Source organism: Nyctereutes procyonoides, unplaced genomic scaffold (assembly GCF_905146905.1).
Source record: "Nyctereutes procyonoides isolate TBG_1078 unplaced genomic scaffold, NYPRO_anot_genome, whole genome shotgun sequence".
Classification (NCBI taxonomy): domain Eukaryota; kingdom Metazoa; phylum Chordata; class Mammalia; order Carnivora; family Canidae; genus Nyctereutes; species Nyctereutes procyonoides.
The window spans coordinates 48,676,023-48,797,918 of record NW_026575042.1 but is presented as its reverse complement, the minus strand read 5'-3'; the positions used below and the strand labels follow the sequence as shown (position 1 = coordinate 48,797,918).

Sequence of the window (121,896 nt, the reverse complement as noted above, 5' to 3'; positions counted from 1 at the left end):
TCTAGCATTTAAAGTTTACAGCAGTTTTGAGGGCAGAATTAATTATAAGATGATCCCCAAGATCACCCTCCCCGCCCCCCCTGTTAAACCTGAGATCCTGTCCTGCTGCATGGTCAAGGAATCTCACGATCTAATTAAGGTCACACATCGGTTGGTTTGGAGTTAATCCTAAGGGTGACCATCCTATAGGCCCAATATAATTCTACGATTTCTTTAAAAGCAGTTTTCTCCAGCTGGTAGCGGAAGATGGAGTCAGATTCCAAGTGTGAGAGAGACTCGACATGCCACCGGTGCCTGGAAGATGAAGGACCCCGTGGCAAGGAGTAAGCACAGGCTCAAACCTGCATGAGCAGGAAAGCCCGGCACTGGCTGAGCAAGCAGCCGACGGACGCTCTGGTGTCGGCCTCTGGGACGGCCTCTAAGCTGAGAAGCTGCAAGCCGTGCCGGCCTTCCCGCTGCGGGTGGAACTGAGGGACCGGAAGTGGATGTTGGTCTGGAAGCCTTTACGTTTGGGGTGATCTGTTGTGCGCAGAAAACCCAACCCCTTCCACCAAGACTCACAAGGTGATGAAAACTTCACAAAGGTTCGGACAGTAAGTAGCCAAAGTGAGTCTGATCTAGCAGCTCGGGAACCACAAACTATTAAGGTAACTCACTCCGTCAGCGCAGTTTGGTGGAAACTGGAAGAACCATCGGGGCTCAGCTCTTAAAAATGCTGCAGCCTTCAGGGCAGCTGATGCCAACAGGGACGCCACAAGGAAAGGTCGGTGCCCTTTAACGCTAGCTGTAGGTCGCTCCTGAGTGGATCTCCAGCAAATAGGCTTGAGTGAATTAAATCACACAGATACACAAGAACAATTCTATACAAAATCTTTATAAATTCACTTATTTCACCAAAAGTATACAAGCAGTATCAATTCGTTGGGACAAAAAGGAGTACTTTTGTTCTCCGCAGGCCACGGAATGAAGTCCTTGGACAGCTCCAAGCTGCTCTCCGTCCGGAGGAACTGAACTAGGTTTGAAAACAGCGCTGTCCGAGAAAGAGGACAGCTGAGGGTGGGAAGGGGACCTGAATGTGTTAACCCCCGCCGTGTGACCCCACTACCCGAGAACCGTACCGGCCTGCTTTCTACGTAAGGCTGTGATTTGTACAATGCACACGTTTCCAAGACTGTTTAACCTCTACTTATAAATTAATTCACAGGATTCATATCATTGCTTTTTAGCTTCAAATGGATATTAGCCAAAAATAACACAAAAACGATCCCTTTGCAAGCAACACCTTTACTCCTCCTTCCTAAATGCAAACGTCACGAGATCAGATTACAACGTCCTAACTTCTCCTCTAAGAGGCCTGTGACCTGAGACAGGAGACCCACACCTTGTTCTACCAACCTGCAGACCTCTCCTACCGCGTCCACCGCTATCACGTCGCTGCCGGGCCCGGATCTCAAGGAACTCAGGGCCTAGCTTGTCTTTTACACCCAGAAATGTGTAAGTAAGTAAAGGAGAGTGATCCGGGGACGAGAGGCCCCGGGTGCGCCACATGGCTCACTGCTGAGAGGGCGGGTCACGGGGTATGAGCCAAGCACACTTCTAGCAGCCACGCGGGGCTTTACTTCGCTCGCCTCATCCACGATCTGGGTACCTGGCTGGCAGGTGGCAGGTGTGACGCGCCACACGCAGATCTGAGTCCTTGAATAACATGCCCCTTGCCAGGTTTTCTCCCTTTGTAGAACATGGAGAATCGTCTCTCCTTGCCCCAGTGGAGCAGATGAAGTTCTGTGGACATCCACAGCTAAGGTCCTCCAAATCCTGCCAGCAAGACCTTTAGTGCACATCAAGCGGGCTCCCCTAAAGACCAAATGGTACGTTTCAGTTAGGTACCATGCTGGCATCTGGAGACCTCGGGGAGCCCTACTTTGACCTTGAGATTGGGTTTTAGCCAACTTCCTGTTGAGGAACAGCCAAAAATCTTTAATAAAGAGATGGTAAAAGGCGGAAAAAGCAGCCTCACGTCAGTTTACCAGCTCATTCGGGACGATCTAAAAAAAGGACCCTCTCCTGTAGGCAGGATTTTTTTCGCTTCTGTGAACCACTGAAATTCTATCTTATTTGAGTAGCTTGGGTTTTATTAGAGACCAATATCGGGTGAGATGGATTTAAAACGAAAATCTCTACGGCAAGCATCTCGCCTACAAAGGAGGGAAGAGGCGGCAAAAATTCAAGTGTCTGTTTCCCTGCCCTGGGAAGGGTCTAGAACAACGCAGCAGCTCCCCTCGGAGCCCTGCCTTGCGAGATCCTCCGCATCGGAATCCGAACCCAGAAGAGGCGACACAGGTATTTACAAAACCGGGAGTTCCTCCCAAACCGGACCTCCTGCTCATCCTGGGAGAACCCTACGAAGGAGCCCTTAAAGGGGCCCAGTGGCGTTCTTGGCCACGCGGGGAACGCGCCAACCTGGGTCCGGCATCTAGCACCCTTGCTGAGTACCCGGCCGCCCACGGTGAGCCCGGCAGCAGCTGACCCCCACCCCCGGCCCCCATGCAGCCCGCGAGCCCCGTGTGGAAGCGATCGGCCGTGCACACGCTGAGCCTCGCAGCCCCGCGTCCGCAGCTGTTCCCACTCGAGCTGCACGCAGGCTGCGGCCGAGGAAGGCGGCGTTGGCCTACACGTTGGTCTCCAGCCCCAGCAGGCGCCCCATCCTCTCCACGTTCTTGTCGATGGTCGCCTGGCAGGTAATCTCCTTGGCGCATTCCATGGGGAACCAGCCCCTCTCCCCGTCCCGCAGCCGTTCGCCTTCGTACCAGCCTGCAGGCGAGAGCAGGGGCCTCCTGAGGCAGCCGGGGATGGCCCTGGGCCCGGGACTGCAGGGCCGCCCCCCACCCGCCCCCAGCTCGTGTGGCCGCCGATGGAGGCGAGGAGAGGGCAACGGGGGAAGGGCCTCAAGACAGCATGAGCGACACCCCGAGGTGGGACGCCATCGGGGGGCGGCTGGCGAGCCTGTGAGTGGGGCAGGGCCGGGGAGGGGGTGCTGGGCACAGGGCCTGCAGGCAAGGGACTGTTTATTCCCCCTAAGGGAGGAGGGAAGAGCCTCTGGAGAGGAGCACGGAGTCACCGAGGGACGGGGAAGGGGGGACTCTTCCAGTCGCTTTTGAACCACACACCCCGTGACTGCTTCACGTTCCAGAACATTCCAAGCAGCCGTGCTGCCAAGGGGAAGCCGGCGCCCGGGAGGCAGCCCCGGGGAGGCGGGCGACGCACTCCTGTGCCAAGCTGGGCCACTCACCATCGCCGACCCGCTGGTAGATGAGAACCACGTCGGCCACCTGCAGGGACAGCTCGTCGGGCTGCTTGGCGGTGAAGGACCGAACGACTTCCACCTGGGTCAGCGCTGCGACGGGGAAGGCGACACGCTGAGCGCGGCGGGGACAACCGTGCACCTCAAGGCCCAGGCAGGAACGCTGCCTCAGACGCCCAGGAGCCCCAGGGGCCTTCCACGGTGCCCGAGTCCCCGCAGCCAGCAGCCCGACAAGGAGCCGCGGGCCCGGCCACAGAGAGCACACAACAGCCGTTGTGCGTGGGGAAACCGAGGCCAGACACCGAGGCTGTGCCCCGGCCCGGCTGCAGGACACCTGTCCCCCGGCCGCCCGGACAGGGAGGCGCCGCTCTGCAGCTCCCCAGAATGCTGAACCGGAACCGGCCATCGTAACCCCAGGGGCTCCGCACCGACGGCAGCTCTTAGTTTTTTAACATGAAACCTGCTTTGTGGGCGACGCTCAAACCGACCACGGTAGCCGCCGCTCTAAGCGCGAAGCTGTGACTTTGGGGTGCTCCGGGATGAGCAGCGGCGCTGCCCCTGGTTCTCTCCATCTGACCTCCGGGGACAAATATCCAGAGGCAGGAATCTCGGGGGGAAGCCGCTCATCCAGGCACGTGACCCCGCCCGACTGCAGCGGTTCCTACTCCCCAAGCAGAATGGATCCTCTTGGATATTCTTGCTTGATGTAAATAATCCATGTCCTCAATGCTATCACTTTGATAAATAAGGCCACAAGGGATGGCAAATTTAAAAAAAAAAATGCATTTCCGCTTAGATTCAGAGCGTCTGGAGAAGGCTCGCACGTGCGGCCCCTGCCCTCTACCGACCGCTGAAAACCTAAGAGCTTCACAGCACGAGGAGGCCTCTCAGTACAGGAAACCTAATCCTGGCAATCACCCTGTACCTTCTCCGGTGATGCACCTGCCTCTGGGGGTGATTAAACTGCCACGTTTATACAACAAAAGAGTGAACCTTGGATTTGGATTCAGATCCCCTGGCTTCCCAAGCAGGGAGCAGGGGTGGTGGCCGGTGACTATCAACCCAGTGGCCCTCGGATGCCTGGTGGCTCAGCGGTTGACCGTCTGCCTTCGGCCCAGGGCGTGATCCTGGGGTCCCGGGATCGAGTCCCACGTCGGGCTCCCTGCAGGGAGCCTGCTGCTCCCTCTGCCTGTGTCTCTGCCTCTCTCTGTGTCTCTCTCATGAATAAATAAATAAAATCTTTAAAACTCCTAATAAGCCAGCGGCCAGCAGGGGGCACAGCTGCCCTCCCGGTACTCACAGGTTCGGTCCAGGGGCGGCTTCCCGCTGCTGCGTCCCAGGGCGGTGATCCAGCGGGCCCGCTCGCTCCTAAACAGAGGGGACATCCAGGTTCAGGGCCCTTGAACAAAGGAGGAGGGAACCGAGAGAGGGATTCCCGGCGGGTTACGGGGTCGGGGAGGGCGCTGGGGGCGAGGGGGCAGGTATCTTATTTTAGAAAAGTCAATCTGGGGATTCTGGGCGGAACACCTGTCCTCCCTGTTAGAAGATTCTGAATGAAGTTGGCTAATTACTGGTCAACTGGGATCTGTCCTGCGACGGTGCAACGTTTAATAAGGAGCCGAACACACAACACCTCGTTGCATGGAGATACTCAGTGCACTTGATCCGATTTCACATTTCAAGAGAGTAAATTCCATTTTAAGAAATTCCGAGGCAGTCGGTCTGTCTGCATCCCCCCCCCCCCCCCGCCACACCATTTCGGACCCGACGAATCCAGACCTTAAGGTGCTTGAGCTCCCCTTGCAGCTAATACCGTCCAACCTGAGCCTTCCTGAACTAAGTTCTTTTAACTTTTTTTTTTTTTTGGACCGTGTGCAAGTGCTCCAAACAATGAACAGAGCCAAAAGTTTTTTTTTTTTTTTCAAGGAATAACAGACTTTTTAAATAATAAGCTTTGCGATGACACGGAACCAGGTAGTCCTTTCACGAGAGGTCAGAAGCCTCACTTAAGCGTCTCTCCAGGATAGAGTCATCCCCGGTTTTTGATCTGGAAAGTCACGTAGCAGGATCGAGGCTGATACGGTGCTGGCGCTCCCGACGCACACCTGCCCACGCGCCTCCTCCTCTTCCAGGGGTCCCGCTCCTGGAGCGGAGGGACCCCAGACCTCGAGGAGACCCGCTCAGGGGACCCTGGGCCTCAGGACCTCGAGGAGCCTCGCTCGGGGGGACCCTGGGCCCCAGGACCTTGGGGAGCCCCACTTGGGGGACCCCAGGACCTCAAGGAGCCCTGCTCAGGGACCCCAGGACCTCGGAAGCCTGAAAAACCCTGAAAGTGGGTCAATCCCTGTTTCCTCGATGACCAAAGACCCGCTAGTGTCGCCTGCCCGCCTGTCTTTCCGGGGTGGGTGCTGCGGCCCCCGGAGGACCCGAGCTCCCCGACGGGGCTCCTGGAAGCGGATTCCGGATGCGGCGAGGGGCACATGCTGCCACCGGTAAGACCTAGGTTTGCTCCAGGTAAATGACCATCTCTCCTGGGCTCTTCTGGGCGGACACGGGTCTTGGGAGCGTGTCACACACGAGGACAGCGGACAGTGTCACCCCATCCCACGTACTCCCCGTCACCAGCGAGATCCCTAAGGGAGGCGCAGCGGCCAGGCCAGGCTCCCCCCGACAAGGCCCTTGGTCAGGACGCGGGGGTCGGGCCCACAGCCCTTAGGGTGCTAGGTCCTGCGGATGGACACGTTCTGAGGAGGGTCCCTGGGGACGGGGTGAGGGGACCCTATCCTGCAGCTGCAATATGAAGGGCAAAGAACCCGTGCGGCCCTCCCGGGGCCCGTCCCCGCGTCTCAGCACCGCGGCCGCTCGGGCCCAAACGCCACACAGATGCCACCGCAGACCCAGGCGGCCGGGGTGCCACCTGCCGCTGCCCTTGGGGCCTCGTGCCCAGGCCCCCAGGTGCCCCAGGAGGGCCCAGGTGGGGAGGGTGGCGGCACCCTGGACGCATGTCCTGTGGCCAGAGGACCGCCACCCAAGCCACCGGAGTCCCGACGCCGACGTGGCCAGGCCGGCGGAATCCAGAGGCAGCTGCGTGTCCGGCAGCGCAGAGGCCACGGCGGGGACACGGGCGGCGGCCAGGCGGGCTTCCGGGTGCGAGTGTGTAAGACTCGCAAGGGGCTCACCTCCCAACCTACGTGCTGGGAACCTGCTACGCCAGGTGACACGGACACAGCTGAGCGCACGGAGGAGTCCTCCCACCCTGCAAACGGACGGGGCGGGGGCGGGGGAGGCTCGGGGGAGCCCGCGGGGGGCACCAGGGCGCAGCCTCGGTTGTGGGGTCCTGCCCCGGGTCAGCCCGCGCTCACCCGGAGCCTCCCTCGGGTTGTCTCCCTCTCCCCCCCACTGCTTGCACACTCTCCCTCCCTCCCTCTCCCCCCCCACTGCTTGCACACTCGCTCCCTCCCTCCCTCAGATAAATCCATCTTCAAAAAAAAAAAAAAGATGCAGCAGCTTTGCAGAGGAGGGCTCGTGGGAACAGCAGCAGGTCTCGGGGTGCGCGGACCGCACAGGTGCCCAGGGCTCCCCTAGAGACCTGCGCGCTTAGGGACAGCAGTGGGGCTGCCTGGTCACGACTGGCCACCACCAGGGGAGGCTAAGAGCGCTCAGGTGACAGGTTAGGGCCCCGCAGAGGGGCTAGGGTGCGAGAGCCGCTGGGGAGGCCCGTCCCCCGGGGCTGCGGAGGGGCCGCCTGGCCCGCGGTGTCCGCCGCTCGCGCCGCAAGTCGCAGACCCAGGCACCCACCTGTCGGACACCCCCGGCGACCCCGACCCGGCCAAGTCACGGTCAAGCCCGGCCACACAGGCCTCGTCCCAGCGTCCCCTCAGGCCAGTGGGCCCGCACCGCCCACTCGGTACTTTATTCCAGAAGTATCTCGAACAATGGGACGCCCGAAATTCACCGCCCTGTTGTTTCCACAGGCATCCCCCCCCCCGCTTTTTTTAAAAATATTTTTTTTATTTATTCATGAGAGAGGGAGAGAGGCAGAGACCCAGGCAGAGGGAGAGGCAGGCTCCGTGCAGGGAGCCCGATGCGGGACTCGATCCCGGGACCCCAGGATCACGCCCCGGGCTGAAGGCGGCGCAAACCGCTGCGCCCCCCGGGCTGCCCTTTGCTACATTCTCAGCTAATCGAAGCTACGATCAGTTCCACAATGTCACCGTCTTCCAAAGCGTGACCTGGCCTTGGGTCCACGGGCCACACCCTTCCTACCGACAACAGTTTTTCCAAGGAGGTCAACAGTTACGTTTTTTTTTCCCTTTTTCCCAACCGAAGAATAAGTAACCAAAGGACAAACGTACGTGACCAAAGTTCTGCAAGTATGACAAGGCCAGAATGGGGCGAACCTTGTTCTCCCAACCAGTTTGCTGACAGACCGTGAGAACCACATACAACGTAAAAGAGGGGACACTTAACCACCCTCGCCTACACGTTTTTGCAAAATCTGAGAAGCAAAGAGAATTAATAGTCTACACAGACCAAAACTCTGATCGCTCATGTCGAGGTGAGGCCAGGGCTGACCTGCACGTGTCCACACGCGACACGACTCACGGGCCCTCTCAACGGCCGGGTGCTGCTTCGGAGAGAGGTGCCTCTGGCCGTAACCGGCTTCGCGTCCGCAGCGCGGCCGTCCCAGGCCGTGTGCGCTCCGAGGCGCCCGTTTATTCACTTTGCAACTGAGTTGGAGTCGGGGGGGGGGGGGGGGGGGCTCCTCCACCCACGGAGACCTGCCCCGTCGCCCCTTGCGCCCTCAATCAGGAACCACGGATCCGAGAGAGGCCCAGGCCCACCCCACGTGCGGGCGGCCCGACGCGACGTCCTGAGAACCTCCGTGACCGGGGAGGCCCGCATCCTCTCCGTCCACGCCAACGTCAAAAGGCAAGAGGGTGAACAGATGCTGCGGCAGGTGCCCGGGAAGGAGCGAGCCGCGGTGTGCACAAAGGGCCCGGCCCGGCGTGTCCCTTTACGGCCTGCGCTCCTGGGATAACGTCAGGAACGAGGGGGAGGTGACATCGGGTATGAGAGGGGCAGGGGAGGCTCTGCTGACGCGGCAAGACCGGAACAGGGAACAAACAACCCTCAGTAAAGAGAAAAGGAAAACGCAAAGCGAAACCAGTCACGCTTCCACCGCTTCGCCGTCGCTAACTACGACCCACTAGCCCACGTCTGCTCCGGAGATTCCTCTAGCAGGTCTGGACAAGCACTAACCTCCAAAGCTTTTCAGACGTTTTCATCCTTAAAGTCATATATGAAGGGGTGCGGGGTCGGGGGAGCTGGGCGGCTCAGCCAGTTAAGCCTCCGACTCTTGATCTCAGCTTAGGTTTTTTTTTTTTTTCTTTTTTAAGATTTTATCTCTTTATTCATGAGAGACCCAGAGAGAAGCAGAGACCCAGGCAGAGGGAGAAGCAGGCTCCCTGCGGGGAGCCCGACGTGGGACTCGATCCCGGGACCCCGGGGTCACGGCCTGAGCCCAAGGCAGACGCTCAACCACTGAGCCACCCAGGTGTCCCTCCGCTTAGGTTTTGACCTCAAGTTTGTGAGTTCAAGCCCCACAGTGGACTCCAAGTCAGGCATGGAGCCTACTTAAAAAAACAAAATAAAATAAAATAAAATAAATAAATAAATAAAATAAAATATTTTTAAATTTAAAAAGTAAAATAAAAAATGAAATAAAATAATTTAAATAAAATAAAACTAAAATATTTTTTAAATTTAAAACATAAAATAAAATATAAAATAAAATTAAAAAAAATAAAATATTTTTTAAATTTAAAAAACAAAATAATAAAATAAAATAAATAAAAAGATAAAATAAAGTAAAAAAATCCTAGAAGATCCAAAGCTCAAACGGCCGAAATTCTCTTTTTAAGAGAGGCTTCCCCCCAACAGAGGAAGGCCGGGTCTGTCTTCACTGGCCAAGGGATTTAATCACTTTCGGGTTGAAGAAGGGCCGTCCCGATCCCAGGTGCTGCACGAGGCTCCTGCTGTCCACCTGCACAGACCCGCACCGCCCCCCCCGCCCCCCGAAGAGCGCGCCTGGAACGCGGCGGGGCTCTAGCAATTCCATGGAAGCGCTCTGGGACCTCAGAAAAAGGTCTTTCTTTGTTTTATGAATAAACACAGAGGATGAAGCTCCCTTGCCCATTCCCTCTGCTAACTCTCAAGTTCATCTGGAATACTCCGTTTTGGCCATTTTCACATCCCAAGTAGCTTTTACATCAACCTGTCCCTCTCGGTCTCCTTCAGCCTTTGAAGAGTCACGTCTAGCGCCAAAAGAGATGAAACGGCCCTTTTGAAACGTTTTCGCTGGACGCTTTATAATTTCACTCTTTTTCTGGTGTCTCTCGCCGGAGCCAGAGATGCCTTCGTGGCTCTACTTTCGCTAAGACTTTGCTACAGCCTCAGGGTCGTTACCCACCGGCTGCTGACCCACTCTGATTACACCCTGGCCGACCCGAGTGGGAGGATGTGCAGGATCCCTGGGGACAACGAGCGGGGGACTCTCCTCTCCTCTCCTCCTGCTCCACTTGCCTGTGAGGACTGTTTCCGGGGGAGGTTTCCAGTTTCTAAGCAAATACACGGGGCAACCGTTGCCTCCGAACGGGCCAAATCAAAGGAGTGGATTTGAAGATGAAGCTGCCTTGCCCTTGTCCAGCGTGAGGCTGGACGGCACCCCCGCCCCCGGGGCCGCCACAGATGCACACAGCAGGCAAGCTTAGTCAGCCTCTGCATCAACTCTGATGGGAAAGTGGATTCATTAAGGTCTCCCCAAACTGGGTGTCTCTTCTGATAGAAATCACTGGGCTCTTGGCTGTCTGGCTGACGGGAGGGGATCGCAAAAAGGCCTCTTATCTAGGAAGACTCATGGTCTAGACTCAAACTACCAGGTGTCAACTACCCATGGCTCGTGGGTCATGCCTTCACCGATGATTAAAATGAAGGGACGTTTAAAGCACTCCCTAAATACAAAAGCACAGCACCTCAGGCACAATGCACCCGTCAGGACTCAAGAAGATGAAAGTAGTAACCTCCATCTCTCAAGACGCAGAGGGCGTCGCAACGGAAAGATGAGCTCGCGGGAAGCAACAGATCCAGTGCTCGGCGCAGAGTAGGTGCTCAGCACAACAGAGCCAGTAGCTCCCGTCGCTGTTTTCAGGGCGTCTCAGGCCAAGGGCAACAGGCAGGGAACAGTGAGAGCAGGTGCTCGGAGGCCCAGTCCCTGCACAGACTTACTGCGTCTCGGCCCCGAGCAGCATTTCCACTTTCTCACTCGCGTGGTTGCTGAGGACCGTCAGGGTGAAGAGGTGGCTAGCAGAGCTCTGTCTTGAATAAAGCATCGTAGAACTGTTCTTCCCTGGAGAAGAATTAAGCTCTTCACTGTCACAAGACTCCACCAGCAGCTGATCTCTTAAGGAATAATCGTTGACGTTGTAACTTTCTTCGCTGCGGGGAAAAGGGAAAAGGACGTGTCAGCGACTCCGTGGATAAGAGGGTGACACTGTCCGTTTTCCAGTCACGTGCGACTTGAAGCGCGGGGAGAACGTGATGGGGAGGGAGGCAGGAAGGAAAGGAAGAGAAGGATTTATTTAAAAAACAAAAACAAAACAAACAAACAAACAAAAAACCCCACACCAGGACCTGGAATCTGAATTCCGTACGCTGCTTATGAATCAACGGCCCCTTCCCAAATTCAGCCTGGGAATTACTATTTCCCTGTCATATGCTAAGTTAAAAGCAGTATTAAAAGGGAATCTGAACGCGCTAGCTTCACCTTCCGTTATCCTGGGGGGCTGTGATCACAAGTGAGACCCACACGCGGGGTGGTAACGCCCGGACGGGCCCGCTGCCCCAGTGCTCCCGTGGCCCACGGAGCAGGGAGGGCGTCCCGGACCTGCCCACGCTCTGGGTACCAAGGGCTCACCCCCAGCCTTGTCCAAACCACTAGGCACAGGACGGAAGAAGAGCCCTAGGGGTCTGCGGAGACTCCTCCTCTCCCAACACACGCCGCCCCCCCACCTGCTTCAGGGGCCAGCGGCACGGACTTCGTTCTCCCTGCCTGCGCCCCAGAGCCCCAGTAGTCCTCATTCCCGTCGCACTGTGACCGTGCTTCATCTGCCTCCACCCCCCACCCTGAGCACCCACCCCCCGACTGGTTTCTGAACCCTTTCTACTGTGTCCTCCCAGAACGGATCCCTGTGGGGAATCCAGCAAAATCCTATAAATCCTCAGCCTTAGACTTGAACCCGCCCCTTCACCTTCCTGCCTTAACAGAAACTTGGCTCTCGCTAGAAAACTTGGCCTCCCCTGGAGGCTCTCTGTGGGTTTGTGTCTCGTAGCTGCTGCTTGAAAAGGATCACTTCTTCCTCCCCAAAAGTCTTGAGCTTTGAAGCTCCTGCTGTCCGGCTCTATCCCATAATCAAAGTTGGGGACAGACTCCTGGATGGGTTAGGAGTCGTCCGCCCTTACGAGTTAAGTCACTGGCTCACCGTCTCTCTCCACCACTACTCTCTTGAATTTCCACGGAGGGGAGCCTCCCCTTACCCTGGCTTCTCATTTCCTTACTCCCCCCCTTCCCAACCATCTGACCCTCTGCCCTCCCACCCGACCATCATCACACCTGAGACCTTGTCATTGCCATCGACCGCAACCTCTCTGCAATCCCAATGTCAAGCACCCTCTCCAACCATCTGTCTCTACAACTCGCCTCCTCTTCTTCTAATCCTCAACCCAACCATTCTTTAGCTACAGACTCTACCACCTTCCCCCTGTTCTTAAACACTTACTTTGCGTCCTCTCCTTCATGCTTATTAGCTTACCCAGCTTGGATTTCTTGGTACGTAGTTAAAATCACTCCTTGCAATCCCTCCTTGGCAAATCCCAACCCTGGTTAGATCGGGCCCTCCCTTTACCCTGCCTGCATCTGTCTCCTGCAGCTGAACATGGGAGACCTCAAGGAATAACTGTTGAATAAATGGATGATTATTCAATATATTCTAATATATTCTAAGAACAAAATTGACTATTTACCTTATTTAAGAATCAATGTAAATGTACAAACTCCGAGGAACTAAAAGAAAAGGAAACTCTTTGTGCCTAGTCAATTATACTAGGAATTTCAAGATAGGCTATTTTGCTCAAGATTTCTTAAATTTTGGGACACCTGGGTGGCTTAGTGGTTGAGCGTCTGCCTTGGGCTCAGGTCCTGATCCCGGGATCCAGAATCGAGTCCCACATCAGGTTCCCTGCCTTTCTCTGTGTCTCTCATGAATGAATAAATAAAATCTTAAAAAAAAAAGAGATTTCTTAAAATTTCTTTCATTCAGTGGTATACATTTCCAGCTGTCAATCACTTCCTTGTGACTCTCCTTAGACAACTTTATAAAATCTTTTCAAAATTTAATTTGATACCTCACCCCCCCCAAAAAAAAAAACAGCAAACACAGTTATGAACGATAAGCAAAATCCTGCCTTCTGATTGTCTCACTTGTTGCTAGGGTAATTCTCCGTATTAATTAAAAGTTCACACGGCAAGATCATTTCCAAAGCTCTTCTGAGATTCCCTACAGAGCAACACAGCCAGGAGTTAGGATATATAAAATATTTCTCACACCACAATACGGTTTATCAAAGTTCACATCGTTTCTATAAAAAGAAGAAAGCAGGATAATACATTTTACAAATAAACATTATATATATATACACACACACACACAAATTTGAGAGTGAGAGACAGAGCATGAGCATGGGGAGGGCCAGAGGTGGAATCTCAGGCTGACTCCCCGCTGAGCTCAGAGTCTGATGCGGGCTCAATCCCACAACCTGAGATCAAGACCTGAGCTGAAATCAAGAGTTTGATGTTTAACTAATTGAGCCACCCAGACAACTCCAGGTTAAATAAATAAATAAATAAATAAATAAATAAATAAATAAATAAATAAAATCTTGTTTACCAGAAACAAAGCAGTCAATTTTTGGCAGAGCAGGAAAAGTTTACAATATTATCTAGATCTCTTAAGCATGGATTTAATAGCACATGACTCAGGATAAAAACCAAACTGCCAAACACAAAAGCAAAAAAAAACACCCGAAAAACCAAAAAGCAAACCTCAACAACATCGAAACAAGAGAAAGAACAAGATGAATGAGGGCTTCTTTGTTATCATCCTCTTTCTCTACCTCCTAGTTACTTCTTTCGGTCCAACTCACAAAAGTTAAACAAGATGACCTGTTAGTCAAAGACACCCATTTCCAGATAAAAATAGTTCTTTGTTTCCTCAGAGAAATCCAAGCATCCTAATGTTGTGAATAGGAGTATTCAGACAGTGCCTTAACCAATGACGTTGCACAAGTATTCTTCATATTTCCAAAAAAAAAAATAAAAAGATAAAAAAATAAAAGGTAAAGGGCTGTATCTGCCATAAAGCCATCATTCGAGATGACTCAAGTTCCAAACCGTCATCAGCTTAAAGTGGTTCCATCTATTCGGTGGTCCCCAGGAGAGTTCAAGACCCAGAGGCCCCAGGAAAGCTTCGTAAATGAGCATGAATAAACTAGTTCAGTCTTTCTTTTCCTCTTAATTTTCTGAGTTCCTCTTTTCCCCAGTGTTTGTATAGATACAAATAATACTCTGCGAGTGTGTTTCACTGATGCTCTGAATCTTTATCCTTTGGGAACAATGAAAGCCAGAAAAAGTAGAAAAATTAAGTGTTTTTTTTTTTTCCTCATTGTTCTCTTAAGCAATGACAACCACAACAGCATTAAGAGCTGGGGTGACCGTGTGACCTCATTTATGCCTGTTGCCTTCTCCAATGTCCAGTTGGGAAGACGAACTGTGGCCACTTTATTTATATCTATGTGAGTTCACCTCGAGGTATCCGCTTCTACACACCTGCACATCTGTGTCACTGACTGTGCCCGAACAGGGAACTTGCCCCACTGTTTGCACTCCTGAATCCAAAATAGGATGCAGGAAACATGGTTTGGTTTGGTTTTTAACAGATTCAATAGCCATCACCCAGTACCATTATTTCATTTAGACCTGTAAACGTCTTCATGACATAATCAATAATGTTTGCGACATCTTCACTACTCTTTCAACAAATTTATGTTTCAAGAAAAAAACCCTGGTTTCGTTTAACAGTAGCGAAATAAACTGACTATTTATTCTCACCCTCTACTGTTCAAACCCAATGGAACGAAACTAAAAAGCAACTTCCTCTGGCTAGCACGTCCACACTCTCCCCGCCCCGACACACACTCCCACACTCACTCTCATAAAGGTTCAAAATAACTGTATTTTCTCCTCTCTGAATCTGCTAACTACTGGAGGACGGGCAGCCCTGGTGGCGTAGTGGTTTAGCGCGGCCTGCAGGCCAGGGCGCGATCCTGGAGACCTGGGATCGAGTCCCACGTTGGGCTCCTGCATGGAGCCTGCTTCTCCCTCTGCCTGGGTCTCTGCCTCTCTCTCTCTCTCTCTATCATCAATCAATCAATCAATCAATCAATCTTTAAAAAAAAAATACTGGAGGACATTCATTCCGCTGGTGTCAGCCGGCACCTACTCGCTCATGCTACTACCAAAGGATAGCTCTGCATCACACTATGTGCCTCAGCTGAAAGAAGGGGGGAGAACCCACAGCCAGACGCGGCTACTTGCACACTATTCCCTTCCTCGGCTTCCTTGCCCGCGTCCAATAAGGATAACGCAGGCTAAGCCAGGCTTAGGGAAAGCCACCCCTTTCCTGAGGGAAGTTGATGCTAATCAGACTTCCCCATGTTTGTCTCTATCATTTAACAAACATATGGTTTACATAGTCTCTGAAACAATCTGGATCATGTAATTAGGAAGTTAAATTGCTCAGAAAAGGGCAAATGGAAAAACCACCTTTCCTCGCATGGGGAGGTTTATACGTAGACTTCCTCTGATTGTCTTATACGTGCTCCAAGTTCGCCAGCTGCTCATCAAGGCTGTCGGCTTTGTGGGCTTTGTGCAAGCAGCGGCTGCTATCAGGGGCGGCAATCAAATCTATAGAAGTTTGTTGCTCTGTGGTGTAAGCAAGGACGGGTCTCCCTGTTGAACCCTACCCAGAGTCCCAGTAGCCTCTGCTGAGATTCCTTTCTCGCTTTCTTTTTCACCCAGATAGAGAACAGGATATGGTGGTAAACACATACCTCAGTCCTTCCCCCAGGAAGGCCTTCCTTTCTTAAGCACTTCAGATAGTGTTCGGTCCTACTATCTGCGGCCTCACAGCGTGGGTTAAACATGACCTACCTTACTGCGTGTAGTAGCTTTCTTAGAGACATTACTATGGATCACTTTTAACTTTCCGTCTCCTCGAACTTCTCTAAAGGTTGGAATTTTTCATAATGGGCCTATATCTATTACTTTGGAATCAGGGCGGCATTTTCCAACTGCATCCAACGTGCACACGTTCTGAAAACACCGAAACCACATACAGACGCATGCACTGGTGAGTGCAGGATGACAGACACCCGTCTCGGTGCAGGAGTTACTCTGGGGAGAGGAGGAGGAAGATGGGATGGAGATACTGTAGATGCGTCTGCAGGATTACATCAGGCTTTTTTGTTGAAGGAGGAATGATCTGAGAGTATTATTATGGAAAAAAAAAAGTATCTTAAATCTGGGTGATAGGTATCTCAGTGTTTGATAATTTTCTGTATGTTTGAAATACTTTACAAGCCACGTTTATAAAGAAAAACTTTTTTTTTTAAAGTAATTTTTTTTAAATTTTTTTTTTTTATTTATTTTATGATAGTCACAGAGAGAGAGAGAGAGAGAAAGAGGCAGAGACATAGGCAGAGGGAGAAGCAGGCTCCATGCACCGGGAGCCTGACGTGGGATTCGATCCGGGGTCTCCAGGATCACGCCCTGGGCCAAAGGCAGGCGCCAAACCGCTGCGCCACCCAGGGATCCCTATAAAGAAAAACTTAAAGAATAATAAGTGCATCATGTCTGTGGATGTGTGAGGGATGAGTTGAAGTGACTATTGCACAATGGAATTTTTTTTGGCCCTACAAACAACTGATTATTTGCAGATGACATCATTGGCTGAAAAGCTCTTATGAAGTGAGAGTTAATTCAATAAAGTGGTTAAGAAAAAAAAAAAAAACAAAACTTTTCCTAGATATGACACTCAGAAAGCGTAATCAGAGTAATCATCTTATTTATAATAGCCACAAAAGCCATAAAACATTTAGGATTAAACCTCATAGGCTGCTATAGAAAGACAGCCTCCAGATACTTGAGAAGAAGGCCTGAATGGATAGGGAAGTTTGATATTACAGAGGCATCAATTCTTCTTAAATTAAAATATAATTTTATCACAGCCCAATGAAATACAAACAAGGTTTTTTGGGATGTTTTTGAAGAGGGGGACTAGTCCAGCTGATTCTCAAACATAGAAAAAAAAACATAGAAAAAATAAACACGTAAGCACGGTCAGAAGGATTATAAAAAAAGAATGAGAGTGGTCCAGCCTTAGGACAGACTCAAACCATGTTGTAAAACGACAGTGAGTCAAAGACCGAGCCTGGAGCCTCAGCGGACGGATTAGTGAAATGGAACAGTGGACTCATGAACTGACCCAAACACGTGTGGGAATTTAGGGCATAGTAAAGGTTACATTGCAAATCTATGGGGCATTTTAACAGGTTAGTCAATAAATAATGTTGGAACATCTGAAGAAATGTGAAAAAGTAAAAAAAAAAAAAATGGACCCAATCTCATTCAGCAACAAGGATATTCCCTTAGACCCAAACTCTGCGGACATTGAGTCATGAGGAAGAATGGGGACAGGACAGGTCTTTCTCCTGGGCCCAGAGCATCAGGGCTTGCCTTGTCACTGGGCAGGGAGGTGCTTTTAAACATGCAAATACCTTCAGGAGAGTTCCTACCTTAACCCTTATTAGCAAATGTTTTACTTCCAGTATCTGCTGAGGATGCCCAGTCCTGGGAAATAGGCTAGTTGGCCACGATGGAGCCCGACATGGGAAAGGAAAGATGTGGCGGGGGGGAAAGGTCAGACTGTGAAGGCCGGCTTTCCCACCACCTCACTGCACCTCAGGCCTAACTGTGAGTCCTCTCCCATTTGACCGTGGCCTTGTTCTGGAATTTTTTTTTAAGATTTTATTTATTTATTTGAGAGAGCAAGAGAGAAAGAGGGGACAAGAGGATTGGCAGAGGCAGAGGGAGAAGTAGGCTCCCCAGTGAGCACATCCCCTGGGATGTGGGGGCTCCATCCCAGGACCCCAGGATTATAACCTGAGCTGACCGCAGACGCTCAACCGACTGAGCCACCAGGTGCCAAAACCTGACAGATGGAATCCCAACCAGCGCCTCCAATCCTTCCTTTCATAAAAGAGCGACATTTAGAAGACGCTATCAAGAATCATCCAAAATGAAACATGATTTTCTGCAAATGTCAAGACAGCGATGTGTATCTTTCTTACCGAGCAGTAGCTCCCTTTCCAGAGACTTCGTTTAAAACGTGTGCACAGGTTCCCTGTTCTGAAAGCCATTTACTTGGCTGGTGCCAAGACAAAGGCCTCCCGAGCTAGCGGCTGCCTGCCCTTTTCCGTTTCCTCAGACCCTGCCCCGGCATGCCGGTGGGATCGCTCCCCAAGGCCAACACGGCCCAGCACCCCACCAAACCCAATGACCCGGATCTCAGCACCATTCTTGGCATCTACAAAATCGGATGGTGTTGAGCTCCCGCGTGGCACCCTGGAACTCTATCGTCCTCTGCTAATGACCCTGTGACGTCATTTCTCCATCAACCTTCTTTCGGGTCATTCTCAGGATCCTCTCCTAGCCCCTTGTTTTTCCCTCAGGGATTCATAATAGCTCTGCCATTCTGCTGGAGTGCTGACTCACACGACCTGATGCGATTTTATAAGATCAAAGATTCAAAGATCAATACTTTCCTTCAAGACAGGTGATAAGACGTCTTCGGGTGCAGAGTTCAGTTTGCTTCTCTTCCCTTTCTAAATCCCCATATTGGATCTTGTGCTTCACTAGAATAAGAACACTCTAGCTGGGGCACCTGGGCGGCTCAGGTCATGATCTCAGGGTTGTGGGATCGAGTCCCGCATGGGGGCATCAGGCTCCCGGCCCGGCAGGGTGTTCGCTTCTCCCTCTCCCTGTGCATGTTTGCCCTCGTGCACGCAACCTCTTGATATCACCCTCAAATCAATCAACCCATCAGTCAATCTTTAAAACAAATACTCCAGTTAACACTTCTGGGACGAAGACCACTGATCTGCACTGAAACTTATTTTGAGCGAAGAGGCTGAAGCACTACGTCGCCACACACTGATGCTGCTTTCCGCCCTAAAGCTTGGTTTCAGATTAATGCAAACAAGCTCTTAGTCAAGTGACATACGATTTTAAAGTACTGAAGTGCAGTAGAGTAGGTAAGAGCAGAGCCTTGGACTAGAACGTCTGGTAAGAATCCCAACTCTCTCACTCACTTTGTGATCCTGAGCGGGCTACTGACCCTCCGTGTTCTCCCACCTGTAAAATGGGGATAACGGTACCGATCTCCTTGGACTGTCGTGAGGATTAAGCGAGAGAATGCACTTACTTTCTTTCTGCACGCGGAGCTCTTACACGCACGCCTAGCGCACCACTCAGCAGGCGTCAGTAATTAAAATTCTCTTTAATTTTCCTGACGGATAATGCATTTTGATGGCCTGACGTTTTGTTAAAGGCTTGATAATTACAGGCACTCTGCCAATGGGCAAGTGGACCAAGCGTGATCTGAACTGAATACCTAGGGTCAGGAAAGTCGGGATTTGGCAGGCACTCCAACAAAACAAGGCACGGCATTTATTCGGAGACTGATTTCAGACAGGCTTACTCGCTCAGTTCATCAAAATAATTCTGAAGACTAACAAACAGGCCGCATGCTTCCTATTTCATTGTCAACGATTTAACAAATGGTTATAAGGACCACATTTGTTGGGCAGATAAGGATCTAACGGGGCTTCACTGTTGCCAAGAAATGTGGCTCGTGACCCATCACGGACTAGACGGGCCTCATTCCTCTCACCACAGATCTCCACATCCCACAACCCAGGCCCCTGTTGTGCAAACCCCTGAACCCCTGGTCCTTGAAAAGGGGAAACGGGCGGCTCCGAGAGGTTGTTAGCACCGTACCGAAGCTTTCTCCCCGGCATAAGCAGGACTAGACAAGCTCTGAAGAGCAAGCAAGCAGCTTCCTAAGTTGGTAACAGGATCATCACAAACGACTAAGTAATCCTCACATTCGGGTTCACTTCCACTGACTGACTCTCTCTCTCTCCCCCCACGTCAGAGGCCTCAGCCATAGAACAGAAACCCTACTACCACTAGGTCGCTGCGACAACTCAGTGGTGCGCTGTGTCCGCACTCGGAACGCTGCTAAAGGCACCTGCTCCCCAGCACAGGTCTCATCATCACGGCTATTACTACTCACTTAACTGCAGGGAGTACCTGAAAACATCATGGTTGGAGAATTCAGAAGAAGAATGAAAAAAAAAAAACACGATATACACGATATACTTTCTGGCACAGACAAGAAGACTAGACTAGGGTTCTGCGTCCCTTCTGCATTATGCCCAACACCCAGGCCCACGGATCCACGTGCTCCAAATGTGAAGGACACAGGTGGCCCGAGGGCAACTAAGAGGCATGACCGACCGACAGGATACTCAGGGGAACCACAGCTGGGTGACCAGCACCAGCCACACCGGTGGGTTCGAGACCTCCAATCACCTCCGGCTTCTTGAAACTCAACGGCCCACCCTGTCCTGCGTTTATCCTGAAGGCAAGCGTGGATTCTCTCGCGGAGCTCTTTCTGTTTCCCAGGCGACTTGGACGTTTTTAGTGCTCCGTGGAAAAGCGGGCTTCCTGGCTACGGCTGGAGCTGTCTCCCATCGGATCAGCCGTCAGCCTCCCCTGCTTCTGGTCCACCACGTCCCACGGTGTCCAGCCCCGGGGGACGCAGCACGGCTGAACCTAAACAATCGTGCCTCTCCTGCTCCCCTTTGTCACACGTCGGCTTTCCCAGCCTCCCCTATGATGACATGTCTCGTGACCCATGAGACATAAGTCTTCTGGCGATTGTCTGGAAAGGTTTTCCTCCGCTGATTAAAAAAGAAAAGAAAAGAAAAGCCACTTGAGGAAAGTGCCCCCTCGGTCAGCCTCTGTTTCTCAGCCGTGCCGCCATCCTGGGTCTTCGAATGAATCTTGATGCCTGGGCCTGCAGAAGCCATCTGCAACCACGGAGCTACACACGTGGGGGTACAAGTGGCCGGAGCACACGGCAGCGGACGATCGGACAAGGGCTGGGCTGCTCCTGGCCACCGGGCCCAGGCCGCCCTCCTTGGTAATATCCTTGCAGAGAGAAGGAGCCGTCCTTAGGATTCGAGCCACTATTCTTTGCACGTTGTTACATACAGACCAGAGCTCTCCCAAGTGACCCAACTGGGGATCCCCTGAAGAGGAACGGAGCACGCAGGGTTTCCTGAGCTCACCGGACTTGTGTGTGTGATGATGATGATGATGATTCACTAGTTTTATTACTTAAATCCTTTGGTTTGATTACACTTTCACTTGCAGCTCAAAACATTAGTTGATAGGACAGTACAAAATAAAAACAGGCCTTAAACACACTTCCCCTGTGGAGCACGGGGTCGATAAACAAAGGTCCAGACTTGGTTTTGCCAAAATTAATTAAAAATGGGCATATAATGGAGCAGAATTACAAAAATTACATCCTCTAAATATAAGGAAAATTCAAAGAAATTTTAGCCAGCATGAGGGGTCCGCCCAGTGAGCAATGCATTCACTCAAACTGTTTATATTTACACAGTTGGTTCGAATCGAACATTTATAAGTGATCGTCATGGGCCAGGTGCTGGGCCATCCGCTGAGGGTACAAAGGTCAGCAAGACAGACATGAACACAGTAACACAAATGATACGGCAGAGAAAGTGTGGGGTTTTATGGGACCATAAAGCCACAGAAATGACCCGCTACAGAGGACTGGATATGAACTCCTAGTGCATGTGACAATTAATCTAAGACCTACAGAATGAAAGGGACGGGGACACCTGGGGGGCTCGGTGGTTGAGCGTCTGTCTTGGGCTCAGGTCGTGACCCCGGGTCCTGAGATGGAGCCCACATCCCTGCTCGGCAGGGAGCCTGCTTCTCCCTCTCCTTCTGTTCCTTTCCACTCACGCTCTTTCTCTCTTACTCACGCTCTCTTTTTCAATAAATAAAATCTTTTAAAAAATAAGTAAATCAGGCAGCCCCAGTGGCTCAGCGGTTTAGTGCTGCCTTCAGCCCAGGGCCTGATCCTGGAGTCCCGGGATCGAGTCCCACGTTGGGCTCCTGCATGGAGCCTGCTTCTCCCTCTGCCTGTGTCTCTGCCTCTCTCTCTCTCTCTCTCTTTGTGTGTCTCTCATGAACAAATAAATAAAATATTTTTTAAAAAATAAGTAAATCAATCAATAAGAATAAAAAAGGACTTTGCCTTGATCGAAAAGGCTTGGATGGAACAGATCTGTGGGAAGAGAGACAATTCAGGCAAAGAAAGAACCTACTGGTTAGAGAGGTGGTTCAGTACGGCTGAGTACAAGGTGAGACCACACAAGGGCCATTTGCAAGGGATGGACTGAGTAGATGGGTCTTTTAAAAAGCACACTTTTACGTTGCACCATGGGATGTAAAGTGGATGGAGGGATGGTGGCATGAGTCCAGCCAGGTGTGTCTCACAGGTGAATTCAAAGTGGTGCCACATGGGCACTCCCAATGAGAGACGGGAGAAGCAGTGATTGGCTGGAGGGGGGAGAGCAATGAGCACAAGGAGCCAAAGTAGCCTTCTGGGTTTATTGCAGAGCAACCAGATGCATGGAGGCGGCCTTAACAGGAAGGAAGAGACCTTGGAGAAGGAACAGGTCTGAAGCAGAAGAAGTAGATAAAGGAAACCTATGGGCCCTCCAGATAGAAGTGCTCGAGTCACAGGACCATGATGGCATCCAAAATTATGAAAAAACAGCATCCGTCATTGTTTACAAAAAAGGTGTGCTCTCTACCGCTGGCTTAGAACGCTATTCCTAAGCACCTTTATTCATTATGTGATGATAATCATAACTTCACAGTGCTGACGGGTTGGGGGAGCGCAGGGCGTTGAACCGTGACCTCCCAAAGTCTGTTCAAGTCCTAAACCCCGATACCTGCACACGTGACCTTATTGAGAAATAAGGTCTTTGCAGACGTAATCAAGGTAGGGTGAGATCATCCCGGAGTGGAGGAGGCCCTGAATCCGGGAACTGGTGTCCTTGTAAGGAGAGAGAGAGAGATTTACAGACAGAGAGGGAAGAAGGCCACCTGAAGACAGAGGCAGAGGTCGGAGTTATGCTGCTACAAGCCAAGGGATCGCAGGGGCCAGAAGAAGTGAGGCAGGATTCTCTCCAGAGACTTTGGAGGGAGCACGGACCGGCCAACATTTTTATTTCAGACCACGGCCTCCAGAACGGTGACACTATCCCTTCCTGTTGTCTTAAGCCACCCAGTGTGTGAGCCTTTTACTCTAACAGCTGGAGGGGGGGAGCGGGGAGAAAAAGAGGGGAAACTGCTTTTTGCTTCAGAAGAAGAAACTGGGAGAGAAGACTTAAGCCAGATATTAGGCTCTGCATGAGAACAGGGCAGTGGACTACCTGACGGAACAAGGTTTCTGAGAGTTTGAACCTGTTTGGGTCTTCGATTCAGTTTCTGCATCTCGGAACTGGACACGACAGTACGTGGCCCCTAAGGCTGGACACAGGGTATGGTTTGTGTAACTGTAACGGATACCTACAGAGAAGTTATTACAGGGCACGGATCAATCGTCATTAATGTGGGAGTAAAACCTGGCAATCTGGTCCCCTATCACGGCATTGCTATCGTTGCTGCGTCAGGTCTGATACATCGGCGCACCTCCACCATCCTCAAGGCAGCACTGGCCGCCAGTTTGCCGTCGCTGAGGCACGGCGGTTCTCAAACGGGGACCATTTGGCCCTCACAAGGGACAGAGAGCCATGTCTGGAGGCGTTTTGGGTTGTCGCAGCTAAGAAGGAGATGCTACTGGCAAAGAGTGGGGGTAGAGACGAGGCGGGCTGCTAAAAACATCCTACGAGGGACAGGGCAGCCCCCACGACAAAGAGCTATCAGGCCTCCAGAGCACCGCAGAGGTGGGGGCACCTGGGTGGCCCAGTCGGTTAGGCCTGTGCCCTGGGCTCAGGTCATGACCCCAGGGCCTGGGATTGAGCCCCGAGGAGGGCTCCCGCTTCTCCCTTTCCCTCTCCCCTCCCTCATGCGCTCACTCGCTCTCTCTCAAATAAATAGATAAAATCTTAAAAAAAGAAAAAAAAAAGTGCCGTGGTGAGAACCGTGCCCTAGAAGTGCCCACATAACCTACCGTCAGAGCTTCAACTACCAAAGAATTCACGTTCTCATCCAGAAGAGTCGGACTGGTCACCCATCCTTCAGAAATTTGGTAGAAGAGACTATTAAATACAGGGGCCTGCAACCAGCCCGGAGCTAATGGGAGACTTTAAACTCCCTATAATATTAAAAAAAAAAAAAAGGTGAACATCCCCGACCTAGAAGAGAGCCCCAGGGTCGTGACCTGCTGTGCAAGGCCTCACACCAATACCTGCACCGCAGAGCTGCGCGGCCGCAGCCCCCCTGCCGCCCCGACGGAGGAGGAAGGGCCTGCGGCCCCCCAGGCGGCCTCCCCCGGAGGTTGCCCCGGAGCCACAGGGAGGCGGGCACAGGCGGGCCCAGGCAATGCCCCCGTCTGCACCCGGCAGCCCCACCTGAGTCACGGGTGCTCCGGCCCTTGCAGCTCCTTCCTGCGGCCCCGGCATGCGAAGCATTCGCCGTCTCGCCGTCGCCTCCCTGACGCTCCAGTGTAAATAGGGCTGCGCATTCTGCACATTCTTGGCCAGGCCTGTTTATCAAGTCTCCCTGGTCTGCCTGTCCCCCGCACCGCGTATTCGGGCCGCAAACAACTTGAGCCTTCGGTGCTATTCTCCTAGTCAAGAGCACCTTAGAAATAGGGTGAGATTGTGGGTAAGGGGGTGGGGACAATCCCCGTTTGGGTAAAGGCAGAGATAAGCACCAAGCTGGCCCTCTTCACTGGAGCTCTGTTTTTCTTTCATTTACTGATATTTCAAGCAAAGAAATACGGGACAGTTACTAAAGCAACGTTCCGCATAATGGCAAAATCTGCCGCGGAGGGCAGAGTACACGGCTAAGTGGAATGGTGTGTGCCTTAATTCTCAAGTGCCAAAAGCCTGGATTTACAGGGTGGTTCTAGGCCAGTTCGAGAGCAAGAGTTTGTACTAAACTGGTTTAAAGGGGATCCCTGGGGGGCTCAGCGGTTTAGCGCCTGCCTTCGGTCCAGGGCGTGATCCTGGAGTCCCGGGATCGAGTCCCGCATCGGGCTCCCTGCATGGAGCCTGCTCCTCCCTCTGCCTGTGGTCTCTGCCTCTCTCTCTCTCTCTCTCTCTCTCTCTCTCTCTCTCTCTCTCGCTGTGTGTGTGTCTCTCATGAATAAATAAATAAAATCTTAAAAAAAAAACTGGTCTAAATACCCTTAACGTTTTCATCAACTCAACTGAAGACATCCTAATCAAAGCTACATTTATATTTAAAATTGGCCTCATCCTGTCAATGTGTATTTTATCAACAGTCAATGTATATTTTATCAACAAAACAAAAAGTTTAGTTCAAGCTTTTGGTCCATCGAGATAGAGCCAGCATTTCAACAGCTGGAAGATGTTAAAAGTCCAGAGTAACGGCATTTGAAGAGTCATATATAATTACTTTCCCCTAAAAACAAAACATCTTCCAAAAAAAAAAAAAAAAAAGACAAGGAAACAAGCGATCTCTAGGAAACCAACAAAACATAAGAATACAAAATTATAATCCGTCTCCAGTTTTTATTTATAAAATTCACTTTAGCTATTAGAACTACTTAAACTGCGCCAGGTAAGAGAAACTCTTTCTTCCTGAAGTTATGGCAACACTATTTTCCTAAGTAGGAGAAACAGTCATCAGCACCTTTATGTATTGATCTGTAATCGAATTACGGCTTTTCAGGATCGACCCTTCAGGATTCACTTCAGCTGGACAGCCAAGCAGCTGAAATAGCTCCTAATGCAGCCCGATTAAAAGGAACAAAAAGAAAAGCTCAAACTCTCAGTTTAGCTGGAGCTTTCAAGCTAAAATATCAGCAACTCAAAAGCAGCACCTAAACAACTATCTCATGATAGATTTATACATTTATCTTATATATTCTAGAAGCCTGTTACCATGATTCTCTCCCGCTTTCCAGATAAATGCAGTCCACCATCATTGCCTGCCTATGTGGAAAAAAAAAATCCCACAGATTTATGTTCTTTCTCTAAGTTCATATTCTAGAAAAGATGGGATATTTATGGGACGCCTGGGTGGCTCAGTGGGGTGACCCTGGGGTCCTGGGATCGAGTCCCACGTCGGGCTCCCTGCATGGGGCCTGCTTCTCCCTCTGCCTGTGTCTCTGCCTCTCTCTCTCTCTGTCTTGTGAATAAATAAAATATTAAAAAAGAAAGATGGGACATTTATGAAGGATCAGTAGAAAAATACTTTACAATCCTCAATCCACTGAGTACACCTGATGAATGTTCCGTAAAGAAAGACAGAGCTGAGGGGAGCATACGTGTGCATGTGCGCACTTATGTGCACCCGCACTTACGGGTGTGGAATATGCTGCTCACGGATTTACTTTTTATTCCTTTCAGAAGGAAGTACTGGTGTACTGCTCTCATTTTGCCAGTCACAGGGAGACTTCCTAGACCAGCGACCATGAAGAGCAGTGGGTTTAATTTTTTATTTTTTATTTTTTAAATTTTTATTTATTTATTTATTTATGATAGTCACAGAGAGAGAAAGAGAGAGAGGCAGAGACATAGGCAGATGGAGAAGCAGGCTCCATGCACCGGGAGCCCGACGTGGGATTCGATCCCGGGTCTCCAGGATCGCGCCCTGGGCCAAAGGCAGGCACCAAACCGCTGCGCCACCCAGGGATCCCTGAGCAGTGGGTTTTAAATTCAGCTGCACACACTAGCATGGCATCCCAGCTCATTCTCAACTGGAGCAACTTTGATCTGTTTTATACAAAAATTGTACAGTAGACGAAGTCGGAAAAATGCTGAAGGGGAATAATACGAGTGCTACCTCCCCAGGGATGTTAGGAGAATCCAAGGATATAAATGTGTAAAATGCTCAGAAGAGTGGCTTGCACGCCAGAAAAGCTCAACAGAGCTGCTGCTGATGTAAGCCCTGACGGTGTGTGTGATTTAAAGAAAGCAAAACACCGATGCTACTATGACTCCACATGCAGAAACTATACGTCTATCATTGCAAGCTTTTTTAAAAAAATTATTTTTATGTATTCATGAGGGACACAGAGAGAGAGGGAGGCAGAAGCACAGGCAGAGGGAGAAGCAGGCTCCATGCAGGGAGCCCGATGCGGGACTCGATCCCGGGACCCCAGGGTCATGCCAAAGGCAGACGCTCAACCACTGAGCCCCTCAGGGCCCCCCCCCATTCACAAGCTTTTAAAGGATGATCAACCCTAAAAGGCATTTGAATCTTAGAGCTTAAAAGCTGAAGGTACCAGCACCAGAAAATGGCTTACCTCTTCTTCTTGGTGATAATGAGCACGTCGTTAAAGAGAAAGAAGTAGACTTGCTGTTTAGACGTCCTTCTTGAGAAAAGCACAGTGTCTTCTACGTAGGCTGTTAACTCACCTCTTTTCAGCAACCACCGGGAAGAGGAGACTAGAGGAAACGGCTACAAAAGAAGAAACTCAGTATACACAGCCAAATGCTTTCATTTTCCTTTTAAGATTATTGAAGGGAAAATTAAAACTCACAGCTAACCAAACAGCACATATCAGGCTGTACACCATTATTTTAAAAGTATGCAACAGTGAAATATAATTAGAGAAGTACAGTATATTCTCCAAGAGAACATGAAAAAAGGACAATTATTTTCCTATTAAAAAAGAAAACTATTAACTTGCCTATAGGGTAACGAAAACTCAACGAGAAAATATTATTGCGTCAGCCGAAAATGATCACCCTTTCATTAACTCTGAAAAGACTGGCGAGGAGTCACTTAAAACTGAAAAGCCTCAACACGAAATCCCTCGGTATCAGCTGCTACTGTTTTAAATATCACAAATCGGAATCTGATAATTGGGAGTTAACAAGAAACAAAAAAGTTTGCGTTCACTTTATCAACTAAAGAGACTTCACTCAAAAGGAAAAGCTACCCCCCAACCCGGAAAAAAAGGAGGAGCTCCCCACAAACTATGTTTTGTCTACTGATTGTCTCCTTAACTATATTCTGGAGGACACGTGTCCTGAAGTTTTTGCCGCTTTCCTCATGGAAATTCATCCCTGAAAGCATCATGTCACTTTCTGGCCGTGAAAACGATGCTCTTCCAAAAATAATCCATCTTCATCTCATGGAAAAGGCGATATCCAAGGAATTACGTACTGCTTTTTCTTTATTCAGTGCCCAGTTTCCAACTGGAAAACTCTCAAAACTGCAGAGTAATCTTACCTTTAGGAGCGCTTTTTATTTTGTTTATTTTTAAAAGTTATCATCAGAAATGCTTACTGCCAAAAATATGATTTTAAAAACTCTATCCAGGGACACCTGGCGGCTCAGCAGTTGAGCGTCTGCCTTTGGCTCAGGGATCCCGGGGTCCTGGGATTGAGTCCTATATCGGGCTCCCTGCATGGAGCCTGCTTCTCCCCTCTGGTTGTGTCTTTGCCTCTCTCTCTCTGTGTCTCTCATGGATAAATAAATAAAATCTTTAAAAGTCAAAAAATAAATAAAATAAAAACTGTATCCCTAGAGTGAGCAAAAGGTCTTAGACACATAAAACATAACCGCAGTAGTGCCAAATGTCATCCTTTTCAGGGAACAGTGATTAAAAAATAGCTCGAGGAAACTGAGGATACTAGAGAGGAAATAAGAAAGCTAAAAAAGGATTTCATATACGTAGATATATATTTTTTTCTCTTTATAAAGGGACTTTTATAAGGGGGTTGTTCATCAGTTATATACTATTTTCCTGAAGGTTTATAAAAAAGGAAGATGAAAGATTATGGCTGACCTCAACCTTTCAAAGCTGACTATTAAGGGATTTCCAGCCCCCAAATCTCAAATCAAATGATGATCCAACTGGGATGGCTGAGACTTAAAAGGCCGATGGCAGACGGAGACGCTTAGATAACTCAGGACAACCCTACCAGCACACCCAAGAGGTCACCACAAGGGATCACGTGTCGGGGGTGGTCCCAGGGAAGGGCTATAATTACCGAGAACACAGTGCTGTCTTGCTGGTGCGTGTAAGCCTACGGGATAAACCAAGGGTGGTATTGTGGTTAAGGTCCTGTGTACACACCAGCCTACAACTGTTCTTGGTTTACGAGATAGGGGAAGAGAGGTTTTTAAGCTACATTGTTTTTTAAAATAGATGGATTTCTATGGATTCCTCATATCCCACTAGGCAAAAATAGACTTCTAATACAGATCCAAAATTGACAGTTTTTAAGATGTCAGTGCTTTTTAAAGAAAAAAAAAATCTGGTATTATATTTTTTGTTTCCAGATTTATTATTAAAAGATTAAACTCATTTCGGTTGTTTTTTTCTTTAAAGAAGAAACTATTGAAAATGACCAAAGAATCCAAACGATCTAAAGTGGAATAAATGAATTCCTCTAATTAAGAAATTCTGACTAGAACCAACACCAGAAAAGAAATGCATGCACAAATAAAAAATACTGATATAAGTCCTATGGAGAAAAGACTTTTCATTCTTCTTTTGTGCTAAGCAGCATTCTAGAAAACTAGTTTCAGCATAGAATTTAATTTTACAGGCCAGTGAGACAAAGAAGAGCTGCTAAAGAATAATCATTCTCGTTGAGATAAAATTAATCATTTCACCCTGTTAAAGTATACATTTAATTCTGTGACTTTTTACGGACTTTTTACATTCACAACACGGTGCAGTGATCACCACCACCAATCCAAGCGCATTTTCATTACTTGAATGGAAAGTAATCAGAGAGGGAGACAAACCATGAGAGATTCTTAACTCAGGGAATGAAACTGAGGGTTGCTGGAGGGTTGCTGGAGGGGGGCGGGGGGAGGACAGGGTAACTGGGTGATGGGCATTAAGGAGGGCACATGATGCGATGAGCGCTGGGTGTTATATGCAACTGATGAATCACTGAAGTCTACGTCTGAAACTAAAGATGTACTATAATGTTGGCCAATTGAAGAAAAAGAAAGGAAGAAAGGAAGAAAGGAAGAAAGGAAGAAGAGAAGAAAGAAAGAAAGAAAGAAAGAAAGAAAGAAGAAAGAAAAAGAAAAGAAAGAAAAGAAAAGAAAAGAAAAAAAAAGGAAGAAAGGGAAGAAAGGAAAGGAAAAGAAGAAACCCTACATGCAGCAAGCAGTCACTCTCCATTCTGCCCTCCCCTGCCCCGCCAGGCCCTGACAGCCAGTAATAATCCACCTTCCAACTCTATAAATTTGCCTGTTCTGGACATTTCATATCAACAAAATTATATAATATGGGACCTTCAAGTCTGATGTTCATTGCTGGGGTACCATATATCAGACCTTCATTCCTCTTTCATGGTTACACACGACCTCATTGTATGAATGTACCACATTTTATTTATCAAGTCACCTATTCTGTGGATGGACTTTTGGGTTGTTTCCACTTTTTTTGGCTATTATGAATAACACTGCCATGAACATTCACATACCACTTTTCATCTGAACGACTGTCTTCAACTCTCTTGAGTGTATATACCCAGGAATGGAATTGCTGGGTCACGTGGCAATCTCATTTTAACTTTTTGAGAAACCACCAAACTGTCTTCTACAATGTACAGATGTCTCAATACCTCAGAGTTCTTCATTTTGTCCGCTAGATCGTGGACTTCTACTTTTTAGCAAGGCTCCTCCCCAAAACGATCAGCGAATCCATCCACCCACCAAAACGCCACCCCACTCAATTACCCTTAATTCATGGCTCATGGTAGAGGCTGACAAGCCTCAACTTCCCCACGTGCTTACTCATAAGGCCAAACTTTCCATGACAAGACAAAAAAATAATAATAATAACCTTCCCTAACTCTGTGGAGGCAACGTTTAGAGAAAGCTGTGGTCTAGTGGAAAAAACACTTGGATCTGAGGCACAAACTGGCCTTAGTTTGGTGACCGACGTTTTCTCTCCAGCCCTGACCTCCTTCCTCCTGCCAAGGTTCTTGGATGAAAAGTCTAATCTGTTTAAACAGTTCACATCCTATTCACTCTTCGTCACTCTGCAACATGCCTACCGGGCCTGTCAAACTAAGACTCTGATTGATTATTTCCTACTTGCTTACATCAATCAGATCTGTTCCAAGTCCTTTACGTCTAGTAATTAATTTAATCCTCACTATAACTCCCAAAGGGAAAGTACTGAGTCCCATTCTAAGGTTCCGAAAACTAAGACACAGTGCAATGCCCACGCTCATACATCTAGGAGATGGTGGAGTTGTTTTCTAATTTGCGATTTGCTAATGTTTTGGTTCTTTTTTTTTTTTTTCTCCTTAACTTTTTCTTATCTCTTTGAGCTTACATGTCGAAGATATCAACCTCCGATCCATATGAGCTGCAAATATTTTTCCAGTTTGCTATTTCTTTTTTCAACTTATTTTCCCCTCTAGAGAGAGATTTTTTAAATTTCTCAGATAAATGAGCTTATCAAATTTCTTAAATGACTTCTGGATTTGGAGTAAGTTCAAAAGGCCTCTCCCATGTTGCTGAAGTGCCATTTCCCTGCTTAGAACTTCTCAGTGGCTCTCAAATGACCTTGCTCAGCTGCTCCTCTTGGCACACAAGGGTCCCCACATGAGCCGCTGTTTACTGCTCGGCTCTGCCTTGCTCCCCTTGCACCTCATGCCTACCCATAGATGCATACAATTGCTGGGCTACAGCAGCTGAAGCCATGCTCTGGGCATTTGTTCCTACTCTTTACTTCTACAAGACCCTTTCTAACTCACCTTTCAAGATTTGGCTCAAACATCCATGAAGACTTGCCTGACTGCTACAAGCACCCAGTAGCTTGTGTATACTTCACAGGGAGAGCTGACCACCCCTTCCCATTGAGCCTGTTCTCAAAAAAAAAAAAAAAAAAAAAAAAGAGAGAGAGAGAAAGAGAAAGAGAGGGAGAGAGACAGAAGCCATAAAACAGATCCTTAACTATAGAGAACAAACTGAGGGTTGCTGGAGGGAAGGTGGGTGGGCATGGGCTAGATGGGTGATAGGGATTAAAGAAGGCACTTGTCATGATGAACACTGGGTGTTGTTTATAAGTGATGAATCAGGGATCCCTGGGTGGTGCAGCGGTTTGGTGCCTGCCTTTGGCCCAGGGCGCGATCCTGGAGACCCGGGATCGAATCCCACGTCGGGCTCCCGGTGCATGGAGCCTGCTTCTCCCTCTGCCTGTGTCTCTGCCTCTCTCTCTCTCTGTGACTATCATAAATAAAAAATAAAAAAAAAATGATGAATCACTGAATTCTTTTAAAAAATTGAATATATATATATGCATTTTTTATTTATTTGAGACAGAGGGATATGGGGAGGGAGAGGGAGAGAGAGAGAAAAAATATATATGAGCAGTGGGAGAAGATGGAGGAGAAGCAGACTCCTCACTGAGCTGGGAGCCCAACGTGGGGACTCGATCCCAGGACCCGGAGACCACAATCTGAACCGAAGGCAGACACTTCACCATCTGAACCACCCAGGCGCCCCTAAAAAATTTTTTTTTAAAGAAAGGAGAGAGTGTTCTCAGTTGTCTTCCATCTACAGTGACAGCTGCAGACGTAGCCAGCTCTGTGCTTCTGCAGCCTCCTATCAGACAGTAAGGTCCCTGAGAGCAGGGATCATGTTTTGGTTTCCTGGCTGCCTTCCACAAAGAAAATACTCACAAAATTTGTTGAGACAACACACGGGCTTGCGCAAATCGTTTAACTTCTTCGGACATCTGTCTCCTCATCTTTAAAATGAACTGAATAAAAATGTCCACGGTTGTCCATAAAGTGTTAAGGAAGTAAGATCCTCGGATTTTATTAGTATTCCTAAGTAGTCTGAATTAAGCACCTCATTATAAATCTAAACATACAATATCTTCCTTTAGGCTTGCAAACATTTTAATCATTGAGCCAGGAGAAAACAAAGAACCCAAAATTGATGAACTCAATTAATGTCACTTATTTTCAAGGAGCCCTGGGGCAAGCATTTTTCAATTGCAAATTAATTTGGGGTTCTAGAGAAACATTTTAAAGATATCTTAAGCCAACTGAGTTTCAGTGAAGAAAAAAAAATGGCTAGGGAAGGGATCTATCATCTTTAAAAATCAAAATGGTTAGGAATTTTTAGCCTTTAAAAAAGAGGAGAGAAAACTTTAGATGTCTAGATACGTTTTCTAAAATACTGAGAAACTCATTACAGAGAAGGACAAGTTTCTTTTTGAGGTATGAGGGGAAGACGGGTTTGGAAATTGCTGTAAATTTCTGTAGAAGGACCTAACAAAGTGCATGTGTGTGTTTTTAGCAAGCACACATCATCTTCCGTTCTAAGAAATTATGTGTCACGTCCCCGCATCTCAACCGTTACAGTCAGGATGTTCTAAGTCAAAGGGTTCACACTGACCTGCGAGTCAAGACGTACGGGCCCTCGGCCTGATTCCCGCACCACTAGCCCCGTGACCCCCTTAACAATCGAATATTCTCTGGGCTTTATTTTCCTCACTTATAAAATAAAAGCATGTAGCTACCCCGCACCCGTGGTCCTCCAACTATAACCATGAAGCGCCGATCCACCACAGCAGTGTAGACCCACCACACAATTCAGGAACGCTTTTACTACGAAAAAAAAAAATGACCCGTCATATTAACTTGCTTTAATTCAATGTACAAGTCGCAGAAAAGAAAAAAAAAAAAAAAGAATCACACTCGTGAGCACTCACATCCATTAAGAACTCGGTTGTGAGCCAACAGGGGACTACGACCTAGATTTGCCATGAACAGGCATTTTCCTCTTTATACATCCTGCCATCCGCTCCGGAGCAGTATCAGACAAAGCAGTAATAGGGAGCACATGTTCAAAGAAGAATTATGGAAGAAAAACAAAGTTGAAGAGAACACCCCGCTACTAATCTTGTTTGTTCTGCAAACTGGAAGAGGAGCGTCTTTATCTGATTTAGGAGAACACGTGGTCCAATTCCTGGGATATCCCCGTTTTTTGCAGGATGCTTTGAGAATTGCCTTTCCATTCTAAAAATCTGGGTTTTTTGTTTTTGTTCTGTTTTTTTTTTTTTTTTTAAACTACCCTTTCCCCCTAAATGTTGTTGGGGTTGAAATGTGCCGGTTAGAGAAACCTAACCTTGTGGCCTGGAGAAAGGCAACTTTATCTTAAAGGGGACCATAAGCAGGAACAGAGCTGCCTGGAGCTTCTGCGACTCCCTCCGCCAGTCCAATCCCTCTGCAATCGATTTATGGCCCTTCTTTGAAAAGCAAATTCCTATCTGCTTTGTCGCCCTCAACTATCTTTCTCTATTTATGTAAGATCTAAGCAAGAGCAGTAATAAATCTGTTCAAAGAAATGCAAGAATACCTTAATTTTAAACTCCAACTGGGAGTTAATTGTGTACATCATTTCAGTCCTTTCCATCTTCCGAGCGCCTTCATTGCACAGTCGGACCAACTGAGGACACAGAATAATAAGGAGGGTTAAGAGGTCAGGGAGGGAAATCTCAATTTCAAATGCACATCTCTCTCTCTCTCTTTCTCTCTCTCTCTCTCTCTCTCTCTCTCTCTCTCTCATGCAAGAAATGATTTGCACTTTGGAAGCTCCAGAGACTCCCTTCTGACAGTTCAAGAACTTGCGGTTTCCCACAGTTAAGATCGTGTACCCAGTTAAAGATGGTGTCATTCAGGGTTGAAAAAGGTCCTGAAGTCCCCAGGACACGTGTCCCCCGACAGCTCTCCCACCGCCTGCCCCTCGGCCTTCTGCTCCCTTCCTCTGGCCCCTGCTTCTCCCCTTTGCCAGGGAAACCTCAGCCGCGTCAGGGCAGGCGGCTGCAGTCGCCGTGGCTGGGCATCGGCCAACTTCAAAGGCAGATTTCAAGCCGAGCGCTACCTGCGGGGCATGTGGCCAATACCCAGGACGCCAAGAGAGGGAAGTCTTCAGGTACAGCCTGATGCTCAATGACCTTTCGAGGGTGGCCAAGCTAAGGGGAATCCAGTTCAGTCAGAACTAATTATTTAGGGACCGAATGACTTCAGAGTCCTCTCTCTGATGAGGGCCTGTGATTGATAAGAAATACCTCTTTGGTCTTGCTCCACAGCCCTTGTAATTTCCTATGTAAGAGCCATGTGGGGCAGCCCGGGTGGCTCAGCAGTTTAGCGCCGCCTTTGGCCCAGGGCATGACCCGGGGTCCCAGGATCGAGTCCGGCGTCGGGCTCCCTGAGTGGGGCCTGCTTCTCCCTCTGCCTGTGTCTCTGCTTTCTCTCTGTGTTTCTCATGAATAAATAAATAAAATCTTAAAAAAAAAAAAAGAGCCCTGGGGGCTCCCTAGTTGTGATATTCCATTTTGTTCCCGGTTGCTGAAAGCTTCGGGCGCGGACGCCGCGGAGGGCGTCTTCCCAAAGCCACCCGAGTTGACGCTGGTGCGGCAGCGCTCAGAGAGCCCCCGAGGACCAGGCTGGCTGCCGGGGGAGCCGGCCGAGCGGTGGGGGAGAGCTTGTGGCCTCCAGGCCCCGCACCCCCGCTCACCGACCTCTGGGGAGGGGACAGCGCAGGCCGCCGGCTGGCCTGACCACTGATGGCCACCGGCGTCCTCCATCACGCCGACTGGAGGAAGCTCCGTACCAATCCCCGGACCACGTAAGGTCAGAGCGCCCAGCCCGGCGCCAGGGGCTGCTGAGCCCACAGCCCGCGTCGGCGGCCTCGGCGCGGCAGGTCTGGGCGGAGTGGACCCCGCGAGCCGAGGGCCTACGGGCCCAGCGCTGCTCTGGCTGAGCGACAGACCCGGGGACGGGAGGGCGGCACGCGGGGACCCCCGAGCCGGGGCAGGGCACGCGGCTCCCTGGAGCATTCGGAGCGCATCCCACATCCCAAGTGGACGCCTCGCAGGCGGCCTTTCGGCGGGACAGGGACAGGACGCGACCTGCGCTGCTGCCATCGCAAGGTCTCCACTGGCTGCCCTGAAATGACCTCCGACCGCGTCCCAGGGGTCTAGGTCAGGAAGGCACCCGTCCTCCGTGCCAGCCCTCCTGCAGGTCTGCACCGAAGGAGCCCCCGACGCAGGGGCTCAGGCTCCCCGCGGTCACAGCCAGGAGCCGGGCACCCGCCTCGGGCACCGCCGGGCCCTCCAGGGTTCCCGCGGCCCCGGGGCAGACTCGGCCAGGCTCCCCTGCTCCCCGGCAGCGTGCTCGGGGCTCCCCAACCTCCGTCCCCGGGAGCTGCCGCCCGCCTCCACGGCCCAGGCAGCCGGGCTCAGCGAGGACGGGCTGCCCGCTCCCCGCGGCCCCCCGGCCCCCAGGCCGAGCACCGGGTCACCCGCCCTCCCAAAGCCGAGCCCCGCTCCTCGGCCCTCTGTCCCCGTGCCTCGTGCCCGAACTCAGGCCCCAGCGTGTCCCTGGGGCTGCGACCCACCTGCTGTCTGCCAACCGCGGCCTCCACCCGGCCTCCCGCGCCCTGAGGGTCACAGGCCGTCTCAGCTCACATCGAGCAGGACACGCCGCGGCTCCAACGGCTTGGAAGGCCCCTTTGTCAGCCTTCAGACCAGTCCTGGCGCCGCCACCACCTGGCAGCTGCTCTAGGCCCGGCCGGGCCAGGCCGGGGCTCCCCGGTGGCCCGGGCCTGGGGCCTTCTGCACCTGTGCCCCCCTCTGCCCGAAGGCCCTGCAGCGCTCCCTGGGCGGCCCGCCCGGCCGGATCTGGGGTCCTCCCGCCTTCCAAGTCTGCCAGCACTTATCTGTGGCACGTCCTCTCCGGAGAGGAGGGACGGCAGAGACGGTGAAACGTCCGTATTTATAAACTCAGTGTCCACAGCCCGGCACCTACACATGCAGCGAACGCTCGGCAAATGTTTCTGCGTAAACGGCCCTCAGTGACAGTGTATAAGTCACTTAAAAAAAAATAGTAATAAAGGTGGGTAGTAGTAGGGGGGAAATCGTTCCTTTATAGTTATTCTGTTTTAAAAAGAGGGGGAAAAATGGCATTATTAAGTTTGGGTTATGATCTTATTTCCTAAAGTTCCAAATATCAACTCTATTAGCAAGAGATGGAGTCAGCCGCCACGTGGGAAGACAGGGCTTCAGGAGGCATAGGAAAAACAGAAAAGTTCCCCAAACGTCTGTCTTAAGCATCAGTGGAGCCCACTTTAAACCATTTTGAAGGGACAAGCATTAATTTGCCTGTGTGCCCTGGTGTTTTTATTAAAATCAGGCTCCGTGTATTAAAATAATGCCTTCCTTCAGCGGCTGCCAACGCGTGATTAAATTTATCTCACTAGGTATTTTTAGGCCAAACTTATGTTTTGTTTTTTTTTTTTTAAACCTGTTAAATAAAGAAATATAAATTAAAAATAAAATATTCTCAATCTATCAAAACCACAAAGCTTAAATAATATTTGAGCTGGGAAACATGCACTAAGACAGACATTTACAGATCTTCTGGTGGCCATGGAAACAACTTTTTCTGAAGGTACTTGGGGGCCTTTAAAAAAAATCTTACATTTTTGTTCCAATAAACTGACCTATAAAAGTTTTTCTTTAGAAATAATCAGACGAACACAATCATTTGTGCAAGACAATGTTCCAGGAAGCACTAGTAGAAATAGTAAGTGAAATGGGTCCCGTACAAATCTGTGTTTCTGTGTACATTTATACCATACACTGGTGTTGGATTAGACATCCCAATGGAAGGATATGTAGCAGGGTGACGACAATCATTACCTTTGATAAAACGACCAATACGGTTTATCTTCTCTTACATTTCCAAATTTTCTATAACGTACACATATTTAAGAATATACGTTTGCAAACCTTAAATGCATTCCTTTTTTTTTAAAGATCTTATTTATTTATTCATGAGAGACACACAGAGAGAGGCAGAGAATCAGGCAGAGGGAGAAGCAGGCTCCCCGAGGGGAGCCCGGAGTGGGACTCGATCCCAGGACCCCGGGATCACGACCTGAGCCAAAGGCAGATGCTCCACCACCGAGCTCCCCAGGTGTCCCCCTTAAATGCACTGACTGAGCAGAACTCAGAGTGGAAATGGAAACCCTGGGAATCCCTCCCTTCCACGGAGTGCAAAGTTTGATGTGTAGGATTCCGGGACTATTTCTCTATACTGATAACACGCATGGTGAGCGTCAACACACTTCATTATCTGGACGTCATGACAGTATTTGTACTGCTCTGCAACTTAATGCTCCTCCCGTAATAATGTAGCTTAGGGATATCTTTCCATGGTAAAAGATACACATGTCTACCTTTCTGCAAATGGCAGAAGCAATAGGTTACAGGAGAAGATTAAAGAGACTTGGCTCTTTCACCACCAGGAGGAAAGCTTAGGACTTAACAGTATGTCCAAATAGGAGCAGCATTTTTATGAGGTGAGAGCGAACGCTTACTCTCTTCAGCAGAGAGTAAATGAAAGAACGGCCGGAAGGACTTCACTGGCCTAAGAAACCACAGTCTGGCCTTCGCTCCTTGGACACCAGACAGCGCTCTGCACCAGCCGAACTTCGGATTCCCTGCAAATCGCCCTCCTTGCAGCTCCACCCCAGCATGTGAACAGAACATCAGGAAGTAAACACATTTTATTTATTTAACAGAAACATCTTGCTTTTGAGTTGCTCGACGAGGTCAGTAAGTCTTTTTTCCAAGGCCCCGATTTCAGTAAGCACTTACACTCGTTGCAGCAACATGTATGAGGAATTTCAGTGACATGTTATTCACACTATTGCAAATAAATTTCATTAGCATTTTAATTACCAGAAAAGATATTACTCATTCTCTTCCAAGAATGAATAGCCACCTAGAGACGCTTGCCCAAGGGCCTGAGGCAGAAAGAGTCTGCCTCTAAAAACTTAGACGCTGATAGACCAAGTTTCACTTTCTAAAATAAATACTGGGATCTCCCCGTATCTTTCTTTTCACGGAAAGCAAACAAGTGAAACCCTGCATTGTAGTTGTGAACGATAAATGCTCTATTTACGCAATCTGTTTGTTGCAAATACTGATACCGTCCCTCCCGGAATCAATAAAATCCCATCAGTAAACTTCACAAATGAACAAGAAGGTCAACTCCCGAGTTGGCTGTATCAGTCGAACCACTAGGAGACTCGAGGAATAATCCTGATGTTCATAACTTGGGCTCAAGAGAGAGAAAGAAATGCAGAGGAAACAAGTCACCAGAACGGCGTCTCCTCACAGAGGGCCTTTTATATGCTTATCGTATCAGATTAAAGCCCTTCTCTGATCCGTTCTGGGCCTGCCAGCCTTTCCTACGGGTACCAGTGTCGAATCCAGTGAACAAGAGACGCCTGAAGGAATGTAGTGGTTTACTGTAACTGGGATGTGAAATTCTTGAAAAACGCTAAATATCATGCTTAGCTCAATTCGACAGTGATCACAGCCTTCCTCTTGCCTCTTCTGTGTGAATTCTTAACTTCTCACTAACCACCAGATAGAATGTGATGACATTTCTCGCCAGTCCAACGCTAGAACTTCACTAGTGGCTTCTCCCAAAGACTCTCCCCTTATTGCCTCCAGGAACGCAACAGAGGCCGTGGGGTCCCGGAGAGAGACCCTCTGGTGGCAGGACCCTAGGAAACTTTACACCTGCCACGCTAAGTTTTCTTCACTTAAGTGTTTCCCCAAGTGGGATGGGCAGATCACTGATGGGGCAAGTGGTGAGTGTAAGTGGTTGACAGATAGCGAAGGTTTAATTTTTATACCGCTCCAAACTCATATGGTGAAATCCTAACCTCCAAAGATGGTGGTACTGGGAAGTGGGGCTTTTGGGGGGTGCTTCAAAAGTCATGAGGGGGGATCCCTGGGTGGCTCAGTGGTTGGGTGCCTGCCTTCAGCTCGGGGTGTGATCCTGGATTCCTGGGATCGAGTCCCACGTCGGGCTCCCTGCATGGAGCCTGCTTCTCCCTCTCTCTGTCTCTCATGAATAAACAAAATCTTAAAAAAAAAAGTCATGAGGGTAGGGCCCCCATGATGGGATTAGTGCTCTTACAAGAGAGGCTCAGTCCCTTTCACTGTGTAAGGCTCAAGGAGAAATGTGCCACGCAGAAGACACCCCTCACCTGACCATGCTGGCACCTTGATCTTGGACTTTTTTTTTCTTTAAGATTTTATTTATTTATTCATGAGAAACATAGGCAGAGGGAGAAGCAGGCTCCATGCAGGGAGCCTGATGTGGGACTCCATCCCGGGTCTCCAGGATCATGCCCTGGGCCAAAAGCAGGTGCTCAACCACTGAGCCACCCGGGGGTCCCAATCTTGGATTCTTTAACCTCCAGGACTATGAGAAATAAATTTCTGTTGTGTATAAGCCACCCAGTCTGTGGTATTTTGTTACAGCAGCCCAAATTAAGTAAAACACAGATAAACTTACTTTTAATAAAAAAAAATGCATAGTAGAAAAATAGACAATGAGGTCACAAAATCCATGATTTTGTAGGTACTATTAGCAAGGATGAAGATACAGAATATAGAGTCACTGAAGGTTGATTAAAAGAAGGAGCACAGGGATCCCTTGGTGGCTCAGTGGCTTAGTGCCTGCCTTCAGCCCAGGGCCTGATCCTGGAGTCCCAGGATTGAGTCCTGCACTGGGCTCCCTGCATGGAGCCTGCTCCTCCCTCTGCCTCTCTCTCTCTCTGTCTCTCATGAATAAATAAATAAAATCTTAAAAAAAAAAAAAAGCAGCAGCACAGGGTCACCTGGATGGCTTAGTCACTTAAGCAGCTGATGCTTGATTTTTGGCTCAGGTCATGATCTAAGGGTGTTGGGGGCTCCACATTCAGCAAAGAGTCTGTGTGAGGATTCACTTTCTCCCTCTCCCTCTGTCCCTCCCACTCACTTTCTCTCTGTGCCTAAGATAAATAAATCAATAAATAAATATTTAAAAAAAAAGGAAAGAAACTACCTCATAGCAAAGTGGTGCAAAGATGTACCAGACTCGAAGGTGGTTTGGTAGCTGCAAGTGGGTTTAGGAAGCTCCTGGCGCTACCATCGTCTCTGCACCCCTCTGCCCAGCTCTACAGTATCTTCATTAACTCCTATACCTTCTACTGCTTTCCCTCAGCTAGATATTCCTATTGGCATTTCAATGCGCCCACGTCCTTCTAATTTTTAAACAAACAAACAGGAAGATGTTCCCACACCGCCCTTCCAGCTAGAGCCCTCTCTCTCCACTGACAGCTCCCGTGTTGAAACAGCTACCCTTGCTGGCCAGCTGCACGTCCACACCTCCCACTCATTCCTCAACACACTGCAATCCAGCTTCCCCACCCACCACCGCGGGGACACGGCCCACCCGATGATAAACCCATGACCGCCTCACTCGTTATTCACGCTCTTTCAGGAGCCACTCAACAGGGCTGACCGTCTTTCCACCAAAACATCTGCCGTTTGCCGGGCCATTACGGTTTTCCTCCTTTCATCGATGGTTTTTGTTTTTGAAGTCTCCCCTGGGAGGACTCCTCTCCCTAAATGAGATGAAGGGTGGTAGTGTTCTTCGTGACGGTTGTGGCTCAGACTCACTACTCTTCTCAGTCTACAGGCTCGTTCTGGGTAATCTCATCCACTCGCCCAGCTTCAGAAATCATCGCGTGCCCGGGATCACCAAAGCCAAGTCTCCCAATTCCAGTCTCCCCAGTGAGCTCCTGACCTGTTTATTTCAGCCAACTTGAACATTCTGTAAGAACCTCTGTCATCACACATCCAAAGTGGAACTCATCCGTTTCTCCCTAGGTTTCTATTGTAAAGGTATGTAAGTAAGCATCCGGCTAGTTGCCCAAGAAGCCGGGGACCATACTCCTTGACTTCTGATCTCCAACACACTCACTCACTCTCTGTGCCTGCCTCCCCAATACTATATATTGCTTCTCTCCCTTTACTACACACCCATAAAGGCCACTGTCACCACTACCCTAATCAACTACAAAAGCCTCATAACTGGTCCCATCCCCACGGTCCCCTTCACAACACATGAATTTATAGCTTCTCCATCATCTTAAGAGAAGGTCCACACTTCCCTACGTGGCTCCCCAGCATTCTTTCCTAGACTGGGCTCTACAGCCACATGAAGAACATTCCAGTGTTTCAAACCCTCCAAATATTTTTCTTGCCTTTGTGTTTCTACCCACACCTGAGACACTCTCTTTCCTCCCCAAGCCCTGGCTCAGAGCTAAGCTTGACTTAGGTTTCAGCCTCAACATCACTATGTTCTTCGCTACCGTATCATTCATCACCTTGTATTGTAATTTTTATTTAGCATCTGCCTTCCCCTTTATACAGCACAGTGTATGAGGGTATTAACCACAACTGTCTTACGTGTGAATCACCATATTTTCAGGGACTGGCATCATGCCTGGTATGGTAGTTGATACTTCGGTAAGTAGCTGGTTGATCAAAGAATGAATAAACGACTATTCAGACACCAAAAGAAAATGAGAGGTCTGTTGGGCCTTATAGCAAGACAATAAAAATACTAATTTCATTTGAGTACAGAAAACAATATTGTTTTTCAGCTCCCGAAGGAATGCTGGCCAAATGGCTTTGAGAACCACCAATGTTCAGCATCAGATCCAGATGCGCGCTCTTCCAAGACGCTGAACAGTTTACTGTGTGACTAGCTCGCTATTGTTCAACAGTTACCTTGCTTACTTCCTTTAAGGCTCTCTTGCAGACCTCATACTTCGGAGAGTCCTTCGGTGTCTTCTGACAGATAGTCTGCAGCGAAGTAAAAGAAAAAAAACAAAAATCAATCAGTTTATTTTATTACGTGAAATAAAACCAAGGTCCAGCCACATCCTCTTGCTCATAGCAAACTTAACAATGCTGAGCACAACATGATGGATTACATTAGAATCTGATTACAAAACTAAGAAACAGTCTTTAATTGAACAGGATCCAAGTAAATCCAGCAAATGATGAAATAAGAGAATGGACTTCAGAGGTGGATGAACCTGGTTTCAAATCCAAGTCCTGTCGCCTACTAGGTATTTGTGGGCAAGACTCTCTCTCTATCAGCCTCAGTTTCCCATCTGTAAAATGTGGATAAAGCCAACTACATCACAAGGCTGTTGCCAGGATTAAATGATAATACAAGTACAGTTTTTTAAAAAATATTTTATTTATTTATTCATGAGAGACACACACACAGAGAGAGGCAGAGACACAGGCAGAGGGAGAAGCAGGCCCCATGCAGGGAGCCTGATGTGGGACTCGATCTTGGGTCTCCAGGATCACGCCCTGGACCAAAGGTGGTGTTGAGCCACCCGGGCTGCCCAAAACTACTTTAATTATTACCATCATCATCACTAAAGAGAAATATGTGTGCAGACCATACCACTGAATAAAAAAAGATCAAGAAAAACAAGCTACCGGATTTTCTTTTGATATAGGTACACTGCAGTTTTGGGGATGCTAAAATGAACTTCGAAGAGGATCAATTCCTATGGAGTTACAAATAATCTGTGAAACCACATCCATTTAAGGACGATGGAGTAATTTTAATTGTTAAAAATGTCCATCTCAATTAACAAGTTTAACTAACTTCCCAAATGAAGCAGAACTGAAGAGACGACGCTTTAGGTACATTTAGATTCTACCCAGGTGTCCAGATTCTCACATTTGGGAAACCGATTACAGCAAAAGGCATCAAACAGAGGCGGAACTGTTTGAGGGGGTAAGTTGGGAACTGGTACCTTGAACGTAGGTGAGTACCAGACCTACAGATCCGAAAGTCAGGTGTCAGGACTGTCTTATGTGCTATGTGAGAAGCAGAGAGTGTCTCATCCATGGGCTTTTGTTAATGGTTCTCCAATTTTGGACTAAGACCCACGGTAAGAAATACATCTACATTAGCTACCAGTGCGTATGTATGTGGAAATGAAAAGGGTTTTTTTTAAAAATAATACTTAATCACATTATGAACTCTGTATAATATCATATCATTCTATTCTATGTCACTTTTTAAATAAACACAGCTCATGATCAAAAATCAGCTTCATGACCCACTAATGTGTACAGAGGCAGTGTGAGAAATACTGGTTTATGTCCGTGAAGGCATCCTGGGTCCTGAAGGGTCTTTGCACACTTCAATTTTATGTAAATTTTGTGCATTGCTGAACTTTCTAGGGCGAATGACTGTAGCTTTACTCAGAATATCAACAGGGTCTTTGACCCAGAAAGTTTTGAGCTTACTGGACGTTCACGGCATTAACCTCCAGCATGGTGCAACATGGTACACTAGATTCTGTGAGTCCCAATCTACTTAAGCAATTTTATCAAAATTAAACAGAGAAAATATAGAAGGCAAAGAGATCACAGAATATACAGGATCTAAAGAAATACGGCTAACATACATTTTCCGAAGAGAAAGAACCCTGAAACTTTGTAACTTTGCGATAAATGTTGTATTTAGAAAGCACCCATTTCTCATTTTTAAAAATAGCAAAATTTGAAACAGCATTTCTCTAGACGGTTCAAAGTTTCGTACTTTACGAAAATGTCAGAAATCCTATGAAATAAACTCATTTTTTAAAATGACTTTTTACTGCTTATAAAATCTAATGGAAGAAAGTACAGTATCAAATGTATCTTTGAAAACTTCACAGTGTTTACATGACTCAGCACAAGCCTGTATAGTATCTACGTTCATTTAGTTAAGAAATACTGAGCGTCTATTATTGTCAGGCTTAAAACATTTACTACTTCACCCGTTTTCATGCCAATCTTGCAGGTATATATTATACTGAGGCTTCAGATGAAATCAGGCAATTTGCCTGGGATCACACTATCAGGGGAAGAGCCAGAATTTGTGCCCAGATCGTTCTTACTCCAGAAGTCACAGGACTTGTAGGACACCAAGCTTACATAGCAGAGTCCCTTCTCTCAAAGTGCTATGGGTGTTCAGATGGGGAGGAAGATGCATCTGCGAGGGAGGGCACTGAGCAAGGCTTTATGAAAGAAGGAGCATTAGGGCCAGTGCTTGAAAGACCTGCTTGTTTTAGTTGTGAAGCTGAGAAGTGACAGCCGGCGACAATGTGAACAAAGATGCTCAGTGGGAAAGTCAGGAAACAAGGGTGGTTGAAACCTACAAATAAACCTTCTTGAAGCCAAAATCTGGTTTTGATTACCTGACTGCATTCTATCCTTAGACCCAACGAATGTTTTTCTCAATCAGTCCATCAATCAGAGAGCTGAATTTTCAAAATTCTGCAAGTTTTCCAATACTTACAAGGAGAGACGCCCCTAAATCACAAGGGAAGCATGCGAAGGCAGGAAACTGAGGGGAAGCTAGAGGAGCAGGGTGTTGGGAATTCTGAAAAAACAACTACCAACCCCCGTCCAGGCAGCAGAGCCAACAAAGTGACTGTGATCGCATGCTTTTACTCACTGCAAAATGTCAGTGCTTTTAGAAAATCTCTGAATTTATGATGGAATATGGGAAATGGAATTTATTTTGTAACCTTACTCAATCATAATTTTTTGCTGTATTTTTATCCTGTGTTTTGACATGCAAAAATCACGTTCGTTGAAACAGACACTAACATTATGATCCAATTGTGAAGTACGACTATGGCAAAATATTTTAACTTGATCAAAAGAGACACTATTTGGCCCACTAGCCAGGTGGGAGCTGTGCCGGGCCACCTGGTTCTTCTCTCGTCGTTGCCGCTGTGGATCCGGCCCAGCCGGTGTGCAGGACCCCTGGCCTGCCGCCTAGCTATCCTCCCAGCTGCACTTCAGACCAGGAAGTCTCTACTCGCTTCTCCCAGCCATGTCTTGTCACTATTTAAAATTAAATCCCTTATATTCCCCTTCACTATTATTCATATTCCCCAAATGAGTGAGAACATACACTGTATATATATAAGGGAAGGGAGAAGAAGTGTGTGGGAGATATCAGAAAGGGACACAGAACATAAAGACTTCTAACTCTGGGAAATGAACTAGGGGTGGTGGAAGGGGAAGAGGGCGGGGGGTGGGGGTGAATGGGTGACGGGCACGGAGGGGGACACTTGACGGGATGAGCACTGGGTGTTATTCTGTATGTTGGTAAATTGAACACCAATAAAAATTAATTTATAAAAATAAAAAAATAATAAAATTAAATCCTTGTTTTCTTCGTGAATGTTCCCTGAAGTATGAATGATGCTGGCCTTTCCATACCCTCCTTTGTGCAGCACAAAATAAAGGCAAGTCCATGCCTTCTAATGCTGAACAGTATCTCATTCCCATGTACAGTGGGAGCACCACAGCATCTTGGAACTCTCTAGGGAAGGGATCTTGGTGATCAACCCAAAGAAACTGAGGCTGAAGACATTACATGACTTGCCCAAGGCCACATGGCTAGCGGCTCAGCTGGAACCAGCATCCAAGCCTTGTGCCTCCAATAAGCCCATGTTTTTCCCATTTCGAAAAATGTTAAGTGAGTGATGTAATCGGAAATCTTCAGGGTGCCTACACAAGCCTAAGTTGAAGGTAATTTCCAAAGATACTAGACACAGTGCGATGTTCCAACTGAATGGCCCCTTCTCATTTAGGTGGAGGATTTTATAGAAGGGATATAGTACATTGATCCAAGTGAAATAAGAATAATGTTCTTAATCAGATTTATAGTAGCACAGCTACCCGCAGAGGAAAGAGCCAGCAGACCATGTCTTACATCCATTAGCAGGGGCAGGCGAGTCACCCTTTGCATGGGGAGGATGAGGAAGGAGATCATGGGTAAGTTCCTACAGTCTTCGTGGGACTCAATTCGTGACAGTACTTCTTTAAAAGATGGGTTGGTGGCTCTGAGAAGAAACAAAGAAAGAAGAATTCAAAATACTTTCTCTTCAAGGTAAAAAGCAAAAACATACTACAGACATTCCTCGAAGATATTGTGGATATCCAGACCACTACGATAAAGCAAATGCTGCAATCAAGTGAGTCAAAGGAATTTTGGATTTCCCAGGTCATGTAAAAGTCATGTTTACACCACACTGTCATCTATTAAGTGTGCAATAGCATCGTGTCTTAAAAAAGATGCACCGTGCCTGGGGGGCTCAGTCGGTTGAGCATCTGCCTTGGGCTCAGGTCATGGTCCCAGGGTCCTGAGATCAAGCCCCACATAAGGCTCCCTGCTCAGCTTGGAGCCTGCTTCTCCCTCTCCCTCTGCCTCTCCCCCTGCTTGCTCACTCTGCATGCACTTGCTCTCTCTCTCTCTCTCTCTCAAATAAATAAAATCTTTAAAAAAAAAAAGATGCACATACCTTCATTAAAACATAGTTTATGGCTAAAAAAAATGCTAACCATCATCTGAGCTCTCAGTGAGTTATAATCATTGACCACAGATCACTGTAACACATATAATAATGAAAATATCTGAAATATTGTGAGAATCACAAAAATGTAACAGAGATACCAAGTGAGCAAATGTTGTTGGGAGAAATGGTGCCAACAGACTTGCTCGACGCAATTTGTAAAAAAACAGATCTGGTAAAAGTGAGATAAAGTGGAGCACACTAAACCTAAGTATGCCTGTTAAAACACTGTGATAAATTCACATATTATGATTTTTAATATATAAAACAACAAACAATGACATAGACACAGATGGCCTATCTGCCTTTTATAGTGAAGACTAAATATGACAGGATTTTAAGATAATATGAACAATAAGAAATGCATGAGCTATAAATTTATAGAAGTGGGAAGTAAACGAAGAGGCGATCAAAAAGGTGAACATATCTGTGAATATATTAATTATTAACGCGTACAGGCTAGATCTGCAATCTGATAATCTATAGACATTCCATTAAAAAGATAACAGATGGTGTTTTAAGTCACTTCTCTAGCCCCAAATTATAATCCCAGAAAGAAATATCATATTTATTTACTAGGAGGCTTCTGGCCTTTTTCAAAGCTTCTAGGACAGAAAACTTTCTGACCATGCCAGCTGGAGTATTTCTCCCCTCCTGGTGACATAACAACAGTGATAATACCGCCACAATGTTTTTATGGAACTTAGCCAGACATACCGACATACAGGACCTCACATGGAAACAGTCAGACAATATTTAAGGAAGGCCAAAAGGGGATTCCAATAAGAAGAGAGTCTTAGAAGGATCCTCCACTGGCCAAGCAACAGCCCTAGCATCTGATGAAGACAGAAGTCAAATCAAGGCCTTTTGAGTTTCAGGGGGGCCTGACCCCCATATCTCTTGCTTTCGTAGCTCACTTCACCCCAGAGGGACTCCGAGGAGTTCCCTTGTGACTTACAACAAGGAGGAGACAGGGATCGGGACTGGGTACTGTAATCGCATGTTGGGGAGCAAGAGGCCAAGAAGCAGGGCAGCTGTGGTTCCAACTTAAAAAAAATGTATTTTGAAAATTAGATGTTCTGGTTCACAAATAAGTAAATGCCCAGAATAGCCAATTAAAAGAAATTACACAGAAATGTTTTATTTTCATTTTCTCAAATGAGGAATTTTAAGTTTCCTTTCCTGCTAGCTTTAAAAAGATGTTTAGTAAGTTAAAAAAAAAAATCAAACTCCAAATCAGTTCCATATTTAAAATCACTCAGGTCCCAGGACCCCTTCCCCCAAATATTGATTAAATAGTCTGGTCTGGGATGGTCCCTGGGGATCTATTATATGTTTGTTTTCAAAGATTCTCAAGCATTTCCAGTGTGTGAATTCACAATACTTGCTACAAAACTCATGAAAACACAGCTACTATTTCCCATGTGAAAGCTCAAACGGTATCATTAAGTTAACTTAGACAGAATCTTTATTTTTTAAAGATTTTATTTTTAAGTAATCTCTACACCCGATGCGGGGCTCGAACTTACAACTGAGATCAAGGGTCTCATGCTCCACTGACTGAGCTAGCCAGGGGCCCCTAGAACCTTTACTTCTTAAGTTACAGCAGTGCCTATTCACATTTTTAAAATCCTGCAAACTTTAACGACACAAAATGAAATTTAGCTCTGATTCAAGGCTTTGTTTTCAAACACGTAACTTGCATTTTTTCTAACAGTTACACAGCGCCCTATCGGCAGTCCCGGGGCCGTTGGGAGGTTAAGAAAACCTGGGGTGAGATTAAGCCCCCAAGAACATTTGGCAACGTCTAGGACCATTTTTGGTTGTTACCATTGGAGTGAGGGGCATCTAGTCCACAGAGGCCAAGGATGCTATAAAACATGCTACAATGCACAGGACAGACCCACAGCAAAGACTCATCCAGGCCAAAATGTCAACGGTGCCAACAAACCCTGCTTTGTACTTAAAAACTTCATTTGCGGTTGCCAGCTATTAATTTTCCACCCTGCCCATTCAAGAGTTTCATGAGGTTGTGGAGGGAGGAGCAGCTCAAGGAGCCCTTCCCACTGACTTGGGAGCTTCAGTGGGCTGTGTCTCCCAGCACCAACCCCAATCCCCTTGCAGGGGCTCACACCCTGCAGAGAAGCTGAGCAGAGCTCCACTGCTGTGGTCATAAATGCCACAGCCTACACAGGGGCTGTGAGTGATAACAGCCATCAGCCCCCAAGCCGAGTTTATGGCAATGTACACTGTGTTGTAAAACAGATAGCTACTTGACATAAACAGGGCCCCCAAAATAAAACATTACTGAACAATCGCTGACTTTTAAGGCTAAAGCCATATACATCACATCAAAAAAAAAAAAAAAAAAGGAAAACACACAAACTCTAGGTTAAACCTAAAGAGGACAAAGAGAAAAGGTGAGGAGGGAAATTTAAAGCCTCTTTGTTGTATTCTTAACGCCTTTAAGAACATTTTTTTTCCTATTGCTTTCCTTCAGTCCTTCCCTGCTCTCCTCATTTCTAACTACCCAGAAGGGGAACATCAAAAATTCCTATAAAATTCCTATAGAAATTCCTATAAAAAACTTCCGTTTCGTCATCCCAACGGAAGAAGAGTAGAGAAGTTCTGGATCTGAGGCAGGAGTTCAACTCAAATACTTTCTTGGCCTCAGGCAAACTATTCAATGGCTTATAAAACTGGGGAGTTCTAGAATGACGATCACTCCCGTAGCTCGCAGCAATCTAAAACAACAACAAGGAAAATAACAGAAACCTATAATTTTGTAATTGCTTTAGAGAGAAAGTTGTCCACAGTATAGATTTTTCTACTGCAACATCCTCACCCTGAAAGCAATCCTGGAAAATAGCCCACCAAGTGTCATTTCTAAGTATGATGTAAGAGATCAATGAATTTCAATCAACGTGACCTAATTAAACAGTGGTTAGGCTATTAAGGGCAACATTCAACATCTCTTACAACAATTTCTGTAGTGTTCGTTGTTGGTAGACTTCATTTGTGCAGTATTTCACATACGGGTCAAATGTGGATGCTGTGTGCTTTTCCACAATGTCACTTATGTCATCGATGAAGATATTATTCTGATGTCTTGCTTCCAACTCCGTGAAGAATCTAGAAAAAGAAACTCATTTACGTTTTCTTATTTATAACTGAAAAACATCAAAGATCATTCTCATGTCATGTTATTATGCAGGGCTTGGAAATACCAACAGCGCACAATACCAACTCAAAGGGATACAATGAAAAACTATAAAGATTGTCTGAACTCAAATCTATCGTATTAACATCTTTATTACTTCAAGTGTTCAACTGAAAACACTGATAACATAGGGCATTTCTCTGCTTTCAGGTATATTTCAGAATGTACAGATTTCACTATTTTTCCAAGAATTCCCTAGATATTGGAGGAGGTGGGGTCATGTTTCCGTATTTCATTGTATTGAAAAGCCTATGAGCAAAACAACTAAATAAGTACTTAGAGAACAAGTCGGAGGGGCGCCTGGGTGGCTCAGTCAGTTAAGCGTCCAACTCTTGATTTCAGCTCAGGTCATGATCTCAGGGTTGTGAAATCAAGACCTGTGTCTGGCTCCATACTGCTCCATGCTGCTTAAGAGCCTCTCCTTCTCCCACTGTCCCTCCCCCACTTGCATGCACTCTCTTAAAAAAAAAAAAAAGAGTCTGAAATACACCTAATTCTGTGTCCTTTCTCTGCAAATAATACTATTTTAAGACATTTAAATGTACTCAGAAATTATTAAAATGGCATTTTTGGGTTGCCAGATTTAGGGTGTGTTTGAATCTATCAGTGTCTAGTCCTTTGAAAATTAAATTTCTGGTAAATGAGTTATTTTATAGTACAAGTATGTGCAAAAATAGTGAATGGGACATCTTGAGCAATCTGTATTTTCTCTGGCAATCCTACACGGCATTCAATTTTAACAGCACATCAAAATCAAATACTTGAAATAGGTTTCTACCAAGAGCATGGAGCTCAAAACGTAGTCCATAAACCAAGCATCTAAGAGCTAGAAATGCAGAATCTCACTGCCTATGTCCCCCAAGCCAAACCTGCATTTTGAATGCACAGTAAAAGTTGAGATGAACCACCCTAGAGCACACTTATTGTCCAAGTTGGGAGGAATAGGAAAATCTATTAGAAAGAACTATCACTGGGTGGCCAAAGCATCTTCCAAAAGTAAGGAAGGTGAAAATAACATTAATTTCTCTAATGTTGAGTTCTGAAATAGTCCTACAAGAGCAATTTAGTTTTCAATAACCTCTTTAGCATTCATCACATCATAACTCCTAACGAGTTTGCTAGGTGGACTCCAAATACAAAATTCAAGGCAGACAGTGAATGAGACAGCAGAAATCTACACAAGACAATTAATAGTAAATATGGGCTAACATTGTCTCACATTTGCATCTCAATTATTTTCAAAGAATATCCTGGCACCCAGCAATAAAACAATCCAGATTTTAAGAGGTCTTGAATTTACATATTTTCATGTACATTAAATGCACTGTGCTATAAATTGTATTTGTATTAGTTTGTCATCATTACCTATTTTATTTTTAAATGTTTCCATACGAGCTTAAAAAAATGAAGAAATATACCTTAAATCCTAGAAGAGTAAAATTATTTACGCTGGGAGAAAGCATAAAAAAAATCTGTATTTCCTTTAAGAAGGATTTAGGGAAAATAATCAGTAGGATTCTCATCCATAGCTTGTAAGCAGCTTAGTTATCCAAGCCCTTTGTTTAAAACAGCAGCAGAAAAAAAAACAAAAAACAAAAAACAAACATAAAGTACACTTGGCTGGGCTACTTGGTTTTCCTTCCAAAGGTATCAGGGTTAATATGCACAATCTTAAATAGTAGGTCAGAAATAGCAAATTATGTTCCAAAAAAGCTTCATATCACTTTGTCAGGACTGCATCTATTAACATTCAAGTAAAATATCAAACGCTCTCCTCAGAGTTTCAGCAATTGTAAAAACAACCTACTCTAAACCCTTACTATGTCTGCTAAAGGATATTTAAAAGCCATGTTTCTTAAAGGATATTTTCTATATAGACACGTCCCTGACTTCAAGAACTGCATGTTATATTGGGAAGGTAAGGCTACACAGACGATGGTGGTGGTGGTGTCAGAATCTTTTTTTTTTTTTTTTAATTTCAAGAACTATGTATGTTTTCAATTAGGGTAAGATATATGTACAACAAAATTTGCCATCTTAACCATTTTTAAGTATACAATTCAAGGATATTACATGCATAATATTGTACAATTTTCAGCACCTTCTATTTCCAAAATATTTTCATCACCTCCAACAGAAATGCTATACCCATCACCTAATAATGTTCCATCCCCCCTCTCCCCAGCCTCTAATCACCTTTTTTTCTTTTTTGAGGGGGGAAGGGAATGAAGGAGGATGGGTTGAGGAAGAGAGAGAATCCCAACCAAGCAGGATCCACGCCCAGTGGAGAGCTCCATGTGGGGCTTGATCTCACCACCCTGAGATCGTGGCCTGAGCCGAAATCAAGAGATCAAGAGTCTGGCATGTAACTGACTGAGCCATCCAGGTGCCCCTGCCAACACTTTCTATCTCTATGAATTTGCCTCTTCTAGATATCTCATATAAGTGATCATAAAATCTTTGTGTTGTCTGGCTTATTGCATTCAGTGTCATGTTTTCCATGTTAATCTATGCTAACACATGTAACAACGTTATTCCTCCTTATGGCTGAATAATATTCTGTTGTGTGTGTGTATATGTATTATGCTTATCCATTCATCTGCTGATGGACACTTAGGCTGTTTCTCCCTTTCTGGCCACTGTGAATAAATGATACTGTTATGAACATTTGTCCACAAGCATCTATCTGAGTCCTTGTTTTCAAGTCTTTGGGTCTATATACCTACAGGTGGACCTTTAACTTCACTGACTCTGCCAAAAATGATATATATATCAAGAAGGGCTAGTATCCTGCCAAGAACCAGTACAGAAGAAGTTGGGTTATATACCGAGGAGAGATTATTTCACTAAATCACAGCTGAATAGGAAATGATGCATAGACGAGCAGCCCATAGGAGGCATGGAACCACTTAATTACGATATAAGACCTGTAACAAAGGCATACAGTGCAAAGTCCAGAGGGCCGGGTGACTGCAAGGAAAGAATGTGAGGAGGGTCATCAGTGATGAGGATGGCATTAGTGGGAGCAGAGCGGCACGGGAAATAAGGTAGGTACAGGCACAAATTGGGAAACTGGGATTCAGTAAGGCTGAGGTATTGATCATGGGAGGACCAACGGCAGAGAATGAGGGTTGAAATGCATGTCAAAGCCAGACTGCAAAGGTCGGACTGTACGCTGAGCAGCTTGCACTTCGTCTGTGGATGATGAGAACCACTGGAGGTGATGAAGACAATACATCATCCGATCAGAGAAAACTGGGGCAGAGAAGTGCAAATGGGGAGAGAGGAGACTGCAAGCAGGCCAATGAAATGGCTAACGTGGGCACAAAGCCTGGCTTTATGGGGAAGTCAAAAAAGAGGGGACACAGATTAGGGAAACAATTAGGAGAAAAAATTAACAGAAAGAAAAAAAAAAAAACCTCATCAGAGGGGAAATCAAGGAAGATGCTGGGGTTTCTATTCAAGATTTCCACCTGGGCATCAAGGTGGGCCAAGAAACCATTCACAAAGACAGGGATTTAGGAGGAGTGAGAAGGAGCATGAAGGAGCTTATGGCTGGAGCATGGAAGGAGCATGAAGGAGCTTATTGATTTTGCCTTAGATGTATCAAAAGGAAAGCTAAAAATACATGTCTGTGAGAATTCAGAGCCACGGGAGTTCTGGGTAGTATGTAGTCAGGACAGGTTCACATTTAGCTGGTTTTCATTTTCATATAAATGCAAAATAGTTACTCATTGTTTTAACTCCATGTGTCTTTCAGGAAAATGTTCAGAGAAAACTGAAAAAAAAAAATTAAGAAAAACCATTCAGAAGGCCATTATCATGTAAATCTAAGAAATAAATGTCTCTGAGGCAAATATCCCTTTCTTGTCTTTAACTAACCATTGTAGTCTGAAGGAATGCAACTACATAACCAAAAACAACAGTAACTTGGCTTTTCCCAACGAAAAGGAAAATTCATTTATCACAGTACAAGCCCTGCCAAAGTATAAGATTAAAAACAAAGTACTAATGAAATATGTGTTTATGCTACTTACTTTAATATAATATACACTGAGCCACCCATCTTTTATTTTGACAATAGCATAATTAAGACATAATTTAAAGCTTCCTATGTTAAATTATCTATTGGTTATTTTGGCAAATTTGCATAGTTTACTAAGTGAGCTGGGCTACAAAAAGACCAAGAAAGTTATTATTGAAGAATGAGATATTATTTCAATAACCGAGAATGCTGGAGATCCAAATCAAACCTGAAGTCAAAGTAAAAGCATTCCGGTTCCCTCAATGAAATTTAAATGAGTTTGCGAAGTAATTTGGCCTATTGGAAGGACAACATTTTAATGGAAATACATGTCAGCCCTGTGAATTCCCCCCCACCCCCCGCCCCGGGACAATACCTTCATTATTTCATCTGTGTAGCATCACCCAGATGATCATGTTTTATACACAATCATGCTATACAACTTCTCTCATGTCTCTTTTCCCCAACAAAATTCTAAATCCCATCGCTAAAGTCCAGATGTTGAGAAGATTCTAATGGACCAGAAAAGGCTTCCTGGAAACATTGCCTCCTAACCAGAAACCCGAGTTAGCCCTGTTGACTGTTGAGTCTCGGGCACCAGGCACAATCACACCCATGCTTCAGAGGACTGCAACCTGCCCAGATGAGCTCGCCAGCTGTGCAGAGAATGGTCAGACCATCAAGGACACCATAGTGGCCTCTCGGGAGCTGGGTCTTCAAGATGGGCTTAAAGCTGGGTCTTAAAGACAAGACTACAGGGCAGCCCAGGTGGCTCAGCGGTTTAGTGCCGCCTTCGGCCCAGGGCGTGATCCTGGAGACTCAGGATCGAGTCCCGCATCAGGCTCCCTGCATGGAGCCTGCTTCCCCCTCTGCCTGTGTCTCTGCCTCTCTCTCTCTCTCTCTCTCTCTGTGTCTCTCATAATAAAAAATTTAAAAAAAATAGACGAGACTACATTAGAAAAGCTTAATCATGACCTACATCCTTTCCTCTAATATTTCCTAGAACTGCAAGGACTGCAGAGTCTCTAGGCTCTGTGTGGCTGCGTTATCAAGCGGTAATCTTAAATGCAGAGCTGCATTGTGGGGTAAAAAAAAAAAAGTCAACAAGGAGGTAGCTGTTTTTGATATAATCAGCACCTGTACTTTTGTTAGCTTCAGCTTCTCCCTTCTGCAATGGGTAGAAAAGACAGGTGTGAGCTATATATGTACCCATATCATATTAACAGCCTTCTTAATATTCGATTGATAATGTAACTGGCAAGTCAGATATGAGAGTTCCTGATAGCTCTTGAGAACTGTAGGGCAAATCTACCAGTCTATAGAGGAGATTACAGTCTATTAAATATAGACAATAAATCTGATTCATCAGTCAACCAGCAAAATCTCCTCCTATGTGTCTCCCTCAAAGTGACAGGCTTTGGTAAGCGTCAAGGAACAAACAACTGATATTTATGACCCTTAAGCTCAGGGCTACGTGCTTCCCGTATACCGCCTCATTTAATTTAATCCTCAAGCCTGCTTTATGGGAAGGCTTTTATACCCACTCTAGAGATAACAAAACCAAGGCTGAGAGAGCTTACGTCAAAACTCAAAACCACCAAGCCTCAGTTTGAACCAGAGCCCCACGCCTGTGATCCAACCACACCAACGCCTCTGCTCACAGACGCCCGCTGAGCTTGCCTGCTACGACCAGGCCAGCCATCCTTCCACCGAGACATCCAGCAAAAAGACGAACAGCTGGAGCTGAGAAGGAACCACAGTATCTTCCAAGAAGACCAGCTGTCGAATCATCTCAGCACATAAACCACACACATCAACACAGTAAAGGATTTATGCTGTGCTGAGATCTGCAGGGCGGCCCAGGAGTGGTCAACCACCCCTTGTGTGTGGCCTCCAGGGAAAACAATCAGGAAGGCCACAGCCAGTGATGTGCTCTGGTCCTGGCTGACACAGTATAAGCAAATGCTGCTTTCCAGGTGCCCTGCGAAATTCAGAGTCGTTCATTTTTGGCTTCCTTACACCCTGGGGCCCTCCACTTTGCCTCGCAACCCCCCACTCATCTTTCAAGAGCCCTTCAAGAAGCTTTCCCTGCCCCACTGGGCTGGGTTAATTTACGTCTTTATAAACCCCTATGCTTCTCCTTTAGTAGTCCTACCTGTGATCCTTACTAATTATATTATGATTGTGTTTACATCTGCTTCTCTTAGCAAACTCTAGAGAAGAGGGACCGTGTCTCTTTTGTTCAACTCCCTGACCCTAACCAGGATATGACCAAAAAAACCTGGACATGGTACCTGAAACACAGTCAAATATTTGACGTGCATAAACCAAATTTGTGTTCTAAATAGAAAAATTAAATATGAAACGTGTTCAAGTAATTTTGTTTTACCGGTATTACCAAACATGTCACACCCATAAATTGGTTAGTATCTTTGCTTTACTCACTGATAAATCAAGTGAATGTATTTTTTGTTGTTTTTTGTTTTTGTTTTTGTTTTTTTAACCACAAACTGGGTTCCCAGAAGTATGCAAGACACGATAGGGGTCACCAACCAATGAAGACACAGACGCCTTTTATAATCCTATCATGCGGGGTCACCGAAATGAGACCCAGTCCAGCCCCAAGTCTCTTCAGTGCCAGCTGCACTCTCCAAAAAACCTGCCAGGACCTGCGACTCCCCCAAGCATGCAGCCGAGGGAAGATTCTAGCCCCGCTAAGGAAGCTCTCAGCGCTCTTGCAGGAGAAGCCCAGAAAGCAGGGCTCTGGTTATAATCAGCACTGTCCTGTGCCCTTCCTGGAATGGCATCCTTTCAAGGTACTTTTCCTTCATTAATATCCATCTGCCTAAAGCAAACTCCGAACCATTCTTGGACGTCTCCCTCACTCGAATGAGCCGTCAACTAAACAGCTGCAGGATCCCACCAGAGAGGGTCATATTCCCTTATGCTGAGCCATGTGACATACCAGGCAGGTTTCACATGTCTAAGTTGCTGCTGTATCATAAAATATCTCCACTAAACAAAGAAATAGTCCAGATAAGTGGCAGCAAACTATTTGCTGCTGGAAGTACTTTTCCTAACAGAGCACCAACAGAAGAACATTCTGTACTCTACCAAAAATGAATTCATATTCTGCGCAGATAAGGGAGATTTGGGGCTTTGAGCATTTGTTTGGGGCTTTTTGTTGGTGGTCATGTTGACGCTAAAGATCGGCATCAAGTTCTGTTAATACTCTGCTAGGGGGATCCCTGGGTGGCGCAGCGGTTTGGCGCCTGCCTTTGGCCCAGGGCGCGATCCTGGAGACCTGGGATCGAATCCCACGTCAGGCTCCCGGTGCATGGAGTCTGCTTCTCCCTCTGCCTGTGTCTCTGCCTCTCTCTCTCATTCTGTGTGACTATCATAAATTAAAAAAAAAATACTCTGCTAGGTCAGGGACAGCAGTGCGTGACAAGAGGACGCCACTAACCTACGTGGCGCACTGCCCAGAGGCACGCTCCGCACTCTAGCAGGACATCGCCGACCAATCACAATGGATGAATAAGATGAAGTCCACCTAGGAATCCTCCACCAGACTAGCCATGATGGAAAATGTGTTACTTTGACAAAGACAGAGGGCTGTTGCTTCTCAACATCCTGATCTGGTAAAGGCCTCATGAGGGTTTCCTCCTCAGCAGACCATATATCTTGTCCTGTTCTATTTCAGCTTTTCCTTCTGAAATTTTGCCTCTGAATTGGCAAGGGGTAAGAGTTGGAATGAAGAGAGGCTGGGAATGGGAGATTAAAAAAAACAAAATTCCAAATAAAAATATTCTGGTAGCCTTAACTCCCATTCTGATAGCTCTGCTCGATCCTTAAAATCTCTAGGATGGATTTTGTTAAGAGATTCTTATCATCCTCACGAAACCTCCAAGATCAGCCTAGGCATAGAACAGAAGAGACTGGAGTGAAAGAGATGGACAAAGGATTTTTTTTTTTTTAAACCTCCATACCGCACAACACAGAGCATGCTTGGGTTTCAATCCAGCTCCTCCAGGTACCTTCAGTTCAAGGCACCCATCAAACCCCAAAAAAGGAAGGTGGAGCTGGGAGCCAGGGAAGAGAAAGGCAAAGAGAGACTAGAGAACTAAGTGCCCCCCGCAAGACCCCTCCACATCAGTCAAGGCTCCCCTTTCACTAGTTCTTCCTCTCACCGAGAATGTATATGCTCAGAGGAATATAAACTGGACCATACCGAGATAGGAAAACAGTATTTTAAAAGTTCCTGCGATATTAATGCCATTAGGCTATTTTCACTTAAAAAATGAGAATTTCAAGTATTTATCATGTGAATCTGCTTCACAAAAATATACTGGAGAAGAAGCCGGTTCCCATGGTAACTTACTGCATACTGGTTTCTTTCAGCACCGCTCACGTGCCTTCACCCATATTGCAAATCCTGCCAGAATGAGGGTCCCATGCTAATGAATGACAGAGAGCAAGTGCCAGTGCTCTTCTTAAGACGTCCTTAGAAGAGATGAAAGCCGCTAGATGAGTGGGCCTGTGATGCCCTGGCTTATTAGGGACAATTTCTACAGTTTTCATTTTTTTTTTTCCTGGAGGACAACTATTAATTGCCACACAATGGAAAAATCACTTCCAAATTTTATATAGGACCCTGGAGACTGAGACCAAGTATTTCTGGTTCACCACTGGCTCTCCAGGACTTAGCAAAGAATAAGCACGCGATAAATGTGCCAAACGAATCGATACGAGATGCCTGCTATCCTCCTTTGCCTCTTTGTTCAAGTTCCATCTTCCAAGGGGAGCAACAGTGAGTTATAATATGAAGCAAGCATCCACCAGGTCTGATTTAATAACGCCCTTAGATCACCAGGGTGCTCACGGCAGGGGTGGGCAGGGACGAGGTGGCTCTGCATAGCTCGGCTGGGTGGCAAATACCTCACGTGCGCATTTATGTGGGAATCTGAGATCCTGGGCTTGTGACCTCAAGAATAATTCTGCTAATCCACTGCCTGGCAAAAATCCTGCAAGAACTCAGAACCTAGGCAAGATTTATGACTTCTGAGGAACTGTTTCGTTTCATGGGATGACAGTTACATAACCAAACCTGTGGCCCCTTTACCTTGGCTACTTCTAAAAACATTACTGTGTTTAACCCTCACTCCCAGAAACACCAGCAGGAGAGGCAGCTGAGCACGTCGGCTCTCCTCCTCACTGCCTCCTTTTCTATTTCCCACTTAAACGGCCACATTCATTTCCTACTCAAACATGTCATTTACTGTAAGTTGCCTTGAGCCTTTTGTGGATGCAGTTGGGAATATAAATTATCAATTATAAACCAACCAGGAAAATGTGCATGCTTGGTGGCTGCTGGGAAAGAGCACCAAGAGTAAACTTATAGAACACTGGAACGAAGTCAAGTCAAACACAACGGTCTTCGTGCTGAAGCCCCCTTCCCTATTGTGGGCTGGTCATTCTGGAATAAAATCAGCACACGAAAGAACACATTTGTCTTCAGGCACCATTTCCAGATCCTTTTAGGTGGTGCCCACAGTCTTTCAATCCGAATTCAATCCACGGAGAAGAATAACGTTTAAAGGAAGCCCCAAATCTCTGCATCTCTGTTTTTCTTTATTAATCATGCCCCTAAAAGTCGTCTTCCTAAAGAAAGAACTGCTTCCTCTGGCATCCCATCAATTTCATCAAAAAAGACAGAGGGACCAGGACACAATTTGGAAAAAAAAAAAAACCCATAAAGGTCAGCTTCCTAAGGCATAAGGCCCTAAGAAAAATGATGCTTGTCTATGCATGGGGAATAGAATTTCATATCCTCTCTGACATTTTTCAAACCTGTTCCAGTTTACGCTGCAGCAGCTGGCTCCCGTCCTCTCCCCATCCTATCCTCCCCACTGCCCCCTCGGATCTTCATCAAGGATTTCTAAAAAGCCTTCCTTTTAGATGGTTATTAGCACTGCTTAGTTAAAGTATCCGAAAGAATGGGATCTATGGGATAAACAAATTCTCATCCTGGCTGTAAGTGGATAATGATGAATTTTCTGTTTCTTCACTCAGTAAAACAAAACGAACAACTGAACAGAGAAGATGACCGGGTCAACCTTTGGTCCTGCCACCCACAGCAACCAGCCCAAGAAAGACCACCAGCAACACAGCAGAGGGAGAAACACTCCCGGAAAGGAAGGAAAAAGAGTCCACAGGCCAATGGGAGGGGAGCACGAAGGAACAAAAAGCGGGAATGTGAGCTTATTAGCTTCCAAATCACCTCCTCACTACCAAACACCAGGGTTCCTGCTCTCCCCTTTCTCGGTATTGGGGTTCTGTGATCTCTTATCTCACAAGCAAACCCTGTTAGATAACAACAGCTGTGCATGAGTAATACCTCCAGATAAAGTCAATCTCACACGCACTGCAGCAAGGCCCACTGTGCACCCTTACGACACATCTCTGGAAAACGTGTGCAGGCTCAGAAGCCAAATGGCCTCGGTTCAAACCCAGGTCCTCTCTTTTATTAGTAGCGTAACCTTAGGCAACTTGCCTAACATCAGCCGGTCCTATTTCCTCATTTGTAAAATGGGAATAATAATGGTGTGACCTCATGTGGTTCTCATGATGACTGAATGAATTAAAACATGTTAAGTGGTTAGAACATGATCTAGCCCATGGTTCATGCTCATTAACTTTAATTATCATGTAAAGGGCAACACATACCTCTTTTAAGCAATGCCAGTAAGCGGTCTTGCTTTTCCAGTCCACTCTGCTCAAGGACAACAAAGCCCAGCTCCTATGTTTCCATCCATGACGTTCAGGTGGCAGGTATAATGTAATCCTGCCATCCACCAACAAGGCTCAAAATCACAGGGTATGCACGTTCCCAACAACTTTAAAAATGTTTCTAATAGGCACTTATCAATGACAAAATTAAAGGAGGATCTAATTGGTCCATTTCAGGTCCTGTGTTTTGGTGCCTCTTCAGGGAGTGACAAATGGGTAAGCAACAGACCAGGGCAAACTAACACTTTTCTGCCAAGAAGGGATAGACCATTCCCTTACACTGTGAGGAAGAGGTCATGTCACAAGTAAGAAAGAGGCTTGCAGCCAGGAGAGGCACAGACACAAAGGCAAAAGTGTCACACTGGGCAAAAACACAAAAGGTACTGTGTTTACCTGTAGAGCGCCCTGTGGCAGGCTGAATCGTGGCCCCCAAAGATGTTCGTGTCCTGTGAGTACGTTCTCCTATGTGGTAAGAGCGACTCTGCAGATTCGATTAAGGATCTGGAGACGGGGAAGTCATCCTGGATTACCCAGGCCCAATGCAATCAGGAGGGTCCCTCTACGTAGAAGACAGGAAGATAAGGATCACAGAGAAGATGTAAGAATGGAAGCAGAAATCAGAGAGGAAGGAAAGGGGGCACCTGGGGGGGCTCAGCGGTTGAGCGTCTGCCTTCAGCTCAGGGCATGACCCCAGGGTCCTGGGATCGAGTCCTGCATCTGGCTCCCTGCAGGGAGCCTGCCTCTCCCTCTGCCTGTGTCTCTGCCTCTCTCTCTCTCTCTCTCTCTCTCTCTCTCTCTCTCTCATGAATGAATGAATAAATAAATAAATAAAATCTTAAAATAAAAATAAGAGAGAAAGCACAAAGCAGTTGGCTTTAGAGATGGTCAGATGCCAAGGAATGCAGGTGACCTCCAGGTGCTGGGAAAGGCTCAGAAACACATCATCCTCGGGAGCCTCCAGAAGGAATGGGCCCCAGTGACCCCTCGACGTCAGCCCAGTGAAATGGACCTCAGACTTCTGACCCTCAGAATTGTAAGAGGAAAAAAAAAATCATGTGTTGTTTTACACGGCTAAGTTTGCAACAGTTTGTTACAAAAGGAATATATCCCCTTAATCCATCTGGGAATCTCTATCTTCTAACCTCTGTTCCTTCTCTAGTATCTAATATCCAGTTTCTATCTGGAGGCTCCCCCATGACTTTAAGGTCAGGGTCCTTAAAGCTTTACCAATTCCAGAAAGACCCAGCTCCCTCTCCTACTCATTCACTCACTGAGTTTTCACTGAACACCTATTATGTACCCACATACAGCCCAGGGCAGTTCCAACAAAAGTCCCAACCTTCGTGGCACTCACAGCATAGCTCCTAGGGAGGTGAGCTCACTCCACTCCTCCAGGACCTACAGGAGGCCTGGACAAACAGCTGTTAGCGCTGCTGCCGATGAAAACCAGAACAAAACACTTTCTCTTCTACGTTCATCTTAAGTAACTACCAAAGAGGAGGAGGGAGATGGGGCAGTGAGGGAAGGAATGGTATGAAAGTTCCCAAAGATGGGAACGCACAGTTTGTGCCCAGGGAATGGGGGTGGTGGAGCTCAGGTTTGTTAATGGCAGGCTTTTGTTTTTATTATTATTATTATTATTATTTTAATGGCAGGCTTTTTTTAAATTTTTTTAAATTTTTATTTATTTATGATAGTCACACAGTGAGAGAGAGAGAGAGAGGCAGAGACATAGGCAGAGGGAGAAGCAGGTTCCATGCACCGGGAGCCCGACGTGGGATTCGATCCCGGGTCTCCAGGATCGCGCCCTGGGCCAAAGGCAGGTGCCAAACTGCTGCGCCACCCAGGGAGTCCATGACGCAGAGAAGTTTAAGAACCACCGGCTTTGGATAATGAAAACGGTTAACACAGAGAGATCCTCAAAACTTGGGAAATTACTAGAAGATGAAATTATAAAGGCGGCCCAGCCCTAGACTGTGAAGAACTTAGAGTCCCATGGCAAGGAGTCTTAATGCCTTAAGTGATAGAGGACTACAGAGATTTCTTATATTTTAGGAAGTCAAATAGCTGGATAAGGAACACAGTGTAGGGCTGAAGACTGAACTGTGGTGTAACGAAGAAAGCAAGGAGGCCAGTCACCATCTACATGCATCAGCCACGTAGAAGAGGAATCTAGCAGTTCCTCAAAATGTCAGAGTTACCATATGACCCACCAACCCCCTCGTAGCCATATACCCTAGAGAAATGAAAACATGTTCACACAAAAACCTGCATACAGATGATCATGGCAGCACAATTTAAAATGGCAAATAGGAGAAACAGCCCAAGGGCCACCAAGTAATGAATGGATCGATAAAATGTGGTAGGATGAACCCACAGGTGAACACACTACATTAGGTAGAAAGAAGCCAGTCACAAAAGACCCTATATTATAGGAGTCCCTTAATATGAAGTGTTCAGAAGAGTCAGATCCATAGAAAGTGGAGTGTTAGTTGTCTATGGATGAAGACGTTTGGGGGAAAATAGGTAGTGAGGGCTAATGGATACAGCCTTTCCTTCCGAGGTGATGAAAATGTTGGAAGACTGGGGTGATCTTTGCTCAGCCTGTGACTATACTAAAAATCACCAAATTACACAACTTGAACAGACAATTTGTATGGCATATGGATTATTCTCTTAATCAAGCTCTTTAATTCAAAGGGCAACCGCTGGGAAATAGACAGCAGGGTTCAAATGCCGATATCCATGAGCTTTCATTCAGGGATAAAGCACTCTCTTTTCCTACTTTCCCAGAGAGCGATTTTGCATGTGTTCCATCTCTTGTCAAGGGACTTTCATGAAAAGTTCCAGGATTTAAACAATATAAGCGAGCTGTCCTGGTTGAGGTAGGGTCAGGAGGCCCAGAGTTTCTGTTGTTTGGCTTCCCTGACACCCAAGCTGGCCAACCCGAAAGTGCCTTCAAGGAATTCCAGGCCCCGTGGAACACAGTCTGAAACCACTCCACATATCCAAAAGGGCTGAGAGATGTGGGAATGCTAAGCATCTTTATAGGGTCATGGAGAAGGAATCTAGCCAAAATCTCCCTAGCCACACCAGGCAATTGGAGACAGTACATCCACCCCAAAGCAGCCCTGCCCCGCTGCACGGGCCTTTGGCCCAACTAACAACTGTTAGCCTTCTGCTCCCTCACCATACAAGATTCCCCAATCAGAGGGGATAATGGTTTCCTTTAGAGAAAGCTAACAAAGGTTTGCTTTCACACCCTTCCCATAAGACTTTCAGAGAGGTCCGGTGATGGCAATTTAAGTCCAGAAGAATCCAAATGTTCCAAAAATTTCGCCTAGCATTGGACCACAAGAAAGATGCTTATTACTCTTTTTAATGATGCTGAATTTAGGATTGTAAGGCACATGATCTATTCCTTCAGAGAAATTTCTCTAGTATGTGTGTACATCTTAACTTTACATTTGCTGCTGCTTAGTCAGTAATTGATAAACCACGAGCAGTCCCGTTTCCCCACTGTTTGTGTTCCCTTTTATGCACACACCCCCTCCTTCTCTTATTTCCCTACCAAAACACACATCTTCTGCAATGGTATCTTCCTCTCGCTCCACTCTCTTTTTTTTTTTTTTTTTTTTTGGCCTTTGCTTCAATCTACTTTTAAGGACCTACCAAAACCCCTTCTTATAAAAAACCCTCTGGTCCCATCATCCTCTTCTTCTAAACCACTGATGATACCCAGCTGTCCAAACTAAATTTCTAACTTTGGCTTCACAACACAACTCCCTCTAAGAAAGGCCCATGGACGCATACCTCTTCTTTGTTCCTTCCCCACCTGCTCTCTGAGCCACTTTACAAAGCCAGCCTACATGCCTGCAGCCACCTGCACACTGTGGACGGACAAGATCACCGCAGAATCTTCTTCCACTGCTTTCTAAGAATGTTCACACAAAATCACCACACCTGTGTCGCTCGCCAGCATATGCAGCAGCTGGACCATAGAGCGGTGACCACTTACAGTCTGCAGGGAGTTTGTCATCCTCTAGCCTTCTTCCTTTTTTTATTGACATCTTAATCGCTGTAGTGGAAACTCCTGCATAAAGCTTAATCTGGACTTTGGCCAACGTACACACACACTTGCATTTGGTGGCTTGTCCATCGAGCAGGAGCTCCCAACCATACTCTCCATCCTCCCTTCCTGCCACAGAAGCAGAGCCGGCTCTCGGCCAGTTGTAGGAATTTGAAAAAGACAAAAGAGACTGCCTATCTGTAGTTTACTCAAGGGGAAACTGCACTGTGATTCCCTTTGTAGGATGACGGTCTCCACTTCAAAGGAATGCAAGAGGCGACCGCCTGGGAGGGAAGGGGAAGGGACATGCTACTGGACGCAGGACTGCAGGGTCCAGGTCCTCCTGCGGCACGCGACCCACCGCTCAAGTTGTCAGCAGCTTCTCCAGTTTCTGTAACGCATCAAGAACTGGAGACGCCTTGGCCCCTGTGCTAACAGAGCCAACATGAATTTCAACTACAGAATTATCATCTGCTATTGTACCTGAGAGCTTAACTAGACTTTGCAGAGTGCTTCACAGTTTCCAAGTGGTTTTGTGTTTTCCGTTAAACATGAGTACTTTTTCTAAGGGCTTTCCTTAGAACTCATTATAGCTAAACCAAATAAATACCCACCAGCTTCTTTCTAAAGCAAAACTAAACAAGACATTGAGCAGGAAAAAAAATTGGGGCAAACTAAAAAAAAACCCAAATTCGGCTATAGAGAATTATCCCATGAGAAGTGGTTTCTGAAATAATAACTCAATTGGGAATTATATGATTATTATTATTACCAATTGGCAATCTATTAATAAGCCATGCTGAATTTACTGTTATCTCTAGGAATGTTAAAAGTACTCAAGACTATTGAAAAATATAATTTTAATAATGCTTATTTTTCTTTTACAAATTTTTAGGCTGTTGTATATTAATTCCTTGCATGCTTTTGTTCTTGTTGTTTAAGGTCAGCTCGAAGATAAACAACAGAAAAAGAAGAAGAAGTATTTTATTGCCTTGGAAGGTTAACGACACATGAATGAGTGCCTGCCCTCCCTCCCCAGCGGCCGACCTGGCCATGGCCGCAGGATACCCTGCCTTCCGCTCCAAGCTGTGCACGCAGGCCAAGTCAGACTCAAATGGTTTGATTTAAGTAGAGCTGCAGGTGCAAGGGCAGAGGTCAAAAAATCTAACCATCACCTTTCCTAGAGACCTTTAAAACAAGATGAAAGGGATGCCTTTCAAAACCTGCACTTTATCCTCGACTCCGTGACACGAGTAGCAAAATTTAATTGTTGAAAAAGTAGATGCTGAAAGCATTCTGGGTAGGAGACCCTTCACCGGGAAGTCGTGGGTATCTGCACCACGTCTAGGACCTCCCAGGATTCAACATAATGACGGTCTCCATTGTCCTCCTTCTCTGCGTGCCTACAAGGTAGATTTCTCTTACCTATGTATTTTCTCATTTTAAGCATTTCTTGGTTTTCTGTGGTTGCCTCACCTTCTTACCAGACTAACACCTGGGAATCAACTCAAGTAACTTTTTGGATTAGACAAACAAAAACTCAGTTGTGTGCATGTGCGTGTTTGCACACATCTCCCCGTTCTTTTAAACAGCAGGGCGACGGGCACTGTGTTTACTTCTACGTTAGCACCATAAAAAAGGCGAGTCTACTTGACCCTTCAGTTGCTCTATTGTCAAAAATCTGACAAAGTCGTATTATTTAACCAAGGGCCCATCCAAGTTTAACAGAGTGAGGAATAAAGATAAGCATGTGTTATTGAGAATTATACAAGTGTGTTTTCTTAATGCCTTAAATTACATACTATTAGACAGAAGTGTATTTGGAGTTCTTTATGTTTAATCTCCGTAAGTCCTGGTGACAGCATGTACCCTAATAGATTAAAACATATTTCCCTTTCCTCTGTCCTCCAATGCTGCTAAATTTATAGTCTCCGAGGAACTCCACGAGTGTGACTTTGTGCACGGGCACAAGGCCAACTGATTTTATCAGGCTAATTGAAACCAACAAAACGTGCATCAGAGCTCTCAAATGGGTGGCCAATGGGCTGAAACCACGCTATGCACATATATTAGAAAAAATCAGAATTAGCTCCCAACGTTTAAAAATCAAGATATACTGCACCCACACATCCAGGTTTTCCACTTTTCTTGAAATATCAGATCACAACACTGAGCTCAAATTCCACAGTGGCTGGAGCTGCACTCACACCCCTGTTTACAGCGACTCCACCACCACGGAGAACCATCTCACACCCATCCTGCTATATTCAGCTATGTGACCTGGCTGCCAGGGCAGGATTTGAATTTACCCCCTTCAGAGAGGGCTCTGGAATCAGATTTTGGTCTGAATTTTGGCTTGTCACTTAGTATCTGAGTACTCATCACTCTAGCAATTTACTTAACCTCTGTCATCTGCAGAAAAAAAAAAAGGATATAATACGATCTGCTGCAGAGACCGTGGCAAGGATCATGTAACACAAATTATAGAAAGGACTTAGCACAGCACCTGGCACACAGGGCTGAATTAATGGTGGTTAGTGTTATCACCAGATGACAAAGCATCCAAAGGGTACTTAGAAAGATGCTAACTTCCATTCAGGTCGAAGAACGTTTCTGAAATCACTATTTCTACCTCCTCAAACTTATGTATGATTAGAAGCTGAGTTTTCAGGGGCTTATTAAACTTCTGTTTCCATTTGTCAGGAACGTGCAAGGCCAAATTCCACATATGTAGAAAAAACAAAAACCTCTGCAACCTCTGATTTTCATTCAGTTCATAAGAAAAGCAACATGGTGTTGATCGGAAATAGTTTTATAGGGGGCACGTGGGTGGCTCAGTTGGTTAAGCATCTTGCCTTCAGGTCAGGTCATGATCCCCGGGGCCTGGGATCCAGGCTCACGCGGGGCTCCCTCTCGGGCTCCCTGCTTCTCCCTCTGTCCTTCCCCCACTCATCTCATTCATTCTTTCTCTCTCTCTCAGTTAACTAAAATATTGAAAAAGTAGTTTTATACACAGACATATTGTTCCCTATACCTTAAAAGTTTCCATTAACCTGTAAAGAAAGAAAACAAGCGCTTATTATTAACCCACAAAATGTTATTTAAACTGTGAGGAAGGGGATCCCTGGGTGGCGCAGCGGTTTGGCGCCTACCTTTGGCCCAGGGCGCGATCCCGGAGACCTGGATCGAATCCCACGTCAGGCTCCCGGCGTATGGAGCCTGCTTGTGTCTCTGCCTCTCTCTCTCTCTCTCTCTCTGTGACTATCATAAAAAATTAAAAAAAAATAAAAAAATAAACTGTAAGGAAGAATTAATTGCTGCAATTAGCATCAAATTTTGAAAAAAAAATATACGGTTGTAAAATGTCCCTCATTATCAACACTTTGGGGTTTGCAAATTGCAGTAACTGATACCTCTGTAAGAACTATGATTAATTGGGAACTTTTACGCTTCAGATACAGAAGGAATAAAGGAAGAAAAATTATACTCAGCCATCTTTTTTCATAATCTTAGTGCAATCCTAGTGAGCAAAAATCAGCAGAAAAGTCCTGTCAACTTATATTCATAATCTGAGCCAGAAGAAAGTAGATGAGAAGCTAAATCCAATTATTTACGGCATGCTGGCAAAAGCCCAAGGCAGGACCATAATGTATTTTCAGAGGGGCTGGGGAAGGAAGGAAAAGGAATCCATGGAAACTTTACTAATAAATTCTCTTGCAATGGCATATTTAGGTATTAATAGCACCTGGCTGAAGGCAGACATTCTGAGGATAAGTAAACTGTGTTGTAAAGCCTTAACAATGTCTCCAATGTTGGTTTTGGCTACTGTGAATGTGAGAATTGGTATAAACAAGGACGAAATTATGATCCTTATGAGCACTTCACTTCAAAGTCAATAGCAGTAAAGCACAGCCTATTGTTTACACAACAATATTTGAAGTCACAAGGACAGGTACCTTATTTCTCTAACAGATGTCTGTATAAAGCTAATACTTTTTGTAAATCAAATCACTAAACAAATGACAAAACAGACAAACAACAACAACAACAAACCAAACAAACAAAAAACCCAAACCCTGGATGGTTCATTTGTAAAAAGGTAATTTGGGGATGGAGATGCTCCCACTTAGAAGATCTCTATTCTATATGTCTGTATCTTAGGCCAACCTGCCTTTATACACCTGTCTTTGCATTCAGAAAGCAAATGAAACCAGGAAGAAACACCTACATCCGACTGTCCCAGGGAAACTTAAAAGGCATCTTGCCATTTTGAATCAAGTGCTCAGTCCCTCCTTTCTCCATCTGGCAGGAATGCCAATTACTCTGATGATCCTCTGAAGGCACAAAAGCCACGACGAGACGAACAGGTTCTGAAGATGCCTCCGTTATATGCCGATGGCACAGAGAATTAACCCTACAGCAAGTGCTTCTGGTGCAGAACTTTGCAACTCACAGACACAGGGCAAAATACGGGTCCTCCAAAGAATTTTACAAGATTGAAGTCATTCGTAACATAGGTTGATTTGTTTCCTTTATAAATATAGGGAAAAAAAAAAAGCAAGCTTGATGCCACTTGGCTTCTAGAGCACACCATTCCCCTGGGCCTCCTCCTACCCTCCCCCACCGGCTGCTCCTTCTCAGTCTCCCTTGCTGGCCCCTGCCCCAACATCCCAATGTCTTAGTGTTGGAAGGTCCCAGGGCTTGGTGCTCAGCACTAACTTCTCTATCTCCATCCTTTCCCCAGTAACCTCACTGAGTCACCCTTGCCTGAAATTCCACCTAAATGCCAACCACTCCCAAATACATGCCCAACCATCGAACTGCCAAATCCAGACGTACATACATAACTGCCTATTCAGCTGTGCCTCAGGTCTTACAGCCATCTCCAAAGGGCATGTGGGACAAATAACCACTTAAAATCTCAACATTGTGGTAAAAGGGAAAACTAGGGAGACAATAAAAGGATCAGTGGTTGCCAGGAGCTTGGGGATGGGGAGGGATGAAGAGATACAACACAGAGGATTTCTGGGGCAGTGAAACTAATCATATGATACTATAATGGTGGTATGTGTCCTTATACATTTGTCAAAACCCACAGATTGCGCAACACCAAGGATGAACCCTAATGTCAAGTAGGATTTTGGGTGAAATGATGGATCCACATGGGTTAGATGGTCACAAGTGTACCACTCCAGTGGAAGGTGCTGATAGAGGGGGAGGCTGTGCTTGTGGGAGGTCAGGGAGTAATGTGGGAAGTCTCTGTACTTACCACTCGATTTTGCTGTAACCTAGAACTGCTCTAAAAAAAAAAAATAAAGTATATTAAAACAACGGCAGTAAATGAGCCACGCGAAGAGGGACATCCAAAAGCTCATCAATCCATCTCTGTTCCTGTGTAACAGGGTGTATTTACAGGCTCCTAGCTAGAAAGGTATATAATGTTTTTTCTAAAGATTTCAAGAGGAATAAGGGTCCTCGTCATCCTTCCGTAGCAGTAGCATCAGGCACAGTTTATACTTCCCTCCATCAGTGGAGTCCGTGGGTGTCCTGAATCTTCTCATCTGGGTTAATGTGAAGACGAGTTTTAATGGGAACCAACGCCGAACTCTTAGACCCCCTGACCAGTTAGTGTTTCCCACAAGTCCTTCCTGGCTACTGGGGAAAGAGCTGACCAGGGGGAAAGACGTAACTCTCCAACCAGAACTAGACTCCAGGCTACTCTTTTCCACGGAGCAGGAAGCAAAATAAGTAAAAGTCACACACCTTCCTGCCACACCCGAATCTTCAACCTGTTTTTCTTCACTTCCTCTTCTCCTAGCAGCCCTCCAAAACTAGGAGAAGGGAGCCTCCACCTTGGTTCTTGAAGAGGAAAACAAGAAAACAATCATCCCGGCTTCTATTTATAGAAGTAGCCACTGATGAGGTATCGTCTGATAATGAAGAATCATCCTCACAGCTGGCTGGCATCAACGCATAATTTACCCTCCAAACTGGGTACCTCTTGAGAGTGAACGGGGGGGACAAGTAATAATTACACCTGAACAACCGAACTTATCCTGGGCGGATGAGAATGCGTAATTATCCTAATAATCTAAAGAGCACTTGCTGCATACCGGCAACTATTCTAACTCCTTTCAGGTACTGACTAATTTAATTTCCACGACAACCTGAGGAATCAGGTGCCGTGATCATTTCCATGTTATGTAGGTGGATTCTGAGGCTGGATGATGTTAAAAAGCTTGCCCGACATCACACAGGTCAAGAGGGAGAACAGGGACTGGAATTCACGCCGACCGATGATGCTCTTGATCAGTCACCTTGCCATATGGTACCACTACTTCGGTGACATTCTAGAAGTCTCGATCTTTACCGTGTCTTAAAACAAGCAATTCAATCTTAATCACAGGTTTTCATAATCGTGAATTATTTCATTGCTGTGTAATGTCCTTTCTTTTACATCCAATTGATTTTACTCCTGATATACCTTAGGGCTGAACGAGAGAAGACAAACCCAAAGAGAGCTAGCAAGGAACTGGCCACCTGAGTTTTGCAGGTGTTGTCGATTCTTATTATTTATGGTAGTTTATGTTCTATAGAGTTACTGTGAACACTAAATTAGTGAGTACGGGGAACCATTGCTCCTAGTGAAAATATGGGGTTAGCTTCCTATCAGCCTCTGGTCACCACATTTTCAACAACTGCGCAACACATAACCTCATTTTACATATGTCTCTGTTTAAAGACATTTCACTTAATACTATTAATTACCTAGCATTGAACTTGTGGCCAACAGCACCATAACTCATGCCTGACAAGGCTTATCTAAGGCAGAGATTTTCTCCAGAAGTCACGGGATGGCCTCCTTGAACCAAGAAACTCCAGACAACACTTCAGTACTCTACCTCTCGGGGGGGCCATTTTAAACAGCAGGATCACCAACCAAAAAGGTGAAATTTTTGAAATTTTGTTGGTGAAATCAACCAACAAAAATGTGGGAAAAAAAAGTGCCATTAAATAGCCTACATGTCTGAATGACTGCAAAAGCACAGCAAGTATTAATTCTGGGTTACACATAAATGTTAGTAAGTAGTAGGCCAATTTGCAAATATGGACTCCACAAATCGCAGGTATCAACTGTACCTGTCACTCACAAAGGTATCACAGTCCCGCAGCAAGGACTTCGATACGGACGGGCAAATGTGAGGGCTGGTCCCCACTCAGATGCCCACTGGTTGGGTGACTGGGGTAACTCACCTCCCTCTGAGCCTTCTTGTCTTATCTACAAGGTAATCATGCCCAAACCATCTCTTCTTTGGGTCAAGTAATAGTAATTTTAGTAACTTTCATCTTGAGTTTTATTTTCCACTTCTAGTAATTTTTCACTGCATGGTCTTTACAAAGCTAAGCCCCCATAGTTCTCATATATGCTATGGAATCAGGCTAAATAGAGGAAGCTGGCTCTGATCTAACTATAGTAAATGAAGCGGGATGGGTAGGTACCCCAACTCTTCTAAGGGAGCCTAAATTTAAACTCCAATGAGAGAAAAAAAGGATGCAGAATAGAGTAGATAATCAGTATGCTCCTTCTTAAGAAAAGAAGGACAGCAAGAAACCATTTATATTTGCCTGTACTTGCATAAAGAAATGCCAGCAGGACAAACAGGATTATCTTTCATGGTAAAAGAGAGTGAGCCATGACAGGGCCAATGGGGAGGAGGGTGTGGAGGGCATCTCAGTACATAAATCTATACAACTGATATTGTTTGCATTTAAAGCCATGTACACATAAGAATGTATTAACACAATGAAATATCCTTTCCTGTAAAACAATGAGCCAAGCAAGGGTCAGAAGTCTGGGTTCTAGACTTAGCTCTGATTCTTATCACCTGTGAGGCCTGGGAGACTGAGTTACAGACTGGGATAGATGGCCTCTAAGCTCCCCTCCAATCCCAAATGTCCATGGAAATCGTTTATTAATCACAAAACAAAGTAAAAGTGTTCATCGAGCTCAGTGGTACCATAGCATTTACTGTGAGACACAAATGAACAGCAAGTGGGCTAGATCTTAGTCAAGCTAATTATCTAACATGTAGGTTTTACAATTTCAGTTTCCTGTACCAAATAAATTATCTGGAAGTTTAAAAAACAAAACTAATCATGAGTTACAGAAATTTTAACAAAAGTAAACATTATCTAAGGATGTGATATGAAAGGAGTTTCTAGTAATGCATAAATCAGATGCCTTTCCCTGAAGCTAGATAAACTGACAGTATCCAAATCCCCCAGATTTATAAATCACTCAGAAGTAAGGAAATTGAAGAATTATGCATTCAAACTAGAAGCATATTTTGTATTTTGAACTGTGACAGAACCCAGGCTCTGTTTTTCTTTAAATAAAAATCTTCATACTGCAGTTACATGATCAATTTATAACATTACAGAAAGGTCGGTTTGCTAAGCCCCAATTCATATATGCCAGTTGCCCATTTAATGAAGTTATTTGCTAATATAAAATAATTAACAACATATGACTAGTATGGTATTTCTACATATAAAGACAAAACTAAATTATATGCAAATTAAAACATCTATTAAAGACTATTCATCTTATGAGATTGATCTAATAAAAAAGCATAAAGAAGGAAGAGTAACTAAGGGTTAGAAAAGTTGACTTTCCTGATTTCCCGGGGGCCATGCTGAGTCCCTACCCTGTTTCCCAGGATGGCAACTGTGCCTGTCCTATCCGTTGTTACATTTCCAATGCCTAGCACATTGCCTGGTACACAGTAGGTGCTCTAGAAATTATGCCAGTGGAAAAAACAAAAACTCATTCTAAAAGTCTCATTTCACAGAAATGACTATTTCCCCAAGAAAATAAATTCTGTAACTCATGTGGAACCGTTCATTCATTTAAAGTAAGGGAGGAAAAAAAAAAACAAAGGAAGCCCTGGCTTATCTGGGGAGTATAGAAAGAAAAAAAAAAAAAAGAAAAACATACCTCGTGCTAATCTTCATCTACGACTCTGGCTGTTTGACAAACTAAAAGGAGGGTAAACAGGTACTGGTGTGTGACGGCGCGTGCAGAAAGCTATCATCGTAGGAGAGAAATCATACTTGCACGTGCGGAGAACATCTCTGGAAGCCACGCAGCAAACCCGTTGGCAGAATTTGAACTTTTCACCATCTGTGCGGGTTATTTTGGGTGGTGGTGGGCAGGACCTCCCACCCACTCTTTCTTGGGTTCTAACAGAGCAGCCTTCTCCAGATGGATCCGCCTCTAAGCCAGCCCTTCTTGAGGGTATACGCAGCTCACGGGGGGAAAAGCGGGTATTTCAAACGGATCAAAGCAGGTCTAGACAAATTAATCTTTTACCTCGTCACACTATGGCCTACAATTGAATTCCAGGCTCCTTAAAAAGAAATACACCCACTAAGATAATCAGAATGTTATGCCCCGTTCTCCTCAAACATGGTGTTGAACAGTCTGCAGAGGAAAGGGAATGCAGTTATGCTCACAGAGCCCTCCGCCCCATCTGGTTTTCATAGCTTGGATGTTGACTCTTGGAAGACCGTTTTCACATATTATCTTATTAGCAGGTTATTCACATCTTTACTGCTTCTAGCCAGTCCTCCCCACATTACAAAACAAAACACTGGCAACGTGTACAGCTACATTTTTTCATACCATTCCCAAAAGGTTCCCACCACATCCAGGCCCTAAGGGAAGCCAGACTTCTGAGCCTAAGATAAAGGCTGCAGACTTCTGAGCCTAAGGTCTCACCCTCGTGAGACCAACTTTCCTGAATTCATACCATGGGGAGAGTATATGGTCTAGGGAAAGCACTGGTAGGAGCAAGTAATTCTCCAAGTGTGAGGTGGGGAGAACAGACTCCCAAGCGGACGAGGACCTCAGGGCTCCCGTTTTTAGATTCCTTAGTTAGTCTAACAGACATCAGCTCCATGCTGATGGAAAACTCACTTAAGCAGCTGACATGGAGAAGGATGAAGTGATCTGCCTACAGATGAGATTAGCATTCCTTACTCCGGTCTCAGGAGAGAGAGAGAGAGTGTGATCGATAAGAACCAGTCTTCAAAATTAGGAATCCATTCATGCCAAGAAAGTCTGCAATGAAACAGACAGAGGCAGGCCAAAATTTCTCCACTGTGAACATCTGAGCTTCCAAACACAGGGGTCTTCAAAGAGTCCAGAGGAATACATCTTATTTAAAAATATGCCGGGGGAAGAGTGTTTTGAGTTTATTTTTTTCTTTCTTTCTTTTTTTTTTTTTTTGAGTGTTTTGAGTTTAAATAATTATGCATTCTCTCTTCTCTCTCAGTTGGAAAGGATACATAATAAGCAAAGAAGCAGATCCCTACCCTAGTGTATACCATTCAGAAATGTTAATAAAATGATATCCCCATCTTGGAATTTATTAATAAATTGGTTAACTGATAGTCTGACATCCTAGATTAATAAAACTAAAGTCTGATCACAAAACTAGTGTTGTGTTAGTAAACTGGACATTGGCCAGGAAGACTAAGAAAAAGGGAAAAAAAATACAAGGGTCCAACTAAAGACATTCTATCTAATACAGTGATCCCCACGGATGGCACAGACAACAAGGCAAACCAAACTCTCACTGATACGTAATATGGTTTAAAACCTATAAACACGAATTCTCAAATGGCCCTACCAGATGCTCCAAAAATCAGGGATAAGGCAGCAAAATCTGTGATATCGATTTTTGAAGAACAGTCTTCCTAAAGATCTTACTTACACTGAAATCCAAGAGAATAATCCCAGGGCTTGATCATGTCTGCTCTCTTTTCAACAGAACAAACCTCAAGAAAAATTTCAACGTACGAGAGCAGCTATCAGGGATGTCCTGGAAAACATCTTATTCTTTGCAGATTTTTCAAAGATCCCTACCTACAAATGCAAACATATACACAAATTTATAACTAAGTGCTGTGCATGAAGTGTACACAAGAGACTCAGAAGTAGGAGTTCCATGACAGGACAGCTTCAGCGGGTAAACACAAGCACTGCTATTGTGCCCTGTTCTGGTTGTTCGTATCACTCTCCTCTGCTAGAAAAGAAATTCCAATGAGCTCCCGATACAGAGACAGTTTTCTTGCTACAAAGGGACCTTTGTTTGAAACCCCCACAAGTGACAAGGTCAATCTTAGCCAATCTTGACATTTCGATGGAACCTTTCCACCAGATTTTTTTCTAAACGCAAATCACTTCCTGAAACCTTTTTCAAATCCAAAGAAAACACTTGTATAGATAAAGTATCCGTTAGGTTCTTTCACAAATACCATTCACGATATGCATTTTCCTCAAGACATTCTTCTATAAATATACTTGTAAAATCTAAAATCGCAAGGTTTGTATGATTTAATCCACATCCTTTAAAACACAAGCTAAGAATTAGCCTGTGTTTTAACACTGAATTAATATTTAAAACAGTATTCACCTGTCTTCTTAGCATATAGAAAGTGCAGATTTTTTAATGAAATCATATTTTCACAGCTTTTACATAAAGTTGACATTTTAAAAATTAAAGTATTTCCCTGCAAATTTGCTCCGTATTTACATTACCACCTAAGGGACAAAGAATTCTTTCATTTAAGTCCTAAGAGGGACTTGCAAACTCATTTTCTATGAAAATTTACTTTGAAAACATTACACTTTTCACAAAGCAGCAGCAAATAATCTGAATTTATTTAGTTCTTTTTCTTTTTTTAATCTGAACTTAGACACCACTTTGCAAACATGCATTTCCTTCTCTTCCCCAAATCATTCTGAAAATAGTTTAAGGACTTTCACATAGTCGATTCGGATGTCTTTTAAATTTTATTGTATAGTTGCAGGTTAAGGCTTCTGATAAGATATAAATTATAGGACACTTTCATAATCAAGTAGCTTGTGTCTAGAGGACACTGTCAACACTTCAAGCAGAGGGCCACATTCAGGGACTGCCTGTGGACAACGACCACGGGGAAATGACAAGATGATTTCTGTGATGTGCCGTGCACGAGGCAGTGTCAGAGAACTAGATGCTCTTTGCTTTTAAGGTTTCCATATTCTAGGAGGTCAAAGACATCCAAATACCAGAAAAGTGTCTAATAATCATGCATGCTTTATGACTAGCTCGAAGGGTGATGTACACCAAAGAGCAAATCCTAATTATTTTCCAAATGTGCAACCCCTAGCAGAGGCTTCAACTGAAATTTAGTTTTTTAGACTGAAACTTTAACTGTACTTAAAATATATGTGTAGTTTAGAAAGAGTAGCTTCAAGGAATGCATTCTGGAGAATCAAAAAAAAATTTACTATTTTCAATTCCCTAGAAGTGAATGACCTTAGACCAATTCATAGAATTTGGGTCTCGATCTCCTTACCTGTAGCAGAGAAATGATGGTACTCCACAGGATGCTTTAAAGGATTAAATCAGATGAAATAAGAAAACCATTGTAAAAACATAAAATTCATGCCCAGGTGCTAATAATTAATGCATAGCATTCAGAGGCAGCACCCCACAATAAGCGAGCAATCTGCAAGCTTAAAAGAGCTTGCCTTTGAAATCTAATTCATCAACCATCTTCCTCATGCTTAAATCAAGTGCTAGATTTAACTTGGCTAGATCGCAAAGTTTACATTAAAATCTTTTCCATCGGCCAGAAAAACTGTGTGGTCCTGCTTGTTTAACTCACAACTGGCAGAGTCAAAAACCCATGTAATGGTTCAAAATCTCCAGCTGTAAATGCAATGCAGATGAAATACTGCAACTAAACCCCAGCCATTGTTTCTTTTTCCAACGTTCTACCCTAGTTTAAGATTGATAACAGCTAATGACTAAGCTGGGTAACACTTTCATCTGTCTCAACCAGGATCATTGTCCAAGTTTAAATCTCCATGTGACAACTCGGAATCCACAGAGTCTTGGAGCTTGCAAAAGCAATGCAAGAAGGCAAAAAAGCATGTAGTAGCCCCAGATGTCTGCAAAAACTAACCAGGAGAATGGCCTAATTGGCAGCTGGCACATGTCAGGGCCTGTTCTGAAGTACTGGTCCAAGGAATCCACTGCTTGCAAGGCAAACACCAGGCTGAGAGGAAGCCAACAGCTCGGATTCTAGTCCTAACCTAAGTCAGGACTAACACGCTTTATGATTAGGGAAGAAGCCACTTATCTGGACTTCATTCAACGACAAAACGAAGGTGGCTGTTACCGTATTGTAAGACATGCCACAACCAGCCTTAAAAACAAACTCATGCCAACCACTGAGCAAGAGTCCATAAGACAAGACCAGTGCTTGAACCTAGTCCTGGAACAATGCAAGCAGAGGCAAATATAGACAGGGACATCATGCAGAAGTCATTACATAAACAATCCAGACACATTTCGGAATACCAGGCAGAGATGATCAAAATGACAGTGATAGTATCTACAAAATCAGTGCGACTTGAGAGCTTACCTCGCCCTGTGCTAAGTATGAGTTCCTCTAATTCTCATACCAACCCTACGGGTTAGATAAACTAGGGACCCCATTATAGGGAGAATGAAGATTTAGAGATAATACGTAGTTGCCGACCATGTTGCTAACGAGATATATTTCTTTTTTCTTTTTTAAAGATTTTCTTTATTTATTCATGAGACACACACACACAGAGAGAGAGAGAGAGAGAGAGAGAGAGAGAGAGGCAGAGACACAGGCAGAGGGAGGAGCAGGCTCCATGCAGGGAGCAGACATGGGACTCGATCCCAGGACTCCAGGATCACACCCTGGGCTGAAGGCAGCACTAAACCGCTGAGCCACCCGGGCTGCCCGAGATATATTTTTCAAAGTGTGAGGCTTTACATGTTGTGTGATAATCTTCAATGGGCTGCTTCCTGCAAAACTTAATAGTAGTGGTAGTGGTAGTAATAACAGATTTAACATGAATATTGTTGACAAAAATTACAAAATATTACAACTCTCAAAGCAATGCCAATTGCCATTTGACAAAAATAGAATGAAGGGTACACCTGTACCTGGCTACCGGTATTTCAAAGGGACAGGGGGGCTTCAAGGTGTCAACTGTCACTGTCCCTGGTTTGGGGGTTTGCTTCCTCCCTTGGGCCAGAGTGCACCTATTTTGCCCTACTGCTGAGCGAAGCAGGCCATCGTCCACCTGTGCAGAGTTGAAGCGGGGATCTGGGCTCTACTTCTCAGACTGGCTTTCACAAAAATCCTCTTTTTAGTCACACCTTTACTCCAACTTCAATTCCTACACCTTCCAGAGGTTCTGGGGTTCAAATCTGGTTCTTTCTTGGCTTTCCTCACTACCAGCTTATAGGTAACCTTCCCAGATTGCCTGAAATAGCTACTAGGAGTCCATCTGTTTTCAGGTTCCAAAATATTGCTGCTGTTATGTCTTTCTTATTGTTTTTCTTGTTTTCTTGTTGTTTTTCTTTTAATCCTTGGGGGTTTGTGCATTGACTATCTGATCCTTTTTAATGGGATTTCAGAAGCAAATGAAGTTCAGGGCATGTGTCTCATGAGTCATCTTTCACGGGTGGCATCAGTTACGAAGACTTTTTATAAAGACTTCCAGACCCACTGCTTTTCCACAGTCTTAGCTGAAAGGACTGGGACTATTATTCCGACACCTGTAGTCTTTCTTCCCTTACTTGAAATGGTAACTTAAATAACGACTTATTTCTTTTACTATGGCTTCAGATACCGGTTATTGATAAAAGCTGAACCATGTGGACTAAAATACTGATAAATTTCCAATCAGCCTCTTCCATTATTTATTTCAGGACAAAGAAAAAAAAAGGCAAAGCATGTCGTAAAAAGGGGCTTCTGAATGTCACTGCCGTTCAACTATCAGCTGAAGAAGTTTGGTTTTGAAAAGGACGTTTTTCTGTCACATGCAGAGTAATGGACCAGCTGCTTTATTTACCAAAGATTCTGTGGTAAACCCGTATTGCCTACTGCCTAAGAGAAGAATGTTTGCTAATGAAAAAAAAAAAAAAAGGCCAACAGCCAATACTTCAGGCTTTACAACATAAAGAGTTCCATATTCTCTGGCCCAGTTAAATTTAACATGTTTTTCTTTTGAAATTTAGCTCCAAAAATTAGTCAGGAAGGAAGAAATGCTGATGTTAATACTAGAAAGCTTTTGAAGGTTTCCTGTTGACGCATTCGAGCTTGGAATTTTTAATGACCAAGTAGGAAATGCATTTTACAATGCAGATACGATGCACCCTTATTTGAGTAAAATTTTTGAACTATAATCTCAACAGGTAATGTATAAAGCATATGCATTTAGAGCAGGGTTCGGTGCCGCACGATATTTCGATGTTAATATAATCTGATGAAAATCAGGAAGGAGTCTTCTGGGCACCAAGTGCTGGGGGCTACTCTGCACGTTAATGATTTCCATCATTTACTCTTCCACGCAAGGCAGAAACTGAAGAGTCTGGCACTGGCTGCTCTTTCTAGGTTGGGAACAGACTCAGTTCCTCAAGACTCGAAAGCACACTGAGGGATATTTTTATTTTGCTCTGAAGAAACCGAAGACAGCGCAGTTGTAGCTTTAAACTGACTTCCTAAGAAATACCGCAGTTTTAACCTGGCGATGGGAAAAAGGAGAAGCAAGCATCCTGCACGTTCTCTAGCACAGGCCACGGCCACCTGGGCAGACACCTGGCCGGCAAACACAACTCCTCTTTCTTACCAGCTCCTGGTGACTCCAGGTGCCAATGTCCTGCAAACCTTCCTCGCAGGCCCTGCCTCAGTTTCCCAGCGTGGCGGGCTCTTTCACCGTCAAACCGTCGTCCCCAGGGCAAGCGCGAGCACCTGCCTGGGTGGCCCGAGGGTCCCCGCAGCCTCCAGGAAGCCCTGGACACCCCTGGGTGGGCACACGGGGGTCTGCACCATTCCAGCTCACCGTCGCCTCCGCTTCTCCTGGGCAACCTCAGAGGGAGCCAGGCCCGCGCACCCCAGGGCCAGTGCCCCGCAGGGGACCCTCTGCGCACACTGTGCATGTCCCAGCAGCTGATCCCGGGGGACAACAGCCCCTGGGCGGAAGCCAGCAGAAATGCACTTTCTAGAAACCGGGCATCAATTCTTCACAAAGAGAAGAACGGAGCGGGGACATCCCGCGGATGGGCCCAGCATCCGAGTGCTCCTGTTTCTGACTCCCGAGGGCTTCTGACTCTTACCAGCAAGCAGAACCTGCGCCGATGGAAAGGGGACCAGACATCGCATCGGTGAATCCCCAGAGCTGAATATCCAGCATATTCTGACCTCACCCTGCTCTAAACATGCCATCACCTCCGGCTATGATCTTCCAGCAGGGGAAAGTACAACAATGAAGACAGTGTCCATCTTCCTTATGCCACACTGAACAGCACCACGCTTTGCCGGTAGTCACTAATTCAAACACCAGTCATTGGCTTCATTCAACATCTTAGCATTTTCTGATGACCGCAAACCCTTTTGTGGGTAGCACACAGTAAGCAGTTGTCCCCTTAGAGTCACTCGGGACCAAATGTGAGAAGTTCAGCAAGAAGGCATTATGTCATGAGATGAGCTTTGCAAAGCTGAGCATTTCCAAATTTTTAAAATGCTGTATCGGAGTGTTTCAAACTAAATCAAAGAAAACTTCTGTAATATGTTTCTATGATACAGACATCAGATTATCATGCAGAAGATGAACATTCTCAGTTGAAATACATCATAAAAGAGATCGGGGATCGCATCGGCAGCGATCCAAATCAAAACACCGCCTCTTGGGGCACCTGAGTGGGCTCAGTCATTTGAGCATCCAACTCTTGATTTCGGCTCAAGTCATGATCTCAGGGTTGTGCGACTGAGTTAAGAATTTTGAATTTTGTTTTAAAAATAAAAAATAAACCGAAATGTCCAGAATGGTGTCTTACTTATGATAAGCCAGTATAGAAATGAAAACTTTTTACAAAATCGTTAAAGATTTAGATTTTGCGAAAGATTGAAATTAAAAATAAAATATTAATCTATAATCCAAACAAAACGAGTTATTTCGGATGAACCAGCTTTAGATTCTTTAAATTTATTTTTTAATAAATAAATAATTGAGGGGGTGAGGTTTAGCAACCTGCTCAAGGTTAATCAACTACCAAAAGGAAAAGCGACTGCTTGAGCCCAGGTCCCTTATGAATCACACTGATACAAGCAGTGCTATCAGGGCCCAAAGTATCCTCTCTTCAAGGAACTGTGATTAATTTACAACAGAATTTACTAAAAGCTTTCGCTGGAGTCATTCATACACTGTAAGAAGCTGACTGATGCCAACACAATTCAAAGCACGATTCTGTGGAGGCTGCCACTGTGGTTTTCAGAAAACATATTCCAATTAAAATCATGACTTACATTTTACAGTTATCAAAACAGTAATAATTCTTGATAGCTGTGCATCTAATACAGAGCTTTGTTTCTGTAGCTCAACCAAAGCACACGTTAAAATGAAAGAGACCCATTTTGAAATCTGAATACCTTTCAAACAGGGACACATCACTGAAGGCTCTTGTTCTGAACCTCTTCACTGAAGGAGGAAAGAGATTTTCATTTCTCTTACTGAAACTTGCAAGACTGGTACCAAAAGGACCAGTGGGGCTGAACACAAGTAACAACTTAACTTCTAAACAAGGATTCCCAAGTTGTGGTACGTGCCACCATCTGCACACCATGAGCCCAGTGTGCCCCGGGGCCCTGTGTGTCCCCTGACCATGTATTTTTAATTATCCGTGTCGGTATCAAGATTTCCAGGATCTTTTCCTGTGGCAGAGTCTGGCTTCTGAAGTCGTGCCACTATTATGCAAATATGAAGATCTCATTGATCTGACCACAAACTCCAGCTCTCTGAAGTAGCCCCAACGTGCATGCTCAGCTGTTCACCATGAATGTTCCATCTTGTAAGTTCAAAAGGTAGATCCTACCTGCACACAGCGATGGAGTCAGCAGGCACAAAAGCAAATATTTAAGAGGTACCTTTCCAAATGAGAAGCTTTGAAGCTACTAAACCTTCATTAATGATATGGTAAACCTTGGACCCAACAATAGAAAACTGCCAATATTCGACCGTTTTGATCTAACAAAGTAGCAACTTAGGATGGCACACAGCTCCCCTGTAGGCTCCGTCGTTCACTCAGAAGAACGTAAGAGCCCACTATTGGTATGTGAACTGAGATTCCTACGCTCATTAAAACTAATAATGAAGGGACGCCTGGGTGGTTCAGGGGTTGAACACCTGCCTTTGGCCTAGGGCATGGTCCTGGGAATCCCAGGATAGAGTCCTACATCGGACTCCCCGCATGGAGCCTGCTTCTCCTCTACCTGTGTCTCTGCCTCTGTCTCTCTCTCTCTGTGTCTCATAAATAAATAAATAAAATTTTCAAAAAACCTAATAATGAAAACTCCTCTTTAATAGTGTCTTACGGAATGTTAGATAGGGAAAACCTAAGGAACCCATTATGGTCACTATGACTACATTTTCAAAATAGTATTTACAATATATAAACAAAAAAAACATGTAGGTGTAAACAAAAATGATTTTTGTATTTGAATAGTACTACTATCAGTTATTTTCCCTCATGACGAAAGGTCATTCTATTATTCATATAAATATTTAAAAGGAAGAAGAAGAGGAGAGGTGCGAGGAGAAGAGGCAAGGACAGAGGACTGAGGGACCTCAGATAAAATTGTCCGCGGTGATGATTCATTACGCACCTGCCATCCATCTATACATCAATAACCCGAAATAGATCTTAATACTTATTTCAAAAGATGAAGATGAAAGTCACCGAATCAATGAGAGATCTCATACTTTTAAAGGTCTTCCTTTTGAGGTAACATAGACGTTTGTTGGTAAGTAAGGTCTTAGAATGCCCAAAGGCCAACCAAGTTGAACTTACTTTTTGCTTGCCTCACAGACATCTGTAATGTTGGAAAAAAGATGGTGACTCTCTGTTTTGGTCATTGTGTCACCCAGTTCTTTAGAGTTTTTAAACATTCGTATCAAGATCTCCAAGCTGAGTAAATAGGAATGTTCAGAGGATATGACTTCAAAGATAGCCTGGTGTGAAGGAAAAAGAGACGTATTATTAATTATGATAATTGAAGAACTAAATATAGTTTTCATGATTCTCCTATAGAAAAAAAAAACATTACCTTGAAAAGCACAAAAAGATAAGCAGGAAGAAAAATGCATCCTCAAACTACTGTTTATATAAGGCACATACACCCAAACCGTAAGAAATGAGAGTCCATGCCCACAGTGTTAAAAGGAAAAAAAAAGCAAAAGCATTCAGATGGCTTGAGATTGCATCCTGAGGTCATGCTTTGTCAAGGGGTAGAATTTATGGAAGGAAAGCTAGGTCATGTCATAAAATCTCAGTGAGACATTAATTAACCTCTGGGGTCACCTCCTCCAGGCCTATTTTCAAAGTATGCTGCTCTGGGACACTAAGGATTTACAGACATCACTTGGGATTCAGAGAAGATCTCTCACAAATACATTTCTTTGCTCTCCTCTCTCTCCCCATTATTTTAATCCAACAAATTTGTTGTCAATTACAGCAAAGAGTCCGGGCGTAGTAAAAGAGCTTGACTGTATCTAGCCACAAAAGGTTCTTATCAGCCACAGGAATTCTTTTATATTAAACTCAAACAACTGAAAGTAATTCTGCTCATTCAACAAGACGCCCAGTCTGCTTCCATCAGTGTCTCAAGAAGGAGCGAAGGACACTCTTGCAGAAATGCTTGGGGTCAGGCACACAATCCTTTACCTGATAAATGTTCATTAATGATGAAGAGCCAACCCGCATATGCGGATAGGCACCAACATCCCGTGTAAGGAATTCATCTAGCTCCTTAACAAAATCAACTGCGGATCCTCCAAAATTGGCAACACCGGCCAATTTTACACCTCTTCCTCAGGTAGGGACAGTAAATAAATATCCTCGCAGGCCTGAGATTCACATCCTTCCTAGAAGATCTCCCTGGTAACACTGCCATCATCACTCCCCTCAAGCCCTTGGCCCAAAAGGCACAGGAGATTCTGGGTTTTTAGGTGTGGTTTCGTTTGACAATGATCACATACCTCTTATGCAAAAAGAACAGAATGAATACATTTTCAAGGAAGACACTGAACCAGTGCACACAGTGGGTAAAAAGCACACACACACACACTCTTTGGAGCTCTAAAGCCTCTGCTCAGTAGAAAACATACCTCCTGTCTCTTTCTTTCCTCCTGGCTAACTGTCTGTGATAATCCATTTCTTTTCACCTAGAGGAAAAAGCAAAATAAGCTTGAGCTCATTTACTTCAACAAGCAATTTATTACATAAGGCCTAACTCCGTGCCCTCGGAGGAATGAAAATTATGTAAAATGTCTGACTTCAGCACGTATGCAATTTGGGGTCCCTCATATAAATATTTAATCACATTAATAAATTAGCATCAACACAAAAAAACTGCAAAGTGTCTACAACACTACCCCCACCAGGTTGTGCTAATCTGCTCTAGTCCTAGGTCTAGATATTTCTAAAGTGCTTATCAAATTAATTTCCCAAATCATAAATGAAGAACGCTAACAATAAAGAAAGTGAAGCCACCCTTCTGAGAGTTTACCACCCAGGATCGCACACTGAAGAAATAACTTTAATACCATGGTTCACCAAGACTTCCTGGAATACTCGTGCTCTTCATAGAAACCCAATCAAACAAGAAAACAAAGTCTCCTCAGCCCCGATTTCAGCATTCTTTCCAGCACATGGAAATCTGACAAAGAGGAAACGCTTAGTGGCTCAGTCCATCGAGCACCAGACTCTTGATTTCTGCTCAGGTCATGATCTCAGGGTCATGAGATCGAGCCCCACACCAGACTTTGTGCTCAGCAGGGAGTCTGCTTGAGATTTTTCTCTCTCTCCCTCTCCCTCTGCCCCTCACCCCTGCCACTGGCTCACACACACATGCTCTCTCTCTCTCTCAAAATTAATTAATTAATTAGACAAAGAAGGATGCTAACCGGACATTCTTTGGAGAAGCAACAGTACCCACAAGAATAATTACTTGAGGGGATTCCCGGGTGGCTCAGTGGTTTAGTGCCCGCCTTCAGCCCAGGGCCTGATCCTGGAGACCCGGGATCGAGTCCCATGTCGGGCTCCCTACAGGGAGCCCGCTTCTCCCTCTGCCTGTGTCTCTGCCTCTCTTTCTCTCTGTGTGTGTGTCTCATGAATAAATAAATAAATAATCTTTAAAAAACAAAAGAAAAGAACAATTACTTGGAGTAATGCAGGGGCACCGTTAGTGGAATCACTGCGATCTCCACCTAAATGACCACATTTTTTTTTTTTTTTAACTGCAATGCCTACCATGATTCAGCTTTTCAACCAGAGTAGAGGCTGACCCATGAACTCCATAAAGGCAGGGCCTGGTATATCTTCTGGTACAACTCAGCACTGAGTCTGGCACATGAAAGATACCCATGTATCTTCCAGCTAAAGATTAAATCAGCAAAAGGTAAGGCATACATAAAATATCGACCAATTAAATTCTGTGCTTAACAGAACAGCAAGAAAGGCTCTAGTGCCCTCCTCTTCTGTGAGAAACTAATAGCAATAAAATATAACAGGGGTCTTCAAACATTTATAAAAAGCAGTGATTTGATATCCACCATATTCCATTTAGAGATAAATTGCTTTCTGTTAACAGTTGGGAGATTATTCTTCTTTCTCCTTAAAAAAACACATTTCTATGTCAGTTTTCCCCCCGAATTTCCTAATGTAATTCTATGTGTTTAGGGTATCTTATTAATCACCCTAGCATACTCTGATGCAAAAATACATTTTTCAATTCAATTTTCTGAAATTTCCTGTGTGACCATTGAGCTTTAAGTATAAAAGAGACTCTTCAGATTATATAATCACCAAAAATATCACTAATAATCTATGAGCAAAATAATAAAACAGATTCCAATTCTAATTCATTAGGCCCTAAAATTAAATTTTCCTGAGAATGCAATTTTAATAGGGTAGGAGGAGGGGGTATGGTGGCTTCATTAAAAGAGGCTTCACTGAAACCAATTTTTTTAATTGACCCCCCCAATATCTTCTGCCCCAGTGGTTTGAGACATTTTTTTAAAAAAATTATTTATTTATTCATGAGAGACAGAGAGAGAGAGAGAGAGAGAGAGAGAGAGAGAGAGAGGCAGAGGCACAGGCAGAGGGAGAAGCAGGCTCCATGCAGGGAGCCCGATGTGGGACTCGATCCCGGGTCTCCAGAATCACGCCCTGGGATGAAGGCAGGTGCTAAACCGCTGAGCCACCTGGGCTGCCCAGTTTGAGACTTTGAAACAAGACACCACACTACAATTTGAGATGAGTAAAAGTAATGCCTTGGTTCTCTTTTTTTTCTAAAGGATTTTATTTATTCATTCATTCATTCATTTATTTATTTATTTATTTATTTATTTGAGAGAGAGAGAGAGAGAGAGAGAGAGCAAGCATTTATTTATTTATTTATTTATTTATTTATTTATTTATTTATTTGAGAGAGAGAGAGAGAGAGCAAGCACAAGCAGGGCGAGGGACAGAGGGAGAAGGCTCCTTGCTGAGTAAGGAGCCCGATGTGGGGCCCAGTGCTCCGGCACCCTGGGATCACGACCTGAATCGAAGGCAGATGCCCAATCAATCCACTGAGCCACCCAGGTGCCCCGAGATGCCTTTCTTTAGTAAAACCGCAAAAAGGGCAATTGTGAGAGAGGAAGACTGGAAAAAAAAATCCTGGGGTGACACTTAGCACATGCAGTCAGTTTTAGAAAGGAGATACCTGGAACTTAAAGTTCTGAAAAATGGTGCCCTTAAGTCTATCCCTGTCCGCTTTGCATAGTCTTCACGGATCCTTGGCGGGGTAAACTGTAGGGCACAGGCCCCTGGTGCATAGCACCCCGCATTGTGTGGAAATAGACACATATGTCACAGTCTCTAACTTGATTTTTGGAAAAGGATGGGAAGCAACAGAGTAAGTGTAGAAAGAGTCCTAAGCCGGGGGTAAAATCAGCGATCATCTACTGAATATTTACTGTGTGTCTGGATGGTCTGGATGGGTGGTAAGCATTTTATACCCCCTTTCCCACTGAATCTTCCTAAAACCTCAAGAAAGTCAATACTACTCTTATCCCCAGTTCAGGTGGGAATAACAAAGGGTAAGATCTAAGATCACAGAGCTAACAAGTAGCGAGGGCAGGATCTGCATCCAGGCCTAACTCCAGAGCTCAGGCTCTCTCTTTCTCTCTCTTTTTAAGATTTATTCATTTATTAGAGAGAGAGAGAGAGAGACAGAGAGACAGAGAGAGCTGGGGGCAGGGACTGAAGGAGAGGGAGAGAGAGTCCTCAGCAGACTCCACACTGAGCACAAAGCCCCATGAGAAGCCTGTCCCATGACCCCAAGATCATGAGCTGAGCCGAAACCACGAGTGGGACCCCCAGGTTCCCCAGGTGCTGAGGGACCCCTGCTCCCTGTGAGGGGCACCCCATTCTAGGGTCGGGTGATCATTACTGAAACCCCTTCTAGATCAGGCCTGTATCGAGCTCCATATGTTCTTTTTCATCCACCCATCCTGTGGAATGTTCTTAGCCTTACCCACCATCCTGACCCTGGGTCAGCCTGTCAGCAAGAATTCATGGCTAAAAAGGCTTCTTCATCCATTTTAATAAGGGAGGAGACAGGCCAGAAGAATGAAACCCTTCAGCACCGCTCCCGTTTGGTTAACCCCGAGCAGGAATTTCACAGGATGTCCTTCCTGACACACAGTCCTGGCAGATCGATATCGGGGCGCCGTGCCCACAGTCTCTGCAGGTGAGATCACCTGGCAAGAACTTCCACACACCGGCGCTGTCATCCAGAATTACTCAGGAGCTCAGACATAGAAATCAGAAGGGAAAGAGAATGAACTGTGTGGACTCAGAGACCTACGCAGGTGACAGCTAGTTTACTGAGGGATTAACAGTACTTCATCCCATTAAGAAGAACAGAACAAAACAAAACAAAACAAAAGTTTCTCTTTTGAAAGGGAAGAAAGGTAATTTTGAAAAAGGCAAAAAAATGTGAACTCCCAGAATCATCATGTTTCATTAATGCTTAATACAAACAATGGTAAAACGCCCCTGTAACCAAAACGTCATCAGTAAGAAACCAGCAACCCATACAAAACTACTGAGACAGGAAAGGAAAAGATTCCCAGGGAGCATTCTTGAATCATCACTAAGAAAACTGAAGTGCAGCACACGGGAGGAGCCTGAAAGTTTGCTCCAGAGAGTTATTGACAGACCAGCCCCTGCTGGCTGGCGGCCAGGCGACGGCTCCGAGGCCTGTCCTCTCTCGGCCCTTCTGTACCCTGTGCAGGGCAGGCTGCAAGCTTCTCCCTGCAGAGCCGACAGGGATCGTTATGTCCACTGGAGACTTCATTCCACGGTCAACTCTAAGTTAGGCAGGACCTGACAGCAGGTGCCTGGCTGCAGAAGGTCACGCACAGGCCAGATGCTTCCAGAGACTGAGCAGACTGGAGAAATGAAACCCAAGAAAGACAAGGGAGAGAATGGTATACGGAGACTGGTGAAGGGCAGAGAATAGAATATTAGGGTAAAACAGACACACTGGAGAAAAATATCAAACAGAAAGAAACAAGGAAGGAAAGGAAGAAGAAAGAAGGGGAAAAAAGGAGAAGATGTGCCAAGTTTTTAATACAAAACACCTCTAGTGGCACCTGGGTGGCTCAACTGGTTAAGCATCCAACTCTTGATTTCGGCTCAGGTTATGATCTCAGGATCGTGAGATCGAGCCCCATCCCATGTTGGACTGTGTGCTGAGCTCGGAGCCTGCTTAAGACTCTCTCTCTGCCCCTCCCCAGCCCCTGCCCTGCTTAGGCTCATTCTCTCTCTCTCTCTCTCTCTCAAAAAACTTCTAGAAACATTCTAATTCAAAAACAGCAAACCTTATCAGTAAACTTAACTCACTGGACCTGGACGGCTCAGGCGCTTTTTTTCCCGCCCTAGGGGGGAAAAATGTATGAAAAGAGTATGTTTATACCTATAGTTTTAGAATTGACCTGCTTTTTGCAGTTTGCACATTCTTGTTAAGAGAATCTGAAATAAAAAAAAAGAGAGAGAGAGAATCTGAAATATTACCAAATTTATCATGCTTTTTTGGGTGTTCCTCTTGTTTCCATATGTGGAAAAGAAAAAAAAATAGTACAGCAGCTTCTAACACCTGATTCCTATTTTCTACTCTATATGAAAAAAAGTTAAAACTGTACAGGGTCCTTCTACATTTTAATAACCTATATTTCGTATCGGTAGCTCTGTTGGCTGAGTACAACTGGGCGCCCACAGGGAGCCAGAGCAGCACTCCTCTAAAAGCCTCGTCTGACTTCACTGGAGCTTGCTTATTCCACACTGACTTAAATTTTTATTTAACTATGTCATCAGTGAGTAGACCTGCAAAAGTAGTTTAATGAAACACTAACAACTGGATTCAACTTGGGGTTCCTGGTTTTATATAATCTAACCAATTCACTAAAAATGTTCAAATCCTACCACGGCAGATTCTAGACTCTAAGGAGAAAGTATGATGATGTATGATGCATGTCATTATCTTCAACATTTTAAGTGGATAAAAATTAATTCAAATAAAATAACAGGCCTGAGCCCACAACTACAGTTTCAACATAAGTTAAAAAATATACACAGATATGTAACTTATCAGGACAGGGGATACAGAGAACTCACTAATCTTCTAATAGTTTTATATTTATCATTATAGATTATATATATGCATATATTTATATATATCTTATATATAATATACATTTGCATATTATATACATATTATATACATTATATATGTATATATCACATATTAACATAAATGTATATTTATAACATACATACATTTATGTTATATACATATATACACATATATTATAAATATACATTTACATGTTAAATACATATTATATATATGTGTATAATGTTACATATTAATATATAAATGTATATTATATATAATCATATATAAATCATATGTGATAATTATTGATAATCAATAATTATCATAAAACATCATATATGATAATACACTGTATTATATAAAAATATATAACATATTATTATGATATTATATATAATATATGCCATTTTTAATATATTTAATATATTTAATTAATATATATTTAATATTATATATTATATTTATATTTTGTATATATTTATAATATTTATATATGCACTGCTGTAATCAGTATGGAAACTCTTCACTCATGATCTTTGTAATGGGATATTTTGCATATTCAAATGAGATAGAAATTCACAATTGGCTAAAACTCATGAAGAATAGTATAAGATACTTTATCTATGGATATGGTATTATCTAGTTAGAACTAAAATTTTGAAACTGATAAAAGGGTAAACTCCCTGAAGTATGAAGCCAAAAGTTAATTATTAGCTACTCCACCTAAACTTGATGCCTGGCTCCTTCCTGACATCTTGCAAGTTTGAGCTTCTAAGAGAACTACCCTATGAGGGTAACAGGCAGGCTTTGGGCAGTTCATTCCATTCCTGCACTCAGCACAGTCACAGGATTTTTCACTTTGCAGAGAATTGTGTCAGGACACCCATAAACTTTGTACAGTTATTCCTTGGCTTTTGACTTCACCAACTGCAAGTGTTTATTTATGAGCCAGTAGGATTCTCAGGGCCAAACAGAGCCCCGGTCCCGACACTTACATAGAACCTATCTATAGAATAGAGCCAGTCTTATATCTGTGGAGGGAACCGACCTTAGTAACACCAGTCTCTCGGCCACCCAGATGATCATTTTCCGTGGAGCATATTCTCAGACCCTCCGTGAGCTGACACTGTTTCTAGAGGAGATGTGCGGCTGGCACATTCCTTCCATGTTTCCCCATCAGCCACAGAAACCAGGGGGGGAGGGCCCCAAAGGACTAACCGTCCAAAAAGGCTCAGAAATATAGCTAGTTAAAAATCAGATCAGATATTTATAATCCAAGATCACTCTGGCTCCATAAAGCACTAATGTATACTGAAGACTCAACCTGAGCTAAGACTTTTAAACTCGCTGGAGTTTAACCACTTGCTGAAAATCAGCTGGTTGTTCATGCCTGTTGGAGATTCCCTATTCATGGGCTTTTGTTCTCCAGAGTTCAGAAGTGGTAAGGGAATGAATTGCCAAGTAAAATTATACCATGGGACACAATCACTCCCGGGGCCTTTCTATAGACTTCACACAACCCGAGTAGCCCCTGAATTACAAATGAGCTAGACTTCTTTCACTGTCAATAACATGGGGACAGCCGCTCCTGAGAGTATGTCTGAAGTCCCTAAAACTAAAAATCTGCCAGGATCCGGAACGTGTCTTTGTAACCAAGGCCCGTAGGCTCTCTCCAGGCCCACCACATTCTACGGCAAACGATCCTGAGTCAAGATCCCTTCAGCTAAGCTATGAGCTGCCATAGGACACCAGTCTAAAGGATCAGAGATCTGGGGCCTCAGGGTGGCTCAGTGGGTTAAGCATCTGCCTTCAGCTCAGGTCAGGATCCTGGGGTCCTGGCATCCAGTCCTGCATCGGGCTCCCTGCTCAGCGGGGACTCTGATTACCCCTCTCCCCTTCCCTCCCCCTCTGCTCATGAGCACGAGTTCTTTCCCTCTCAAATAAATAAATAAACTCTTAAAAAAAAAAAAAAAAGGATCAGAGATCTGTGTCACCAAAGATCAGATAGATGAGATGATGAGGACAGTGTCGACACTTTCAGGGAGGGGTAGGTAAATAAATAAAATACTAGTCTAAAAAAAATGGAGAGGTAGAAGACAATGGCCCATGTAATAAAATCATTTTTAAAATATGTCCATGACCATGCTAGGGACCTCCTAATTTGTTTTTGAGTTCAAAAAAACTGATCTCCTCTTTGATCTATACTCATGATAATTCCGTAATCCTTGCCAACGTTCTTGGATCTTAAGAAGCAGCAAGGCTCCTGGCGGTAACCTCAGGTCTGCTAAATTAGTGGCAAACCCAGATAAGGCAGGCCAGGGTTGAGGCTTTTGCTCCTCTATGGCCTTTGTCACCTTCTAGAGCCAGGATTCCTGAATGAACCCAAATTATTTCAATACAGACATGAGGCTGAAATTACAAACCGCAAGCAGATAGGTAATAATAATAATAATAATAATAATAATAATAATAATAAAAGGCACAAGAATAAACTGTCGTCCTTTGTACAGTTGAGGAGATAAGCATGCATTACTTCATTGCAACCAGCCTGCTTCTAGTTAACTCGCCACATCTAGCCCACTCCTGATTCAGAGTTCTTGTCAGTCCACCATACGTTTATTTCTCCAACTACTGCTGCATCAAGTGCTTCCGTGCAGCAGAACCTTACAGCAACCCCACAAGGAAGCTGACACTGTCCCTATTTTACAAAAAAACACACTGAATCACAGAAGAGTCAAGTCATTGGCCCCTGTAAGCAGTAAACCTGGGGTTCAAACCCAGGCCTGGGACTCATCCCCAAAGGCTGTAAGCTCCTAACCTTCCCAGACAACTGCCTTCTAACTCATCTGAATTCCTGGGAGTTGTGAGCTGCAGCTGCTCTTCTCCTACACCAGGGCCCTCCTCCCAAATGCCCCAGACACTTCCTCTCCCACCGGGCTCCTAGCTTCTGAGGCTGTGAAAGCTAAGCTGTCAGCAGGGTGCCCTGGCAATTCAAGTCCTTCATTAGTCTCCACATCGCTCCCCCTAAACACATTCCTCTCTTTCACTTGTAGCTCTTACTGGCCTCATTTCCCCGTGGGCTACTAAGCCCTGACTCCCAGGTACTCAACCTCGAGTGCCCCCCCCCCCCCCCCACCGCAGAAGCTAGGGAAACAGCTCTCCTGCTTCTATCAACACTTAAGAGAAAATGAAGTGAGGTAGGCATGGAAAGGTAATGACACGTAGTAGAAAGGGTGAAAAAGAAACCGGTTTTATTTTTTTAAGAAGATTTTTTTTTTTTAATGATAGACAGAGAGAGAGAGGCAGAGACACAGGCAGAGGGATAAGCAGGCTCCATGCCGGGAGCCCGGTGCGGGACTCGATCCCGGGACTCCAGGATTGCGCCCTGGGCCAAAGGCAGGTGCTAAACCACTGAGCCACTCAGGGATCCCAAGAAACCAGTTTTAGAAGAGACTAGACAATCCTCTACAAGTATTTAATAAAAGATGAACAGTTTTAAAAAGTAGAATGCTTAATGAAACACTGAGGAGTAGTGTTAATAGTGGTGAACAGGGGAAGGGATTGGGAATGGTCATAAAATCAAAGCAGATTTCCATCTTAATGGGTGTGGTTGCTGTTATAATAAGGAGAACCTATCTGTGATACTTCTGTGATGCATAAAGATTGTTTTACTTTTTTTAAAATATTTTATTTATTTATTCATGAAAGACACACACAGAGAGGCAGAGACACAGGCAGAGGGAGAAGCAGGCTCCCTGCAGGGAGCCCGATGCAGGACTCGATTCCAGGACCCCGGGGTCACACCCTGGGCCGCAGGTAGATGCTCAACCGCGGAGCCACCCAGGTGCCCCATAAAGATTGTTTTAATAAACTTAATCACCTGGAAATCTTGCATTTTAAACTGGAAACTGAAGAACAAACTAATCATCAACAATAAAGAATTGGGTAAAGGAACCAAACAGCCACTTATTTGATGAAATACAACGCGGGCTTTAAAAAGGTTCTTTTTTTTTAAATTTTTATTTATTTATGATAGTCACAGAGAGAGAGAGAGAGAGAGGCAGAGACATAGGCAGAGGAGAAGCAGGCTCCATGCACCGGGAGCCCGATGTGGGATTCGATCCTGGGTCTCCAGGATCGCGCCCTGGGCCAAAGGCAGGCGCTAAACCGCTGTGCCACCCAGGGATCCCTAAAAAGGTTCTTATGGAAGAAAGTTTAATGGCATTTCCCAACACAGGTAAAAGAAAAAAAAAATGTGTGACAAAGTAGCAGGTTTAATGACGTGAAAAGATATTTACAACACTGTTAAGGGGGAAATATGGGTAAAAAACAATATTATATTATTGAAGTTTTGCTTTAAAAATTTTTATATTAAAAAAATAAAAAAAATAAATTATATTTACACACACACACGCAAAACAACAAAACAAAACAAACAAAAAAATACACCACCTCTATACTTGTACATACAGACCAAAAAAGTCTGAGAAGATCTATACCAAAATGTCAACAGTGATGGGGAGAGAAAGAGATTTCAACTAATTTTTATTTTCTTATTTTTATCTCTTGGTAATTTTTTATTTTTGCATAGGAAACATGTCTTGGCTGTGCAACTAAAGCTTCATTTTTAACAAAAACTAAAATAGGTTTTAAAGTCCTTTCTCAAGAAAGGAAGACAGCGAGCAGGACTGACAAATGGAACTGTTTAAGGATGCCCATAATACCTGCATTTTCTTTGTCGCTGCCCCCAAGGAAATCTAGAGACACGGCAAGTGACCACCAGCGGATAAAAGAAGTCAAGTAGCTAAGGGCAAGAGAGGCAACAAGAAAGAAGACCTCAGTCAAGCCCAAACCACACGGTGGCCTCGGAGGCAGTGAGGCTCGTGCGGGAGTGTGAGGATGGACAGGTGTGCAGGTGTGCCAGGGGTGAGGACGGGCCGGCGTCGGGGTGGGTGAGCATGCTGGCATCATGGACTCAGAGCGAAAGGCCGAGTCAGCAAGGCCTGGGGAGGGCAGAGCACGGCTGCGGTGCTCCTCTTGCAGGAGAGGAGGACCCCCGTTTGTGAAGGTGGTGCCAACACCTTGGTGGCCGTTTCATTTTTATTCGTTGTTTTTGTCAAGTGGCAGATGGAGAGGAACGATCGCATTCCAAACCAGTAAGCAACTTACAGCAACACTGACAATAAAGTTGGTTTCTGAGATGTGCGATGACAGTCTAACCTGAGCAAAACCTGTTCTGGAAAATTGGAGAAGAAAGTGAACTGATGCTTTATGTTAGATGGACAAAGCATGTGATGGCTCCATTGGACAGGGAGCACCTCATCGTACGGAGATCTGAGACACTGGTCACGTCCAGTGACCTATATATCAAACTCCATCCAAGCCGTACTTCATACAGCTTTCCTTTCCTACTCATCTGCCTACCTAGTCTTAGTCAGCCTCTCTAGAGAAAGCCTCCCTGACCCTTACGGCTCTCTGGGATGTCTACCTGCATCATTCGCTTTGGCCCCTTTCAGAATCACCGTTTAGATGTTTCACGTCTACTGTCTTCTGAACCAGCTCCTGAGTTCCTACGGTGCAGGTGTTGGGACTTAGGCTTGCTTTGTTTGCCACACCCACCACGATGCAGCGCAACACCAATGCATTCCCGAATCGGACACCAGCGCTTTCCAAACTACAAGCGAATGACACGACCAAGTCCGTGCATTTCTGGTCAACATCTATTTAAATGTAACGAAACAGAAAAGACAGAAAATGGCATAGTGCAATATAAGTATTAAGGGTAACTTCTAACTCTTGTTTGAGACACACACACACACACACACACACGATGACAAGGCAAAAGTGTATTATTTCTCATTTGCTAAGCCTCTGATATACCCCACTTGTGCTACATTGACTCCACTGTGTGTAAATTTACAACTAGATAAGTCAGCCACGTCCCTGAATGGTCTCACAGACCCCTACAAGGAAAGCTGTTCTAGGGGCACTTGGGTGGGTCAGTAGTTGAGCATCTGCCTTTGGCTCAGGACATGATCCCAGGATCCAGTCGCACATCGGGCTCCCTACATGGAGCCTGCTTCTCCCTCCACCTGTGTCTCTCATGAAAAAATAAATAAAAATTAAAAAAAAAAGAAAAGAAAAGCTGTTCTACTCACAGGATCCATAAAATAAAGAACCTAAGGTGGCCACATTTTGCACCATAACGCATCATGGAGGCCAAAGCTGATTGGAACAGAGTAATAGTTAGGCACCTGTCCCAACAACAAAAAGTGGCCTAGTAAGTGGCAGGAAAGTGCTGAGCTGATCTAATCCAATATGATTATCTCTCAAGAAACTGAACTGGTGGCTGTATCTGGAAGCCGATAGGATAACATGAGGTGGCTAGGCCCACGCGAGGTAACTTCGAGTCCACGTTAGGAGAACTCAGAAACGGAGGATGCAGGAGCTCTCAGGAGAAAAGACAGACATGGTAAAAAGGGGAAAGAAGTTCACGACAGGAAGAGATAGTTACTGAGCCACATCATCAGCCAAACATCCAAGGGGAAATATTGTTCCTGCTCTCCCAGAGCCCTACACACACATATCCATGATAAGGAGACACTTGAGAGGCTCCATTCCAGGTAGTCTCCAAACCCTAACAAAAATAGGAGAGGAAAACAGTATTTAACATCTCCTAGTTCCAGCTGCCTCCATACAAGGTGGAGAAACATTACTGCCCTCATGCTGTTGTCCTGAGGGCTACATGACCCAGCACAGTCCCTGGTGCACAGTAAGTCCTCTGCACATATTTGGTCAATAATTTAACTGCATGTCAACAAATTATCCTCATAATGACCAATGGTAGAGTTCCTGAGCTACAGCTATCCTGCAAGTCAGCTGCTGCACTGCGTGCTCCTCCTGAGACCTTGAACCCTTGCGGATATAAGGATATAAGGGCTCCCTGTTGCTCAGTTGAGCAAACAATCATACTCCTTTGCATATCACCATCTGAAACAGAGTTTCCTGCCACTTCAAAATGGGAACCACTCCATGTTCGGGTGACTTGGGTTGGATGGGTGACAGTGTTTATCTCCCACACCAAAAGGGAAAATAATCTGCCGTTTCCTTTCACTGGCAACCGTACTCCTTCTGTAGAAGCTACCCGTGGGCTCTATAGTCTTTACCTCTTCAAATAATAGGCATTCAGATAACGAATGCCGTGATAATCTTAAGACAGAGCACGGACTAAAGTAGAAAATCAACAGGCTATCAGCACTCTGGATAAATCTACAAATTTTGAGAAAATTTTAAACACAAGTTCTGTATTTAAAGATTCACTAATAATTTTTATAGTCGCGACTTCTCAATTCGTCATGAAGACAAATCACTCCGAGGTTGTGGTCTTCAGCAACAGTGCCATCATCGGACTATAGGAGCAGACGCCACAAGGGCACATCTTAAGATCGAGATGGTAAATTCGAGAGTCTGATAGATGATTTCCACAATCCAAAGCTCAGTATGATGGAGCCTTTTCGCACAGTTATTCAGAACTCCTCAAAGCAGCAGAACCTTCTGTCCTTTTACCTAATTGCACCTTATTCTTACCGAGTGCTATTGTTCTTGGATGCATCTCAATTACCTCCCCAAAAGCAATACCAAGTGAAAAACCAGACTGCCATTGAATTTGATTTCATAGTAGCCAATACCTACCACAGGCTAACACAGGTTTAAACTATGAAGATGCCAATTTCCCCCACGTATCAAAGACAAATATTAAATCTAGGGTGTAGGGGCACATGGGTGGCCCAGTGGTTGAGCGCCTGCCTTTGGCTCAGGGCATGATCCTGGGGTCCTGGGATCGAGTCCTGCATCAGGCTCCCCCCACAGGGAGCCTGCTTCTCCCTCTGCCTGTGTCTCTGCTTCTCTCTATGTGTCTCTCATGAATAAATAAATAAAATCGAAAATCAATCATCAATCAATCAACCCAGGATGTAACTAACCAACCATTAAGGATTTTTTTAATATAAAAATTAAAATCAGCCTCCAAATGGTCCCTGAATAGGAAACTTCCTCGCTGTTTTCACTGCTCAGTAACTTCCTATTAATTTTCATTTGTGGGATTGGATTTCTGCATTTATTCATTTATTTATACATCCATTCATAAACTCAGCTAATAGTTACTACACACCTACTGTAAGTCAGATGCTATTTCATGTGCTAGGCAAATAGGAAACAAAATGAACCAAAACTTCTACCTTTAGGAAGCTTTTATTCCAGCAGAGCAGATGGACAATTAACCAAAAAAAGAAACCACACAGTATGTAAGAGAGGTAAGCATCATGAAGAGGATAAGAAATATTCAAAAGGTGCTAGGGAGAAGGTGAGGGAGAAAACCATGTGGCTCTCTGGAAGAAGAGCTAATATAAGCTGGGTAGACCATTAATGCCAAGGCCCTGGCACAGAGTACACCTTGTATTCGAGGAACATCAGTGTGACTGAGCAATAAATGAGCAAGATGTAGGAGAAAGCAGGGGATGCGTCCAGAAAGGTAACCAGGCCAGACCCCATAGCCTCACAGGCCACTGTAAGGCTTGGTCTTGACTCTAATGAAGATGCAAACACCGGAGGGTTCAGAACAAAGAGACAGTATCTCAGCATATTTTAACAGCATCACAAATAACAATATAATTATATGCTGCTACATGGACAGGGGATGTAGAGGGGACCCCAGTAGATACAGGAATTGAGCTGAGAAGCAGTGTGGATAATTCACTTCTGAAGGTAAAGGCAACACACAGGCTTTGCACCAAACTGTAAGAGGTTAAGGGATAAAGAGAAGAGTGGGGAATGGCTCCAAGATTTTTGACCTTGGCATCTAGAAAGATGGAATTGTTATTTGCTTAGGAAAAAAAAAAGTATATTGTGGGAAAAAGCATGTCTGGGTGGGAGAGAAGAGAATTAGCAAAAGTAAACTTTTGGCCAGGTTAACTTTGAGATGCCAAATATATTAGAAAAGAAGCTGGATAATGCTTGTCTGATAGTTGAGGGAAGGGTCCAGTCTAGAGAAATAAACTTGGAAGTCATCAGAGTATGTGATGTATTTAAATCCACGCAATTGGATGACATTACCAAATAGGCGCAGAGAAGAAGCCCAAGTAGGAGCCAGGGCACCTTTGACATTTAGAGACGGGAGGAGGAAGTGCCCACCAAGTAGAGCAAGAACCCCCAGCTGCACCAATTTTTTTTAAGATTTTATTTATTTATTCATGAGAGAGGGAGAGAGAGAGAGAGAGAGAGAGAGAGAGAGAGAGAGGCAGAGACACAGGCAAAGGGAGAAGCAGGCTCCCTGCAGGGACCCCGACGTGGGACTCGATCCCGGGTCTCCAGGATCACACCCGGGGCTGAAGGCGGTGCTAAACTACTGAGCCACTGGACTGCCCCAACACCAATTTTTTTTTTAACTCCACTTACCCGCCATTACCCCCAAAGGGTCTCCATACAGGGCAGTATCTCTGCCTGGAGTTCCTCAATTCTGTCCCTGTCCCCCACCACCAACTGCACACCCAGACACCTGTCTTGACATGCCAGCGATGGTGGCTTTTGTCTCTTTCTTTGCCACCATCTGTCGGTTGACAGCACCTTGCCCAGACGGGTGCCCTCCCCGAACAGGATCTCAGAGCAGCACAAACATTCCTTCATGGCATTAATACAGTTATAAGTCTTTCATTTATGGGGTTATTTGATACTTGTCTCACCACGAAGGGCGTCTATAAGGACATGAAAGCAAGGTGGAGTCTGTTCTGCTCTATCTCTGGGCATCTAGCACAGAGCGGGCTCTCCATAAAGACTAGATGAATGAAGGAATCATTCATCCATCTCTCTCATTGGTTTTCTGCTCAATGAAATAATGAGACCCTCTTTGTATTGGGTCTCAAATCTAGATTTCTGGTTGAAATGTCTTTTTGTAGTTATGCCAATCAAAATTTAATAACTCTGTGCTCATCTCCTCCCACTTTCTTGGAGCACCTGTCTCTTGTACTCTGCCTCCCTAGGGGCATGGTGCACACATACCTACATTTCACACCCTATTGTTCTCTTGGGAGAATCAAGAACATAAGCATTGGCATATCTATTATTCAATTGTCCTTTCATTACTCAGCTGCAGTTGGAGCAGTTTTTCCCTTCAATCTATATATATTATTCAGAAAGGTTTATAAAGTTCAAGTTCCAACTGTGCTAGAATTCAGAAAAAAGGAAAACTTCTAAAGGTGATATGAACAACATGGACATTATACTTAATACATAGAGAGCTCCAGGGGTACCTGGGTGGCTCAGTTGGTCGAGCATCTGGCTCTTGATTTGTCTCAGGTCATGATCTCAGGGTCATGGGAATAAGCCCTGCATCGGGGATCCCTGGGTGGCGCAGCGGTTTGGCGCCTGCCTTTGGCCCAGGGCGCGATCCTGGAGACCCGGGATCGAATCCCACATCGGGCTCCCGGTGCATGGAGCCTGCTTCTCCCTCTGCCTGTGTCTCTGCCTCTCTCTCTCTCGCTGTGTGCCTATCATAAATAAATAAAAATAAAAAAAAAAGATTAAAAAAAAAAAAAAAGCCCTGCATCGGACTCTGCTCAGCACAGTCTATTTATCCCTCTCCCTCTGCTCCTCACTGACCCCCCTCCCCCCGCCAAATAAATAAAATCTTGAAAAAAAATAGAAAGCTATGGTAAGGTGTTCCCCATATTTGGAGATAAAGTAAAGAAAAACAAAATCCTCAAACTGAAATATTAAAAAATATATATAAATGAATATTTAAACATAAACTTGTGTGTGCATTTTTCTAAAGATCCATTCCTCCAAGTTTTTATTATATTCTCAAGGTATGTATAACCCCCAAAGGGAAAGGGGCAAAAACAATATGCATTGTACAGAATAATGCAGAAACTAGAAAGAGCCTTGAAAATCAGCATGTATGGACACAAAATTATTTATAAGACACATAGTTCAGAAAAAAAGGTAATTGTAAAAGCCGCAGAGTATATATTTAAGTAAACACATGTAATCTTTATATTTCCCTTAAATGTATATACAGGGATTTTGAGAAGAACATTACCAAATTGAGAATAGCATTCCTATACGGTAGGGGAAAGAGATTGAGATCGCAGATATGATAAAAGAGATTTTAGTCTTATCTGAAATGTTTTTTTTTTAACATGGAGAACATATTAAATCAAAATTAATTTTCAGAAATGTTAAGAGAACACCATAATCTAATAATACTGAAAGGGCAGGAGCATAAAGGCCAATCCTTGGCTCAGCTAAGCAGGCCCCCAGCTCCAGCCCTCTTAGCTAGAATAGGATCTCTGCATGGGTCTCAGGTGTAGGCACATGATCTCTATTTCTGTTTACAAAGATATAAACATTCCAGGAAACCTACTGTCCAATTTAAAAGTGTGGACAAGTATATATCTAAAGCATTGACTGTTTCTACTATGAGCGCTAAAAGCATGCCAGACGTGAAAAACGAGTATTTAAAAACACACACACACACACACACACACAAAAGATAGATATGGTAAAAGGCATTAATCACCATGTAAGGTAAAAAAAATAATGTTATGACACCACAATGTTGCAAAACATGAGTGGAAAGTGATGTGACTGAAGAGATTATTTTAAGCAGCAAGTCACTGAACCCCTGAAAATTCAAACAAGTGTGAAAATTTAAGGAAGAGGGACGCAATTTTCTACGACCTCTAAACGCATTAAGCATTTCTGCCAAAAGGATGATATTCAGGTTTATTACATCTGTGGAGCTCTGTTTTTTAGTAGAACATGGTAGGTCTTTCACAATAAACACAGTGTAAATTCTAGAAGAATAAGTCCCATCAGATCCAACGGCTAAGTCTCCAAAGTGTCTGTTATACGTTCAACTGAATGAAATTGTATTTATAGAAAAATCACCATTTTTCAAATCATCCTGTCTCATTTGGCAGTTCCAGAAAGTCATCCAGAGGCAAACAACATGCGCCTGAAGAGCGGGGCCAGGACTCAGAGACCCAGGTCCTAACGTCAGATGGCCCGTTGAACCGTTAGCCACACTACGCACGGCTGCAGGAACACTCGGATGGAAACAGAGAGACTGATCCCAACTAGAGAGTTTCAAATTTCTGAACAAACTGAAGAGATACCCAAAAGGATCTAAGATTATTGATAAAGCCCCATGTCAGCAAGTGCCAAAGGGGAGCAGAGCAGAGGGTGACCATATCAGGTGCTCAATTCCAGCGCAGTTTGCCCGCGTGCTTGTTGCTGCCTCTGGGGTCTGAACACCCTTTTCAAAGGTACCTGGTATGTCAAGGTGATGGAAATTACACAAACGCACCCCATGGCAAAAAAAAAAAAAAAAAAAAAAAGAAAAAGAAAAAAGAAGAGAAAAGAAAAGAAAAAATAGGGTCAGGGCATGGCTGGCAAGTGTGGCTTTGGTGCTGTTGCTGATCTTGACAAAACAAACACTGGTTTCACAATCAGGATTTTTTCAGTACATGTACAGTACACAGTACGTGATCTTGAGACCTCGGGACGAGGAGGTGTGGTTAGGAGGAAAAACAAAAAGACTGCAGTCAAGATCTATCTTTTATTTTCTGTCATACTGCAAATGCTTCCAGAATCCCATTAAAGGATGAACTTTAGGGAGATCACTTTGCATCCAGGACTCAAGTGCCTGCCCGCCTGGCACTCACCGTAACAAGTCCTTAGTGTTCCATTCCAGAATGATAATATCAATATTTTTCTTCAAACCCACAGGCTTTTCCCAGAGATCTAAGAACTGTTGACTTAGTCCTCATGCTGCCATTCCAGGTGAGTCACTGGGCGAGTGACCTGTGGGTGGCAGGTTCCGAGTCTCTGGGCACATATCTCTGGAAGTCAACAATGACTTTCCACATTCAAAACCTCATATCCCATGCCCTTCAAAACTGGGAAGCATAATCATTTTAAATGATTTCTCGTGTAATTAGTGTTCTCGCAGGACTCAAGAGCAGTACAACATTATATCCCCTCGAATGAAGACATCCTACGCCCACCAACCTACTTTGTATCGACTGGAAGAGATGGGATCCTACCTCCTTTGACAATCAAGTGAATGAAGAGTAAACCTGTCCACAGTCTTAGGATCCTAAGGAGCCTGGGGTTGTATTCCTAACTATTGGAGAAGAGCCATGGCTAGATGGGAGAACCTGCTGGAGGAGGCACCCCTGCGAAGTACACCACCATTAATTTGCTTTAATCTGACTCCAGAAGTGTGTGGCAGCTAGACTTTCCCTTTTCTTGAAGTCCAAATAAATGCCTCTTACACCGTTCTAATTCTCCCTGATTGTGAGATAATCCCAACACTACCGTGAAACCTATTCCCAGCCATGTAAGTGGGGACACTTGTCTCCTGTGTGATTGTCCAATGGAACCAAAGGAGATGTATGAACAAGCACACTAAGGCATTATACGACAGATCGGAGGCTTAAAGACCTATGTAACAACCCTAAGTTACTGCAAGCTGCTGCATACTGAATGTTCCTCACAGTCAGCTGGTAAGAGAAGTTCCATCATTCCAGGAGGCAAGCAGGGGTTTGCAACAAAGAGATTTTTAGAAAATAAAACCACCAACCAGAGCCAATGCACATGTGGGCTCACACATACCCTCACACCCAGAACCACCCACCACCACCACCACCACCAGCAGCATCCTCCTCTCTTTCTGGGATGGAGGCCATACTCAAATAAGGGTTTTGTATTAAAGTGACATGACGAGATGCAAGACGAGATGGGGACTACCCTATTAATTTGGCACATTAAAGGTAAGCATGGGAAGAGCGGATGTTTCTGAGATCCACGCTCACTGCTGCAGCCCCTCCACGAAGGAGGATTAGGACATGAGCTCACACAGAGAAACAGAGGTGCGGATCCCTATGGAAACATCCTGACATTGTTCCTAATTCGCAAAGCTTCCTCTCTTCAGGGTCCTAACTGCAACTCGGACATGACAACTGCCAGGCTTCTAGAACAGTAATGACCACTTTTTGTGTTGAAATATCTACTTTCCTAAAAGCCAGAGCTGCTTGCAATCTTTTTAGTGGGTAGAAAACCCACGTGGGAAGTACAGAAGAGAACGTCAGGACAGTGATTATTTTGGGAAGGCAGAAAGGAGAAACGTACTGGAGATGAGGGTGGTTAACTGGATATTCCTTTAAAAAAAAAAAACAGAGATCTGCAGTAAACATACTGTAATGTTAACATTCGTTCAATGTGGGTGGCAGGTACCCAGATATCTATTACACACATTTATTTTTAAGTTTTTCTGCATGTTTGAGGTACTTTATATATATATTTTTAAAAAGGTAAAATGTTTTAAGTGTGAAAAGGAGACGCGAAAAGCGCAAAGAAAACGCAGGCTGGCGTCTAAGAATGGGAGGTGGCAAAGTCCAAAGCTGCTCCGATTAAATGTAATTGCCAAGCAACACAATAAATACACACGAGCCTCCTGGGAGCACTAACATCCCAGATAACGCACACCAAAGTTAGAACCCACTTAATAGTCTTACATCTTATCCCTAGACTTTTGATAGCAATCTTGTTAACAAAAGGCACCATTGGTACACTTACCCTTTGCCAAAAGAAATGCATGCCTCTATTTGAAGATGTACTGAAGGAAGTGTAGTATCAGTCTAACGTGCATTTGTTAATCTAGATGAAAGCCTAACTTGAGGGGGCCTAAGGAAGGCAGCTTGCCTGTCAGCACTAAAGCCAGGTAGGATGAGAGCGTAAGCGGCACAGAAGTAAACATTTCTGTTTAGCATTCAGAGAACAGCAGCAAGATTCAGGCCCGTGCTAACAAACGCAGCTGTTGGCCACGGAGAAACAGCGCAAAAAATCCACAGCTTTCTCCTCAAGGATCCTCTGCCAAATGGTCCACACCAACAACGGAATGACAGCCATTTAGAGCCAACGCGGCCTCCATGGGCCTTGTCCCCAGCTCTTCCACGTATGTGCTTCGGTATATATAATATCGTGAGATCATTAGATCAGGATACAAGGCTAGAACGGCTACCACTATGTCAGCTCTGTGAACAGGTGTTACCACCTGAACATACGCAAAACCTAGAAATATCACAGGGGCTCCAAACTGTTGGCATAGGAGACAAGACCGGCCCATAAATACTTTGTTAGCCTCACACGTCACTTTTCTAACCCTTGAATTAGGACGATACTAATTGTCCTAATACTAATAACACTAAATACTAATCTGGATTTCTGTATTCTCTTCTCTAAATGTCAGAAGGTCCGGCAACACTGGGCTGGTGCGAGCTAAGTGGCAGCTGCTCAGGTTACATGGGGTCTGTTCACCACAATCCCCACCAGGTCTCAGCATCCACACTCCCCAGCATCCCTTGTAATGCTGCTTGCCCTGTCCCTGCAGGCATTGCAGTCCGTGGCATATACTAAGCATGCCACACCTTGGAGGCATTGGAAGTGAATAAACTCTCCTTAGAACAGAATCAGGGGTTAGGATGGAGATGGGGAGAAAGGGCTCAGTTTCTACAATTCTGAATTCTAACGCAGGGTAGACGAAGGGAGGAAGAATCCGACCAGAAGTCGTTCCCATCATCAGCATCCGTCCATTCCCATGGCCCTGTTATGAGACCAACTCCTTTTCTTAGCCGGCGTGTCCCCTGACTGAATACATGAGATTCCGGACTCCGAACAATGCTCATTTCAGCTTAAGAGGGAATCACTTCTGCACCCATGTTGCCTAAGGGACTCACAGAGGTGTACTGGCTTGTTTTTGATGCAATGCTCCCACCACCCAAGCCAGCCATGGAAATTCCTTTCTACTTGGTAATGCATCAGATGCCCACAGATGCTGTGCCCAAACTCCTATCAAGTAAACTCAGCAGCACACTGTGACATTTGTTAAGCCAGGAGGAAGAGAAATTATAGCTATAAACAAAAGAGGTTTGATGCAGAGAAGATGAATTACTCATCAACACAAAGTAAGTGTCAGACACGCTCACACAAAAGATGCACAGAAGGAAATCAGCTGCAAGAACACATACATGTGTCTAAATTAAATGAAATTTCCAAGGAAGAGCCATCATAAACTCCCTATTGACCACAGACAAGCATACATGTTTGTATATATATATAGCCATGATTATGATAAAGTTCAGGATAGATTAAGTTACCTCTCCATATACACTATATTAAAAAAATATGAGAAAAGATTATCAAGCAGGAAAAAGTTCCAGAGTATAGTATATTGGTGTCACAGCACCTCATTTTGTCAAAATCTAATTTTCCTAATCAGAAGTGTCAAAATTCATATTCTCACTAGTGCTCGAAGAGTTTCAAGAAACATTTCAGGACCTAAAATGAAGAATCTTTCTCTTTCGGGTCATAGGATCATTAGCAGAAAAAATTAAAACCACATCCAGACCTAATTTCCACAACTTGGTTTTCTCCTGCCCACAGATTGGAAAGAAAAAGGTAAACACTTACCGCAGAGAGCTGGCTCCATGTGGACCTCAGTGGCTTGTGGTGAATCACAATTTTTTCATCTGACTTCTGCTCTTTGGGCTCTGACTCTTCATCAGAGTCAATGTCAAGAGCTTTTTCTTTGTAGTTCTGATATAGGACAGCATTTTCTGCAACAAATACAAACCCTGTATGTCACTAACTGCCATTATCATGCTACTTGTTCTAAACAAACATCCGTATTTATACAATGTTTGGTCTCCAGGTTAATAAAGAAGTGAATGGATTTTGTCGCTGAAAAATTATTAACCAAAAAATGACTTTTCTCACTCATTTAGCTCTGCCTCAAATTCATGGGTAGGGCAAGGGGAGGGATCCATACATGAAATAGCAACTGAAGCAAAGTTCCCATGTCTCTGTCCACCACTCATGGAGGAGAGCTGTGCATGTTAAATCACTATTTTTTTTTGGGGGGGGGAGGGTTAAACTGGATTCACACCCTACCTTTCCTTCAATGTCCATCACCATTCATTACCTATTTTAAAAACATCTACTGTATACCTACAATGTGCCAACGGCTGGGAGTAAATGGAAAATAGAAGACTTTTTTCTTGTGCCCTCATGAGCTAAAAATAGGAAAAGCTATTAGTCCATGTCACTCAATCATGTATTCATTCGGCTGATGTTTAGAAAATGCCTACTTGAGGCCAACAATGGCTAGGCATTAGGAATACGACGATGAACAAGAAAGATAAAAATCTCCGTCTACATAGAGCAGACATTAGGGTGAGCAGAGAATGACAAGCAATAAGCCAAGAACTTATGTCAGATGCTGGTACGTCATGGAGAAAAATAAAGGAGGGAAAGCAGGGGAGCGTTACAAGGGGGTCATGCAGGTTTTAAATAGGGTGATTTAGGAAGTCCTCACCACGATGACATGTAAGAAAAGACCTAAAAGAGGTAAGAAAGCAATCCACCTTACAGCTGGGGAAAGAATACACCATTGGAGGGAGCAGCAAGTACAAAGGTCCTGGGACAGGAGTCTGTTGCATACTCTATACGTACAAGGATCAACAAGGGAGGCCTAAACGGATGAACTGGGTGAGGGAAGGGAGAAAGTTTAAGAGATAAGGGCTGGGAATGTACAGGGGGCAGATCATGGAGGCCCTTGCCTCAATGCCATTCAAAGGGCTCCTCTGGTTTTCACTCGGAGTGAGAAGGCAAGTTATCATTGGATTGAGAACACAATGATCTTGTACATAAACCTACCTATAAACTGAATGATCTATATACAGGTGCTCTGAGAACAGTCTCAGCAGGGTGTGACCCAGTCTGGGAGTCAGACAGGTAGGTGTTACTAAGAAAAATCTAAGATCTGAAAGCTGAGAAGCTACAGAGATAAGGAGTGAGCATATGCAAAAGCCCTGAGGCAGGAAGAAACACAGTACCTTAGAAGAACAAAGGCAAAAGTCCACGGGTAGAGAGCATGGGTGTCTAGCGGACAGAGGGGCAAGGTGAGTTTAGGGAGATGAGCCAGATGGTCTAAATCAAGCAGAAGGGATCCCTGGGTGGCGCAGCGGTTTGGCGCCTGCCTTTGGCCCAGGGCGCGATCCTGGAGACCCGGGATCGAATCCCATATCGGGCTCCTGGTGCATGGAGCCTGCTTCTCCCTCTGCCTGTGTCTCTGCCTCTCTCTCTCTCTCTCTGTGACTATCATAAATAAATAAATTGAAAAAAAAATTAAAAAAAAATAAATCAAGCAGAAGTCTGCAGGCAATGGTAAAAAAAAAAAAAAAAAAAAACTGGATTTTATCCCAAGTACAGAACAACTGGATTTCCTTCACACAGCAAAGACTGTATTTTATCCTGCCGCCAGTGGTAATCCACGGAAAGGAAAGGTTTGATTCTATCCTTGGAGCAAAATACTGACTGTGTAGGGGACCGACGAGGATTACTATGGAAAAATAGAGACTTGGGCTATTAGGGATGGACTGGAGGTAGGGCGGGGGGGGGGGGTGTCAGAGAAAGGGATGTGGTAAGGATGTTGCCTAGGTCCCTAAGTCTGCAGGCGCCAACAAATGCACAGCAGGACATGGCAACCCCTAAAGACCTTCACCTTTAAAGGGAAAGACAATGAATTTGGTTCAGGACATCCTGAGCTCACAACGCCTTTCCCACCTACCAAAGCTGGCAAACATCCACCTCCTCTCTCATCAACTGCTGCGGGTTCCGCAGGCACCACGACTAAAATAATACTGGAGTCAATTGCGCGATTTTACTGTCCTCTGATTGTTTTGCACATGTAAAACCGATTATGAGGGTAAAGACCCGGTTACCACACCTCTGTAGGGCTCTTTGAAGTCCTCAGTGGTTGACACAAAACCCATGCATACACTGCTGATAAGATGCCTCGTTTGTTCCCACAACGCAGGCAATAGTATCGTTAGCCTCCTCTCAGACATGATAAAACTAAGGCTCCATGAGGTTACGATGCTTGCTCATTGTCACTCCACCGATGGACAGAAACAGTAGGATAGGAACCCAGGTCCCGGGCTCCACCATTAGAGGTTCTTACCACTTTACTGCACCTGATCCAGAGCTACATTCTTGTTAGTCATTAACTGTAGGCATTCTGTATTCCTCATGTACACATGTGTGAGAAAAATTTCTAGGTCATTATATTTGAGAAGAGACACGAGAGTGCACAGAAACAGCTCCATCTAAAAGGAGACAACACAGAACTGCAAAAGAGCTGTGTCCTCTGACATTTAAAAAAAAAAAAAAACCCTCAACATTTCTGACCCTTTGAGACAAAGATCCCAGAATCAACGTCAAATTCGAGAAGATGCAAAACATCTCTCTAAATACCTATTAGGTAGATGCTCTGTTCACTTCATGGTCACAAAGGGATATAAGAGGAAGTAACCCAGGGCAGTCCAGGTGGCTCAGCGGTTTAGTGCTGCCTTCAGCCCAGGGCGTGATCCTGGGGACCCGGGATCGAGTCCCATGTTGGGCTCCCTGCAAGGAGCCTGCTTCTCCCTCTGTCTGTGTCTCTGCCTCTCTCTGTGTGTGTCTCTCATGAATAAATAAATAAAAATCTTATTTAAAAAAAAAGGAAGCAACCTGGACTAAGAACCAGCCACATGTCCTAGGACAGGCTGTGTGACAGTGGGCAAGGCACTAAACCTCTCCGAGTTCCCAGTTTCCTCTAATTATAAAACCGGGGAGATGAATTTATCCAAACCAGCTAAAATACTGTATCAGGGTCTCTTCTCCCTATAGTTTCCTGAGATTGGTGCAATGAAAACTGTTTTTTAATCTGGTCCTGTGCAACTACTCCAAGGGAGCTGATGTTGATAAGAATTATTATCGGGAAATAGTTTATAATCACCTAAGATTTACGTATTTTACAACTCTGGGTGATTCTTTATTTACCCTTCTTCATGACTCTTTAAAGGTCAGAAAATCCTAATATTTCAAAGTATGATAGGAAGTGACTACATTCAGCTCCACTGTGCTCTGCAGGTGGGCTGGCTGTTCACTCGCTTCCCACTGCTCTTCCAGTCGGTTGACACTTGACCCCTCTGTTTACCAAAGTCCACTAATCTGATTAGGGCTTGAACACCTGGCTGAAGCAGCTTTTCTATACGGGTTACAGATTCTTAGGACTATGTTTCTAGCAGCCAGGAGAGTTAGATTTCCCCAAAATTGAAACTTGATAAGCAAACAGGAAGTCAGAAGTGACACTAAAATGTGGAAATATGGGGAAAAGAATAATTAAGTCAAAGGGAATATGACTTAACTTAACAGCTAAATGCCAAACTTGGGATTTTTTAACTAAAAAGCTAGACTAGCTCTCACCCTTTTTCCATTTTTCAAGGGAGGCGAGGATAGAGTCAGAGTAGATAAGAATTAAAAATCCAGGACACTGGCAGACAAAGTTATCAGTTTACAAAGAATGCCGTTAATTCCATTCACTGCTGGTATTACTGGATGAAAATTTAGCTTAGTGCAGAGCTTTGTACTGTATAATTTGGGAAGAAGTTGGACATTTTTCTCATCTTAAGTGTTTTTGTTACTGCAGTTGGATTTCAACTTATAATTGATATTCCACATTGAAGCAGCAATAAAAGTCTGGAAAATCAAATGCTTACCTTCCCCATCAAATGTTCCTTGTCCTTTCAGCATTTTTTTCTAAGAAACAAGCAAAAAAAAAAAAAAAAGGAAAAAGCAAAGCAAACTATGTATGAATGAGCCAAATAAAAAAAAATACAGCTATTTTAAGAAGAAGTACTTGTTACATTCATTGGATTTCCAAAAGCATACAGCAGATGATCCCTTGAGTAGTTCACTCATCTGACTACAACCCACTAAAATGGTGAAATAAAATGTACAATGTCCCCCACACCCCAGCAAAACAGCTTGAGAATCCTCAAATGACCAGCACTTCAGCTCATTTCACTACTCAGGGTTCACCAATCACTGTTAAATTCAACTCTGCTATACTTGCAGAGGTGAGGGGGTTGGGAGGGGACCCCTAAAATGTTATGTCATTTCTTTAAGGCCATGAGAGCAAAAATAAAATAGCCCGACTTGGGTATTACATATTGACGCTTACACAGACTGTTTCCAGTTCTCTGATTAATCAAGAAAAGTGGTGGCTGCCAAAATGAATTTCTGCTGAGATCTGTCTAAACTGTTCCCAGAGAAAGCGGCACATGCACACTCCAAAATATCCTTCTTTAGTTTTCCCCGTCCCTTCGTCATATTTGGCAGTATTTTTAATACGCGCAACTCCCAGGCCTTTATCAGGGAGTAATTAATACACACGGCTCAGTTGAACCAGAAGTTCCGAGCTACCAACTTGTTAAATGCATCCAAGAATAAACGGGCACAGCACGGGCATAAAACACAACCACAGACGGTGGCGAAAGACACCAGCAACAACAGAGATGACAAACTCTCTGTATCTTCTGTAATTCTGGCAAATAACTTTAAAAATCACATTTTGGGGATCCCTGGGTGGCTCAGCGGTTTGGCGCCTGCCTTTGGCCCAGGGTGCGATCCTGGAGCCCCGGGATCGAGTGCCGCATCGGGCTCCTTGCATGGAGCCTGCCTCTCTCTATGTCTATCATAAATAAATAAAATCTTAAAAAAATAATAAAAAAATAAAAATCACATTTTGCCTGAACGCTATGTGGTATGTTATCAGCACTGACCAAATCATTCTGCAATTGATTCACGTAGATAAGCCGCTTTCAATAAAGTAATCAATACGCTCAAAAGAAATCAGGAGTCAGTCGCCCGTGCCCCTGACAGGTGTCCCGAAGTGACACCTCTGATGAGCACCAGGTTGAGCACAGCGCCCAGGGCACCGGGCTGCTCTCCAGCCTCTCTGTTCAGCCCCCTGTATTCAAAGCGTTCAGCGCTCAGCCCATACCTGACTCGCTGTATTTCTTTTTTCACATTAGTCCCCCCACGTGTTGGCCTAAAAAGTTACAACAGCACTAAGCGTTTCCCTTCTTCCCACGAAGGTGCATTATTACCCTGGCTGTGACAGCCAGCATTGGGAGGGCCAAGAGGTCGGTGTGCACGGGTCTGACCCACAAAGAGAACTAAAAGAGAAGGATAAGGGATCCCTGGGCGGCTCAGCGGTTTAGCACCTGCCCTCAGCCCAGGGCATGACCTCGGGGTCCTGGGATCGAGTCCCACATCGGGCTCCCTGCATGGAGCCTGCTTCTCCCTCTGCCTGTGTCTCTGTCTCTCTCTCTCTCTCTGTGTGTCTCTCATGAATAAATAGATAAATAAAACCTAAAAGAGAGAGTGAGAGAGAGAGAGAGAGAAGGATAACTTCAGGTTTCCTGCGTGTCCCTGGCCCCCACCGCCAACCCCCTCCAACCCCCTGGCTTCCAGGGGCAGCAGCAGGAGGAGGGTGTGTGCGTAAGGGAGGGGGGAGGGGAGGGAGGGGAGGGGGACACACCTGCCTCCTCTCACCTTTATCCTTCCCAGGCTGGAAAACCTCTCCTTGTCTTCCATCACCGCTCTGAGCACGGGCTGGGACATCCTGTTCTTCTTCTTGGACGTGGTGGGGCTGTCCAGGTCCAGGCCGCTGACCACGGCGCGGCGGTAGGACGTGGAGCGCAGGCCCCTGCGCAGGGAGCCCGGGCTGCCGGCGTCGTGCTCGGGCTCGGGCTCGGGCTCGGGCTCGGCCTGCGCGTCCTGCGCGCCTCGGTCCTGCGCGTCCTGCGCCCGGAGGCCCTCCACCATGCTGCGCACCTTGAGGAGCCTCCTGTGGGGCTCCCCGTTCTGCAGCGGGGCCTTGCCGGCTCGGACCTCGGAGGCCAGGCTCCTGGGAATGAGCTGCCGCTTGCCCACCTTGAGCGCGGCGGGGCTGTTGGTGCTCAGCACCACGCAGGGGCCCCCCGGGGCCGCGCCGTCCTGGGCCCGCCGCGGCGGGGCCGCTCTGCGCTCCGGGGACCCGCTCCGGGGCGCGGCGGGGGCCCGCGGGGGGCGCGGGGCGGGCCGCTGGGCGGGGGGCGAGGGCGGGGGGCTGCAGGGCGAGCTGGCGCTGCGCGGGGGGCGCGCGGCCCCGGAGGCCTCGGCTGGCGGCCCCGGGGAGCCGGCTCCGAGGTCCGGGCGCAGCGCCCTCCCGCCGGGCACCGGCCCGCGCTGCGGCCGCGGGGGCGGGGGGCTGCCCTGCCCGGGGCTGCCCGCGGAGGCGCCGCGCGCCCGGGGGGGCGGGGGCCGCGGGGCGGGGGGCGCCCCCCGGGCCTCCGCCGGCGAGTCCGCGCGGAGCGAGCCGCCGGGGCTCTGGCAGGACTGCGGCCGCGGCTTGCTCCGGCCCGGCGGCGGCCGAGGGGTCGAGCGTCTCCGCCACAGCGGGGTCAGGCTGCCCGGGAAGTCCACGCGGCTCTCGCCGTCCATAGCGGGGTCGCCGGGGCGCGGTCGGTCGGGCTCGCCTGGGCGGGAAAGAGAGCGTGGAGCCCGCGCGCCCTCCCGCGGGGCTCGGCAGGGCAGGGCAGGGCAGGGCACGGCAGGGCAGCCCCCCCCCCCCCAGGAGCCCGCCACCCGCGCGGGCTGCCAGCCGCTGCTCCCGGCGCCCGCGCCCCTCCAGCCGCCCCGGCCCCCCGGGGGACCCCGCGCCCCGACCGGCCGCTGTACCTCCGCGGCTCCGCGGCGCCCAGGGCCCACGAGCATCCCCGCCCTCGGGGGCCGGGGGCCGGGGGCCGGGGTCGCGCCCAGTCGCCGCAGCCGCAGCCGCAGCCGCAGCCCCGCCGAGCTCGCCGGCCGCCCGCTGCCCCGCGGCCCCGCCCCGCCCCCCGCCCCGCGGCCCCGCCCCCGCCCCGCCCCCGGCCGCCCGCGGGCTGGGTGCCGGCTCGGGGCTCCGCGCCGGGAGCCGGGGGCGCAGCGTGGGAACCAGCGTGGGAGCCCGGCCGCTTGCAACTTAGAGAGCCCCGGGGCGGGCCTGCGGGGCGACAGTCGGGGCCTCGCCCGCGCTCCCGGGGCCGGCAAACTCGCGTGTGCGGGCCCCGCTGCCCCCGCGGGCCACGGCCCGGCCGTAGCGGAGCTCCCGGGGCGGGGGGGGGGGGGGAGGCGCTGCGTGCGAGGAAACTGAGGCCAGCGGGAGTTTGCATTCAGGGATTCGGGATATCTTGGGCTTTGCGGGGGGGGGGGCTTGTTCGTTTTGTGTGTGTGTTTCTTTAGAGAAGGGAAAGGGCAGAGAGACTGACAATCTTACACTACACCCCCCGCTATGGGGCTGGATCCCAGGACTCAGCTCCATCCCGACCTCCCGAGGAAAAGAGGAACCATCCAGGTGCCCAGAATAGTTTGTGCTTTTTTTTTTTTTTTTTAAGATTTTTATTTATTCATGAGAGACAGAAAGAGAGAGAGAGGCAGAAGAGGGAGAAGCAGGCTCCATGCAGGGAGCCCGATGCAGGACTCGATCCCGGGTCTGCAGGATCACACCCTGGGCCGAAGGCAGGTGCTAAAGCGCTGAGCCACCCGGCCTGCCAATATTTTATGCTTTCAATCGTGAATTTTACCAATTAAAGATAAATGTAGCTAAAATGTATATATGTGCTTCTAAGCAGACCTCAAATAAAAGTTCAAAGTCCTCCGTAACTTACAAGGCCTTGCACAACCTGCCTACCTCTGCAGCAGTCTTTGCTCCCAATACTTTATCCTTCATTTTTTTCTTAGGCCACAGCCGCCTTTAAGCTTGACCACCCTAGAACCTGCCCTTGTGTTTCTCCTTGACCTTCTTACAGGTTACCCCATCAAAGACGACTTCCCTGAGCCCTCCAGAATCAGCCCACCGCCCTGCTTGTTTTCCCAGCCACCTGTTTTCTTCCTTTTCTATATTTAATGAGAATCTTCATGCATGCACACTTATTTTTGTGTTCGTGTTTATTATCTGCTTTATCTTCTTTAGGCTGTAAGCTTCAAGAGGGCAGGAGCTGTGTTGATTTATTGCCCCTCTGGATTCCAGACACAGAGTGGGCACTTAATAAGTTATTTGTTGAATGAGTTTCTGAAAGGAATGAAGTAAGGACAGAGAACATCTTTCCAGAGTGCTCCATTGCCAAATAGTGGAAAGTTGGTTGTATCCTGGCCAAGCTCCTGCTATGTGAGAAGAATAAGGCAAACTTGAGAGGACAAATGACCTTAAGATCTATGTAATTAATTCTATCAGCAAGACATATGGGCTGTTCTCCAAGTTCTCTTTCAGCATGCATGCATCCATCCAGCAGAGATACAGTGAGCATCCACTGTGCGCAACTTAAGCTACTCGTTTTTGCCCTACCTACGTTGAATGTAATGGCCAAAAGTATTGAGAGGCAAGCTCCAGGTTGTGAATAAAGCATGAGGTTTTTCATGTTTTATACTTTACTGTATTATCCAATGCTGTGCATGGAATATATACTACTTTGGTCAGAGATATTTCTGTAAAGAAGAAATAGCATCAAGAAATTTTTAAAAACATTTTTTCAGAAATTTAAGGAAGAAAAACAGCTGGTTACACATTCATACATACCCTCTTTTTAATACAGAACATTTTCTTTACTCGCATATATTACTTTTATATTGGAGAAGTATAATTTTAAAATGTTTAACTAGAGGCACCTGGGTGGTTCAGTGGTTGAGCATCTGCCTTTGGCTCAGGTAGGATCCCGGGACCCTGGGATCGAGTCCTACGTTGGGTTCCCCGCTGGGAGCCTGCTTTTCCCCTCTGCCTATGTCTCTGCCTCTCATGGATAAATTAAAAAATTAAAAATAAATAAATAAATATGCTTAAATAATGATAAATGAAGTGTTGTCTGATTCAGAATGCAATCTGTGACTTAAGTTATACGTGGTGCTAACAGAAACTAGCTTCTCTTAAACCTATGGTGGGTCTGCAAACAAGTGTAGCAGAGGATTGTAAAGAAGTCCCAGGATCTTCCTTCCTCATTCCTAGGCAACGGCATTATTCATGCCCGCCAAAACAATAACAAGACACCAAGTTCTGTTCCTTCACTAGGGGAAGTTTGGAAATTCACAGACTTACTGCCTATTTTAGCCTCCATTCAATTTATCATATCCAAATCAAAGACATCTTCAGTTGTACGAACCACCAAAAAAAAGAGTTGCCAATTAGACTATGACACAACATGTTATCATGTAGGATTTTTGTTTTCTGCTTATTTAAACAGCGCTTTTAGAATTAGACATCATATTTTACAGTAATATGCATTTAGGCCAATGGGAAAGGCAAGCAAAATAAATTAAGTATTTCTAAAAATTCTGTACAGTCAATCTAACTCTTCTGAATCCCTTTTCTCACAGAGCATCAGTATGTGTGGTTTTCTTCTCAATATCATTGATAGGGCAGCATTTCTTAAAAGAATATTCTAGTCTTGTCTCTCGAATTTGCTTCCTAGCCACTGACACTCATTCTGCAAGTCTGATGCTTGGTGCTATCCTATTTGACCAAAAGCGTAGTTTTATTGTTCAACTAAATCATCTGCTACTATAAGCTCTCCAGCTTCTCTGTTAATGGCCACAAGGAAGTTTCTGACAAATTAAATTCCGTGCCTTAACTATAGTCCTTCCTGTATGATACATGAGTTGCTTATATCAGCCTCTCGTTGCTTTAAATTTTCTGTTTTTAAATTTATTTACAATCTTTATTTTATTCACGAGAGACACAGAGAGAGGCCAAATTTCTTACACCTAATCTGACACACTGGGCGGTTACTTCTGCCTTCAATAGCATCTCTTATCATATGACTTTGACACATGTAGTATTGAGTGGCATAGAACTCAGTGAAATGATGACAATTAGAACGGTTAGGGCCATGCTCACAAATACAGAGGCAAGGCCAACTACATGTGACTGCCATTTGGCCAATGTCTATTTCTTAAAGTAAAACATATCCCAGTTTCAGATACATTGAAATGTGGGGCCAAAGTATTTCTTAGAACTGGGGAAATGCGTATAGTGTGTTAATGAGGAAAGATACATTCCAGTGACATATATATATATTTTTTTCTAATTTTTAAAAATTAAATTTTCCTGTTCTATTGAGTTATAATTGACATACTGTTGTACTATTTTAAGGTGTACAGCATAATGATTTGACATAGGTATATATTTCATTTTATTTTATTTTTTAAAATTTTTATTTATTTATGATAGTCACACAGGGAGAGAGAGAGAGGCAGAGACACAGGCAGAGGGAGAAGCAGGCTCCATGCACCGGGAGCCCGACGTGGGATTTGATCCCAGGTCTCCAGGATTGCGCCCTGGGCCAAAGGCAGGCGCCAAACTGCTGCGCCACCCAGGGATCCCCTGACATATGTATATATTTCAAAATGATTACAAGTTAGGTAACATGCATTACGTCGGTTGTAATTTTTGTGGATGATGAGAACTCTCTCGATTTGCTCTTAGCAACTTTCAAATATACAATAAAGTATTAACTATGATCACCAAGCTGTACTTTAGATCCCCAGAATTCACTTACAACTCTTAAGTTTGCACCTTTGACCATCTTCACTTCTTTCCCCCAATGATATTAAAAATATTCAATGGTATAAGATACCAGAGGCTGAGATACCAATTATTGCTGTATTTATGAAACCAATTTGCCTTGATCACTAATTACATGCCTGGCATGATAATTAGGCTATTCTTAAGTGTCATTTGTTAGCCAACTAGATCTGAAACATTAAAATAATAATACAAGGCACCCAACCTGAGTAAGACACGTGGTAAGCTCCCTGTTCCTTGAACACCTTTGTAAAGAAGTCTGGCTAGAACGAGGCCAGAATAATAGGAAAAATATTGTGAGATGCAGAACAAGAGGAGGGTAACCCAGAAGCATGTCCCAGCATGAGCAAAAACATGGAGGGATGACTGGAAAACATATTTCTTAAGTGCCAACTATATGCCAAACATTGTCCTTCATTACCTATAATTCAAACTCATTAATCCTGTCTCCACTTAAATATGAAGTGCTGAGGTTCAAAACACTCTCCTCATACTGTTGGTGAGTAGTTGAGTCAGACCCTAACTCGGGTCCGTCAGACTCAGACTTCAGAGCCTACAAGCTCCACTTAACCAGAAACTAAACTCACAAGAACCGAGCATTTGTAGTTAGAAGTTGTGGGAGACTGACATGGCTAAATATGCTGAGAACAGAACGTGGTGTGTGGCATAAACTGAGGGATCTGGATTTTTACGTGGATGTTATTTGACACTCTGAAAACACTTAAGCTTCACTATTGTTTAAAATGATAAATCTGTCAACACCAGTCTCAGAGATAAACAGATTTGTTTGTGGATTAAAAAAAAAAATCCACCTAAAAAAAAATCCACCTAAGCCCATAAACTCTGTGGGAAATCTTAGAGAAAAATATTGATATATATATATACAGAATAGACAAAGCATTAATATCTGAATCGTTCAGAAATCAGTAAGAAAAGGGTAACAATGGAAAAATCAGAAGAGTGAGAATGCAGGTTTTAGAGAAGACATGAATCCTATCTATAAAAATATAGGGACGCCTATATCTATGTTGAGCGTGTGCCTTCGGCTCAGGGCATGACCCAGGGGTCCTGGGATCCAGTCCCACATCGGGCTCCCCTCATGGAGCCTGCTTCTCCCTCTGCCTCCGTCTCTGCCTCTCTCTGTGTCTCTCATGAATAAATAAATAAAATCTTTTTTAAAAAAGAAAATATATTCAGCCCCAACAGTAAAAATACCATTAAACAGTCATGAGATCATAGGTCTTCTCCCATCCAAATACAAAGGTATTTTAAAAACCCACTGTTGGTAAAAGTGCAGGCAGAAAAGAGTTCTGACTCATTTATGGTGAAATGTAAATTGGCACAACCTTTCCGGAGGGCAGTCAGATGATACATACTCAAAACCTTGAAAATAAATGTTTGATTTATTAATTCCATTATGGCAGGAAAAATAATCCTGAGGAAATAATCCTTGAGGTGTGCAAAGAACTATGTTCAAGGATGTTCATCAAAGCACTTCTTACCATGGCAAAAATTAAAAGCACACTAAATGTTTACTGGTAGGAGATGCATCAATAAATCATGATGTACAATGCAGCTACCAAAAATTATACCATAGATATATAAATATTCATTAAAAATTCATAATATGTCATATAGGAAAAAAATGCTTTAAAACACATCACGCAGCATGCCCTACTTTGCATTTTTCAAAGTGCAAATAACTATGTGTACAGACTTCACATCTGGATTGGGAATATTTAAAATGTTAGCATGTCCATCTCTGAACCGCAAAATTTCTACTGTGTTTTGCTGTGAAAAAAAAAAAACACCTTACCACTTAGTGGCTTGAAAAGCAACTATTATTATTCATGGTTTCTCCCCCTCCTGTGGGCTGGTGCTTGGTGCCTCTGTTAGTCTCCCCGGGCTCTCTCCTGTTGCTGCAGCCAGCTGAGGGATGGGCTGGATCAGAAGGACACAGATAGCCTCACTCACATACATGATGGTTGGTGCTGGCTGTTATCGGGGGCTCTTCAATTCTCCCTTTCTAGGACCTTAAAACATTTGGGGCTGGCTTAGTAGCCCTGGTACAATGAAAAGATAAAGTCAAAATGATAAAGAAAAGTCTAGAGAGGATATGTGAAAGGAATTTTGGAGAATTGATTCCCAGTTCTCCCTGGGGGGGAAAAAGGTTCTTAAAAGGAGACTTTCTACAGCACCTATTTTTTAAAACATTGTCGAGCACTTACGATATACCAGACCCTCTCTGAAGTGCTTCAAATGTATTAAATAACTTAATCTTCACAATCATCTTATGAAGTAGAAACGACCACCGTCTCCATCCTATAAATGAGGACACTAAAGCACAGAGAGGATAAGTATGCATGGAGTCTGGCTCCCATCTTGCTCATAGCTATAACACTAGTATCATACCGTGTGTGACTCTATTATTCATTTATATTCACATTTTTCACAAACAGAATATAAGTGCCCCAATGTCAGACTAGTTCTTTCTGTCTCCTACAGTTCTTGTGTAATGAACAGATTGATCAATTGATGATAACGTCCAGGGAAAGGAACTAGAGCAAGGAGACTGTTAGAAGGTGGAGGAGGGTCAGTAAAGTATTCTCCAGACTGAGAAACAAAGTTTGAGAGTGAGAAATAAAGTGAGCCATTTCATACTAATCACAGTTTTATTCAGAGTAAGTATCAGACAGGGAATCCATGGCACTAGGCCCCTAGTCCCTATCCCCATTCAGACCTTAATCCACAGAGCAAGATGACATGGTGGTGAGGCCAAAGCATCTGTGCACCAGAGGGTCTCCACCACTTAGCTGAAGTGGGGCCTTCTGTGCACCAGGCGTGTCTGCTAGTTGCCTAAAGTGGTACCTGCAGTGTGCCACTTTAGGAAAGATCAGAACAAGCCTTCCTGCCTTCTGGTCGGGGCACACATTTATCTCCACGGAGCCTGGAAGGCGTACCCCTGAGGGAGGTCATTGCACACTCATGGACAGGATTGGGGGGCCCCATTGAAAGCCTTCAAAAGGGAGAGTTTCCGCAACATAAGTCAGATCGACAGTCCTGGTCGTTGACTAATGTTCATTCGGCTCCTGGTTGATGCCAGGCCCTGGGCTGGCTATAGATACAGGAGAAAAGAAAGTCCCTGCCATGGTCCTGCTAACAGTCTATCAGGAAAGATCACAGGCACTTAACTGCAAGTGTGGGAATTTTGACAGTGAAAGGGAGGAGAGGAAAAAAGGGCAGTCACTTGAGGGAAAAGGAGAAATAAGCAGTTTTATTTCAAGACTGGGGACACTTGGCCGGAAGTCAGGAAGCTGGGTTTCAGTCGGTGCCTGCCACTTTCTTATTCTGGGAATG

At 45.3% G+C, this 121,896-nt stretch overlaps 1 protein-coding gene across 1 annotated transcript; it reads right to left on the bottom strand.

Annotated features, from left to right (window-relative positions):
* Positions 1-853: 853 nt before the first annotated feature.
* On the bottom strand, positions 854-114,008 carry ARHGEF26 (Rho guanine nucleotide exchange factor 26; the record flags this gene model as incomplete). The annotated part of the gene is made up of 14 exons (XM_055321054.1): positions 854-2,811; positions 3,290-3,394; positions 4,602-4,669; positions 10,589-10,798; positions 27,085-27,239; positions 34,134-34,223; positions 42,421-42,495; positions 46,439-46,568; positions 50,058-50,210; positions 84,128-84,288; positions 85,444-85,500; positions 107,529-107,674; positions 111,659-111,698; positions 113,499-114,008. Coding segments are annotated over 14 exons (2,043 nt in total), but the record flags the coding sequence as incomplete, so codon positions are not given.
* Between the last annotated feature and the right edge of the window lie 7,888 nt (positions 114,009-121,896).